The 140,828-nt window shown below is 32.5% G+C and overlaps 4 protein-coding genes, 1 long non-coding RNA gene and 33 other non-coding genes across 41 annotated transcripts in view; 35 read left to right on the top strand and 3 right to left on the bottom strand.

Annotated features, from left to right (window-relative positions):
• Window positions 1–13,514: 13,514 nt before the first annotated feature.
• On the bottom strand, window positions 13,515–27,618 carry LOC143079282 (ATP-dependent RNA helicase me31b-like). Its single transcript, XM_076254528.1, has 11 exons — window positions 27,484–27,618; window positions 23,555–23,717; window positions 21,319–21,379; window positions 20,479–20,713; window positions 19,962–20,105; window positions 19,315–19,409; window positions 18,663–18,785; window positions 18,236–18,364; window positions 17,115–17,295; window positions 16,221–16,374; window positions 13,515–15,264 (listed from the first exon to the last, which is right to left on the bottom strand). Exons 2-11 carry the CDS (start codon window positions 23,635–23,637, stop codon window positions 15,138–15,140), a joined length of 1,332 nt encoding a protein of 443 aa, XP_076110643.1. The 5' UTR covers window positions 23,638–23,717; window positions 27,484–27,618; the 3' UTR covers window positions 13,515–15,137.
• A 4,597-nt stretch (window positions 27,619–32,215) lies between these two features.
• LOC143079281 (uncharacterized) lies at window positions 32,216–36,098 on the bottom strand. Its single transcript, XR_012979368.1, has 3 exons — window positions 35,792–36,098; window positions 34,348–34,482; window positions 32,216–32,372 (listed from the first exon to the last, which is right to left on the bottom strand). It is a non-coding gene; the product is annotated as an uncharacterized LOC143079281 (long non-coding RNA).
• A 3,029-nt stretch (window positions 36,099–39,127) lies between these two features.
• LOC143079280 (uncharacterized) lies at window positions 39,128–53,030 on the top strand. Of its 4 annotated transcripts, XM_076254526.1 has the most exons (8): window positions 39,138–39,214; window positions 42,110–42,194; window positions 43,571–43,689; window positions 44,275–44,413; window positions 45,073–45,258; window positions 46,361–46,449; window positions 48,220–48,263; window positions 50,292–53,030. In XM_076254526.1, the coding sequence occupies exons 2-8, from the start codon at window positions 42,126–42,128 to the stop codon at window positions 50,303–50,305; spliced, it is 660 nt and encodes a 219-aa protein (XP_076110641.1). In that variant the 5' UTR covers window positions 39,138–39,214; window positions 42,110–42,125; the 3' UTR covers window positions 50,306–53,030. The 4 variants fall into 4 exon arrangements, with proteins under 4 accessions (XP_076110639.1, XP_076110640.1, XP_076110641.1 ...); XM_076254524.1 differs by lacking the exon at window positions 48,220–48,263 and having other exon boundaries at window positions 39,128–39,198; XM_076254525.1 differs by lacking the exon at window positions 48,220–48,263 and having other exon boundaries at window positions 39,128–39,214; window positions 42,104–42,194.
• Window positions 53,031–76,173: 23,143 nt separating this feature from the next.
• On the top strand, window positions 76,174–76,247 carry Trnat-agu (transfer RNA threonine (anticodon AGU)). The gene has a single exon. It is a non-coding gene; the product is annotated as a tRNA-Thr (tRNA).
• Window positions 76,248–77,144: 897 nt separating this feature from the next.
• On the top strand, window positions 77,145–77,218 carry Trnat-agu (transfer RNA threonine (anticodon AGU)). The gene has a single exon. It is a non-coding gene; the product is annotated as a tRNA-Thr (tRNA).
• Window positions 77,219–78,116: 898 nt separating this feature from the next.
• Window positions 78,117–78,190, top strand: Trnat-agu (transfer RNA threonine (anticodon AGU)). Its single transcript has one exon. It is a non-coding gene; the product is annotated as a tRNA-Thr (tRNA).
• Window positions 78,191–79,088: 898 nt separating this feature from the next.
• Window positions 79,089–79,162, top strand: Trnat-agu (transfer RNA threonine (anticodon AGU)). Its single transcript has one exon. It is a non-coding gene; the product is annotated as a tRNA-Thr (tRNA).
• An 898-nt stretch (window positions 79,163–80,060) lies between these two features.
• Window positions 80,061–80,134, top strand: Trnat-agu (transfer RNA threonine (anticodon AGU)). The gene has a single exon. It is a non-coding gene; the product is annotated as a tRNA-Thr (tRNA).
• An 898-nt stretch (window positions 80,135–81,032) lies between these two features.
• Trnat-agu (transfer RNA threonine (anticodon AGU)) lies at window positions 81,033–81,106 on the top strand. Its single transcript has one exon. It is a non-coding gene; the product is annotated as a tRNA-Thr (tRNA).
• Window positions 81,107–82,000: 894 nt separating this feature from the next.
• Trnat-agu (transfer RNA threonine (anticodon AGU)) lies at window positions 82,001–82,074 on the top strand. Its single transcript has one exon. It is a non-coding gene; the product is annotated as a tRNA-Thr (tRNA).
• An 898-nt stretch (window positions 82,075–82,972) lies between these two features.
• Window positions 82,973–83,046, top strand: Trnat-agu (transfer RNA threonine (anticodon AGU)). The gene has a single exon. It is a non-coding gene; the product is annotated as a tRNA-Thr (tRNA).
• Window positions 83,047–83,940: 894 nt separating this feature from the next.
• Window positions 83,941–84,014, top strand: Trnat-agu (transfer RNA threonine (anticodon AGU)). Its single transcript has one exon. It is a non-coding gene; the product is annotated as a tRNA-Thr (tRNA).
• Window positions 84,015–84,912: 898 nt separating this feature from the next.
• Trnat-agu (transfer RNA threonine (anticodon AGU)) lies at window positions 84,913–84,986 on the top strand. Its single transcript has one exon. It is a non-coding gene; the product is annotated as a tRNA-Thr (tRNA).
• Window positions 84,987–85,886: 900 nt separating this feature from the next.
• Trnat-agu (transfer RNA threonine (anticodon AGU)) lies at window positions 85,887–85,960 on the top strand. Its single transcript has one exon. It is a non-coding gene; the product is annotated as a tRNA-Thr (tRNA).
• An 896-nt stretch (window positions 85,961–86,856) lies between these two features.
• Trnat-agu (transfer RNA threonine (anticodon AGU)) lies at window positions 86,857–86,930 on the top strand. Its single transcript has one exon. It is a non-coding gene; the product is annotated as a tRNA-Thr (tRNA).
• An 894-nt stretch (window positions 86,931–87,824) lies between these two features.
• Trnat-agu (transfer RNA threonine (anticodon AGU)) lies at window positions 87,825–87,898 on the top strand. Its single transcript has one exon. It is a non-coding gene; the product is annotated as a tRNA-Thr (tRNA).
• An 894-nt stretch (window positions 87,899–88,792) lies between these two features.
• Trnat-agu (transfer RNA threonine (anticodon AGU)) lies at window positions 88,793–88,866 on the top strand. The gene has a single exon. It is a non-coding gene; the product is annotated as a tRNA-Thr (tRNA).
• Window positions 88,867–89,760: 894 nt separating this feature from the next.
• Window positions 89,761–89,834, top strand: Trnat-agu (transfer RNA threonine (anticodon AGU)). Its single transcript has one exon. It is a non-coding gene; the product is annotated as a tRNA-Thr (tRNA).
• An 898-nt stretch (window positions 89,835–90,732) lies between these two features.
• Window positions 90,733–90,806, top strand: Trnat-agu (transfer RNA threonine (anticodon AGU)). The gene has a single exon. It is a non-coding gene; the product is annotated as a tRNA-Thr (tRNA).
• An 899-nt stretch (window positions 90,807–91,705) lies between these two features.
• Trnat-agu (transfer RNA threonine (anticodon AGU)) lies at window positions 91,706–91,779 on the top strand. Its single transcript has one exon. It is a non-coding gene; the product is annotated as a tRNA-Thr (tRNA).
• An 898-nt stretch (window positions 91,780–92,677) lies between these two features.
• On the top strand, window positions 92,678–92,751 carry Trnat-agu (transfer RNA threonine (anticodon AGU)). Its single transcript has one exon. It is a non-coding gene; the product is annotated as a tRNA-Thr (tRNA).
• Window positions 92,752–93,645: 894 nt separating this feature from the next.
• Trnat-agu (transfer RNA threonine (anticodon AGU)) lies at window positions 93,646–93,719 on the top strand. The gene has a single exon. It is a non-coding gene; the product is annotated as a tRNA-Thr (tRNA).
• An 894-nt stretch (window positions 93,720–94,613) lies between these two features.
• Window positions 94,614–94,687, top strand: Trnat-agu (transfer RNA threonine (anticodon AGU)). Its single transcript has one exon. It is a non-coding gene; the product is annotated as a tRNA-Thr (tRNA).
• A 902-nt stretch (window positions 94,688–95,589) lies between these two features.
• Window positions 95,590–95,663, top strand: Trnat-agu (transfer RNA threonine (anticodon AGU)). The gene has a single exon. It is a non-coding gene; the product is annotated as a tRNA-Thr (tRNA).
• Window positions 95,664–96,558: 895 nt separating this feature from the next.
• Window positions 96,559–96,632, top strand: Trnat-agu (transfer RNA threonine (anticodon AGU)). The gene has a single exon. It is a non-coding gene; the product is annotated as a tRNA-Thr (tRNA).
• An 894-nt stretch (window positions 96,633–97,526) lies between these two features.
• Window positions 97,527–97,600, top strand: Trnat-agu (transfer RNA threonine (anticodon AGU)). The gene has a single exon. It is a non-coding gene; the product is annotated as a tRNA-Thr (tRNA).
• An 894-nt stretch (window positions 97,601–98,494) lies between these two features.
• On the top strand, window positions 98,495–98,568 carry Trnat-agu (transfer RNA threonine (anticodon AGU)). The gene has a single exon. It is a non-coding gene; the product is annotated as a tRNA-Thr (tRNA).
• An 894-nt stretch (window positions 98,569–99,462) lies between these two features.
• Window positions 99,463–99,536, top strand: Trnat-agu (transfer RNA threonine (anticodon AGU)). The gene has a single exon. It is a non-coding gene; the product is annotated as a tRNA-Thr (tRNA).
• An 894-nt stretch (window positions 99,537–100,430) lies between these two features.
• Window positions 100,431–100,504, top strand: Trnat-agu (transfer RNA threonine (anticodon AGU)). The gene has a single exon. It is a non-coding gene; the product is annotated as a tRNA-Thr (tRNA).
• Window positions 100,505–101,398: 894 nt separating this feature from the next.
• Trnat-agu (transfer RNA threonine (anticodon AGU)) lies at window positions 101,399–101,472 on the top strand. Its single transcript has one exon. It is a non-coding gene; the product is annotated as a tRNA-Thr (tRNA).
• An 894-nt stretch (window positions 101,473–102,366) lies between these two features.
• On the top strand, window positions 102,367–102,440 carry Trnat-agu (transfer RNA threonine (anticodon AGU)). The gene has a single exon. It is a non-coding gene; the product is annotated as a tRNA-Thr (tRNA).
• An 894-nt stretch (window positions 102,441–103,334) lies between these two features.
• Trnat-agu (transfer RNA threonine (anticodon AGU)) lies at window positions 103,335–103,408 on the top strand. The gene has a single exon. It is a non-coding gene; the product is annotated as a tRNA-Thr (tRNA).
• An 896-nt stretch (window positions 103,409–104,304) lies between these two features.
• Window positions 104,305–104,378, top strand: Trnat-agu (transfer RNA threonine (anticodon AGU)). Its single transcript has one exon. It is a non-coding gene; the product is annotated as a tRNA-Thr (tRNA).
• Window positions 104,379–105,272: 894 nt separating this feature from the next.
• Trnat-agu (transfer RNA threonine (anticodon AGU)) lies at window positions 105,273–105,346 on the top strand. The gene has a single exon. It is a non-coding gene; the product is annotated as a tRNA-Thr (tRNA).
• Window positions 105,347–106,236: 890 nt separating this feature from the next.
• Trnat-agu (transfer RNA threonine (anticodon AGU)) lies at window positions 106,237–106,310 on the top strand. The gene has a single exon. It is a non-coding gene; the product is annotated as a tRNA-Thr (tRNA).
• A 7,580-nt stretch (window positions 106,311–113,890) lies between these two features.
• Trnat-agu (transfer RNA threonine (anticodon AGU)) lies at window positions 113,891–113,964 on the top strand. The gene has a single exon. It is a non-coding gene; the product is annotated as a tRNA-Thr (tRNA).
• Window positions 113,965–131,465: 17,501 nt separating this feature from the next.
• LOC143079278 (peroxisomal biogenesis factor 19-like) lies at window positions 131,466–139,276 on the bottom strand. The gene is made up of 8 exons (XM_076254522.1): window positions 139,125–139,276; window positions 137,427–137,506; window positions 135,937–136,105; window positions 135,436–135,521; window positions 133,974–134,126; window positions 133,271–133,447; window positions 132,533–132,577; window positions 131,466–131,783 (listed from the first exon to the last, which is right to left on the bottom strand). The coding sequence occupies exons 1-8, from the start codon at window positions 139,252–139,254 to the stop codon at window positions 131,709–131,711; spliced, it is 915 nt and encodes a 304-aa protein (XP_076110637.1). The 5' UTR covers window positions 139,255–139,276; the 3' UTR covers window positions 131,466–131,708.
• A 216-nt stretch (window positions 139,277–139,492) lies between these two features.
• The window catches only part of LOC143079277 (leucine-rich repeat-containing protein 58-like), a 3,898-nt gene continuing 2,562 nt past the window's right edge, over window positions 139,493–140,828 (top strand). The window contains exon 1 of the mRNA XM_076254521.1: window positions 139,493–140,106. Coding sequence (XP_076110636.1) covers window positions 139,631–140,106 — 476 coding nt within the window. The 5' untranslated portion in view covers window positions 139,493–139,630. The remainder of the gene's footprint in view (window positions 140,107–140,828) is intronic.

Below are 140,828 nucleotides of genomic sequence, written 5' to 3'. Positions count from 1 at the left end.
TGTTTTATTATTCAGTATTTTATGATACGATTATTGTCTTTGTTGATGTTGATACTTTACATTTATTTCCCTCACTGAGGGAGATATGAAGACTTGTTCACCCAAGAATATTCATATTTCACTAAGGTGAAAAAATCTTCATATCTCCCGAGGCCAAGGGAAATGAATGTTGTATTCCACTGTTTATCCTTTTTTACTTCTGAACACAAGATATAAGTTAACATAATTGTTTTCCTATCCGTTTTTTTTTTATAACTAAACACAACATACACAATGATAATAAGAACCGATTAAAAATAAATTATTCATTTATTTCTGTTTTTAGATCTGAAATAGTTTTTAAAAGCGAAATTACTTTACTATCTTTGAAAAAAAGGGATCAAAAAGTTTTAAAACATTAACTTTGGGTAACGTCGCTCAAGGCAATCCCGACGTTCAGAGGGGAATATGATACTCAGAAGGGAATATGAAGTTTTGTTCGACGTCACGTGGAATAGTTTCAACCAATCAGATGTTGATTTCGCTATCAAAATCAACATGCAGTGGAATAAAATGATTTATCAACCCCAGATGTATGATGTTAACCGAGACAACGTTTTCTTTTGAGATACTTTTAAATGGGCTCCCTGTTTATATACTAAATATTTCATCTGCTTTTGCAGTTGCTACAATTTTCAAAACAAACAGACCATTTTATGATGTCATCAACCAACATCATTGGCGTTGCCGTGGAATATTTATAATAGTTACACGAACGCTGTTCTAAATCTGATATTAATTTCTCATGATTTTTGCAGTGTTTTATCATAGAGGATTTCCTATGTTTATCCAATGAGAAAACAGAAAATTTATAGTCATGTGATAACATGTTTTATTATGCTTGACGTTTATTATTGTTTTGTTTGTTGTCTTGTTTTTTTGTAATCTAGTGTTCTTGTATTCCTTTGCAAATCATATAAAAAAGAAGATGTGGTATGTTTCCCAATGAGACAACTCTCCACAAGAGACCAAAATCACACAGAAATTAACAAATATAGGTCACCGTACTTTTTAATATATATATTAAGAATTTGACATTCATTTTACAAACAGCTGTTTCTTGTTGAAAATCATGTTTTAACCTGGTTTCTGTGTCACCAGGTTGCTATCTCATTGACATTTACCCCCCCCCCCCCCCCCCCCCCCCTACAATCGCACTTACATGAGATTGTAGCCGAGAAACTCCCATTCGTCTAAAAATTATCAATTAACATATACTTTTTATAACTGACAATTTTCACTTCATATGTAATCTTACAGCTTTATACTGGGTCACAATTAAGATAATGTTAAGGGTGCAGAAATCTTTAAATTGGTAATATTTTTGTTACAGTCAGTTTATAGTCAATGATTTTTTAGAATTCCTATAATACATTCACACAAAATTAAAATAATGTGTGTTACACTGAAACATAGAGGTCAAACTTTATAGAGTATCTAATGTAATAAGGCATATTAACATAAAAAAATGTATGTAGTCCAGTCAATCTAGCATAAATTTTACCCTAACCTGAAAGTAATTGTAACAGAAGATTTTTAAGTTTGAATCTTTAGTATTATACCCCAAATATACATGGAAAAAAGTCCCATAAAATCTTATTTGAGGAAGACTAACAAATCACCATTTAAAATTTCTACGGAGATTTGCGTTGAAAAGGGAGATAACTCTTGCAAAAAAGGGAGAAATATCAATAAAAATTGATACAAAATTATAATTTCACTGCTTCCATACAACAGAATGTATTGATTCTTGATTTTTTTAGCGGTCTTTAGAGTATAACAATAACAACTGTAAAGGTGTTTTCATATCTTTGATCAAGCTATTATCTAGATTTCGTAATTCATTAGTTGACCATTTATTGAATTTTTCAACATGTCAAGGTAAAGAATCTCAAATATGATAAAAATAATTAAGCATGTATTCTTCTTTTTGTGGTTTAAAGTTTCTTTAGAAAAGTAAGATGCTGAAAGAATATAATACACAGATGTAAACATTTCCAAACTTTCACATTATTTTTTTTTTCAAAATGCTCACAAAGCTTCAAATTTGCAATTTCTTTAATGAAATGCAAAAAAATAAAACTACCCATGACACTTTGGTTTTGTATATTTCATGAGCAGAAGATTATATAATTTAATCAAATACAAACTTATAACCCCATCGTATCGTACTTTACATAAATTTCAAGAAAATCAACTAAAAAATGACCCAAAAGGGACCCATTTTTGCGGAGTTATCTCCCCTTCCAATGTTAATTTCCATAGGAAATTAAAAATGCTGATTTTGAGTTTTCCTCAACTTAAATTTTACGGGACTTTTTTGTGTGTATATAAAGGGCATACTGCTATAGATTAGAACTGCAATTAGTTTGAGGTTAAATCTTAGTTTGACTGGACTAATGTGTCCCTAGTAAAGGACCGAACATACAAACAAGTGGCTGTCAAAATGACAGCAAACTTCGTTTTCATTACATTTATTTATGGGTCATTACACCTGGATGCAATATTAAAACATTGTCAATATAAAAGCTGACAACAATTTTGCCATAAGAAACAACATATTAAAATTGGAAAAAAATGGTGGAACAATTCTAAAGTTATTGCTCTTCATTAATAAGAACCATAACACTAAACGACAAAAGTGAAAATTATCATTATCAATATTGACCTCATTGTGTCATCAGTAACAACATACTAAAATGTTAAAAAGCATTTGTTGAACGGTTCTTATGACGTAATTACAAGGAAACAATATAAAGTGCGTTTTTTCAATCAATCAAGGATTTTAAATTTATAAAAATTATAAAATTTCATATGAGGTTGCTGTTGATATATATATCCACATCTTTTAAAAAATATCTTTAAATATTTTTTTTAAATAGTCCTTACATCTGTAAAAACTCTGCATCTTTATTGCATGTTTTCTCAAATAGATTTATATACATAAATTTGGTCATATAGTTCTGTTATTTCTACGCAAGTTCCATATCAGGAAAGTCGCCTCCCAAAACATCAATATAATAATAATAATGTTATTTTTGTCCATTTCAAACATACCCTAAACAAAAATTCTGAGAGTATAGCATGGCAATACATAGTCCCCTACCGGTTAAAAATAAATTGTCCTGGAACAAATGCTAACTTGATCTATAACTTGTCATGGTGTAAGCTATATAACAAATATCAAGTCAATATCTTCAAGCATGACAAAAGAAGTGTGGAAACCTGATTATTTAAGTGAATTCTCTAAGTCCAAGGCTAATTACTCTGCAAAAAATCATCTGACCTGAACAAAATTCGAACTTGGTCTTTAACTTGTAATGATTAAACTATATACCAGATATCAATTCAATATCTTCAAGCATGACGGGAAAAAAGGTGCAGAAAGCTGAATATTTGCGTGTAAGTTCAAGGTTTTCTTTAAATGAGACATATTTTTTTTACCTTTTAATCGATTAATACATGCATAAACCATCTCCAGCTAACGGGTCAAATCAAAGGTCACATAAATATAGATTCAATGTGGTCGAATTATTCACTTGCATGTGAATAATTCATCAGTGGTGTTTCTTATCTTAATTTTGACAAAATTGACACAAATTGGCTGCTAGAGGTGAATTGTATTTCACTATATCACTTACACTAAATATTGAACTCTGTTGCTTTATATGCAATGTTACTACATTGAAGTTTTTATCATAATACCAAGAAGGGGAGAACAACCAGATGAATTTTTCGAGAAAATTCCAATGTATTAAAACAGACAAAAACTATTAAAAAGAATCTTCCAGAAAACGGCAATAAAGATAAATGAAAAGATATTTTTATCTTCCAAAAGAAAGACTCAAGTTTCCCTATAGAGTTACACGACTAAAGTACAGAATACTTGAACTCAAGTGTAATTGTGCATTCACAGTAGTTCACATAAACATTTTATAACTGTGATTTTTCACTTCCTATGTAATCTAACAACTTATAATGGGTTCCAATTCGGATATTGTTGAGGGCGTAGAAATCTTTAATGTGTTTGTAATAGTCAATTTCATCAATGCTTTTTAAGCATTACTTTGTAATACTCTAATATAATCAACACAATATGTGTTACTGTGAAACATATAGTTCCAAATTAAAAGTGAAGTAATCAATGTAAGGTATAACACAAAACAATACATGTGCTCCTTATCAAACAGGCAATGACATAAAGGCACAAACAAGAGATTATTAAAATGACAGCAATCTGGGTTTATATTACATTTATTAGTTGCATTGTCATAGAAATGACGGGTCATATGATCCCAGTTACAGAACACCAGTTCAGTACCCACGAATGGAGTCCCTTAATAAATCTACAATCTTTTAAATGGGGTATTGTACCGAGATGATAATCATGTAAAGATGCTTAAATTTGTAGTATATCCAAAAGGTATTCTCTAAACTTTCAACTTCTGTTAACTTTGTAACACTTAAACATTGAATTATACCTTAAAAGTGAAGTATTTAATGCAAGGTATAACACAAAACAATGTACATCCTCCTTGTCAAACTGAAAAGGACAAATGAAGGACCTGATTTGGGATATGCACAAACAAGAGGTTATCAAATTGACAGCAATCTGGATTTATATTAAATTGATAAGTGTAATTGCTTTCGCAATGAAAGGCCATTACTCCCGAGTGCAAAAGTAAACATTTTCAATATAGAACTTAAGATCAAGTTTGCCTAAGTAACAACATATTAAAATTAGAAAAAAAATTAATTAAACAGTTCTCAAGTTATAACACTCAATAAGAATAAACTCATCATAGATACCAAGATTAAAATTTTATATTTACGCCAGACGCGCGTTTCGTCTATAAAAGACTCATCAGTGACGCTCGAATCAAAAAATGTTTAAAAGGCCAAATAGAGTACGAAGTTGGAGAGCATTGAGGACCAAAAGTTCCTAAAAGTTTTGCCAAATACAGCTAAGGTAATCTATTCCTGAGGTAGAAAGGCCTTAGTTTTTTCAAAAATTCAAAGTTTTGTTAAAACAGTTAATTTTTAATTATGAACATATCAATGATAACTCAAGTCAACACAGAAGTGCTGAGAACCACAACTCTCGAAAGACTAATTTAAAGTATAAATTATCAAAATTAGCATTGTCCTCATTTTGTCATTAGTAACAACCATTTGATGAATAGTTCATATTTATATATTGCATGGAGATGGCATAAGGGCAGTTCCATTCAATCGTTCGTTGTACCCAGGAAAGGTACTTTATAAATTGGGTAACCATCAATAGAGGCAATTTAAAATTTCTCTTACAAGTAAGGTTCATTGTACAAAATAATTTAAACCCATATTTGTGCTTTTCAATATCCTTCCGGGGTCTCCAAGATGATTTTAGGAACAGTCCCTATGTGCCCTTTTCCAATTAATCAAGAACCAAATAAGTTCCTAAACTGCATAAGTTAAAAACAACAAAATTGAATTTAACCTCCAGTTTGTCATCAGTAACACAATACATTATTGCACAGACATAATTAAATATGCAGGAGATATTTTTGAGAGGAATGTTTAAACACTTTTTATATAAAAGTGAAAGAGAAAAACCCAAAAATATGAAATGTTATGTGACCAATGAAACATGAGGTCAAGGTCACCTTACAATCTTTCCATACATTATCATTTCGTATATTTTTTGTTGTATGTACATCGAACGACAAATAAATGTGACGTATATAATTTTCTGACGTCAGACACGCAAATCAATGAATGTGTTTGTAGATAGAGGTTTTTGTGTTCTGTTAAATTGTTCCTTTTAAAATTGTTACACGATGATGACTGCTGTTCCCATATATTGACCATTTTATTTATTGTGTCTGTTTAGTTAACGCATCATTGTAAATATAACGGAATTTGATGAGACTGTCATCAAAGTGAGAGGGTTAGCGCTATAGAACCAGGTTTAATCCTCCATTTTCTACATTTGAAAATGTCTGTACCAAGTCAGGAATATGACAGTTCTTGTCCATTCTTTGTTGATGCGTTTTGTATTTTAATTTTGCCATGTCATTATGGACTTTCCGAATTGATTTTCCTCCAAGTTCAGCACTTTTGTGATTTTACTTTTTGTTATTTATTGTTACTTAGAATGTTATCCTGTCTGTTTCTTTGTGTAAATAATGGTTTTTTCTTGTTTATTCCTTATTATATATACTGATGTGCAATGTCCGAACAAATTTATTTTTTATGTGTTTTATGTACCTTTCTTTTGTCCAATGATTTTTAACATATATTGTAAAGACATCGGTTTCTTGATGAAATTGATGAAAAACCATGTTTTAACCAGATTGCTGTGTCATTGACATTATTACCCCAACATTTATTATATTCTTATAATCATAAAAGAGATTTAGGCACTTAAATTAAAAAAAAACCAAAATTTTCATTATCAAAAAATGTTATCTCTTAAAGTAGCATTACATTTTTGTAGCTAAAATTAAGACTAAATACATGGGTAATGTGCCCCCACTTGCATATCATAACAGGATATGAAGGGACACGACTAAGAATGGAAAAAGTGACACTAACCAATTTTTTTTATTGATCAGAGTTTTGTAATAATTAATATTGTGTATAAGTTTATAACATTTTAATTTTTTTTCCATTTTGTAATGGGGCATATATCTAGAACAGTAAACATGGTAAAAGTGATGCCACCAAAATTCAAATTTTATCTGTGTTTTGTGGTAATAAGCATTGTGTACAAGTTTCATACACTTGGTTGAGGCAAACTAAAGTTAGAGAATGGAAACCAACTTTGGGACATACGGACAGACAAGGGTAAACTATATGCCCTTTGCTATGGCGGGGGCATAAAAACATTACATTGACAAATGCAATGTGAAAAGGAGGTCATATGAAACCGACTACATAGAAATACACACCTTTCAATCGTTCCATACACTTTAATACAGATTCAGAGAAACAGACAAAATCACATACTGTAACCTGAATCACTGATCCATTAAATGAGGTGGAGTTGAAGTACACTTGCTCAAGTCTTTTGAAGAAGGGTTACCAGTTTGACATAATGCAGAGACACACATTCCTTGGTGAAGACCGAAGGCCTCCTTCTAGATGTCTTGGTTATTTTTATTGGAAGTTGCTTTATCAATCATGTTTACTACAGTTCTTTTTTTATTCATATTTAACATTCCGCAAATAAACAACAAATTTTACTAAAATCTTTTATTTCTATTTGAACAATAGTATGCATCATGAAAACAATGTACAGAATTAAAAGAATTAACAGATGTCATTAAAACTTGACAGAGAGATGTTCTAATCAAGATAAGCATATGAACAAAGTGTATCATAATATATTGTTTTAAATCAGGACTACTTTCTCTTCAAAATCAAACAATACTGTACTCATAACATATATAATATACCTGTTTTTAAACCATATTTAATTTTGAATTCTATATTATTAAACTGCTATAATAAAAACAGTTTTGTAAAGAATTTTTCATATCCTGTAAAACAATTCATATGAGTTGATGCTGAAAAAATATAAAAAGTAGAACCACTTAATATGATTGGAACAGTAAAACTAGCTTTATAAAGTAAAGATAATATTTTCATAATACATGTTCATGATACATAAAATTGTTCCAATTTAAATATGTCCAAAATTTAGATCATTGAAATTTTTTTTCAAACTCAAACTTTATTTCTGAAAAATTATGGTTTCTTAATCTTATCTGTCAGCTTACAACCTTAAATAATGTGTCAATTGTTTATAATTCAAAAATTGAAACCCAGAAGTTAAATACCTTTTATATAAATTTAATTGAACTGCTGACAGTGAACCATTCTTTATTTTGAGTAATGTTTTTTCTCAACAAGTTGTCCCCCCCAAAAAGATTCTAAAAATGTTCAAAAGAACTTCTTTAAAATTTTGTTTATACTTCAAATTTTTTGTACAAGGGAATAGACAAAGTCTTGGAAGCAGATTCTTAAAGATTTTTCACTTAATTCCGTCAGTTCCTTATCTTTCAACTTAAATTCAATCATTGCTTCATATGGCAATCCATTCCACTGTACAAAGTATTTTAGTACAAACATGATCAGTATCTTAACAAGGAAATCTTAACCTCCTTTATTTCACTTCCTTGTCTAGATAAATCAAACAAAACTTATGTCAAAATCAGCAAAGTTTGGGATGCAGCAGATCAGAACAATCACTTCACATGTCCGATTTTTATTATATAAAATACCAAGTGTCAGCTTGAAAAAAGATGTATAAATTAATTCAGCTGTTTGTTTTCAAACTGGCTAAAAATTCAATTTTTTTAAGTGTGAAGAAGATAGTATGATCAGTAATCCAATTTATTAAAATTCTGATCATACCATTTCCAATTAAACTGCTGATTTTGATATAAATAAAACATCAAACAGATCTCAAAAGAATACTTTTGAGACCTGTTTAATAAATGCATGGAATAGTCGTGATACAATTCCATACCATAAAACCATTTCAATTACTCTATTGAAACAGAGCAATGACACAACATGTTTTGTTTTCAAAATTTAAAATAATTACCATGTTAAATCTCTCATTTTATGGAAATCTAAAGAATGGACCCTCTTTCAACTTCAAGTCACCAGTACTATAATAATTGTGGAATAATTTTTAACCCTTTATGTGGAATGTTATTTTGTTTTTTGTTGTTTTACTTTTTCCACAAACATGGTGGAAATATATGATCTTGAAAACAAAACATGGAACAAGAAGAAAACAAATTACTAACAGATATTCTAAGCAACAGTTTTGCAAGTTAAACATTCGTATTTCATATAACCAACAAATTGTCCTTAAGATATTCATGTTATGTTTGAAAAGCACATGAAACTGTTTCACAAAATGAAACACTATTCAAAGTTTAGAGTAAAGTTGCACTCAAGAAAATGAAGGTTATTAAACATTGTACACTTAGATTAACTTGTTTTCTTCTTGCCAATTTCTTAAAAACACATATTCAAGTCATATGAAAGAAAAGGATCAATAAAAATAAACAGATAACCATTTACATATTTCTGGAACATTTAAAAAAAAAAAAAACATTGTGGACTTTCATTTGTTATGTTGGAATAGATCACTAGGTCCCTGACCATCAGTTTTCAGTAATATATAACATGAATTATGCGAGATATTTATATGGATCCTTCAGATTATTTGACTGAATATTAATTTTTATTGGTCACTTTTGTTGATTTGTCTCAAAGACCAATAATGAGATCAAAACTGTATATTTTACTGCTAAGATTCTGTTTTTACCTTTCTAGTTTTAACAACATCTGTGTTTTCAATTCTATAAAAATGCATTCGAAAACTAGCTGAACTTATTTAGCTTTCGTATAATGTCCAAGACTGACTTCTTTTGTTTGAATCTTTTAACAATTTAAATCTATTTCTTATTAATATCCTTTTCAGTCTCAAATACTTTCAAAAACTTTCTTCTGTTGTTTTTGAAAGTAGGTTACTAGAAGGGTAAAGACAGCTGTAACAGTGCATTTCATTAAATAAATAACAAATAATTATACAAAATTCCATGCTACATCAGTCATTTTTTCTTGTTTCACTCATAAATGAAATGTTTTTTTTCTGATGCAGTATTGAAATGAAACATATATACTTGTACAAACATAGTATCTTTCACACTAAAAAAAAACATTCAAACTCATTCAACGCAATCATTTCAGTTGTCATGGTTACCATAACTTTTTAAAAACTAGTGACATTTATAGTATTTTCCTAACTTAATTTAAAATAACATTTTCTTTTTCTCCAAATTCAGTATGTTTAACTGATCTAAATGATTTATTTATTATAAATGAGTAAAGGTAAATATCAAATTAATTGGAAGATTCTCTTGAAATTTGTCTAAATAATAAATCAATGCAATGACTGACTCCCTCTTCTCTAACTGGAAAATGTTTGCATCATTTATGTGGTGTATCAAACCTCTAAATTATCATCTTACTTTATGAGAATCAAGCAATTAAGGCCAAAATAAAAAGATTGTATGTTTGCCCAAACGCGACCGACCCAAAATAAACCCGCCGACTCAAATTCTTTTTTTGGCGTTTTTTTGAAGAATTTTTTTTTTCGGATTTTTTTGGGGTCCGCTCCGTCATCGTACAAAACTTAATGTTTGTCGTCTTTGCGTTTGAAAGTAACTGTGAATAAGATTAAAAGAAAGCGTATAAAAGACGCAGTTAATCGATATTCGATGTTCTCTGTTTTTATCTTCTGATTTAACGAACGTAAAGAAGTAAAACATGTGAAGTGGCACAGTTTTTTTTACGCTGTAGTTGTCTGTACTACCAAACCCTTACCTATATGCTCAATGTTAATTTCATCGTGTTATCGAATATCTGATAAGAATATTCAGGTAGATTTGTTCAAAACCATGTGCAATCGAATATTTTCAATGTTATTCTGACAGGAAATGGATCCGGAAGTTGCGAATTTACAATCTTGCAAGAAGATTTTGTTTTTACTGAATAAAAAGGAATTATTTCTTGATAAATTGTTGTCTTTAATTATAATCTTTCTTTATCATGTAAATTAGATGCCCTTTTATTCAAATAGTTCAAATTTACAAGTCTCATTAGACAAGATCAGTACGTTGCTGTTTGGGAGAATTTGATAAAACTACAATTGTTCACAGAATCAGAAATATAATCTTAACTGAATGTTACTCCCTCTGAATAATGTATTGCAATATAAATCCCTTTTGACAAGAGAAATCGGACTTTTGACAGAAATATTTTGTTCACATGTACAAAAGTAAAAACATGTTATGGACGCCATATTGGATTTTTATACAAATTTGTGAGGAAGCCTCTAGAACCATGACCTAAAAATAAATAGTCTTCAGAAAACGTTAACTTTATGCAATTATATTTTATCAATAATGATTATTTTCAAAAATTTAAACTTGATTATTTAAAGAAATAAAATTATAACAAATACGTTTTTAGTTTGGAGATTCTACAGAACATGCTTTGATCTATTTATAGCCAAATTAGTTTACCTGTGTGATAATGTAAATACAAATTTGTTTTCAAAACATAAAAAAAGACACAAACTAAGGATGGTAGATGATAATTCATATAAATATTTTAGGACATTTAATCTATTTTAATAGAAATAGGATTTAAAAACTGCAAACAAATTTAATCATTACATAATCAGCTGATATTTTTTTTTTACACAAACATCGTGTTGATGGAACTGTTGAAAATCACTTCATAAATCCACCAGCCCTTTCACACAGCTAGCAATTGTCAGTGTTATAAACATCTCAGGATACAAATCATATAGAAGACTAATTTATTTATAGAGGTTTTAAATTCATGGCTTTTGGTTTCCTCTACAAAGGTTTGACGGAAAAAAAAGATATACTGTTTTAAGATCTTTTAATATTTTCATGCAAATTCTGATAAAAAAAAAAAAAAAAAAAGAATTTGCCTACCTACCTACCCACACCCAGTCATCATGGGTCGGGTTTGGGCAAACTGAAATATTTTTAATTGTGGCCTAATTCAAAAATTGGCCTTCAAATAAAAACAAAACTATCTCAATAAATAATCACAAGCCTTAATAAAAATGAAATAATTGTATCCTTACAATTTCTAGTTCAGTCAGTTATAGTAGACGCTAGTACAAGACCTTTTCATAATTTTTCTTTTAACTTCTTCAAAATTACATTAATGAGTTCAGATGATTAATACAATCCTAAAATAAACCATACAAAAGACATTAAAATTTAGTTTAGGTGCAATTTCCAAATTATTTCTATCCCCCTATATACTTGCTGTAACACAACTGCACACATTGAAACACAATACATCTATACTACACATACTCATTTAATGCCATATCTTCACACAACTAAACAACTATTCACACAATGTTTTGGCAACAACCATTTGTAACTCAGACAGAACTTACAAACTTGATTTGGAGGAGATTGTTAACAGCACCATTCACTACCTCTGCCTTTATATTTCTAAATTCAACCCGGTGAAGCATGTTATTTCTATATATAAAATCTGGCTTTATATGTTTGTGTTCTTTCACTAAAAATGCCCATTCTAATCTAGCTTAGCCGAAAACAATCGTCAAAACTTCAAAATATCATATTCAATTTCATATAAATGTCATTCTTTGGTAAAGCATTATTTTCCCCCTTTAGTTTATCTTCTATGTTCATGTTCATATATACAGGTTTGCAAACATTTCAGTTATTATATAAATGAATTTTTACACAACAATTTCATTTTCTACCATTTACACATCTGACACTATTTGCCTTTTTAACATACATTTTACCAATGTAGACATTATGATTTTTTTCCAGATAATTTTTATAAACCCTAAATCATAATAAATAACAAATTTTGAAAAATCATAAACATCTCTCAAAATTAACATTTTCATTTCTGTTTTTTTTTTTACATGTCTTTAAATTGTACTGTACATTGTAGAATTAATGTGTCATTTATCATACGATTGTTGAATTTTGACTTATTCAAGTGCAAAAGTTATAAAATGCAACTCAGTTAGATATCTCTCTTATTGAAACATGAATGATTAGAAAAATTGTGAGCTTTCTATAATGTGATTCAAGCCCAGTCAAATATTTCTCAATAATAAACAATGTCACATTAATTCCTAAATTTACAGCATGTTATACTTTCTTTCTAAATTTGTTATCTATCATGTCTATAGTAGTCTGTTAAATTTTGCTAAATTTATTATTTCTGCTGATTTTTCTACATTGTGGTGTTATCAAACTTTTACATAAAAAATAACTATAACTGAATTTAGATATAAATACCAATTTTCATGGAAAGTTATCAATTGATGTTCCACTAGAACTTCGTTAATGGTTTATCTTATTTATAAAAAATATTTTCTCATTTGAAATACATAATTTGATTATTTCCATGAAAATTGGTATGGATTTTTATAAACATATCTTACAAAACAGAATAGTTATTCAACTTCTGCCAAATGTTACACTTGGTTTTGCTTCAAAGACTTTCTTATTGACATTGCAAAATGAAACATTAAAGTTGCCATACTTTTAAGTATACGAACACATTTAAAAAACATGAATAGGCCACAACCAACAATTCAGACAATGTTTAGGACACAGAATTAACAATTCATTTCCTTATCTTACTGTAGACATCAATGTAACTGAATTTCTGTCGATTTCTTTGATAAGTACATTATAGTGATTGTTGCAGATTTTCATACAATCCATAAATTCTTCATTCATTTTAACAACTCTATGTTTGCATAGAAATTGGATCATATCCACAATTTTGTTCAAGTCTTCGTGAATATTTGACACATGCTGTATTTTCTCAGATGTGTAGCAAGTCATTTTTGATGTGCAATATATTTGTTTTGGTTTGGCCTACAAATTGGAAGATTCAGTTCAACCAATATATGAACAGCTAAACTGTTGCCCAATTATCTATTTATAAACAGCAGCTGAGCACTGCTATGGTCAACAAAGCTGCCATGTTATAACCCAGTCTCTATCTGGTGTTTAAGCACGTGCAGTAGCACAACAGAAGCACTCTTTTTTGTAAAGTCAGCACTTTTATAAATCTCTTCTGTAGTAATAATTTGATTTTGGTATATTCTTAACTTCTCCTGATAATGTTTAATCAATGTATTTCCTCCAAAAAAAAATACCAATATCCAGTCTGTATGAATACACATTCATTACATAAGTGTTGTAATTTCTATTCCTTCTTACAAACAAGTTTCGTGCAGAAAATTTTCCTCACATTAACTAGAGTGTTAGCACTATGATTGTTCTTCTCTTAAATATTTACTCCTCTGGACATTTTAGAATAAACAACATTATATAAGCCTGATTTGGAAAATTAGCTGTAATTTTTCCATTCTGTGTATTCAAAATGTCTGTATTGGGGAAAATACACATGAAAATAACCTGAGTTTTTATCTCTTTTCTTCAAACTTCTATGTATTCCCTCCTGAACACAAACTGTTCTATTATTGCTGAACTCACTTTGGTTGTGAAAGCATTGTGCTTAATGCTGTTGTGCTAAATGGTTAATACAGAACAGAGTCCTTATCTCTAAAGGCACAATCTTCTCCAAGTGCCTTCATGTTCTGGTTCTCATACAAGAAATTTTGTTTTTTGTACAAAAATATAGTATAAATTACAACGCAAAAATAACTTCTCCAAAAGATTTTTCTTATGATAAATTTCAGTTATCACAATAATTTAAATGAAACACTTTGTGTTATTTTTTGTTGCTACAATATTTTGGGAAATAAATAAATCCTGCAGACCAATAATCTACAGATAATTTCAGATTTCTAATTTACAAAACGAAAAATCATAACTTGGCAGTATTTCTCAAAATTATATATGTTAGTTCACACAAACTGAGCTCTTTACCCAATGGCTTATTAATTAGAAAAATATATTCAAATTTCCTTTAAAAAAAAAAGCAGCATCTAATCTTAACCTTCCCATACCCCTAAAATTTATCACTTTAATATTTCTTTAAAAGCATTTTTCGAATATATGTGACAAGCAATTTGCATTACAATATATACATGAAATTTCTTTAAATGTAATAACTTGATCAAGTAGTTTAAAAGTTATCCTTCAATTATGTAGCTTATGCATCTATCCATACATTTCTCTCATTTAGTCTTATAATATCTTCAATGTTTTCCCTCTTTAAAAATCCTTTACTTGTCAAATCAAACATTAAGCTACAATTTCTTTGATTTTTGTATTTTGTACGAATGAATCAATGATCTCCCCCACCCCACCCTTAACTTACTCATTAAAACCACCATAATAAAGAAATAAAGAAAAAATAATAAAGCCATTTATAAACTAACATAACAGCAGAGAAACATAAAAAGAAAATACTGACCAACAAAAATTTTTGCATGAAAAAACATGGTTGATTTTTGTTTGTAATCATGATAAAACTTCTGTTAATGAACAATGTTGAATGATTACAATGACTAGTTTTTATGATTCCTTCCCATCTTCATCATCTCCCATGTGATACTCTGCTACGTATAATGCCTTGTCTATCACTTTAGGTATTGGTTTGATTTCTGTTCCCAGCTCATTCTCAATCTTGTGAAGTGAGAATCTGAAATTAACAAGTTTGTTTTAAAAATTTTGTTCTATTATAAATAGCAGGAAATCGTTCCTGTTTTTTTTTTTACTGGTATAAATTAATCCCTTTCTATCTTACTAAGAAATCACATAGATTGGTTTAATATTATATTATAAGATATGAATTTGATTTCTCATATTCTATCAGAATAAGTTTCTGAATAAACATTCAATTGAATAATGTATGAAATTTTAAATTGAACTCCTCAGAAGGGATGTTCTGTAATGAGGCAAATACCCATACTGAATTGATCACAATTAGCAATTAAGGTTTACAGGACTTTCTCCAGTGTGGAGTCCCAACCCATTTTCATCAATCATAAGACCTTAAATACTTTTATTTTTCTCACTATTATATGATGTCTATTTTTTTTTTTTTTTTACTAATTCTACACTGCATATTGGTTCTTTACTGATAAATATATTATTTATCAAACACAGAGTTAAATAGTTCTAGGCAAATTGATAAGTATGGGCATATGTCATGTGCAAATATACCTGCTAACTTAAAATTTAATCCTGGTTAAAAACCAAAGGCCTTTAAAATGAATCACCAATCATTTCTGAGCTGTGACAACACTTATTTCAGAATATTCTTGAAAGTCTGTGGGTTTTTCAATGTCGATAACTGTTGGGTGCTAATATCTAACAACACATACCCTGTGCTAACAACATTTTAAAGTCCAAATGAAAAATTCTTCCTTATACTAGACCTACACTCATACCCACAAATATAAATGTGCTAGCTGACATTTGTGGTTCAAAGGGAGACATGTTACCCTATTGATATAATATGTCTACTTGCCAACAAGTTTACAATTTTTTTGTCAGGCATTAAGATATTAACTTAATCAATTGGAATATATGTTTCTACCACCAATAAACTTTGTTTTGAAAGATGATTATATACATGTAGGTATATCACTTTACCTGTCATCATATGTGATGAGATTGATGGCTACACCAAGATGGCCGTATCTACCAGATCTACCAATTCTGTGAAGGTATGTCTCAGCATGTTTAGGGAAGTCGAAATTGATAACAACATTCACTGCCTGTATATCAATACCTCTGGTAAATAAATCTATAACAAAATTGTAAATTAAGTCATCATTCTCATTAATGTTACAGCTTATTGTCTGAATATTGGTGTTAACTACCAAGGAGATTTTTACATTGTTCAAACTTTTAGGGTACACATCTTATCTATAACTTTAATTTGTAACTGTAAAGACTAGAAACAATATGAGGAAATTCAATCAACAAAATTTTAGATGGTGTTATGTATCAGTTTGTGAATAAATCAAAGATGAACTAAAATTTCAATCAACAATGGAAACTGCATTGTTATAGTTCCACAATGTTTAAAGGATTATGAAGTTTTTCTTGAATTCAGTCTCGTGAAACTTTTCCTTTTACTGCTTTTAGTTAGCATAGCTGCTGGTTACTCATCTAAATATCAATGTTGGTCTTGTTGATGTACCCCACTACTTTAAGGAACCATCTTATAATATTCTCATTGTATGATGCAATTTGACTATTTATGATTAGAACATACAGCATTAAAGCTACTCTATATATTTGCCAATTGGAGAATAGTCTCATGTATGTGAATATTTGATTTTTTTTGGTATACATTAACTTTTATTCCTGGCACAAAACAAATGTTGAAAATTAGAACACGTATTTGTTCCTGTTGATGAGAGAATGCTGACCTACCGGCAGAAAAGATTTAATTCTATTTTAACATAATTCTATAATATAATTGAAGCAATTACAATTAAAAATTTCCCCCCCAATATTTTTATTTTTTTCAATAAATACCTGAACACACTAAGTTTCTACATAGTCCCTGTCTAAAGTCATGGAACACTCTGTTTCTATGCTGTTGATTCATCTTGGCATGTATATAAAAACAGGAATAACCAAGTTCTGTGATTTTCTTTGCCAACAGTTCAACACGATTCGTAGAATTGCAAAATATAATGGACTGGTTTATCTGGAGCTGTAATTGAAATAAATTAACATGTACATAGATGCCAAACCCCTTTTGACACAATCAGTAACAATTATCAAATTTTCAGTAATTTTGAAAACTTTTCAGTAATCATTCAAAAACGTGCATTTACCAAAACAATTACTGACGAATGGTTGCAAAGTGATGTGTTTCATTAAACATGTTATCTGTAGTATGTATTCCTTTCATTAGTTTTTCAGGTGGCCTCGTACATTTCGTTATATCAAGGAGAAGTAGAGAAAGGGGGAAAAGCTACTTCATAAAATGCAAGTTTGCCTCCTCAGAAGTCAGTTAGTACCAAACGATAGGTTGATAACTACTGAGAAACCGGAAGCATTACATTGGCGTTTTCTAAATACCGGACCAAGCCGGAAAAGCAATGATAAAAATCTGTGTCTTACAAAATCCGTAACTATTCAATTTTGACCGTAATAGCATAGTTTTGATAGCAAAGTCGGAAAAATTACGGAAAAATTGTAATGGTTAGCATCTATGCTTGTATAGGTATTTAATTATATCACATTAATTTCGAAACAAAAGTTTTTTTCTTCCAAGTTTTTTAATAGTTAATGGAAGAGCTCAAAAATAGTTGGTCTACTCTATCTGTATGTGACTAAGTTTTCACATTTCCTTTGATCCCTGCATGAATTCTGTTTATTTCTATCACTGTACTGTGCAAGTTCCAACTTCCTTCTATGTTTTGAAGCAGCAATAAGTCTAGATTGAATGCAAGAACTCAACTGCAGTAGAGATTAGTAAATATTATACAATGTAATGCTCCTAGTCTGGAGACAGTAATTGCTTAAAATCACTGTTTTGTCTTTAAATCCTCCCAAATAAAATTGGTGTTAATATCCAACTTCACAAAAAAAATTACATTTCTTCATTCAATAATGTAAATCAAAATTATCAATATTTTGTCACTTACCTTAGAGAACAATGTATTGAGACAGTGAACCTTCTGTTTTTCTTGCACAAATGCATAATACTGTGTTACTCCTTTCAACGTCAATTCATCCATCAAATTTATTTCATATGGGTTCTGTAAATGTTTTCTCTGAAAAAATCAATAACAAATTTATAAACTCATAAGATAAACAAATATCTGTTGCATCATCAATTCCATTTAAAAACAACACTTTTGATTGGTTGACTTGCATGTATAACTGCTTTCTATCAGGAAAGTATGAAGTAGTTTCATTTCTATGTGTCTCTTGTCATTTTCTGGTGTAACAATTTGGGATTTTATTACGTTTAAAAAAACACATTCTTTCAGTAGATATATCAACATAAACATGATAGAAAGTCAACTATATATTTAAAGGACTCATTTCTCCTTGCTTCTGAATTCTTACCATAAACTGCTCCACTGTGAGGGGGAATGTAGCAGAATATAGCAAGATCTGTCTGTCTTTTGGTAAATGATCTATTATATTATCTAGCATTCCCTTAAAGTCCTGCGACAACAATTTGTCTGCCTACAAAATATAAATACCGCAATTATATAATTTTAACAAAAGTGCAACAGATTGTTTGCATACAAAATATGAAAATAGTTATCCTATTTATATATTATCATATTTTCCAAACTTGTATTGTCTGTTTTCACACATTCATTGTGAGATAACCAGTGTCTACTTGTTTATTCTGACATCAATCATTTTTGTATCTTTCAAGTCACATTCTGTGTGTGCAGGGAGACTGCAAGCCAGAGGTTTTTGTTTGATACTTCCTACCATAATTGCTTTTTAGTTATGAAATATGGTTTTACCAAGCTGTTATTGGTTCTTTTTTTGTTTAACATGAATCTTTTTATAGAGGTAACTACAAGGTAACTATTTTGATCCTTGTAAAAATGGTGGGAGGGTCACTATTTTAATTATGTGTTGTGGATTTTGCAGCAAAATCATTTTTGCATTGTTTAAGAGTAAAGGGACAATGCATATTATTCCATAATAATACTACATAAACATTACTATAATTGCACTGTAACCTTTGACAACCTACCTCATCTAACACCATTATACCACACTTTCCTATCTTGACAAGGTTTTTGTTCAGCAGATCTAAAATTCTACCAGGTGTTGCAATAATGGCATGAACTGAAATAAATTAGACAAAATTTAATCCTGTGATTAACAGAAACATCTAGTATTAACTGTAGTGTAGTTTACTATAATGATAATGTTTTTGAATTTAAACTTAAAATTCAAATATAAATATTGATTCTACATGTAAAATTATCTGGTAGCTATTTCAACTCAAAAGACACTATTTTAATACTGGAAAATTTAACCTAACCATAATCACTTTCGAAAATTGCCTGAAGTTTTAACAACTGAGGTTATTGTTCTCCAAAATAAGTATAGTCTGTCTGTTCGGTCATGAAGCCAACAATACTGGACTTTGTTTATTTAATGTGTACATTATCAGCAAACTCATTCTTTGCGAATGACTATGTTAAAATACCAGTTATCAGAGTAAAATTGATTGGAGTGTGTTATTTACTTAACTTATTTTTATAACAATTTTTATTTCAAACAAATTAAAACAATTCTAGAATTGGAGAAATTATCTCCCTTGATAACATTACCCACCTATACTGACTATTAACTTGTATCAACCAATCATCATTCAGTGTATATAATATTTACCTGGTTCATATAATCTCATGATATCGTCTTTTAAATTGGTTCCTCCAGTAGTCACCATACATTTGATACCTAAATGTTTACTAATTTCTATACAAATCTGACTAGTCTGTAAGGCAAGTTCTCTAGTAGGTACAATTATCATAGCTGTAAAAAATGAACAAAAATTTCGTCAATTTACAAAAAAAATAATTTATGGACTGTTTTAAATGTGTCATTCTTTTGTTTGCTTAATTTGTAGATTAAGCTTGTAAGTTACATGTAAAAATACCAGAGGCTACAAATCTTAATTAAGCCTTATATTTCTATGACCATAAAACAGTGAATTAAAATAAAAATATTGTATAGACAAATTGTCTGATGTTGATCTCTGTGTATTGGTACTTGGTAGGTTGGGATTGCAGACTTATCGAATAAAGTCAACATGTCAACCTATACATCAACATTTTTTGCAAATGACATTTAACCTGTTATAGATAAGATTACAGCTTTACAAAATAGTAGATTAGTTTATCTTTACCTTGAACTTCATCCCTTGAAGGGTCACATTTCTCTAATATTGGTATAGTATAAGCACCAGTTTTTCCAGTACCATTTTTGGCTCTAGCTAAGATGTCTCGCCCTGTAAGTGCTATAGGAATACTAGCTTCCTGTATAGGTGATGGTGACTCCCATCCTTTTTCAAAAATCCCCATCAAAAGCTCTCTCTTCAGACAAAAATCTTCAAATTCATTCCCTTTTGTATTGGTAACATCCTACAAAGCAGAGAAATTTATTGCTTTTGAAACTGAAAGGCTACCTTGGGCATAAATATACACTAAATAGGCTACAAATGTGCTTGTTACTTCATTGAATGGAATAAAAAATATTCAGAATAAATGTCCAAATGCATAGATTCCATATATCAGTTTAGAAACTCAAAATCATCTAAGATTTCACTATTTTTTTATATTAAATTTTATAGTAATGAAATGGTATGCCAATACATAAAAGTAATGGCATTTTTATTTTCTGATATTTACTTTATCAGCAAGAATATCAAGCAACTGTATTCTTTTATTGACAATTTGTCTTAACAAAAATATTTTTTGGTTGATAATATGAAATAAAATGAATTCTTAAACATGTACATCTCTCTAATAGTCTTGTTTATCAAATAGGTAAAGTATACACTACTTCATGTTCATAAAATATTATTTACATCATATATAATATTATGTAGGAAACTTTAAGGAAAACCCTTCTCCAACAGATAACTGGTAAGTGTCTAAAGAACTCCATAAATCAGGTTGCTGTACAGGTTGGTAACCTTTGTTATTTACCTAATGTAAATATTGTTTCCTAAGTACTATATACTTACAGTTGTTTTGATTCTGTTATCCTTTGGAGGAAGCTTTAATTTGGACTTCCAACCCTGGTCACTGAAAGACAATAGCAGATAACTCATTTAACATTAAAGACAATCTGAATACAATTTTTTTCTCAATTTGGAGAAATTTAGTTCATCTGACATGTTTGGTCATAATTTTTTCCAAATAAAAAATGTAAAATTAATGAAAAAGAAAATCCTTTAATAAGTTGTTAAGGCTTTGACGGGGCTTTTCCTTGAAATTGAAGTAGTAAATTTAGTTCATCTGACATGTCTGGTCATAATTTTTTCCAAATAAAAAATGTAAAATTAATGAAAAAGAAAATCCTTTAATAAGTTGTATAGGCTTTGAAAGGGCTTTCCCTTGAAATTGAAGCAGTAGGCTAAATTACAATTATAGGTGGCTGTAACATGCATTCGGCAAAGTCGGAACGAGCTTGGTGCAAAATAGCAGGGGGTCTGGCATAAATAAAACAAAATCCTGCATTCTCGCAATATCCTGGCACCTAATTTCATCTTTCAAATGACCATTTTTTAATGTATGAGAATCAAAGAAAGAAAAAAAATCGCATTTTTTTTTTTATGTAATGGTTTGTTTTTCATTTTCTTTATCTTATGCTTAAAATTCATTTGCTTTTAAAGGAGTTTAATTTATTTAATAATCCTATTTGTTAGAAATTTGAATAACTACGTGCATTTGTAAACAAATGGCCCCCCTTTTTTCTCCAGACTGTTACGCATAATTAAATCATACAATTATTTCTCAAGCATTGACAGAAAATTGATTTATCCTCTGATTTTCTTTTTTTTTGTAAACTGTTCAATAAGTTGGATACATAAATCATTTGGAAATGTTATTTATTTGTGGTCGAGTCGACAATATTCTACTTTGGTTATTGACCTTGATTCTCTGAACACCACGTGGGCTTTGAAAAATGAACTTCAAAAGATACTGTTTTCCAGATTCTGAACATGATCTACTACATTTTTTTATTTGGCCAATATTCCATAACACAAAATTGTCATCCTATCTGATTGTCTTCACATTCTAAAAGCCAAAACCAACTAGTTTATGACCATCGGAACAACAACGTCTCTATTGTTATCATTCAATGACCACCTGAATGTCCCTCTTGTTATCTTTGAAAAGAAACGATGCATTCTGACTTTAAATAAACAACCAATCAGTGACCAGAATTCATGTGAACTATATTTAGCCCAAGGTAAACACTGACTTTTCATCCTTGTTTATCGTGACAGCGACTTTGCAACAATACGTCTCTTGGCTGCCTGTAAACAATTGAAAAAGATATTTTTTCTTTTTGAATTTATATTTTTGTCAGTGAAGTAGCCGGCACTTGAAGCCACCATAAACTGTGGAAATCCGCCGTCTACCGGCTTCTTAGGAAAGCCTTGCTTTGAAATAACTTTGAGTAACTTTTGACTACTCTCAGATGTGTACTTAACGTGTCTTTTTTGTTGTGGGAACGTATTTATACCCTGCCAAGTTGGGTACGTCTTTTTGCTTTGTATCAATCTAATGAGTTAACCCTTTAGAACTATTTTTATAGTTAGTTCTAATGTTGTACTGTAATGCCACTGTCCCACGTTAGGGTGATCAGGTTTGGCATAAAAAAAAACTTGTGTAACCTTTTACATTCTGTACTAAGTGATTCAATGACTTGTTGAAGAATATCCTTTTGTTTTTATTCATTGTTTTGTACATAAATCAGGTCATCAGACTCAGTTTTCTTGTTTGAATTGTTTTATGTGTGTCATTTCAGGGTCTATTAAAGTTATAGTACTATGTTGAATGGGGTTTTGCTCATTGCTGAAAGCTGTACGGTTACTTAAAGTTGTTTTCATTTATGTCATTTGGTCTCTAGTGGAATGTCTCATTGACAATCATACAAGTCTTATTTTCACATCTTTTACAAACGTGTAGCTGCCAAAATCTTCCGACAAGATATTTACCATGTTTTCTAAGATTTAGATGTTTTAGGTTGATAGCTAAAACTAGTTCTTGTATGTAATCAATATATGTGTGATCTCAAAACATATGCAATTCATTGTGGTTGCTTATTAAAGAATGCTTTGTGATTACTTTCATTAGAATTGCTGTCTTATTGCTGTTTACAACTAATTTCTCACTCATGCATGATCATTGATTATCTTAAATTGTTTGATTTTCACTTTTCTCTGTTGGTTGTTCATAAATTGACCATACCCTGTGCCAGGATTCCCTTTCCCATCCATGGGTGGAGGTCCAGCGTGGTTCATATTTTGTTCCATTCTGGCTGAAGCCATCATTTATGTATCCAAAACTCCTTTTTTATTTATCTACGCAGCGAAATATTCACTTATGTGAAACTCATCAGCGATATCTGAATCTGAAAATACACAAAATAAAACCTATGTAAATTGCATTTAAAAGATTGAAAGATTTTTTTCCCAGTAGTAACCCCACTTTGATATATGAAACATTGGTGACCCGATTTTCGGGATAATGTAAATCCAACGTTCTGGAAATTTGGGTCCATCAGATTTGACCGAGCAGTGATATTGTTGTCTTTTTTCAAAACTACCTCTACCGGTTTTTATTGGGAAAAATGCATATTTTTATTGAAATTGGGAAATTTGTATATTTTATTTTAAACACATCTCCGATTTTAACTAATCTTTGCTGTCTTTTCTACACTGTTTTTTCATGTATATTTTGGTTGTCAGACATTTTCAACTTGAAAGGTACTTTTTGGATAGGGGAAAGACACAGAAACAATGATGGTACTTAATGCATTGAAGACCACATGTATTACAAACACCATGATGATTCTGATCAGAAAACCAGATATATATCAAAAGTGCTTTCTAATATCAAAATAATAACATGAATACGAAATTTACAAACATTACTACCAATGTCATCACTGTTTTGGGAAAATGTTAAACTATTTGGGAGGAATTTAAAACCATTTTTTTTTTTAGTTATTGGGAATTTTCTCTAGGGGAAAAGGCCGAATTTCGGCTGTAATTTGAGACATACAATATCACTGCCGAGTTTAATATTCTATTTTATATTCACTGGAAGTGGAGTTTCTTTAGATTCTGGGAAATTAATTAAAAAACAAAATAAATATTTGCCCACCTCAAATCACAAATGGAAGTATATCTTATTTTATCATTTCTTTTAGATATTTCAGGAAAATTTTGTAACAATAAGCACAAAGAGGTAGGACTTTGTAACTAGTACTACGTAAAAATTTCTAGTCTGCAATGAAAATGTCAAAATTAGGTCTCAAAGTTCCAAAAATATTTGCACTTTAAGTCCAGACGTAAAAATGGCTTCAGCGTTACTTTATAGGAAGGCGTCCCAGAAAAAAATAAACCAGCCTTGCCAGACGTCATAATTATTTGGACTAAATTTAAAACAAATACATTGCCAATGATATCATTCTGATATAAATTTGGCCTGAATAAAACTATTTTTTTTGCTGGTGATGTAATTTATCAAATGGAAATTGGCAAAATATGGTAAATCATGGTATTTCCGTTATGAATAAACTCTTGAACCTATCAATTTTATTCTTTTCTATCCCTTCAGGAAGATAAAACAATTATAAGAATGATTTTATTTTGGTTGCTGTGCGTTTATGATGAAATAAGCTAATGAGTGACCTTCTTGCAACATCATCAACAATTTGACAAGTTCAAAACTACCGGAGCGTCTTTTTACCACAGAACACCACAGAATACCACAGAACACCACAGAATACCACAGAACACTAAAAATATACCACAGAACACTAAAAATATACCACAGAACACTTAAAATATACCACAGAACATAAGAACAAACAGCAAAACAACTTAAATATGCAACATAACATTAAAATAACTCAACAAAATGCATGAACGAATATTAATTAGACGGTAAATCTAAATTCCATTACCGATCGCAAACAACATACATCGCTGAACAGCGCAATTTGTTTTTAATTTTTTTTTTATTTATCGTATTTATTATTTTTCTAGTTATTAATGCCAAAAATTATATCAAATTAAAGTTTAAAATATCAAATATATCTACATTGAACACGCCGAACAGAAAAGGAAAGTCTATAAGATGACAACTCCACAAACCACCGTCATCAACACCTCATATATATTTTTTATTCATTTTCTTCTTATTATTATATATAAAATAGTTATACCAAAAATAAGACAAGAGACAAATATCAAAATCTAACCGACGGAAAGAGATCAAGGACTTTGACTGATTACTTATTATGAATATATTTAAATTTTATTTGAAATGCATAAAGTTCCTTTAGTACGATTTTAATCAATTATCATGCAATATCTTTGAATGGGTCATGTTTTTTACATACTTATATAATTTTATAATTCATTTTTGTTTTGAATAATACTAGTAAAACAAAAGTCTATATTATGGTCATTATTAAGAGTAATTTAACAAACACAACCCCACTAATGAGGTTGTCAAAAATTGAAAAGAACGGATGGCCATTTAACATATTTATCAACGACGCGTGTCAAGCTTTGTTAATTCATTTTTCTTATTAAGTTACGGAATATAATATGTTTAGGAAATTTACAATTTGGTAACTTAATATTTTAAATTTTGACATTGAATTTGTTTTCTATACTATCAATCTGATATCATTACTTGTCTTTGGCAAAACCTTTCGGAACTCAATATTAATTGTTGGGGAGGGGGATGAAATTAGGGTAATTAAGTGAACAACAATGATAGATCTTTTTGAAAATATTGATGGTCCTTAAAAGGACCTTTGTAAAATCCATCAAGTTGATGTATTACTCTAATTTTTCTTCATCCTCATCGCTTCTAAATTCTGGTAGGTTGTCGAGGGCGTCTTCCATGAAAATATCATAACTTCATCAGATGGACTCTATTCTGTTGTCAACAAGGCTAAGTCAATAGCCAGGAAACCTATGCAGAGAAAGAGACCAAGAACAGAAAGAGCCGAAAAGACATTAATCACCTTGACCTTGTATTTATTGAATTGTTTTGTTATTGATGTTATCAAATTAAAATTTTCAAATTTATTTTTATATCTCTTTATTATTATTGAAATTTGACCACAGACAAAGCTTATCTAAACTTTGAATTTTTCACTTGAAATTTGAGGAAGATGCACACACACACAAAAACGGAAATTAGTCTTCGACCTTCAATTTTCAACAATTAAATACAAATACATGTAAACTATAATGTATAGGTTATCCAAAACATTATATTGGTAGAATTCTATGTGGTTTTCTCAATGATTGGTCTTGCATTAATTTTTAGTCTGGACCCAATTAAAGGCCAAGTCAGTTGGGGGCGTAATGATAATGAGTCGACACTAGATTGAAATTTTTAATTAATTTGAATAATAAAAGTCATATTATAGATATAATTAGCAATAAAAACAACTACAATGTCTGAATTGTTACTATTTGGGAGTTCTGTGGCATATTTTAAGTGTTCTGTGGTATATTTTTAGTGTTTTGTGGTATTCTGTGGTGTTCTGTGGTATTCTGTGGTGTTCTGTGGTAAAAAGACGTTCCCCAAAACTACATAGATGTTGAGAAAGGGGGGAGTCAAAATTTCTTTGAAAGACTAGTTAGTTTGAGTTAAATTAAATAAAGATAATCCAAATTCAACACCCTCATTTATGGTTGTCATTGTTTATAACTGGCAGACGGTGAGTGTCTTACTGGAACCTGATGCGGGTTACAGAAAGGTATTTCTTTTTGGCGTCTTATTGAAACCGGTTATTTATACCGGTCTCGGGAGTTCGTATATTTTCTAATGAATTCCAGCACAATTTTCATATCTTGAATTAACAGTCGTACTTAATACATAATGAAAACTCTATATACTTTTGTAAAATCCGCGTAGGTCGTTGGCTTTGCAATAAATATTTGGTAATAATCATAAAAAAAATCAGCTGTTTCGTTTTAGAGTGGATGAATTATTACTTAAATTACAACGGAACATATCTTTCAATTTAAAATAAATACTTTCTCAGGTAATTAAATGTTTCAACTCAATGATTGTAAAATTTGAGAGTTCTTTGTTTATCTATAAGTCCGATGGCTAGGGATTTATATCTTGACCACCAAACTTACCAATAACATTCAAAATGGCCGATTGAGCGATAGGTGGCGTCGTTGTTTTGTTTCCATTTGAACAAATGGGACTTATATCGCTGTTTTGCTTTGGTTTCAGATTTAAATTTGTTTAAATAAAACTAATTTAAGATAATCAATTCAAACTAAATTAGAAAATAGGTTTTATCTTAGTGCTAAGGAAATTTTTGAAACTATATTTGAACTTTGACCCAAGAAATCAACTTCCAAGCAAGGACCGAAGCTCATAAACTCGGCAATCAATCCTTGCCGTCACCGGTATTTTGTATTTTCTGCGTCACTGATCGTTTATGCGGACTTGCTATTTTGTATTGTGACGTCACGAAACTGTCAGTTTCTATTGTAATCTACAAGCGTTCAAAGGGACACTACTCTTTGTGGTCGGAACTACTTTTTTGGGGTTTACACCAAAGACCCAAAAAGGAAATCGAAATGAATTGACGCTGATAATATACGATTCGATTTATTGAAATTTCAGTTACCTTTTGTAACTTTTCGATAGGTTTTCTTCAAGTTTGCATTTTATTAAATGTAGAGTTAAATAAATTATTAAAATGAAAAGAAAAACATTTACTTTATAAAGTCGAAACTGCAAGTGGAAACGAAAAGACTGCTTGAAAAAAAATCTACCATAAGACTTATTTAAATTATTTAATTGCTTTTTCCCTCAGGTTAAGATATTGGAAATTTATTATCAATATTTGCCAGAATAGAAATTTGCGTATTTTATCGTTTACTTTTCTACATTGGCTACAGGTATAGGGGGAGGGTTCAACCGTTGAGATCTCATAAACATATTAACCCCGCTGCATATTTGCACCTGTCCGAAGTCAGGACCTTCTGGCCTTTGTTAGTCTTGTATTATTTTTAATTTTAGTATTCTTGTGTATAATTTGGAGTTAAGTATGGCGTTCATTATCACTGAACTAGTATATATAATTATTATTTGTATGGGGGCCAGCTGAGGGACGCCTCCGGGTGTGGGAATTTCTCGCTGCATTGAAGACCTGCTGCATGTTGTCTGTTCTATGGTCGAGTTGTTGTTTCTTTGACACATTCCCCATTTCTATTCTCAATTTTACTTTTATTTCAAAGCTTTACATATGGGTCATTTAAAAAAAAAATGTGGAATTTTGAAATTGAAAAATTCATTAAAAGTTACTTTACATGAGTGGGGCGCTCATATTTGCCGTGGACACAATTTCGCCGTTTTATGATTTTGCCGGAGGTGTAAAAACGTCAAAGGATGGTTGAAATGTAAGACTTATGCCGGTAAGTTATATTTTTATAACAAGTATGATTATTTTTGGCAATAAGACCAAATTTCGGCACTTACCGTAAAGGACCGAAAAACGGACAACGATTTTCAGCAAATTTTCTGAATGACAAAAACGATTTCAAAGAAGTATTTCTTAAAAATTCTTTGACTGATTGCCCTGAATTTCAGTTTTTTACACCTTTCAAATGTCTGCTATTCGTCTATAATGGAATTTATTTGATAAATATTGTTAAAGCTGCAGTTATTTGGTTTTAAAATAGATGTGTAAAAACGGCGAATATGTGTCCGCCATTGACAAAACATCAGGAAATTTCAAACACCCTTAATCTAACTTTTCAGATGATTTTTCTCAAAACAAACACGTTTTAAAGCTTAGAATATTTTGCATTTGAAGTTATCTTCATATAGAAATATCAGTATACTTCAAAACTTCGGACCTGAACATAAACTGAAGAAAACATGGAAAGTTATGGCGAAAATGAGCACCCCACTCTAACATTCAAACAACCCTTTACATAAGCAAATCAAAACAAACAGTACTTATAGAACAACATATTAAAAGATGCAATCTTAATAATGTCATACAAGAAAATCTTGAAACTGCTTATTTTTATTCAATTAATCTTTTATCATTATTATATAATAAAATGACCTTTGATACCATCTTTTATAATGACATGACAACTTAAATGTTATACCTTATGAAGATTTTAAAAGTATTTACTGTAAACTTGTAAATGATCCCGACTATATGAGTATATAACCATACGGGCATGACCATACTCGTATTAGTATATAACCATACGGTCATGACCATACTCGTATGAGTATATAACCATACGGTCATGACCATACTCGTATGGCCCGGAACATATTTATATATACATAGATATATATGTGTAATATTCATCGCTGGACGTTAAACACTTATTATCAATCAATCAAAACTAGTTCAACCAAAAAATCTCAAATTATCTGTCTCAAATGACAGTTCTCGTCCCATATGTTTTGTTCAATTGTTCATTATGATAAAAAAAATTATGGTTACTCAACGTCCAACATTCAAGACGAGAACATAATAATGGGAAATGATTATTTACCTTGATTTGTACTAAACACTTATACTGAGGCTAATTATCAACGTGCTAGTACACAATCAATCTGACTCCAAGCAGAACAGTCTTTGCTCTTTTTCCTTAATGCTACGTGCCTAGTTGAGAAGACTCAAACACCTATTTTACAGTCTTTGATTTGACCCAGACAGCCATGATTTGAACACACGACCCCTAGACAAACACGCTACCAAGTGACCACCGATACGGTGTTCCATTATCATGAAATAAGTGTCTACATATGGTGAATTTATGTACATATGGCAAAGATGATTGTTCATATCTTACGGCAATATTGCTTAGTAGGAAGATGTTGTATGATTGCCACTTTGTCAACTCTTAAAGAGACCAAATGACACAGAAAGTAACAGCTATTTGTCACAATATGACCTTCAACAATCACCAAAACCAATACCGCATAAGTAGCTATTAAAGCACCAAGATGTCAAATTTAAACTATATAGTTAGCCAGTTGCTTATAGCATCTAAACAAAATACTCTAACGAGCCTGTGTCGCTCACCGTGGTCTATGTGCATATTAAACAAGGGACACAAATGGATTCATGACAAAAATTGTGTTTTGGTGATGTGTTTGTAGATCTAACGTTACTGAAAATTCCTGCTGCTTACAATTATCTCTATCTATAATGAACATTGCCCTTAAAGCGGATTGTTTGGCATGCCACAAAACCAGGTTCAACCCTACATTTTTTTTCTTAAAATGTCCTGTACCAAGTCAGGAAAATGGCCATTGTTATATTATAGTTCGTTTCTGTGTGTGTTGTGTTTCTGTTATGTGTTCTCTTATATTTGATGCGTTTCCCTCAGTTTTAGTTTGTAACCAGGATTTGTTTACTTTCTCAGTCAATTTGTGAGTTTCGAACAGCGATATACTACTGTTGCCTTTATTTGGCCCAGAAGAGAAAATTGTTAAAAATTTACTATAAAGAGCAATAACTCCTTAATAAGGGGTCACTTGACCATTTTGGTCATGTTGACTTATTTGTAGTATTTGTATTATCTATAATAACATTCAAGATAATAACCGAAAGCTGCAAACATTTCTTAAAATTATCTATTCAGAAGCAGCAATCCAACAACAAATTGCCTGATTGGCCTAAAAAAATTCAGGGCAAATAGATCTGGGTCTAATGAACATTTGTATCCTCGTCAGATTTGCTTTAAATGGTTTCAGAGATATGAGCCGAAAAACTGCATTCTACCTTAAGTACTAATTTTAGCCATGTCGGCCATTTTAGTTCACTGGCAGGGTCATCGGACACATTTTTTAAAAATAAATACCCTATTGATGATTGTGGACAAGGTTGGTTCAATTTGTCTCATTGTTGAAGGCCATACAGTTACCTCTTATTGTTAATTTCTGTCTCATTTTGGTCTCTTGTGGATAGTTGTCTCATTGGCAATTATACCACATCTTCTTTTTTTATATATCAGTAGTTATAGAGGAGAAGATTTTTGTAAAAGTTTAAAAAAAAATTGACTATAAAGGTCAATAACTCCTTAAGGGGTCAACTGACCATTTCTGTCATCTTGACATATTTGTGTATCTTAATTTGCTGAACATAATTGCTGTTAACAGATTGTCTCTATCTATAACAATATTCAAGATAATAACCAAAAACGGCAAAATTTCCATAAAATTACCAATTATGGAGCAGCAACCCAATAATGGGTTGTCCCATTCATCAGAAAATTTCAGAACAAATGCATCTTGACCTGATTAACAATATGATTCGGTGTCAGATTTACTCTACATGCTTTGGTTTCAGAGTTGTAAGCCAAAATCTACATTTTACCCCTATGTTCAATTTTTAGCCATGGCCGCCATCTTTGTTGGTTGGCCGGGTCACTTGACACATTCTTTTAAGTTAGATACACAAATGATGATTGTGGCCAAGTTTGGTTAAATTGGCCCAGTAGTTTCAGAGGAGAAGATTTTTTGTAAAAGTTGATGGACGACAGATGACGGAAGACTAAGGACGCCAAGTGATGAGAAAAGCTCACTTGGTCCCCGCTGACTGACCTAAGGGGGGGCCCACTCCAGTCATGCTTCAATGATTCCCTATATAATCAACCAAATTTTTCCCACGAAAGGGGGGGCCCGGGCCCCCCAGGCCCCCCCCCCCCCCTGGATCCGCCTATGTATTCTTAAAATGTATTCTGGTGCATTAACATATGTTAGGCTTAGAACTATTTCTCATTAGTAAAGGCCATATGGATGTATGTAATGGCTTACATCAAAATTTACTAGTTTTTGACTATGACCCTTCTCCATAGATTGACTTAAAAAAAAAACAAGTAAAAATTATATATGTTTATTTCCTGTGTGTATGATAATTGTTTGAATTACAACATTAATAAAAGTCTGTGACTGTCATTCTCTATCAGCATACAAAATACTAAGTATATTTCTTTCAAGTCAGCTTCTCCGTGTTACAGTCTCATATATGTCAATTCTAGAAGAAAAAATCATTAATTAATAGATTTATAGTATATGTACAGCATTGCATATCATTTTTTATCATAGTTTGGTATTGTCTATTTGACTTTATGAATGATCAGAATAATTCATACAAAAATAAGAAAAAAACCAATTCATAATGATACATGAACAATAAAAAAAAAATACCTATGATCAAATTCAGAACATATCAGGAGATGTGCAAAAATCTAGTAAAATATAACATATATTTTTTCATATCTTTGAAGCTATTACATATTGATCTTATCTCCCTTTGCAACTACAATGTACTACAGAATGTAATTTAAAAGCTAAAATTATATTTCACAAGGTATTTTAGAGCTTTGTTTAAAGAAAACTAGTTTGTAGAATGCATAGAAAAACACCATTCTAGAAGAAATAATTCAAAATCTGATATAATATATATATATATTTATATGTTTAGTAAAATAAAACATGCGTTTGTCTAAGTCTTTGATAAGTGCAATTTATAGCTAGAAACAAGTATGAGAGGAGGCCACTAAAAAGAGCAAATTTTCCGCAAATATTTAATTTTGACAAATGTAGCTTTCAATAATTTTTCTTCAACCCATTCTTTTTTTCTGCTTGAAAAAAACTTTTGATAAAGGAAATGTGATATATATATACAGTCTGCACCAAAATCTTTTCTCAACTACTTGTCCAAAGACCAATATTGATTATTCTGACATTTTTCTTATTGGTTCAAACAAAGTTTTGCAAAAACTTACTAGTCCAAAAGAAATATACTAGTCTGGGGCTTCAGATATGCAGAGATATATTTTATACATAAAATTAAGAAAGGAAATGGGGAATGTGTCAAAGCGACAACAACCAGACCATAGAGCAGACAACAGCTGAAGGCCACCAATGGGTCTTCAATGTAGCGAGAAACTCCCGCACCAGGAGGCAGTGTCCAGTTGGCCCCTTAAAAAACATGTACACTAGTACAGTGATATTATACATGTATGTTTATAGTGGCTCAAATCTCCAATTCTCTCCAACTTCAAATCAAGAAAAGAAAAATCACAAATTTATAGATATTTGAAGAATACACATGATTAGTGACAGATTTCAATATTTACATGATGATGAAAACCTTATGAAACAGTGTATTGAACTAATTTACAATATGATCAAAATTTTGGTGAGTTGCTATAAATTTGCTATAGTTTGTCATTTTTTGCCAAAATTGAATGTAATATTATATGAATGAAAGAGTAAGATCAGCAAGTCTTAGAAAAACTGTTTATTTTCATACTTAGAATATGTTTTTTTGGAACTCCGAACACACTCTCTAAATATTGACTATTTTGACAAAAATAATCAAAATTAGCTGATTTCTCATTTACAGTCATATAAAATTGCACATTAGTTTACTATCAAACCGACATTCAAGTACAAAAGTAGAGTTATTTGACCCTACCTATATTTCTAGCATATTACAGAAATAATCAGTTTTAATGAGGACTATATTTCATGGTGTAAAATTGCCATTTGACATTATTTTATCTGTTTTAAAAGATTGCAGTATTTTACATTTATATATGACCTTAGTTTTTTCATTAAATGTTATTTTTTTAAACTAGAAACTTAATTTACACTTTAAACATGAATTCACTTGTCCTATTTTTGAAAAAAAAAATTATGTTCTATATGTACATGTATGTATGTATGAGGGTCTGGATTTGGGGGGGGGGGGGGGGTCTGTTATTCTGTAAACATTTAATTTTCACCCTTTTTTTTCTCTAATCTTTAAAAAATTAACCCCTTTTTTCTCTAATCTTCAAAAATTAACCCCTTTTTTCTCTTATAATTTTCATTTTTTTTGCCCGTTATTCTCTAATCTTCATTTTTAAGGGCATTTTTCTTTAATCATTTAACCCCATCCAACCCTCATATATACATTCAAAATTCTAATTATTTTATATATAAGACTATCTAAAACTTACCAAAAGATAAAATACTATTGAAATTAACATTTCCCGCAATAAAATTTTAAAACTGCTACTTCTCACATCTCCTGCCTGTCCTGGCACCTCATGTTATGACAGTGTCATGATAATCAGTTACTTAGTATAAGAAACCTAAAAAAATAATTATCTATCATCAGAATCAGCACTATATATATTAAAATATACAGCTAGTCAAAAAAAGAGGGGTACTGATCATGAATTCCCCCTGCACTCTTCTGTGTCTTTACCTTCAGCCTACACATGCAAGTCTTAAAGGGGGAAAATTGAAGACAAGGACACCAATGCAAAATAGCATAAATTCAACAAAAACACAAAAATTAAAAATATATAATCATATAATATATGGTTAGTGGAATATAAAAGTATTATATATGCCTGGTTTTCTGTAAACTAGCCATTAGTAGCTAGATGATCCAACTGATAAATGGAATGTACATGTACATTTTGTGTACATAGTAAAAAAAAAATGGGTGATTATGCATTGTACTTGTACATTTTTGTAAATTAAAATACATGATTCTGGCATTTGAACATAACTATTAGTATTTGCAGCCTATTATCTATCTATCTTCCTTTCAAGCAGTGGACACATTCTTGAGTGTTACTGATATATACTCCAGCTTTTAAATGTTTTAATTGTTTAGAAATTATAGACACAGAGAAAAATATATAATTAGTTTTCAAAACCTGTGAAGTAGATTTTTTCTTTTCATGACATACATGTACAAATAAATAATGACACCATAATTTCATAGGTAACCTTTGATTGCTAGCTCATTTGATTCCTAATCATGCATGCGGCTTCCAATAGCAGATACATGTATATGCTATTGCTTAGAGCTAATTTTTGGTGCTGCTTTTTATAATTTATTTTGCATGCCACATGCCTTGTTTTATTTTTTATTGCATATGTTTTTATATTCGGTGAAAAGCTCATTAGAGCATATGTTTGTACTGTTTGTCAATATGCTGAATCCAAATAAATTTTTACTTACTTAATTACTGATTTACTTACTTACTTACTTACTAAGGATTTGTATAGTACAAATCCTTGATCATGCTAATGCCACACAATAATGATAATGCAGTGGGTTTTGTTTTTTTTTTTTGGGGGGGGGGGGGGGAGGGGGTGATCCTACTGTAATCCTACTATCTTTAATGTCCAGCAAACACTATTTTCTGTCTATGAGAATAAGTTTATGCATGCCACAGTATGGTACCGCAGCTAAAATAAAGTGTGATACCTTTTTTTTTAAGTACTCCCTCCCCCTTTTTTAAATTTCTGTTATTTCTCCTTCCAAGAAACGGCAATTTTGTTTAATGTCCACCAGCGATCAGACCTGACACCTATGCAATTGAATTCTGTCATATACATTGATTTAAAATAGTTATATCGTTTAATATAAGTAAAAAATCATACCTGTATGGTTTGTACGCTGGCGGCCGCCAACTTGGAAAACGTAAACAAAGTAGTTCGCATGTACGCACTTTCCACAGAATGGTCAAACGGCTACAAATTGCCGTATGTTTAAAAATGAACCGTTAAAGTTAATACAAAAACATGTTTTAAATATATGTTTATGCAATTAACGAAAAAATGTATGCATGCGCTGCGGATGCTTAATCTCTGCAAGATCTTGCACGGTGTGAGTACGGCTGAAGGCAAGGGTGTTAAACGCAGGACTTCGGGAATGTCCGGAGAGCCGACAACCTTGCTTCGGAAGTTGCCAAGAAATCTGCAAAACAAATAAACTTCCGGTTGTCATCTTATGCTAAAGGGTGGATTAATGGTACATGTAGTCAACAACAGGGAACACATTTTTAGACAAATAAGTTTTAACATCTAATTAAAACAGTACTTAAAAAGCAGCATGGGAATCAAAAAGTCTGTACGAAATAGTTGATTTAAATTGTATTAAAATTTTAAATAATTTGGCTCCTGTATGTTTACAAAATTTACTCCAAATTAAACACACTAAATATTCTTTTACATACAGTAATATTTTGGGAATACCACAGGTAAGAACTATCTCATATGGAAAAAAAATCTTTTAGTTTTGCTGCTGCTTCTTTATGGAATAGCTCCAGATCATTTCAGGACTGTTAACAGCTTTTCACATTTTAAGAGTCTTGTTCCGGCAGTCCTGGAGTGGAACAGAATGTTTTTGCTCTGCCTGTAGATAATTTGTGTTACAATATTTATGCTTTTTATGCTGCATTAACAGCTTGCATTGGAACTGAAATTTTGTTTTTTACATTTTAAAATTTGAAAGATTTGAAATTTTTAAATTTAAAAAAAAATATTTCTGCAAATTTAAAAAAAAATTGATACTTCATATATATTATATGTTTTGGTATTTTGCAAGATACATGGATATGCTATTTGCTTAAAGTTAATTTTTGGTGCTGCTCTTTATTATTTATTGCATGATACTGCATGCCTTGTTTTATTTGTTATTGCATATGTTTTTTATATTCGGTGAAAAGCTCATTAGAGCTTTATATGTTTGTATTGTTTGTCAATATGCCGAATCCAAATAAAGTTTAACTTACTTACTTACATGGATGCCCTACTCACACTATCATTTTCCATGTTCAATGGACCGTGAAATTGGGTAAAAATCTAATTTGGCATTAAAATTAGAAAGATCATACCATAGGAAACATGTGTACTAAGTTTCAAGTTGATTGGACTTCAGCTTCATCAAAAACTATCTTGACCAAAAACTTTAACTTGAAACTCGCACTTTCATTTTCTATGTTCAGTGGTCTGAACCGTGAAATTTGGGTCAAAAGTATAGTTTGGCTTTAAAATTAGAAAGATCATATCATGAGCAACATGTGTACTAAGTTTCAAGTTGATATTGGACTTCAGCTTCATCAAAAACTACCTTGACCAAAAACTTTAACCTGAAGCGGGACAGACGGACGAACGGACAATCTAATTAAAATATTGATCTCTGATTACGTTATACTACATATGAGATCTAACGACTATCCATATGAGGTATAACGTAATCAGAGATCAATATTTTAATTAGATTGGACGAACTGACGGAAGGACTGTACAATGGACGAACGGACGGACCCACAGACCAGAAAACATAATCGGCCCCTGTTCTATTATAGGTGGGGCATAAAAATACAGACAGCCATTCCTCTCGGTCTTATTGATAATATCAAGAGAATTGATAACATATCAAGAACCGATTCTATAAATAACATTTAGGATACAATATAGTTTCTAAAACTGATCGTAAAAACCGTTCTTATGGGAGTAAAATAAATTGCAATCAAAGAAATTTCAGTCGTATGAACAATACAAATATTTCGGACATTTATTACTATTTAAACAAAACAAAGTAGACATAATCTGTTAACAAAGCTTTCGGTTCTTTGCCTGTTAATAAATCACATCAAATTTGATTTCCAACACTGGCAATTCCATATTGCAGACCTAATTAGATATGATAAGATGTGATATGAGTGCCAATTCAAAAACTCTCCATCGAATTTACAATTTGTTAAAGTATAAAATCATTATAGGTCATAGTAGGGTTTTCATCATGGGGACTTAGCAAACACCGAACAGCAACACATAAAGGGCCCCAAAATTGACTATTTTTAAACCAATCATTAGTAAACAGGAAAACCAACGGCATAATCTATATATATATACAAAATGAGAAACGAGAAACACTTTATGAACCGCATACTCAATTTACAACCACCGAACACCAGGTCCCTGACTTAATACAGATGCAAACATATGCAGCATGTTTAACCGTTTTAATATAGGTACCAACCTTACCGTAACCCTTACCTGAAACATTAGTGTAACATTACAACATAGAAAGATACACTATATATCTATAAACATTAATTAAAATGGCTTAACTCAATAAAAAGACATATTAACAAAAACAAGTGAACATACACTGAACTAAGTATGAAATCGTTCAAATTTTAATTGCATATTACTATTCTAAGCTGTTTCCCAAATTTCGCTCTGAAGATAACAAAAAAAAAAAACATTTGATTAAAATCAAATATGTCAATATAAAGGTTTTGATTTTGTAAGTATATAATAACGACATTTTAAAAAAATCATTCTGTTAAAGAACAAATTATTTGCAATTTTGATAATACTGAAGTCCCTCTTATTTGTTATGTTTATAAAAAAAATCTATCTGGAAACATATGAACTACTAATTTCTTTTTAACAGTTACCAATTCTGACATCGGACTCGGACTTCTTTTGAACTGAGTTTTAAAGATCTTTTACTGTGCGTATTGCTGTGTGTTTGTTTATTCTTCATTGGCTACAGGTTTAGAGGGGGGTTGAGATATCACATACCATGTTTCTCCCCGCTGCATTTATGCGCCTGTCCCAAGTCAGGATCCTCTGGCCTTTGTAAGTCATTTATGTTTTTTTTTTATTTTAGTTCGTTAACATGTTTCTAAGTTGAACTCAAACTGAAATCGCTAATATTCTCTGAAATGTTACTTAATGAATTCTTTGAAAGTAGACGATGGAGTTTAGCCGGCCCGTACAAAGCAGAAGGAATAGGTGGATAACGTTCTTTAAAATAAATTTGTATTAAAATCCTGAATTCCTTTATTATCAATCGTATAGTTTACCTATAAGGATTTTATTTGCATTTTGAAATGAACCTCGCCACTTTTTTATATTCAAAAAAAATGGAAGGTCAACTCGAATTGTACAAAGTTGCCAAACTACTTGATAGAATCAACACTTTACTAACCTCTGTGTTTGAGACGAAATATTTTGATCACAATTGACATGTTGATGTCCTATTTATTATTGTAATGTTATTGTTTTGTAAGACACACACTTAAAATTTATTTAGTATTTAGAAGTCGCATTAAGAAAGATCGCATGCATTTCACATTTTCAATTCATTTTGATTTAGCATAGAGTTTTGGTTTATGTTTTCAGAATAAAGACTTTTGATTATCATAGAAACAAAAATCATTGCTTTACATAATCTTTCAATGATTTTACGGTTTTCACCTATGGTTCACCTATTCATTTTCACATTTTTGTGTGTTTTACTGGCAGACTATAAGTGATTTTTTATAGAATAACTTAAATTATTCCATATTGATATAACTTTAATAGGGTTTTCTATATGAATCAGATTTTGAATAAATAAGCATATTCACCTATGGAAAATTCACCACGCAAAATGTCACATACTTTTACATGTATAATTTTGGTAAAAATCCTTTGATGTACAATTGGTTTTGGTAATTACGTTCCATTACATACATTTCTCTCGGAATATGGAATAAAACAATTATTGTCTTTTGTTTCAGCAAGGAATTGTACATTCCTTTTAAATATACAATTCCTTGGTTTCGGTAAATATGTGGTTAAATTGACTTTTAAAAAACTGATATTCACTTCGGCTGTTGGCCTCAGTGTATATCAGTTAATTATTCAAAAGTCAATAAAACCACATATTTACCTCATCAACAGGTAGGGAACAATCCCCCTGTATTGTGATTATACCTGTATAGAGGGATAATCCTTCTTTAGAGGGATAAAATTATCCCTCTATAGAGGGTTAGTTTTGTTTTCACTTGATTTAAAGCAAATTAGTGCAGAATGGCATTTTCTAGTTATATTGGCTATAATCTCTAGCATTATATACATCAACATATGCACTTTACTAAAAGAAATGGTATAACCATTTTTTTGCTAAAGTGAAAAACTTGCAATCTATTGTATACCTATCTGAACACCTGATCAACAACAAAAGGAATTTGACCTTTAAATTTCATTAATAGTTATCCCACAAGGACACGGTGTGTCAGTGTAAGATTACCCCGATGGCTGGAGGCCAGATGGTGATCTAACACTGACACACCAAGTCTGAGTGGGATAACTATTTTACATCCCAGCTGTTTTAGATTAGACGAAAAAACATTAACAATTCATAAAATCTAATTTAGAATGCCACACAACCATTATAATATACTTTATATATTACTATATGATGTATACCCTTTATGACACCCGAACACGATGAGTAGATATCAAACAATATCAACTTGTCCCACTTGCCAATCGGCCCACACTATATCGCCCCACTTTTGAAAAAGTGTAAAATCAAATTGAACAATCAGTCTGACACCTCACTTATTAACGAAAAAGGTTTAAACCCCACTGAATAAAGGTCTGCCAACTAGCCCCACTTATAAAAAGATCTTGCTTCCTTTAAGTATGTTAAATTACTGTTCGTTCGTATCCAGTCGTCCTGGTGTAGTGGTATGTGTCGTGGCTTGATATGCTAAAGGTCTTAAGTTCGAATCGCAGCATATACACTGGATTTTTTCTACGTGAATTTTGATAGATAGTCTTTTCTGTATACATTGTAATTAATTATAAGTTTTATAGTGGATTTGACATTCCTGCCAAAATGTTAGAGAACATAGGAAAGCATGCATAACAAAGAAACTCAAACTGGGGTGATCTGGTAGGGGTGATCCGGCTCAGATCACCGCTGTTAGAACAAAGGAGCTGGGATGTAATGTTAAATCTAACAATAGAAATTCTGTTCAGTGAGGCATAAGTGAGTAGAATTTACCTGATCTTCACAGCTTTCAATCATGGTAAACAATAGATTTTATATTTAGCCAGATAAGCATCAAACTGGGCATGTGCATATTAAATAAAGTACATCAATTGGTGCATCAACTGTTCCAGGTTACTGCCATAATAAGTAGAGAATGCCATTCTGCCCTATTTTGATTTAAATCCAGTCTAAACAAAAATACCCCTCTATAGAGGGATAATTTTACCCCTCTATAGAAGGATTATCCCTCTATACAGGTATAATCACCATACAGGGGGTTTGTTCTCAACCTGATCAAAAGACAGTAATTGAATAGTATTGCAGACTAACAAATATCCAACAGTTCATTAAAATAAAGTTGTATATAAACAGTCAGAGCTCAGACATAAATAAGTCTAAATCTGCTTTTGACTCATAGAGGTCTTAATTTGTAGATTCAAAGATTTGTCTCCTTTTAATTTAAGGCAATTTATGACTTCAATAACAATAAAGTCCATTAGTGTTAAGCTAGAAATACATGTTTTTTACCTAAATTAAAAAATTGCAAATATTGACTCCTACAACATGTACAAGTCGATAAGTTAACAAAAGTAAAATCACAAAAATACTTAACTCTGAGGAAAATTCAAAACGGAAAGTCTCTAATCAAATGGCAAAATCAAAAGATAAAACACATCAAACAAATGAGTGCCTCTTGTTTGGCCATGGTGTTACATGCACATCTGTTTATTTTCGACATATAAGTTTGAATTCTATGAAATATTGTCTCTGTATAAACTTATTTACATTTGGGATTTTTTCCCCCATTGTACATTGAATAGGATTAGAGGGTTATAATTGCAAGCAGTATCAGCAATGTAGTGCATTTGATATGTGTATTTTGTCACATAGCTGACTCATTGATATATATGAATGGTTTTACACTAGTAATTTTGGGGCCCTTTATAGCTTGTTGTTCGGTGTGAGCCAAGGCTCCGTGTTGAAGGCCGTACATAGACCTATAATGGTTTACTTTTTTAAAATTGTTATTTGGATGGAGAGTTGTCTCATTGGCACTCACATCACATCTTCCTATATCTATGATGTAGTTTCCATTTAATTCTGACATATTGTTTTCATTTTCTGTACATTTGCAGATAAACACTGATAAATATGGCCACAACCAAGAAACCTATAGACAGTAGACAGAATGATGTTGTTCTAAAACTACGAGTCAAAGAGGTGAGATACAATTGTTCATACTGCCAAGAAAAAGTGATATTTTTGTCATGATTCATGTTTATCTTGTTATTTTGGTGTGGCATAACTAAAGAAAATTTAAGTAAAATTTAAGTTAAATAGCAAAAGATATGGTCATTACCCAGTTTTTATGCCCCACCTACGATAGTAGAGGGGCATTATGTTTTCTGGTCTATGCCTCCGTTCGTCTGTTCGTTCGTCCCGCTTCAGGTTAAAGTTTTTGGTCGAGGTAGTTTTTGATGAAGTTGAAGTCCAATCAATTTGAAACTTAGTACACATGTTCCCTATGACATGATCTTTCTAATTTTAATGTCAAATTAAAGTATTGACCCCAATTTCATGGTCCACTGAACAAAGAAGAAGATAGTGTGAAGCTCAGGTTAAAGTTTTTGGTCAAGGTAGTTTTTGATGAAGTTGAAGTCCAATCAATTTGAAACTTAGTACACATGTTAACTATGATATGATTTTTCTAATTTTAATGCCAAATTAAAGTATTGACCCCAATTTCACGGTCCAGTGAACATATAAAATGATAGTGCGAGTGGGGCATCCGTGTACTATGGACACATTCTTGTTTTAATCTGTTTAGTTTCAGATTCATAATTGTAAATGTTTCTGCATCTATACTTTGTTAAATAACAAATTAACACTAAAAAAGCTACATCATAATTTAAAGAGATTATTCATTTGAGGAATATTTCAATAATTCAGGTTTTAAACCTTAAACTTGAATAGGTATATACATTTGTAAGCAGTGAGTTTTGCCTGCCTTCCAATTATTTTATTTTTGAGATGTAATTTTCTAATATTTGTTCAAAGCACATTTGGTTGTCTAACTAATTTGCATCTACTTTCTTTTTTATTTTCATCTTAAATTTCTAAGTATTGTATTTCTAGCTTATTATGAGCTTTTAGTTAAGTTCTCAACAGTTGCTGTTCAACTTCTGGGCTGGTATTAATTCTGTGACAGACCTCCAAAAACTTCTTAGTTACAAATGATTTTAAAATAACTGGGTTATTTATTAAATTATTGTTTATGTGGTCTCTAAAAGTTCCTGTTTTATGCAATGAAAGGATGTTATTTTTGGTGTCTTACTCATGGTGAAAATAAGCCGAAAACTTGAGTACAAAAATGAAAATAAATCAGTAAAGCAGACTGTAGTTATATATATATAGTGATACCATTTTCCAACTCCATGATTTTTATTTTCTCAATGTCATTGGTTTTCAAATATCTTTCAATAACCACTGAAATATTCTAATTGGTCCCCTGTCATTGATTAGGTTACCAGATGTAAGTACCAGATATTGGTTTGAACAAATTGAATAATAAACCTGATTTTAATTGTTACTTACAGCTTGAAGATGAGGTAGCAGGTTTGAAGAAGAGGCTTGACGAATTACGAAAGGCAAAGAATACAACCATCACAAAACGAGAACAAAAAGTTTTAGAAGTTGGATTACCATTTGGAAGAAGGCAAGGGAAACATTTTTAAATTCAAAATATTCTTCAGTTTTAATTGTTTTGAAGAATCATGTTATAAATTATATACCATAAAGCGGGTTATTTTCGCAGGTATAAAATTTCGCGACTTTCATTGAATAAAGTGAACACAATATTTTGACAGTTATCAATTTGGTGGATTCAGAACTTTTATCAATACCCTTGCATCTACACTTTCAAATTGGTGGCATTTATTTTTGGCTATTTTGTTCTACCTGCGAAAAATTTACACCTCCATGAAAATATGCTGCTATACGGTATTATAAAACATGTCTTGAAATTTTTTTTAAAGGGTACCATTTACTTGAAAATTTAAATGGTTCTGGAGTTGAGACCTTGCGTTTTCATTATTTAAAGCAAATGTGAACTGTTTGAAGACTCCTTCCCTCTCCCAAACCTCAAAAACAAAAACAAAATCAATACTTTTATATACCCGATTCATTTACAATATGTACCGGTACCTTACAAAACAAATCTGAAAAACCAAGAAAGAAGTATGTAATTCATGCTTGCAGCAATATATTGTATTTTATTTCTCTCATCTGGTATCATATACAGAGATAGTAAAACAACTGATGCAAAGAAACCTGATAACACAGCCAAAAATAAAGAACTTGAAGAGAAAAATAGAGAGATTGATGAACTGAAGAGAAAATTTGCAGAAGAAATGGAACAAATGAAGAAAGATTTAGTTGAGGTTAGTTATATCATCTGGTTTCCTTATTATACATCATCAGTGGCGGATCAAGAACTTTTCCTAAGGGGGGACCTGCTGACTGACCTAAGGGGGGGGGCCACTCCAGTCATGCATCAGTGATTCCCAATATAATCAACCAATTTTTTCCCACGAAAGGGGGGGCCCGGCCCCCCAGGCCCCCCCCCTGGATCTGCCTATGATCATGATTAGTTTGTAGTAGTCAAAATATAGATACCAATTTATCTGAAGTGTTCTTTGTGTTATTTATAATGTGATATTTTAAGTTCTTAGACCGCATTCATTCTGTGTCAGAAACCTATGCTGTATCAAATATTTTGTCTCAATTAAAATTCAGAGCTGTACCTAGCTTAAATTTTAAGTCCATACTTGGCCCAAATGTTTAAACATGATCAAACTGGGCACTGCAGAGCATTTTGTTAGATATGTTTCTTTAAATATACACAAGATCTATATTAAGGGTAAATATTTGCTCAGAATTTGCTCCAATACCTCACAGATTGAATTTACCATGGGCCTGAGGTCTATTATAATGACACATCAAAACGTTGTGTTTGTGATATAAGGAGACTAGTAGTTGCTATCCATCTCAGTTAAAGCTTTCTGTTAAGAAAAAGTACTATGAAACATTTTGATTTTAGGAATATGCATGTGACCATGATATAGAAATAGAAGCTCTCAGGAAAAACATTGCAGAATTACAGGGAGATAATGCAGCATTAGTGGTAGAGAATGATGACCTCAATGAAAGAGTTAACTCCCTTGTCTATGATCTCAGTATAAAGGAGGCTACATGGTGTGATAATGAAGAGAAAATGAAGATTGAGGTACTCATTGCTTAGTTTAACAATCTCATTAAAGAGGATATTGAACAGATATATCATGTTAAGTCGGGAGAATGTTAAATTTTGCGAGCTGTAAGGCGAGGGAAATTCATTCTTAATACTGGTATTTTTTGCAAATACCCCTCAAGAACATGCTATATCTGTTTAATTACACCGAATGTTAATGTTTAAAAATGCATTGATGATCGTGACGTTACAAGTGTCCAGTCGGATAGCGTATTTTTTTGCAAATACCACGGCAGAGAGGGTAAAAAAGACATATCCTTTTTGCATATACCCCGGCAGCGTTAAAAAATGAACGATATTCATTTAATAACATTAAATTGGTGAAAAATACACTGGCTATTTTAATGTATGTTTGCCAACTCATGTCTATCAGATGGACAATTGAATTGGAAAAATAGGGTTTTATTTAATGTTGATAACTCAAAATAAATTTATCCTTTTTCGTCAACCTTATTCTTAAAAAAAAGAGAAGGCTACAGTGAAAAAAAAATCCGTCAAAACCTTAGTACTTCGACTAGAAAACATTTTAGAATTCATCTTTTCCTTTGAATATAGTTACCCATCTGATTTTTTTCTAGGCCAAGCTTTAGAGATGTTTTTAAAGTAAGACCTACATGTTTAGTTTAAGACTAAAATCTCAAAGCACTTCTGGTAAAATATTTTGATTTTGATTTTAAATTAATTTTAAATTTGAATTTGAACAAGGTGAACCAACACCTGAAGTGGTTATCGTGTGGTTGGGTAATAGTGGGTGGATACCTTAAGGTATTCACAGTTGTCTTTCACTATAAAAGTAAAATAAAACGATAACAATACAGTTGAACTTTACTCCTTATACATTTCATATGAAAAATTCACATAATTATTTATTGCATAGAAGTCAAATTTTTCAAATGATTATATCTTATAAACAAGCATTAGACCTATCTTTTTATATATTTAGTAATATGCATTACCTTTTGTTAAAAAAAAAACCATCATTTATGAAGGTGTGAACATACCCATAATATGATTGTCTGATGCAGTATTGATTGTATACCTTGATGTTGATGGATGTTATTGATTATTTAATTTACAGATGCAAAAAACTTGGGGTGAAAAATATGCTGAGTGGATGCAGAGAACAGAACAAAAACTTGAAGAACTTCAACAAGCTAACACTTTATTGTATGTATACAACATGAATCAATCTTGTTTGAAGTTACTTTTAAAATACTGAAATAGTTTATTTTCTATTGACCAATTATGAAATTTTTTCACAGCCTAGTATTATCAAGGTACAAGCAGACTGTATATGAACCAATTATCTGTTTTTTTTTTCTGTCAGTCAAAGAAGCTTAAAAAGTGAGACTTAGGTGTGGTATCTCTGGCGTCAGTGCTTGTGTTAACAATGTGTTAGTTAGTGATAAGGTCTAGTGTATTTGGAATCAACTACTGGTAGGTAAATGCCATTTAGTATGCAGTGTATTAGCATTGGGTCATCTCATTTTCATTAAGAGATTTTGTACCCTGAACCATAGTTTCTTGACTTTGAATGTTTTGTATATTTACAAGTTAAATGGCTAATTAATGAAAAGTCAATGATAATTGGTATTCAGTTGTCTTGGCATTTGCAAGTCTAATTTCCATGGTGATTGTATTGTCCCTACCTCCTCATCATGGTCCATTAACATTAGAAATTTTTACATAGCTTACAAGTTAAAGTTTGTGTTAAGGTTAGTTTAAAGGAAATCACTTATGATAAGTCAATGATATTTGGTATGCAGTCTTATAAGCCTTGACATTTAACATTTTCATGGAGGTTATTCCATCCGCCACCTTCAGTCATGGCACATTGACTTACAATGATTTGTATAGTTTACATAAAATTGAGAATGGAAATGAGGAATGTGTCAAAGAGACAACACCCTGTCAGACCATAGAATAGACAACAGCAGAAGGTCACCAATAGGTCTTAAATGCAGTGAGAAATTCCTGCACCAGGAGGCATCCTTCATATGGCCCCTAAATAAATATATATACTAGTTCAGTGATAATGAAGCCATACTAAACTCCAAATTATACACAAGAAACTAAAATTAGAAATAATAATAAAGGCCAGAGGCTCCTGACTCGGGACAGGTGCAAAAATGTGGCGGGGTTAAACATGTTTATGAGATTTCAAATGTTTAACCCTTTCCTCCATGGATTTTTTTTCTTTCACATACTTGATTCGCATATGATTTTTTCAATGCAAAATAAATCATCAGTTTAAAGTATTAATGCACTGTGAAAACAAATATTTCATCAATGAAATTCAAGTCAGATATTCTGATGAATATCCTTTTCATATTGGATACAAATTTTTTAAAGTTTGATGCAGACATTTTGTAGTCAAAGCGTTTCAACTGAAATACTACACAGGGGTCAAAAGGCGTCATTATGGAGTAAAGGGGGTGGCGTCAAAAAGTGTCATTATGGAGGAAAGGGTTCACCATTTCAGTTTGAACATTTGCATAATACCGTCAAAGTTACAAAACTTGAGACATATCTTAGTGTCAACAGTTATTCTGCATATAAATTTTGCTGAATGATAATAAGAAGCTGTTTTAACAAATACTTACAATAAACAAGCTATAGCGTTATCTCATGTGGCCAGCAGGTGACATTGTATAATATATAAAGTAAATCAGTCTTATAATTACTGGCAGGCAGTTCTATGGCAAAAAATAAAAACAAAGAAAAGATAACAATAACAAAACATTACACAGAAAACTAGATTGAGCATCATAAACGCCCCTAAAACTTGGGGGGGGACTTAGGTGCTCCAGAAAGGTAAAAAGTGCCTGCTCTACATTTGGCACCTGTTTTGTTGCTCATGCAAGTAAAATCTAAATATTTGTTTGGGTTTTGGACTCATTGAAATATATAATTCAATAAGTCATGGACACATTTCAGACGAGGATACCTTAGAAATAGAGATGATATACCTCATTTACCTGGTAAGCATTTTATGAAGCAAATTCCAAATTTTGTTAACTGAATATCATCACAAGAGATTTACACATGTGTTATGGGTAGGCAGAAGGGATTTTGACAAAATGTATTTAATTTACAGTGTTAGCATTATACATCCAATTTCACAGCATCTTCACTGCCAACTAATGAGTTTCTTCACATACCTTTGTGATCCTCTGTACAGCTAGGTCATCTGTAATTACATCACTTGTTCCTACCCATTTACCTCACATGGTTGTCAGCAGTATTGGTAGGGAAATAGTTTTGACTTTGTTAGAAAAATTCCTGTCTCTTTTAATGGCTTATTTAATAGTGTTAAGAAGTTTTTGTGTTCCAGAGGATTGTTATTTTAAAACTTTTCAGTGCTGAAACAGTAAACCTCAGTATTTTGTGCACACATTTAATTTGTATATGAAAAATTGTAGTACTTTATTCCTACTTGTTTTATTTCTGTTTTATTATTTCATTATCTATGTTCAGGTTGAGACCAACAAATGACATCAGTGTTATATGTTAATATAACACACAATTTGTATTTTTTCTATAATTTGCTGACATGATATTTTTACATGTTTCTATGTTTATTCAATATTTTTCAATCTTATTTTTTCACATTTTCCATATGCTTATATTTGTTCAGAGCATGCCAGTAGTTACATTTTACAACCATAGAATATTATTTGTATACTCATAATACTAATAGACAGATATGTAAACTCAATATAAAAAAGAAGATGTGGTATGATTGCCAATGAGACAACTATCCACAAAAGAACAAAATGACACAGACATTAACAACTATAGGTCACCGTACAGCCTTCAACAATGAGCAAAGCCCATACCGCATAGTCAGCTATAAAAGGTCCCCGATAAGACAATGTAAATCAATTCAAACGAGAAAACTCAAGTTTGTTTCTAAATGAGTTCAAGGTATTCCTTTCATGTATATATTTATATGTATGCATATAATAAGATAATAACATTATTATACATTGTATGATATAATTAACTCCCTTAGACAAACTTGTTCTATGACAGATTTGGCTTTTGTTTTGGCTTCTCTTCTGATCATATTGCTCCTCAAGTTTTAAGACATTTATATATCAAAATGGCTGTCAATTTTTGGGGATTGAGCATTCCTGATGAAGTAAAATCCAGAAAAGTGCTTTATACACACAAAATTGATTAAGTGTTGTGGTGATCAATTTATTCAAATAGGTATCTTTCAAACTAATGTTACTGTAAACTGTGTATAATCTGTATTGTGGTTGTTAGAAGGAATTGCCACAATCAACTAGACTTTCAAATTGTATTTCATTGTAATTGCACAATATCAAAGTGAGGTTCCTCATGGGGTTTTTGATTAAGTGATTACTTGGCTGTTTTGTAGGATGATTATTTGTTTATTAGACCAAATATTTCATGATTATATGTAAAAAAGAAGATGTGGTATGATTGCCAATGAGACAACTATCCACAAAAGACCAAAATGACACAGACATTAACATCTATAGGTCACCATACGGCCTTCAACAATGAGCAAAGCCCATACCGCATAGTGAGCTATAAAAGGCCCCGATAAGATAATGTAAAACAATTCAAACGAGAAAACTAACGGCCTTATTTATGTAAAAAAAAAATGAACGAAAAATATATGATTACTTGGTAATTTAGGACTGTATTCTTGATTATTTGATTATCTTGTTTAAAAAATTATTAATGATGATTTGTGATTATACAATTCTTCTTTATATACAGAAAAACATCAACTGATTACTTGGATACCCCAATTAGGGGACTCGTAAGACCATTAGATTCAACAGGACAGGGAAAATGATGACTTACTTGTTTATTTATTTAATCCTTCCACAGTGGGAAACCTACTAGATTTACATTATCATTATTTCACTTACTTGGACTTATTTGCATGTGCAAAGTCATTTCAGACTGCTAGTAGCCTCGTCTTACAAATTTAAGAAAATTTAAAGACTAATTAACAACCTTTTTTTCAGGAGAGGATATTTAAAGAATAAAAAGCCAAATGCACCAGATCCAACAGGGCAAGACAAATCATGATGGCTCAGTTGCTTATTTATAAATACAATCCTTCCACAATGATTTAATTGCCTTACTTACAGTTATATTACAAATCAGAATTAGGTATAAGGCTATTTCAGAAGAGATCATAGAGAGAATACAATTGTAGAAGCTTTTGGTATCTTTGTTAAGGGCAAGTTGGTATCATGTTACAGTTACTTGTTAGATTGACGCTACATGCATATTGTTAATGTTATTTGAATAAGATGATAGATATATGGAGTTTTAGGGAAAATAATCACATATGTATGTTAGAATTTTACAATTACAGGGATAAAAATATACTTGCCTTGCAATCTGACAACACTTATTTTATGAAATAGTCTTTGCTGATGATTTTGATCTGATTGCCATATCATTTTTATGACATGAAAGATATACTGTGATAGAAAAAATTTGTCTGTGATATTTACATACTTATACAAATATTTACAATTTTATTAGTTTATTGTGAGCTTGCCAAAATAATATTTGAAAATTGCTCATAATTTGATGACAAGTATTTTATTTTTATACATTATGTGTTTATTTTCTGTTGTTCTTGGCATTCGTAGGCAGTTGGCAACCTGTTGCATATTTTTTATAATTTTAAAACAAAACCTCATTTATGTTAGCAAGAAGTGAACATTAGCTATCCAAAGAATTTAAATCCATACTGAATTAGGTTAAGTATCTTTTTGAGCGTTTGCTGTTGTTTGAAAAGGGTATATAAATCAGATGCCTTTTGTTTGGAGAATACCAAACATTAATCTTCGCTTTTTGTTTTGATAGTACCACACTTCTTTTAAAAAAAAACCTTTGTAACAACTCATGTAGAGATATGTAGGTGCCTTGTTACGAGATAAATTTTCCCCTATCCAAACATCTTTTTCCAGTGGCAGACAAAATATTTTGATATGAAGTGACAAGTTCAAACCCTCTTTATATCTTTGAAACATACCCCACCTTTAACAGCATTGATTCAACATCTATCCATGTGGTACATGTAGTGTAGATTTACTACATCCAATATCCATAAACAACCTCACACCGCTCCCTAATGGCCAGTTATTAGGTATAAGATCTTTTTTTTTTCATTTTGCTATATATAGTTTATGCATGTCTGAAAGTTTAAATTAAGAAATGCGTATGTACAGTATGTTTTAATAATATTCCTCCACTTCCCAAAACCTGCCCCAAAAAATCATTTTATTATCAAACAATTAACCAAAAGATGCTAAGTAATATTCCTTTATGGAAACAGACATTTTAAACTTTAAAAATATTGTAACTGTGATAAAAACACAGTTCAAGAACTTTAAATTGATATTATTGACATTATTTTTTTTTTAACTTAAACCATTTAAACGTATGTTAGATCTGTTCACATTGTAGTTTGAAGGTAGATTACACTAGTGCTTGATTTGAATTAGATGTGTTCACATGTTTTATTTTGAATTTTTTATTTTTGATACCATTTTGTTTTCAACAGAGTAGGGTATATATACTATGATAATTTTGTTACCACCTGCATATCTTCTTTTTCGTTGATTTGTTGAGATATGGTTTATAAAATTAAATTAAATGAAATATATGTTATTGATTTGTGATATTATTTTGTAAGAAAATGACCTGTGTTGTTCTTTTTTTTTTAAATCAGAGGAAAAACCACACAAGCCTTGCCATTTATATCTTTTCAAAAGCTGATGTAATAAATAATAGTTACTTTACTTTATGATGTAGGTATCTATTGCTCATAAAAAAAAATAACAAGTAAAGTATAATATCTAAGATTTGGCCATTTAAACAGATAATTTGAAGATATTAATTAACATACTGTATTATTTTGTCTGTACAGTTGAAAGATTACCTCACCATTTTATTTGTATTATATTGTATGGTTGCTGTTCTTCAATATATTTGTTTCCTAATTGTAAAGTACTTTATTGTAGGAAGACAAAAATGGGAAATAATATCCTTAGATATTTTATACTAGTATTACATTTTGGGCTAACTTTATTTCAAATTGTTTGAAAATCTTCTTTTTATAGATTGACAGAAAAAGTTGAAAGATATTATTACTTTAAAATGAGAAACCTCAATTTATTCAGGTACATGATTTTTTCAAGCATTAAATAATTCACGTCATGTGATGTATCATATTAATATCATTGGAATAAATGCAGGTTTTGACAACAAATTATTTTTCAGTTTTAAAAATGTTCAAATGTAGAAGTCATTGCTTTGCTCTAATGCTGGATGTATGTACAGGTAATGATATTTGTTTAATTCTGTTTCTCAGGAGCAAGGGTCATATTTATCACTGAAATTTCCACACAATAATAAATTTAATTTAGTATAAAGATTTGTTCACACCAATTTGATAATTGAAAATTATTTTTGGATTTGATTTATGTTGATTTATAGGAAGATATGATGCCATATGAACAATATCATAATAACAGCATTTACTACATATACACTTAGCATTAAATTATTTTATTGTAGCAATTTTGATTCAAAAATAAATGACCAGTATCAACACAATTGAAACATTAGCTCATGTGGTATTTAAGTCTCTCCTAAAAATAGAATTTGAAATGAAACGTTTACCCTTCACTGTTTGTTTCTTGACTGTCTATGTAGTTGTTGAAAATAAAATAGCTAGATTTTTACCATTGTTTATTTTTATATTTCAAATATTTAAATTGCTGATATCCTTCGTTACCACTTAATAAACTGATATGACTGTATGACAAAGGTTTTTTTTTGTCACACATTTAAGGTTGGAAAGATTTTATAATAATTGGATTACATTTTGTACTGACATGATTTTATTCGACACATTTTGTAAATTCTAGTTCTTAAATATTTTACTTAAACTAGATTTGCACTTCCATCGGACAAAGATGACCTTATACAATTTTCTGTTGAGTCCCTTTTGGATTTTAAACGCAGGTCTTTGATGAGTTAACTCAAATCTACCGTCAGGTAAAATAAAAGAATGCATGCAAACATTAGAAACTTGTATTGAATATCTAAACTGCTGGGGAAAAAGCTCCTTTGTTGTTATGACACTTTGTGGGTTTGTAGTCCCAGAGTTTAAGGCAATTTCCACATATGTCCCAGTTGACACATTCTGCTTGGATGGATTTCCAAGAAATTTTAAGCAGTTTTCAGATTAATACAAGAACACTCCATTTTTATTTTGAAAAGGCAGGTCGGTTTAGATTTACTGGACAATTATTATTGTCAGATTTAAGACTACATTGACCTTAATTGGATTATACATTTACTTTAAGACCTTTGACAAGCCCCTAAATTGCTTTGTATTTCATGCATCCTTGGCGTTTAAATATTCGTCTATGATTCTTTCTGATGAAGGAAATTTAGAAAAGCACTGCAGATGCATGAAAGTTTTAAAGTGTTGTCTTCATTTTTGTGTCGCGTGATGGAGTCAAAAAGCGAGGTATGTTGTTTCCTGCGTTGGCTACGACGATGACGTTGGCAGCGTCAACAATGTATTAGTTTGTAATTAAGTCTAGTTTATAGTAAACCACTAGTTGTAAGACAAAGATATTTGGCATGAAGTTGTATTAGTATTGGCATATCCATTATCATGGAGATTATTTGGCCCTGCCCCCTCAGTTATAATGAGTAAATAAGTGTTAATGTAATGGTTTATGAGGGTAATATATATATTTATATAACATGTATGTATATATAATGAAGGACCTTTGTTTTTTGTGGAGAGTTGTCTGGTTAGCAGTCGTGCAGCATCTTCTTATTTTGGTAAATAATATTGCAATCATCCTGAACACACATTGGATCTAATAATGTCTTCACTCTTCCTAGATATATATACTACTTTCAAGAATGGCTTAACATTGGTTGGTCGTTTAATAAAAACTGCTTTGAACTTGTGAGAATTGTTTAGAACTATTCAACGTCTTCTTTCCTTTCTGTGGTGTCAGGGAATAAAGTGTATGTCATAATTTTTATGCAAACTGTGTAATCAAATTCATTGAATGATTTGTATTTTTATAGCTATTCACAACAAGAAAAACTACAAGTAAGAATATATCAAAAATGATAGGTGTCCACTTATATATTTAAATAGATAATTATGTCTAGTTACCGTAAAAAACAAGTGGACACACAATCATTTCAGCTATTCCTTCTGCCAACAGGATTTTAAAATATGACATTTATGGTCTAGATTTTTGACTTTGTACAAGCACCAAATGTTCTTGAAAGTAACAGTTGATGTATTTATTTAGATAAGATGTCTTCCATTTAACTTATTTATTTTGTTCATATGTGTATTGGTGAGAGGGAAAAAACATTTAAAAAAAACATGTACACCCACACTGCCTGTTTACCATCTAACAACAGCAAAAATTTGGAAAGCAGGTAAAAATTTGGTGTTTGTAGCTTTATGATAAATTTCATTAATATACTTTCAACTACTATTCAACCTTAAATCAACGTTGAATTGATGTTGAAACTTCAACGTTTAAATGACATCGTTAATTCAAATTTTCAAAATCAAACATAATTTTGACATTGTTTCAACGTTGAGAAACAACCTTGTTTCAACGTTGAATCAACGTTGAGTGCCTGCTGGATAGGTTTTTAAAATGTTAATATTAGACATACGGCTACCACACGTTCTATGTGGCAACATTAGATCCACTTAAAGAATCCCTCATTTTCAATATTTCATCTGTTTTTCACTGGACTTTTTGAAAAATGACGCTTTCAGCGGCATGTTTCTATACTAGTGAACTGAACTTCCATTACATTTCTCTGCCTACCGCGCTCGGTTCGTATTTACTTTCCATTACATTTCTCCGTCTATCGCTCTTGGTTTCGTATTTACTATTTTACATTTAAACTGGAATTTGCTTTTATTATGATTTTTGTGTAGTAATCAACCGGGAACCAGTTTACATACCTCCGGTCCTTCTTATTACCAAAAAGATCGAAGTGTACCAACCAATGTTGTTAAGATACTCATAAATCTATTTTTATAACTTTATTGATTATGTGAAGTAAAACTAAAACATTGTTAAAACATTAAAAATCTATAATTAATCGGGGAAAACTTGATAGTCTTTTCTTTTTACAAACCACTGCCTTTTTTATAAGAAAATATAATGTGTCCGTGTTGGTCCACTTTCTATTGGTTATAAGACAGATCGAAGTACCGGAAATCCGACTCAATCTTTGTTTACAACAGACTGTATCTGATTGACATGTACATAAATTGTCGATATCGATACAACGGTTTTATTGGCGGGGTGGGATCGTTCGCCCTGATCGGCGCGATCACTGTCTTACGGCATTCTAGTCAAATCGGCACCTGGTATAGTCAAATCGGCATCTAGTCAAATTGGCACCTGGTTAAATCGGTACTTGATATAGTCAATTCGGCACCCATGTTAGATTTGTTTAATATATATTTTAACAGTATTTTAAGCAAAAACAGTAAAAATAAGGAATGGGTTGTCCAGAATTTTTACAGTATTTACCCAAGAAAAGGTAGATAAGGAAGGGGTTGGCCAGAAATATTAACCTAATTTTATCATGTTTATTCACATTTTTAAAGGTTGAATTATTTATATTTATTATTGGATGCCTAATTGACTTTAAATAGGTGCCGATTTGACTACATGTCGATTTAACCAGGTGCCGATTTGACTACATGTCGATTTAACCAGGTGCCGATTTAACTTGTACCATATTATTAAGACCCTAAAGTGAGTTTGAATATTATACGGTGTTTCACTTGGCGGAATGTCAATACACTCACAGTAAGAGTTATTCTTTACTTGCCTTTCCACAATAATTGTTTCGTGGTATTCTTTGAATTTCTCGGCAGTTATGGTTCTCTTCGGACATGCTTTTAAGAGGAATTCGTCTGGTTCAATAGCGTGAATCAGCCCCTCAACTTCTTTGTACATAAATACTAACTTTGGCTTGAACGTTTTGTTCGTCCTTGTCTGGAGATCTTGTTGTAGTTCCAGTTTGGCAAGCATTTTGGAGACTTATCCATCCTCTTTTGACTTGTAATCTCTGGTGATAAATATTGCCGCTTGACATGTTTATTTTTGTTACCGGGAAGGGGTCGCATACGATGGCTCCATATTAAATTATGAGATCAATTCCTAAAGGTCTAGTTCATTATCCAATCTGACACAAATTTCAATAACTGGAATGCCACCCAAGTTAAATATATGGTGACCCACTATAACAGCATAATTACTTGGGATTGTGTTTAATACCATGATGGTTCAATGGCATAAACTTAAATGGAAACAAAATTTAACATGAAAGATTGTGGATTAGTGTAAAATGAAGAAAAAAAACTAGCTTACTATAATATATGGTTAAAGAATGAATATCAAATTATATGGGTCATGGGCAGAGTTGTTATAAAATATCAATATGGCAGAGAAGTGGTTTCAAGTTTCATATAAAGGGACCTGACTGACATGAAATAAAAAAATCAAAGGAGTATCCCTATTTGTCTAATCTTCAATTTGAAATAAAACAGGTATAACAATATTGTGTAAATCTACAGAAATAGAATTTGCTTCAAGTAACAGAAATGGCTACATTTGTGTATGTCACTACCGGTAGTAACTTATTTAATGAGTATGTAGGTAATTAGTCCTATAACATATGACCTCAGGAGCATTATTTATTATTACTTTTTACTGTTCTGATAATTTTTTTTTTTACTATCAATGTGTCGCACTTCGCATTCAAAAATTAAAAAAAAAATGAAAATATCAGTATAAAAACGTTAAAAATTGAATAAGAATGCGAAGTCATATGTTTATAGGACTAGTGGGGTATAAGAGCTTATTACAACAGGCTCTTCATAATCATTTGGTTTGAAAGGATACTAGTAGTCTGTATTCTTGAATTAGAAAAATGTAATTGCAAGAAAAAAAAATACACATTAATTAGAATACTTTTGATCATTCTGGTAGTCTTTATTTAGTACGTACAAAAGAACAGCAAGTAGTCATTGGATATTGTAGATCATATAAATAGTCTTGACCTATTTATTAGTACAAAAAAACAGCTAGTAATCATTGGATATTGTATCTCATTCCAGTATTCTTGACCTATTTATCTGTACAAAAAAAACCAGACAGTAGTCATTGGATACTGTAGATCATTCAGGTAGTCTTGACCTATTTATTTGTACAAAAAAACATGCCAGTAGTCATTGGATACTGTAGATCATTTAGGTAGTCTTGACTCTTGACCTATTCATTTGTATTACAAAAAAAACAGTCAGTTGTCATCTTCACTTCACACACTCATATACGAATATCAAGTATATGCTTACGAGACATGTTGCAATGTTCAACTTATTACGGTATGTGAAAATCAAGACTTGCATAAAAAAATATCCCAATATTAGAGGCAGTGGCGTCATTTTTCCTCAGAGCTTTCAGCTCTTTGATTATTATTTAGTTACGCGACATCTGGATTTTGATTTGCACATCGCTTTGTAATGTCTTGATGTAAAACCAAGAATTGTGAAGCCAGCAACATATTTGACTTGATACTGTAACGTGTAATGTCAGTTATTTAATTAAAAGGTATTTAACTGATAAGCTGTTATGATGATCTGTAAAAGTAAGATACCAAAAATACCAAACTCCAAGGACAATTCGCCATTTCAGAATCTAATGCATCCTGGGTAATATTTTCAAAAGTGTACACCACAACGTCCTGATTGGTTAAAAATGTCATAAACAATGGAAATTTAACCAATGATGTGGCGTTATTTTCATTTTGGGGTACGAACAATGAAATTACCCATGATTCTTTAGATTCTGAAACGGCTAATTATAAACGGACAGTCCTTTATATAATGCAAAATCAAAAGCTCAAACACATCAAACCGATGGAAAAATTGGTGTGGTACACATTTCATAAGCGTGTATAAAATGGTGAATTAAATCTGATTTTATAACTATTTAAACCTCTCAATGTGCAGTCACATAGAATTCCATCATATTGACAATAAAGCGTTAGCAAAAAAAAACCCAGACATAATAGGTAGATAGGTGTCTTCAACCTATGCCAACATTTGATAAAAAAAATATTCAACCTATGCCTACAAACAAAATACAAAAGGTGTTGTTATAGCAATCATTAATAAATAAAAGATAAAATACAGTCAGTATAATTAAGCATTCAAATATTACTCTTTGAAAATTCAGAATAAAAAAATTAAGTATTTTCAAAATTGTGTTGTAGTAAATATGGAATAATTAAAAAAATTCTTAAAGGACAAAAATTGTTAAATAGAACCCTTGATATAAGCAAAATTATGTTGATGCATGAAATTTATAAAGTGTTGTCTTCATTTTTGTGTCGCGTGACGGAGTCAAAAAGCGAGACATAGGCATGTTGTTTCTGGCGTTGGCAATGACGACAAAGGTGGATGCGTCGGGGCGTCAACAATGTATTAGTTTGTAATTAAGTCTAGTTTTTAGTAAACCACTAGTGGTAAGACAAAGATATTTGGCATGCAGTTGTATTAGTATTAGCATATCCATTATCATGGAGATTATTTGGCCCTGCCCCCTCAGTTATGGTCTATTGACTTTGAAACTTTTGATTTGCTTTCATGTATTAGTTTGTTATTAGGTTAGTTTATGGTGAACCACTAGTGGTAGGTCAATGATATTTGGTATTCAGTTGTATTAGAATTGTCACATCTCATTACCATGGAGAATATTCTACCCGTTCCCTCCCTATAGTTATGGTTTATTGACTTTGAAATTTTGCTTAGTTTTCATGTATTAGTTTGGGTTAAGGTTTGTTTAAAGGAAAATACTTATCATAAGTCAATGGTATTTCGCATGCAATTGTATTAGCATTGGCACATCGCATTTCCATGGAGATTGTTTAGCCATGTACCTTCAGTCATGATTCATTGATTTTGAATATTTGCAAAACTTGCATGTTGCTATTTCAATTTCAACATTTGCATTATCGAAATTACATAAAAGAGAGACTTATCTCTGTGATAACAGTATATTAAAGAAAAGTATTCTCATGTACACTGTTTGCTTTCGTCAATTTACTGAAAAATTACACAATTGTTGGAATTGGTGCATGTTAGGTACTTCTTTCCGGATTTGGCATTCCTTAGAGTTGTGGGACTTTTATCGTCAGATTTAATGCAACTTTTTACCTGTCATTCACTAGCTAAGTTTACTTGGATCCGATTACTACACCACAAGGGGAATGAAGGTTCAATTTCGATTTTCCAATTGTCGTTTTAGAGTTATGGAACTTTTAACAGTCATATTAAAGACAATATATACCAACATCTCAATAAATACGGAAAGTGGTACACCAGACATTTGCATGTATAGTTCTAAGAACACAGTTTAACCAATACTTTATTTAGATATACGCTCGTTGTTCAGAAATATCGTTTAATCGGTATTTTCACCGTTGTTGTTTACTGTTGATTTTGTAGACTGTTCATAAAAACCGTCACTTTTCTAATTTTTGCATATGAATGAACGAATTACACTCGAGGTCAATAAGATTCTACAGATATTCTTTTGTTCAGCTAAATTTACTATTAAAGCTTCATTGGCTAAGAAAGATTATATGCTCAATTCGATTTTATTAAGTTTCTCTACCATGTTTCAAGGGTCAAACGACGTAACAGCAGTTATAGATCATGCAGCAACGGGTTTTTATGGTGAATTAAATCTGATTTTATAACTATCTAAACCTCTCAATGTGCATTCACATAGAATTCCATTATATTGACAAAAATGCGTTAGCAAAACAAAACCCAGACATAATAGGTAGATATGTCAAAATCTGTGGTACAGCAGTCAACATAGTTATTCATGTCGGCACACTGGCCGGTAGGCAAAATACATTTTGCATAAATCGTAGAAGGGAAAACAAAATGGCACCCCGCCTTGCCGCGGTCGACAATGTTTTCTCGGGGTAACAATCTGCTCTATCACGCTCTCAAATATGCAATATTTATATAATGGGCATTCCCCTATCACACTAAGAACATAATCAACAGCAAAAGTAGGCGAGACACTGGGTTCCGTGAAACCCTTACAATTTTGTTTTTATAAAGAAATGGTAATTCATATTTGAATTGTAAACAGAAAACAGAAATAAAAAGGATAATCATGGGTTATCTTTCAGTCAATTTATGGTTGTAAGGAATATGAATACTTATTATGATGAACCAATCGTGGTAACTCTGTTGATCGAATCTACTAATATATCTCGTTGATCATGCAATACAGAATACGACAGACACAGACATTTGACATCCACATAGAAACTGACACTGACAAAAAGGGAAAGCTTATTGAAAATTTTTGATATACAAATGTATATGCAGCAACAATCCGAAAGAGCCTGCATGTATAACAGACATATCCTGATTAATACGATGATAGAAGTAATTTTATTTATTACAGTAATTGTTTCCCCCTAAATACCCACGAACTATTCCGTGATAGAACAATTATTGTACGTGACTACGTGTTATGGGAATTTATGAGTTCTCTCTATAACCTTATGTTCCTAATATAAACATTACACAACATTTTCATAGCAAAAATGCAACTAGAAACTTTGAAACTTGAAAGCTTAGACATTGTAATAAGTCGTCAATATAAACTGCCATATAACAGATCTTTTGTGAAAAACTTTTCCAACTTAAATGGCGTAAAAAAAAAGCCCCGAGGTGAGGCCCTATTTCTGTATTACGGATAGCTTTGACAAAGTGACAAAAATTTCTAAATGTGAATTAACTTATTTTAACGATTACAGTATGTATTATTTAGCTGTAGTATAACTGATCGATTTATCGATAGAATAATTTTGATTTAACCACACTTATCGGCTTGTACTGTCATAAACAATATTCGAAGAACAACTTAAAATTTAACCACTTATATAACCTAACAAAACAACAAAAGAGCAAACTAACGATTGTACTTTATAACTCAGAACGTCATCTCCGGAGCTGTATTGATCGGTTTTATAATTTGATATCTAAAAACCGATAGTTTTATTTAAAAAAACAATGTCGTTAAATTTCATAAAAACGCTATAACAAAGTAAAACCGTTACAGGATCCATAACTGCTGTTCCATCGTTCGACCCTTGAAACAGAAATTTGAAAATAGCATAACAACGTAAAATCGTTGTTGATCATTAACTGCTGTTACATCTTTCGATTCTTGAAACAGAAACTTGAAAATAGTATTTGTCATAGGATATTTCTTATCAACTAAATATTTAGTGGTACATTTAGCTGACTTAACTAAATTTTGAACAAAAACATATACTATGTTAGATCTAATTGACCACACGTTTCATTTCTTCATTCAGTGGCAAAACAAAATTAGAAAATTAATTGTCTCTTCTTATGAAAAAGTGTACATAATCAACAAATACCGTTAAAGATACTGATTAAATGATATTTCTAAACAACAGTCGTACATCTAAAAAATAAGGATTGGTTAAACTGTGTTATTAGAAATAGACATTTAAGAATATGTTGTTTTATCTATCGAGACATTTGTATTAGACGCTTGTGAAACTGAAATATCAAAATGTAAATTTTTGCTGCATTTAGATAAAACAAATATGGATAAAACATGTAATTACGAATTCTCATGCTCTTTTAAGTCTTCAACATTTTTGTTTCAAACGTAGTTATTAGCATGTTACGATTTCCCAAACTAGACATATTTTTCTCATTCTCATCTAAGTTTTCGAGTACGCAGGTCTACTCTTGTCGGGCGAACTTTCAATATAGACATATTGTTATTTCATCAATATAATCAAAGAAAAGTTGTTCACGTGCAGATTAAAAATGGGACTTTCTTTTACCAAGGAAGGTATCCTTTCAAAAGATTTTTACTATTTTATTTTATAGTTTTAAGAATAAGTCGTCTCGATTTTTGTACATTCTATTGCGGTCTTCTCGATGTTTTTGCAATCTATGTTTACATCAATAAAAAGTCCGTTTCAATTTGCTTAGTAACTTAATTTAAAAAAGTTGTTAATCTTTGCTACATATCAATCAACTATTTTGATATTTTTTCCTGAACTTCTATACGCACGAACGTTCGAAAGGGACTTATATGGCGTACACCTACTTTGCTCGCCAGTAGTTTTTATTATATTATAATTTTTACGATATCTTTGCATAAAATTTTCATCTCGCCATGCTAAGCGGCATATAATCCGTTTTATGGAATCATGCCCTCTTCAAAAATTTGCCATCCGCCCAAGTTCATAGACAATTGGCAAGTTCCGGAAAGATATACAGCTAGTAGAAAAAAAGTTGAAGTTGGTACTCCACGATTGTTTTGCATAGCGTCATTTTAAAGTATTAAACCTATATCAAATGTTAATTTTGCATTTATTTCAATTTTATATAGTTACTGTTTACCAAATGTTTTCTTTTGAATTTATAACAAATAAAGGCAACAGTAGTATACCGCTGTTCGACAGTCATGAATCGATTGGGATAAAACAAATCCGGGTTACAAACTAAAACTCAGGGAAACACATCAAATATAAGAGGAAAAAAACCCCAACGAAACAACAGAAACACTAAGGTGCAACAAAAAACCAAACGACAATGAAAAAAGTAAGATCACAAAAATACTGAACTTAGAGGAATATCAATTCGGAAAGTCCATAATCACATGGACAAATCAAATAACAAAACGCATCAAAAACGAATGGACAAGAACTGTCATATTCCTGACTTGGTACAGGCATTTTCAAATGTAGAAAATGGTGGATTAAACCTGGTTTTATAGCGCAAACCTAGAAACAACCATTAAGATAACAAGTGCCATTTTCCTGACTTGGTACACGACATTCCAAGAAACGAGGTGGATTGAACCTTGTTTTTAGGCTAGCTAAACCTCACGCTTTTATTGCGATGTTTAATGACAACGTTACATGACTATATTACAAATAAATGGAAGAACATTTAGGACAGAGAAATACACAAATTAACGATACAATAAAACATTACGACATGCTAATACTTATTAAAGGTACCAGGCTTATAATTTAATACGACAGACGCGTGTTTCGTCTACATAAGGCACATCAGTGACGCTCAATTCAAAATTGTAAAGAAAGTCAAACAAAGATGAAGTGCTTTGATGACCCAAAATTCCAAAAAGTTGTGCCAAATACGGTTATTTTGCCTAGGATAAAAATATCCTTAGTATTTAGAATAATTCAAACTTTTGCAAACAGTTAATTTATAATAATGACCATATAATTAATATACATGTCAACACCAAAGTAGTGACTAACCATAGAATAAAAACGAACACGTAAAACAACATAGGTCAGCACATGAAAACAACTACGCATTGTATGTCAACCGACTAGATCGGCGCACACAATAGACGTCACAGGTAAATTTCTAAAAAATTCCCCCCCAAAAGACATAGTTCAAGATTAGGTTTGTTATAATCATATTTGATGTATTTAATAACAATTTAGATTGCTATACATTTGTACTATTATAATAGAATTGTGTTATTAAATAGATGATCAATTGTATTATCTAGCTATGTCGCTATTTATTCTAAATCATGTAAATCAAATACATCGTGTAAGTTTAGTTGCCACAAACTAAAATCTTATAAATGAACTGGGTGATTAATCATCTTTACCCTCACACACGATTAGAAAGTAACAAAGTTAGAATTACGACTACAAACAATAAGATATCTTACAATATCCGATCATTTTTACTAATACTTCATCAAAACTAAATAATACATGAATGTTGGATAACAAATACCGTGACACGTTTTAATATTATAGCAATGCGAATTCACATTTAGCAAAACAGTCACAATCGGAAATAGGTCACGTTCGGTACTTAAAGGACATGACGACGTAATTGCAAACCACAATCTAAGACGTGGTAAAAATGTCCTTAGTTGGTTTAGACAAAGACACATCGTATGGATCAACCAATTCGTAGTGGTGGCCATATAATTTACGGAATGTCATTTTTAATCTTTATCCTCATAACTTTGTTGGAGCAGTTTCTGCGTAAGAAGCACACTCCTGTATATGAAGATGCATGAGCATAACGTATCAACTGAGATATGTAAACACCATACGAAGAGGCAGAGGGTATGCTACTGCTGAGAAATAGGAAATTGATAATTGAGAAGTTAAAATCGTCCCGTTTGTCATATATTGTAGTGTGAAGTCGTCCACCTGTGTCAATATTGAGGAAAAGATCAAGGTATGAAGCAGTCTTTCTAGTATCAGTAGTATTCTTAATTTCAAGATCACTGGGATATATGAGATGTAAGTATTAGCTAAAATATGGAATATTCATTGACATCATCAATATACTAGTATCTGAAAGTAAAATTGAAGAATTTTGAAAGGTGTTTTTTCTTAAATAACAAGCGTTATTGTTAAAAAGGGAAAACATTGACAGTGTTAACAGGGGAGGTGAATCTTTGTTACTAGATATCACATGACATTTAACATTAAAAAACACTATTAGATATATTGTAGATATCACCTGAATCCTGTTAACGAACCGAAAATCACCACAGATAAACAAACGAAGCTGATAAAGAAATGTTTCCCTTTTCATAAATGCGAGTTATATATCCTATAGTACGGTGACCAGCCACAATATTTTTTAGATTTAATCGTCAAACATACTATATGTCTATATTATATATCATTGGATTCGGAAAAATGAGTACTTTTGAAATATCGATGTCGTCAAAAAGAAATGTGGTAACAGTTTTGCATAAATTAAGATCAAAGATCAAAGTCTGTTATTATTTTTTTCTTCCATATTTTCAATATTTTCACATATATACAACAATTTAGGTTAAATTTCAGATAAAGACATTTTTTCAAATCAATAGCAATGAATTATCTTGAAAAATGTAAAAAAAATAATTTATTATTAACGATTCATTCTGAAAATTGGCGTTTTTCAAACACTTGTTCTTTTATACAAAATCAACAAATATTCTGTTTCAGTTACAGTAGGTACCTCACCGGTTGACAATCAACTTCAGCAATAAATGATAAATATTATTTTTACCTGAAGCCTATATCATGAAAGCGTATTTTGCAAAAGCTCATTCATGTAATTACCAAAAACTCAAAACCACTCAATACCTTAAAAAATAGTTACAATTAAAAATCCAACCAAAGAGATCCACACAGCAGAATTAAGCCAGGAGTATCTTCTGGTTCATCTGTCAAGGAACATAATTCTGACCTTTAACAGGAGCAATGCTTCAAACATGCAATGTTTTATTGTGAACAATCACATGACTTTTTACATGAAGATTTTCCCCTTACATGAATACACAAGCTCCTGCAAGATTTCTGCTGACATATGCCCTTTGAAATGCACGGGGTTGATGAATCATTTAACTCTCGCCAAGAGTATACTGAAGATGACGGAATAGGGGTTTATCAATGTGTAATGCGGTTCAAATTTCAGTTTGAAACGAAACACATAAAATATACTGTTTCAGTGCCGCTTTACAGAGAGATTAATTGACTAAACTTACATCTTTACTGGTGGCAAGCTTGACGTGCATTGTTTTAATAAATATATCATTATGGAATGATTTAAAGAGATTTTTCTGCTCATAAAGCTTTGAAATTAATGTTCATGCCCAAACAAGGGCTTCAACTTTGTCAATATTACCGAAGCTCTGCAAACCACTGTCCTTCAAACTCTTGTAGTCAGTTTGTTTACCTAATCCAAACACAGACGGAGTAATGTCGCATCCGGTAAATGCATTTATAGAAGAGATATTGTTGAGAAAACAGGCACATAGTTGGTGAATGGGTAACAATCTTCGCCGTTCCTTTACAATGATTATGTTCCCTATCTGCACCCACAACTCGCTAGTATGTGACATATGTTTGTAGTATTCACAGAGGTCCGCATAATTTTGCTTTTCCCATTTCTCTAATCTTCGTGTTAAAGTTTGAGACATGGAGAATCATACGAATATCGGCCTCATCTTGAGTGCTAAACAAGTGACGACAGTCATTAACAGTGTTGGTATACATAACTTTCACAATTTCGGGATTTACAATATTTTGGCTAAGTAAATCTCGCAATCAGGTGGAATCATAGGGGATTTGTCAAAGTTTTGAAGAATAAAATCACATAAATAATTAAGGAGTGCCTGTTTGTTTTCTGTAACAGAAAGAAACTTCTTCCAGTCAGGAATACTTCTCCCTTCAATAATCTGTTACACTTTAATTGAAGCTGTAGTCTTTGTGCGACCTGCGTTTCCTTTCAGCAGACTTTATAAAGTTGTTCATGGTGTAGCGGTCAATAACATCTGCTACTGTGTGCGTTACAGAAAAGCATTGAGATATATTTTTTTAATAATCAGCTGCAAGATCACCGACTATTCTGCTTTTATTAACATCAATACATTGAACTAATGTCATACCATCTCTGATTTAAGTTGTGAGTGATGGTAAAATGGAAGGTAGGGAAAGTGCACAATAGACTTAAGATTTTAATTGCTACACCAAATCAGACTTGCATGATTTTCTCGTGGTGCCGTCATCATAACAAAGGGAAATTGGAAGGGGACCTACAGGTTGCGACAATACATGTTCTTTTCTAACATCATCTTTACAGTTTGCCAAAAGCAATGCCCATCTTAATACAAGTTCTTGAATTATTTGATTTAATTATTTCCCCCGATTTTGTTTTTGTGGTTATGTTTTCGAACGTTATTAGTTTTGACTTTGATATAGGACTATGTAAACTCCTACACTAAAGAAAGAGAACTAGTGATGAAAAGTCTAGACATATTCAAGCAATCGTCGACAGCGTTGAGCAAAGACTCTTGAATATCTCTTGTAACATGAATTCCAGAAGAGATATTAATAAGACATTAAGGATGGGATTCCATATCAAAGGGATTAGTCATGGTTCATTTAGATGGTTCACTATGACAATAACATGTTTTTCATCTAATTTCAGTGCTGTTGTTTTGTTTTTTCGTGTGAATTTGCATTATTTGCAGTAATTCCAAACATTTCCAGTAATTAAGTACCAAGGGATTCTATGAAATGTCTAGTAAGGGTCTATCTAACAAGCGCAGACTTTTAATTTGTTACGCCTACAGTGCCACCTGATCCCCTTGATGCTTTTATAATGTTCTTTTAAACAGCAAAATGTCTACTGCTCTAAGGAAAATATCTCAGTATATAAATGTCAGTAATACAGCACAACCCCATTGTTTATATGTATCTATATGAGGCTGTGTATGAGCTTCGAATAGCTCTGTCATATGAGCGTTAGGACTTGTGTCTGGCTTGAATTGCTGAAATAATGCTTCTGAGATAAATGAATTTGATATTATTGATTGATAAAGGTATGAAATATCATATAAATGTTGCTTATTTAACATTTTGTGTAAAAACAAGTGATGAAATTGAATTGAAATGTACTTTATTAAATGCAAAATATTTGTAGTGTTAAACTTTTACAAAAACCCTTTATTAACGGATTAATTTTACTAAACTTTATTTGAAATCGTTAAATCAAGGTGTAACAACAATGTATATAATAACAGGAATCACATTACGAATGTTCTATTACCATGTAGACCTCAAAACTTTTCAAATTCGATTTTTCTTTCAAATAAACAAACGTACTTCAACGCCCATTTTACAAAAATTGCACCGTACGATTTTTTGACGACAAGTCAAAATGATAAGTTTAACATTTGAACTACCAATACTGTGATTTTTAGCCGTATAGTCCGAATGACGATTAAACTCCTTAAATAAGAGACTTTTCCTTACTCGGTCACCGTACTACTAGCAGTACTGTCATTTTTGGCATCGAAAATCGAAATCGATATAAACTATCAACCAAATTGTGATAAAGATTCCTGTCCAATAAGATCATGCTCGATAGGATGATGCTACAACCGGTCATGTTTTGTTCTTTGAAAAAAAACTATTTTAAATTATCATTTCATACATGTATTTTGTCAATATATATGATTAAGCGCTTTACCCGAAAAATACTAGTATTTTGCACATTTCAACATCTTTTAAAGCTATATGCCAATATGAAAAACAAAATTCAGATATACCATATTGATGTCAGACCGACTTGTGTCATATGAACATCTTAATGATTTGGTAAATTCACAATACATATTCAAAGGATGCTAAACAAAGAGACATTGATATGTCTTCTTCTTTTAAACAGTAGTATGTAAATAAACTCATCATAGGTACCAGGATTGAAATTGGTTTTTTTTTGCCAGACGCCCGGTAAAAAAAGACTAATCGGTGACGCTTGAAAAATAATTAAAAAGGGCAAATAAAGTACGAACTGGAGAGCACAGAGGACCAAAAATTCTTAAAAACTGAACATTTGATACCAATCGTAACAATCTGGATTCTACTCAGATCATCCACAATTGAGATTAGATATGCTTTAGTTTTTATATTAGTTCATGATCATACCAAATTTACCCTGCACAATGTTTTTTTTAAATATTCAAATCAGACAGTCCCTTACCGATTGGCAAATCAAAAGCTCAAACTCATGAAACAAATGGAAAACACCTACCATATTCCTATCTTGGTACAGCATTTCTTCATATAGAAAACGGTTGATAAAACATGCAATATGTGAACAAACAAAACAGACATAATAGGTAAAAATGAAAACAAAAGTGACAGAGCAGTCAACATTGAGTTATAATCTTAATAACTATCACAACATATGTAAAGCAATCATTTTTAGTTCTTATGTTCTAATACCGTTATGTTTAACTATACTGGCTTTATTGTGAAATTCTTATTATTCTTTTTGATTTTAAACTTTGAGTTTGTTATGCTAACTGATTCAGTTTCACACCATGCTGAACTTTTATAACTTGTTGATACTGTCAAACTACAGTACTCAGTATTTCAATTTTGATCTGAAACGTACATTTCGCGAGTCATTTCGATATGAACACCTCTTAAAAGTCTGAACAATGAATTATCAGGTCATCTTCTGTCTATATGTCAATTTCAGACGGAGCCATTGCGACGAATTCAGTAGCATTGAAGCAATTTGCTTGCAGTCAGTTCTGTCTATCACCAGGAAACGAATTTAAGTCTTAAACGATCGTTTTTATATTAACTTCGTTGTGAAGGTCTGACCAATAAACTATTAAATCATGACAGATAGAAAACAGACAGACAGAAAATTTTACGAGTCACAGACAAGTTCGGCACCTACGCAATATGCACTATAAAGCCAACAAAATCTACATCAGAAGCATCAGTGAACGCGTCTTTTCCACAAACATCTAACTTAATAACGGCAACAGTAGTATACCTCTGTTAAAAAGTCATAAATCGTTTGAGAGAAAACAGAGCTTTAACCTAAAACCGAGGAAAACACGTCAACTATAAGAAGGAAACAACGAAACAACAGAAACACTGAAGTACAACAAATCAACGCCAGCATACATATAAACGGTCTATTTGATAACAACTGTCATATTTCTGACTTTGTACAGGACATTTGAAGACATTTGAATCTTGTTTTATGGCTAGCTACACCTACCGCCTATATATGAATGTTTAATAATATCGCTAAAATAACAACACTACGTAACCGGAATACAGCACAAACTAACGCTAGAAACTCAGTAGAGATGAACGCATAGATAAATAATATTAAAGTATATTTCAACATGTAAACCGTAGAATAACAACGAACATCTTCCTTTAACAACTTCACAGCACACCAAAACAGTGACATATTTTTGTGACTTATATATAATCTTGAAATTCTTTGAAACGAGATCCATAAATTTATTTTCTCAATACTAGTCCAAAAAATCATCTTGACCATGAAAGTCATAAACATGCTATTCAAAAATTAATGTTCTGACGACGTCATAACTATTTTGGACTTACACAATACTATATCCACGAAAAAGGGAAACAAACTCGACCACACTGACAAACGAGACACATGTGAAATGCACCAAAAAAACAGAATTCAAACGACAAACGATAAGATATAACACAATATCTAACCGAACCCACTAAAGAAACATAACTAAATACAATGTACATGAATGTTGGATATATAAATACCGAGACACATCGCTTAGCACAAAAAGTCATATCCGGTAATAGGTCACGGTTTGTTCTTAGCAGACCGACGACATTTGTGTTGAACCACAATCTAAGATGTTGTTAAAATGTCGTTAGTCAGGAAAGACACAGACACATCGTATAAAGCTGATTCGTCACTTTTTCATTTAATTGGTGTACTGAATTCAACCAGAACCTGAGTCCTAAACAGCTAGATTGATGAGCAATAAATAACCACCAACTTGCTTGGTACAGCTTTCTAGTTCTGAGCCTGATCCAGCTATTCAGCTATCCAATATAGCTAGCATTGAGATTATCTCACCCATTATACCAGCAACATATGTTGGTATGTACAACATTTCATCCTTACTGATACAGTTAAGCATTTAAACAATGGCATAAAGTAGATTTTTTTAAAGTTCACTTGAAACTATAAGTTACGTGTTCAAATTCAAATCAAACTATTTCATGTATTTTGCTTTTATTACTAAACATTCTTTTTCATGTCAGTAACTGCTAATAGTTCTTTATTAATTTATGTATCATTGTGATTTTGCTTAGTTTCTTGTGTTATCTATTCTTACATCGGACTCTGATTTTTTTTAAACTGCGTTTTACTGTGCATATAGTTATTTGTTTGTTTTCTACATTATCTAGAGTTATCATTGTGTCTGTCCCAAGTCAGGAGCCTCTGGCCTTTGTTAGTCTGGTATGACTTTTAATTTTAGTTCATTTGTATGTTATGAAATTTAGTATGACGTCCATTTGCACTGAAGTTATACACATTTATGTTTAGGAGCCAGATGAAGCCCGCTTTCGGTTACAAAATTTTATTGCTATGTTGAAGACCCATTGGTGACCTTCGGTTGTTTTATTCTCTTTCATTTGTCTTTGGTCAGGTTGGTGTGACTTTGACACTTTGTTTAAGAAAATCAAATACAGACTGACTAGATCTTCGAGATAAATTGCTTTTTTCAGCCAATCCTATAAATTTTTCTAACTTTTCTAACACTGGAGTTTACAGTATTTAACCACTACATTAAAACTTTGGTACACATATGATCTTCACTTGTTAGTTTTATATACACTCTGATGGTCATGTCTAAACAAACTCCCCATTTCAAATAATCTCTTTCCACTGAACCATCTTCATACTTGAATTCAAAATGTATTTTTTTTAATTCGCAAGGGATTAATCACACACATATTATCATCCACTTATGAAGTCCAAACCTTTTCTATCAATTTTATTAATTCAAACGTAAAGAAAATATCGGTTATCCCTGGCTGATTAATTATTATTCAAAACCACATCATTTCATGGCAGTAATTTAAATCAGACAAATATAAAATATTTGTACTTCTCTCTTTATCATCCTAGTTGTGTATTTATGGTTTCAATTTGCCTACAGATGGAATTAAATTGCCGTCAATGCGTCTATTGATAAGCTCATGCTTGAGCAAACAAACACTTTCATCGTTGTTAATACCTTCTGAAGACTTGTCAGTTATGTAATTTTAATTCATTTGATATCTTTCATGCTGCATAAACCTGAACAAAAGGTACTAAATTCGATAAAACAGTAATTAACTTTAGTTTCTTATTTTCAAATTCAAATTGCCAGTGACCGTGGTTGAAACAGGTATGACATTTTCCATATCACAGGTTGGCTTTCTCACAAGCATGGTTTCCACTAGAAAATGTTACAGTTAATGATTTCTCTGCTTTGCGTTTGATATATTCACTTATATGTGCACATATTATCTTCCTGTCATCCGAATTGTCAGAAATATTGATTGATTGTTGGTGTTTTAGCGCAACATTTGTGCCGGCCTGTTTTTATTGTCGATGGAAGCCAGAATGCCTGTAGAAAACCACCGACCTTCGATAGGAAAACTGACAATCTTTGTCAATTAAGATTGGAGTTTGTTAGAAAGAAGATTGCTCTGTATTTGTGTATTATAAACCACCTCATTACAAACCAAGCTGCATTCGGCTCTTCTTTTTGTTAACTTTGGTAACATTACTCCTAACGTTTCTATGTATTGACACATCCTTCGCTTTCAAATGTTTAAGTTTGATCGTTTCTGAAGAAGATAAATCCAGAAAAGAACGCTTCGCACGCACACAGTTTATTAAGCATTATTTATATTTGAAGCAATAACATACACTGCGCAATAAAATAATGATAAATTTAGTTATGATGCTTTATTCCTTAATTGCTCTTCGAAAGAAGAAATTATGAATTTGACATTAAAATCAAAATCAATCGTTATTCGTCTTAAACTAAGAACGATAATGTTATAAAAATCTTGCGTCACTAAGAATTCCATTTAGAGCTTTATTTATTGTAATATAAAAAATACAGTGGCGAGTAAATGGTGAAGAAAGTTATCTTTTAACTTATTAAACCCAATCACATAATTTTATTATGGGAATCGTTATCGGAAAAAGGGGGCCTCTTCTTGAATTGTCTCGAAGCATTTGACAACATGTCACAGCGACAAACACGGTTTCATAATGAAATAGTGTCATGTTACCCGGGGACAATATCTTATTTGGACATACTTTTATCTTACAGTTGCGTCAGTCTTGCTTTTGATGATTATTATTATTGGCGATGTTCCAAACAAAGAAAAGAAAGACTCGAGTATGGTGACAAGTACATCAATTGGAATATATCTGTGGTCATCAGTGTCAAAAATTAAAAACAATTATGACAGACGATAATCAATGAACATCACTGAACTTGGAACGGGTAAGTGAAAAGATCTTAGCGTCTTATGGTTTCCTTTATTTAAGACCGTGTTGAACAGCAAAACATTGTAACCTACTGTATAAATCATTTTATAAGGGTTGGGTTCATTGGTTAGACAAACAACACATTCTACCAATCTAAGAGATCTTTCAGTTACGACAAGCCCATATGTTAATTCCCAGATTAAGATATTTATCAGTTATTTACTTTTTGTGTGACTCAAAGTTCATTGCATTTGTTCTTATTTTAGACAATTTTAAGTTTTAAAGATTATGCCCCAAGAACATCAACCAGAAATAAATTCTGGGAATGCGCATATAATGATTTAAAAAAAATCACATTCTTAAGTATGACTTTGAATAATCAAACAGCTACATAAAAAATGATATTTAACAATTGCTCAAATTAAGATATGTGAGCCTAAGCAAAACATTAATGTAATCAAATTGATGATTTCCCTGTATAAATGTGTGGCCACCACATAATATTACAGGCTTGTAATGGTACATTGTAAGTCAAAATACAAAATTTAATTACTACATATCAATATACCACAAAACTTTTAACCATGGCAAATCAAGTGTCCCCTGTCCTCAGTTCCATTGACAGTTTTAATGAGACATGTTGTAATAACAATAAGAAGTCTTTTCGAATACCAGCTTGATAATGAGACTGTTAGATGACGATTTTTTTTTTATCATCGAAGGTATTAGTTTATAAAAAAACGAATTTATTGTAATTTATCGGTGCTTAGTTATCTTGAACAGCATATTTGAATACAAATTTCAAACGCATTAAATCAACTACAATACAAACATTCTTAGCTCTACATGTATTTTACAAAAAAAATGTAATTTAGAATAGTTGAAATGCTGTTAATTTTAAATGTGTGAAAGAAAGAATTTAGAAATTCTTTTTTCATTTGTCTTTCATGCATGTCTCTGTACATAATATACGACGCGTAACAGTTTTTAAGTAGTTGTTCTCATATATGCATTCGATACTGTGCATCTATTAGTTTTTTTGGTGGGGTTCGTGTTGTTTATTCTTTAGTTTTCTATGTTGTGTCGTGTGTGCTGTTGTTTGTTTGTCTTTTTCATTTTTACCCATGGCGTTGTCAGTTTGTTTTAGATTTATGAGTTTGACTGTCCCTTTGGTATCTTTCGTCCCTCTTTTATGGATATATTTTAAACTCAATTTATGACAATCTATAGAGCAGAGAATTATTTTGTATCAATCTAAAATGTAGATTTAAATATTATTTTAAATTCAAACGACATCGAAAAGTGTCTTCAGAACTTATATATGATGTCCGAAAAAAGACGTCAAAGTGAAGTATTTATATCTTCTACACAAATAAGAAACAGAACAAAAGTAAAAACAAAAAAACTCCGAAGAAAATTCTTAACGGAGAGTCCCTAAGCAAATGGCAAAATCAAAAGCTCAAATACAACAACTGCATCGATAACATCTGTTCGAATGTTATATTCCTGTCTTGGTACACACATTTTCTTATGGAAATAATGGTGATTATTTTTGGTTTTAAAGCTAGCGAAACCTCTCACTTGTATGACGGTTCCATAAAATTCCAGTATTCGATTGAATTTCGATATTTATTATGTTTATAATAGCTAAAAGCGTTTTTGAAAAAAGGGCTTTCTACCTTCATAAGCATGTAAATGGGTGGGTCACATATGTCGTTTCCCTTATTTTCAGATTAATATATCTATATATATATTTGTGATTTTGTATCTTTTCTCGGAGGGAACATGAAAGAATGTCTTTTATTGTTCTGTTGACCTTTTATTTAAATTTCTTAAGTGAAAAAACCTGTGTTGAAAGAGTGATTAATGAAGGTAGGAAAAAAACAAAATCTGTCGTTATATCTAAACTTTATCTAGATGACAATGATATCAATATCAAATAGTTAATTTTTTTTTGACAAATGCTTAAGATTTGTTTAAGAATAAAATTGTATATTCAATGCAGACAAAACAATTTTAAATGCTGACCGGTGGGATGATTTTTTTTTTTTATTATTGTACACCACTTTCATAATAGAGTTACATGCAGTAATGGCAAATTGTGGTTTTCAGTCAAACTGTCAGATAACAGGACAACAAGAAACCAGTCCGGTACCCACGAATGTAGTCCCTTACTAACTATTACAGTAATGTTGTGTGACATCATACTCAGATAAAAATGCTCTCTTCAATATTCAAAGTTGTTTAACAGCATCAATTAAACTATCTTATACATGACACTGTTCGAATATGTTCGTAAAATGGTGGAAGATTATCTGAGTAAATAAACAAAACCGTCTTATTCATACTCAAAGGGTATCAATCTCTAAATCACAGTAGGCTCATTTTTTTCAAATTCAATTCGAACTGCGGTCCTCGGTATTCCCTGTCTGGCCGTCAACCGACTGAGCTATGGCGACAGAATAGTTTCAGACATCAGAATTGTATACTTATATCTAGCCGTAACATTCGACCGTCAAAAGACATGCAAGTGCTTCGTTTTGGTTATTTAGCTTCATGACAAATTGCAGGTAATTGGAAATTCTTTATTGTAAATTCATCAATCAATATACATATATATATATATATTCCGAGAGACAGAAATAGTAAATATGATGAAATAACACAATAGGAAGAAAAATCGATGTATCAACCGTTTCGTCTCATTCTTAGGTAAAATGAAGCAGAAGCAACTGCATAATGTCTAGAATGCAATTGTTTCTCTGTCTATTAGTGTGCACCTGTATATGCTTGCCCATAGATCACGGAAGAGTAAGTCTAGATATAAATATTGAATATTTCAAATCATTTATCATGGAGCCTTCATAGCTCAGTTGGTTAGAGCGCCAGTCTAGTAAACTGGAGGTCGAGAGTTCGACTCTCTCTGAAGGCTACTTTTTTTGCTGTCATTTTCTGTTAGTTAGCCTCATATACACTTACTCTTAATTCATCCCCCTATTCCTGACAACATTGAGAACTTTAATAAAGTACATCTCGATTAGTTACACTGGTTTGTAAACCTACAAAGCAATCATTTGAATGGTTAAAACACTATTCATTGGAACTGCTTTATTTGAAAATAAAATTGTTGAATAACGGATAACAAGAAGTCGAACATGAATAATGTCTACCGAAGGTTCGGCTCGGGGATACTAAAGGTGAACAAAGTTATATCGCCTGAGGTTGTTGTCACTTGAAAATCTACGGGCAAATTCAGAAATGTGAATTTAACGTTTGATCTTGCTTATAGCACAGGTCAAAAACATTTGAGTTCAATGAGAAAAATATTGCTCTCAAATTCAAAAACCCATTGTGAGATTCGAACTGCGGTCCTCGGTATTCCCTGTCTGGCCGTCAACCGACTGAGCTATGGCGACAGAATAGTTTCAGACATCAGAATTGTATACTTATATCTAGCCGTAACATTCGACCGTCAAAAGACATGCAAGTGCTTCGTTTTGGTTATTTAGCTTCATGACAAATTGCAGGTAATTGGAAATTCTTTATTGTAAATTCATCAATCAATATACATATATATATATATATATATCCGAGAGACAGAAATAGTAAATATGATGAAATAACACAATAGGAAGAAAAATCGATGTATCAACATTAAATCGACCGTTTCGTCTCATTCTTAGGTAAAATGAAGCAGAAGCAACTGCATAATGTCTAGAATGCAATTGTTTCTCTGTCTATTAGTGTGCACCTGTATATGCTTGCCCATAGATCACGGAAGAGTAAGTCTAGATATAAATATTGAATATTTCAAATCATTTATCATGGAGCCTTCATAGCTCAGTTGGTTAGAGCGCCAGTCTAGTAAACTGGAGGTCGAGAGTTCGACTCTCTCTGAAGGCTACTTTTTTTGCTGTCATTTTCTGTTAGTTAGCCTCATATACACTTACTCTTAATTCATCCCCCTATTCCTGACAACATTGAGAACTTTAATAAAGTACATCTCGATTAGTTACACTGGTTTGTAAACCTACAAAGCAATCATTTGAATGGTTAAAACACTATTCATTGGAACTGCTTTATTTGAAAATAAAATTGTTGAATAACGGATAACAAGAAGTCGAACATGAATAATGTCTACCGAAGGTTCGGCTCGGGGATACTAAAGGTGAACAAAGTTATATCGCCTGAGGTTGTTGTCACTTGAAAATCTACGGGCAAATTCAGAAATGTGAATTTAACGTTTGATCTTGCTTATAGCACAGGTCAAAAACATTTGAGTTCAATGAGAAAAATATTGCTCTCAAATTCAAAAACCCATTGTGAGATTCGAACTGCGGTCCTCGGTATTCCCTGTCTGGCCGTCAACCGACTGAGCTATGGCGACAGAATAGTTTCAGACATCAGAATTGTATACTTATATCTAGCCGTAACATTCGACCGTCAAAAGACATGCAAGTGCTTCGTTTTGGTTATTTAGCTTCATGACAAATTGCAGGTAATTGGAAATTCTTTATTGTAAATTCATCAATCAATATACATATATATATATATATATATTCCGAGAGACAGAAATAGTAAATATGATGAAATAACACAATAGGAAGAAAAATCGATGTATCAACATTAAATCGACCGTTTCGTCTCATTCTTAGGTAAAATGAAGCAGAAGCAACTGCATAATGTCTAGAATGCAATTGTTTCTCTGTCTATTAGTGTGCACCTGTATATGCTTGCCCATAGATCACGGAAGAGTAAGTCTAGATATAAATATTGAATATTTCAAATCATTTATCATGGAGCCTTCATAGCTCAGTTGGTTAGAGCGCCAGTCTAGTAAACTGGAGGTCGAGAGTTCGACTCTCTCTGAAGGCTACTTTTTTTGCTGTCATTTTCTGTTAGTTAGCCTCATATACACTTACTCTTAATTCATCCCCCTATTCCTGACAACATTGAGAACTTTAATAAAGTACATCTCGATTAGTTACACTGGTTTGTAAACCTACAAAGCAATCATTTGAATGGTTAAAACACTATTCATTGGAACTGCTTTATTTGAAAATAAAATTGTTGAATAACGGATAACAAGAAGTCGAACATGAATAATGTCTACCGAAGGTTCGGCTCGGGGATACTAAAGGTGAACAAAGTTATATCGCCTGAGGTTGTTGTCACTTGAAAATCTACGGGCAAATTCAGAAATGTGAATTTAACGTTTGATCTTGCTTATAGCACAGGTCAAAAACATTTGAGTTCAATGAGAAAAATATTGCTCTCAAATTCAAAAACCCATTGTGAGATTCGAACTGCGGTCCTCGGTATTCCCTGTCTGGCCGTCAACCGACTGAGCTATGGCGACAGAATAGTTTCAGACATCAGAATTGTATACTTATATCTAGCCGTAACATTCGACCGTCAAAAGACATGCAAGTGCTTCGTTTTGGTTATTTAGCTTCATGACAAATTGCAGGTAATTGGAAATTCTTTATTGTAAATTCATCAATCAATATACATATATATATATATATATATTCCGAGAGACAGAAATAGTAAATATGATGAAATAACACAATAGGAAGAAAAATCGATGTATCAACATTAAATCGACCGTTTCGTCTCATTCTTAGGTAAAATGAAGCAGAAGCAACTGCATAATGTCTAGAATGCAATTGTTTCTCTGTCTATTAGTGTGCACCTGTATATGCTTGCCCATAGATCACGGAAGAGTAAGTCTAGATATAAATATTGAATATTTCAAATCATTTATCATGGAGCCTTCATAGCTCAGTTGGTTAGAGCGCCAGTCTAGTAAACTGGAGGTCGAGAGTTCGACTCTCTCTGAAGGCTACTTTTTTTGCTGTCATTTTCTGTTAGTTAGCCTCATATACACTTACTCTTAATTCATCCCCCTATTCCTGACAACATTGAGAACTTTAATAAAGTACATCTCGATTAGTTACACTGGTTTGTAAACCTACAAAGCAATCATTTGAATGGTTAAAACACTATTCATTGGAACTGCTTTATTTGAAAATAAAATTGTTGAATAACGGATAACAAGAAGTCGAACATGAATAATGTCTACCGAAGGTTCGGCTCGGGGATACTAAAGGTGAACAAAGTTATATCGCCTGAGGTTGTTGTCACTTGAAAATCTACGGGCAAATTCAGAAATGTGAATTTAACGTTTGATCTTGCTTATAGCACAGGTCAAAAACATTTGAGTTCAATGAGAAAAATATTGCTCTCAAATTCAAAAACCCATTGTGAGATTCGAACTGCGGTCCTCGGTATTCCCTGTCTGGCCGTCAACCGACTGAGCTATGGCGACAGAATAGTTTCAGACATCAGAATTGTATACTTATATCTAGCCGTAACATTCGACCGTCAAAAGACATGCAAGTGCTTCGTTTTGGTTATTTAGCTTCATGACAAATTGCAGGTAATTGGAAATTCTTTATTGTAAATTCATCAATCAATATACATATATATATATATATATATTCCGAGAGACAGAAATAGTAAATATGATGAAATAACACAATAGGAAGAAAAATCGATGTATCAACATTAAATCGACCGTTTCGTCTCATTCTTAGGTAAAATGAAGCAGAAGCAACTGCATAATGTCTAGAATGCAATTGTTTCTCTGTCTATTAGTGTGCACCTGTATATGCTTGCCCATAGATCACGGAAGAGTAAGTCTAGATATAAATATTGAATATTTCAAATCATTTATCATGGAGCCTTCATAGCTCAGTTGGTTAGAGCGCCAGTCTAGTAAACTGGAGGTCGAGAGTTCGACTCTCTCTGAAGGCTACTTTTTTTGCTGTCATTTTCTGTTAGTTAGCCTCATATACACTTACTCTTAATTCATCCCCCTATTCCTGACAACATTGAGAACTTTAATAAAGTACATCTCGATTAGTTACACTGGTTTGTAAACCTACAAAGCAATCATTTGAATGGTTAAAACACTATTCATTGGAACTGCTTTATTTGAAAATAAAATTGTTGAATAACGGATAACAAGAAGTCGAACATGAATAATGTCTACCGAAGGTTCGGCTCGGGGATACTAAAGGTGAACAAAGTTATATCGCCTGAGGTTGTTGTCACTTGAAAATCTACGGGCAAATTCAGAAATGTGAATTTAACGTTTGATCTTGCTTATAGCACAGGTCAAAAACATTTGAGTTCAATGAGAAAAATATTGCTCTCAAATTCAAAAACCCATTGTGAGATTCGAACTGCGGTCCTCGGTATTCCCTGTCTGGCCGTCAACCGACTGAGCTATGGCGACAGAATAGTTTCAGACATCAGAATTGTATACTTATATCTAGCCGTAACATTCGACCGTCAAAAGACATGCAAGTGCTTCGTTTTGGTTATTTAGCTTCATGACAAATTGCAGGTAATTGGAAATTCTTTATTGTAAATTCATCAATCAATATACATATATATATATATATATATTCCGAGAGACAGAAATAGTAAATATGATGAAATAACACAATAGGAAGAAAAATCGATGTATCAACATTAAATCGACCGTTTCGTCTCATTCTTAGGTAAAATGAAGCAGAAGCAACTGCATAATGTCTAGAATGCAATTGTTTCTCTGTCTATTAGTGTGCACCTGTATATGCTTGCCCATAGATCACGGAAGAGTAAGTCTAGATATAAATATTGAATATTTCAAATCATTTATCATGGAGCCTTCATAGCTCAGTTGGTTAGAGCGCCAGTCTAGTAAACTGGAGGTCGAGAGTTCGACTCTCTCTGAAGGCTACTTTTTTTGCTGTCATTTTCTGTTAGTTAGCCTCATATACACTTACTCTTAATTCATCCCCCTATTCCTGACAACATTGAGAACTTTAATAAAGTACATCTCGATTAGTTACACTGGTTTGTAAACCTACAAAGCAATCATTTGAATGGTTAAAACACTATTCATTGGAACTGCTTTATTTGAAAATAAAATTGTTGAATAACGGATAACAAGAAGTCGAACATGAATAATGTCTACCGAAGGTTCGGCTCGGGGATACTAAAGGTGAACAAAGTTATATCGCCTGAGGTTGTTGTCACTTGAAAATCTACGGGCAAATTCAGAAATGTGAATTTAACGTTTGATCTTGCTTATAGCACAGGTCAAAAACATTTGAGTTCAATGAGAAAAATATTGCTCTCAAATTCAAAAACCCATTGTGAGATTCGAACTGCGGTCCTCGGTATTCCCTGTCTGGCCGTCAACCGACTGAGCTATGGCGACAGAATAGTTTCAGACATCAGAATTGTATACTTATATCTAGCCGTAACATTCGACCGTCAAAAGACATGCAAGTGCTTCGTTTTGGTTATTTAGCTTCATGACAAATTGCAGGTAATTGGAAATTCTTTATTGTAAATTCATCAATCAATATACATATATATATATATATTCCGAGAGACAGAAATAGTAAATATGATGAAATAACACAATAGGAAGAAAAATCGATGTATCAACATTAAATCGACCGTTTCGTCTCATTCTTAGGTAAAATGAAGCAGAAGCAACTGCATAATGTCTAGAATGCAATTGTTTCTCTGTCTATTAGTGTGCACCTGTATATGCTTGCCCATAGATCACGGAAGAGTAAGTCTAGATATAAATATTGAATATTTCAAATCATTTATCATGGAGCCTTCATAGCTCAGTTGGTTAGAGCGCCAGTCTAGTAAACTGGAGGTCGAGAGTTCGACTCTCTCTGAAGGCTACTTTTTTTGCTGTCATTTTCTGTTAGTTAGCCTCATATACACTTACTCTTAATTCATCCCCCTATTCCTGACAACATTGAGAACTTTAATAAAGTACATCTCGATTAGTTACACTGGTTTGTAAACCTACAAAGCAATCATTTGAATGGTTAAAACACTATTCATTGGAACTGCTTTATTTGAAAATAAAATTGTTGAATAACGGATAACAAGAAGTCGAACATGAATAATGTCTACCGAAGGTTCGGCTCGGGGATACTAAAGGTGAACAAAGTTATATCGCCTGAGGTTGTTGTCACTTGAAAATCTACGGGCAAATTCAGAAATGTGAATTTAACGTTTGATCTTGCTTATAGCACAGGTCAAAAACATTTGAGTTCAATGAGAAAAATATTGCTCTCAAATTCAAAAACCCATTGTGAGATTCGAACTGCGGTCCTCGGTATTCCCTGTCTGGCCGTCAACCGACTGAGCTATGGCGACAGAATAGTTTCAGACATCAGAATTGTATACTTATATCTAGCCGTAACATTCGACCGTCAAAAGACATGCAAGTGCTTCGTTTTGGTTATTTAGCTTCATGACAAATTGCAGGTAATTGGAAATTCTTTATTGTAAATTCATCAATCAATATACATATATATATATATATATATTCCGAGAGACAGAAATAGTAAATATGATGAAATAACACAATAGGAAGAAAAATCGATGTATCAACATTAAATCGACCGTTTCGTCTCATTCTTAGGTAAAATGAAGCAGAAGCAACTGCATAATGTCTAGAATGCAATTGTTTCTCTGTCTATTAGTGTGCACCTGTATATGCTTGCCCATAGATCACGGAAGAGTAAGTCTAGATATAAATATTGAATATTTCAAATCATTTATCATGGAGCCTTCATAGCTCAGTTGGTTAGAGCGCCAGTCTAGTAAACTGGAGGTCGAGAGTTCGACTCTCTCTGAAGGCTACTTTTTTTGCTGTCATTTTCTGTTAGTTAGCCTCATATACACTTACTCTTAATTCATCCCCCTATTCCTGACAACATTGAGAACTTTAATAAAGTACATCTCGATTAGTTACACTGGTTTGTAAACCTACAAAGCAATCATTTGAATGGTTAAAACACTATTCATTGGAACTGCTTTATTTGAAAATAAAATTGTTGAATAACGGATAACAAGAAGTCGAACATGAATAATGTCTACCGAAGGTTCGGCTCGGGGATACTAAAGGTGAACAAAGTTATATCGCCTGAGGTTGTTGTCACTTGAAAATCTACGGGCAAATTCAGAAATGTGAATTTAACGTTTGATCTTGCTTATAGCACAGGTCAAAAACATTTGAGTTCAATGAGAAAAATATTGCTCTCAAATTCAAAAACCCATTGTGAGATTCGAACTGCGGTCCTCGGTATTCCCTGTCTGGCCGTCAACCGACTGAGCTATGGCGACAGAATAGTTTCAGACATCAGAATTGTATACTTATATCTAGCCGTAACATTCGACCGTCAAAAGACATGCAAGTGCTTCGTTTTGGTTATTTAGCTTCATGACAAATTGCAGGTAATTGGAAATTCTTTATTGTAAATTCATCAATCAATATACATATATATATATATATTCCGAGAGACAGAAATAGTAAATATGATGAAATAACACAATAGGAAGAAAAATCGATGTATCAACATTAAATCGACCGTTTCGTCTCATTCTTAGGTAAAATGAAGCAGAAGCAACTGCATAATGTCTAGAATGCAATTGTTTCTCTGTCTATTAGTGTGCACCTGTATATGCTTGCCCATAGATCACGGAAGAGTAAGTCTAGATATAAATATTGAATATTTCAAATCATTTATCATGGAGCCTTCATAGCTCAGTTGGTTAGAGCGCCAGTCTAGTAAACTGGAGGTCGAGAGTTCGACTCTCTCTGAAGGCTACTTTTTTTGCTGTCATTTTCTGTTAGTTAGCCTCATATACACTTACTCTTAATTCATCCCCCTATTCCTGACAACATTGAGAACTTTAATAAAGTACATCTCGATTAGTTACACTGGTTTGTAAACCTACAAAGCAATCATTTGAATGGTTAAAACACTATTCATTGGAACTGCTTTATTTGAAAATAAAATTGTTGAATAACGGATAACAAGAAGTCGAACATGAATAATGTCTACCGAAGGTTCGGCTCGGGGATACTAAAGGTGAACAAAGTTATATCGCCTGAGGTTGTTGTCACTTGAAAATCTACGGGCAAATTCAGAAATGTGAATTTAACGTTTGATCTTGCTTATAGCACAGGTCAAAAACATTTGAGTTCAATGAGAAAAATATTGCTCTCAAATTCAAAAACCCATTGTGAGATTCGAACTGCGGTCCTCGGTATTCCCTGTCTGGCCGTCAACCGACTGAGCTATGGCGACAGAATAGTTTCAGACATCAGAATTGTATACTTATATCTAGCCGTAACATTCGACCGTCAAAAGACATGCAAGTGCTTCGTTTTGGTTATTTAGCTTCATGACAAATTGCAGGTAATTGGAAATTCTTTATTGTAAATTCATCAATCAATATACATATATATATATATATATATTCCGAGAGACAGAAATAGTAAATATGATGAAATAACACAATAGGAAGAAAAATCGATGTATCAACATTAAATCGACCGTTTCGTCTCATTCTTAGGTAAAATGAAGCAGAAGCAACTGCATAATGTCTAGAATGCAATTGTTTCTCTGTCTATTAGTGTGCACCTGTATATGCTTGCCCATAGATCACGGAAGAGTAAGTCTAGATATAAATATTGAATATTTCAAATCATTTATCATGGAGCCTTCATAGCTCAGTTGGTTAGAGCGCCAGTCTAGTAAACTGGAGGTCGAGAGTTCGACTCTCTCTGAAGGCTACTTTTTTTGCTGTCATTTTCTGTTAGTTAGCCTCATATACACTTACTCTTAATTCATCCCCCTATTCCTGACAACATTGAGAACTTTAATAAAGTACATCTCGATTAGTTACACTGGTTTGTAAACCTACAAAGCAATCATTTGAATGGTTAAAACACTATTCATTGGAACTGCTTTATTTGAAAATAAAATTGTTGAATAACGGATAACAAGAAGTCGAACATGAATAATGTCTACCGAAGGTTCGGCTCGGGGATACTAAAGGTGAACAAAGTTATATCGCCTGAGGTTGTTGTCACTTGAAAATCTACGGGCAAATTCAGAAATGTGAATTTAACGTTTGATCTTGCTTATAGCACAGGTCAAAAACATTTGAGTTCAATGAGAAAAATATTGCTCTCAAATTCAAAAACCCATTGTGAGATTCGAACTGCGGTCCTCGGTATTCCCTGTCTGGCCGTCAACCGACTGAGCTATGGCGACAGAATAGTTTCAGACATCAGAATTGTATACTTATATCTAGCCGTAACATTCGACCGTCAAAAGACATGCAAGTGCTTCGTTTTGGTTATTTAGCTTCATGACAAATTGCAGGTAATTGGAAATTCTTTATTGTAAATTCATCAATCAATATACATATATATATATATATATATTCCGAGAGACAGAAATAGTAAATATGAGATGAAATAACACAATAGGAAGAAAAATCGATGTATCAACATTAAATCGACCGTTTCGTCTCATTCTTAGGTAAAATGAAGCAGAAGCAACTGCATAATGTCTAGAATGCAATTGTTTCTCTGTCTATTAGTGTGCACCTGTATATGCTTGCCCATAGATCACGGAAGAGTAAGTCTAGATATAAATATTGAATATTTCAAATCATTTATCATGGAGCCTTCATAGCTCAGTTGGTTAGAGCGCCAGTCTAGTAAACTGGAGGTCGAGAGTTCGACTCTCTCTGAAGGCTACTTTTTTTGCTGTCATTTTCTGTTAGTTAGCCTCATATACACTTACTCTTAATTCATCCCCCTATTCCTGACAACATTGAGAACTTTAATAAAGTACATCTCGATTAGTTACACTGGTTTGTAAACCTACAAAGCAATCATTTGAATGGTTAAAACACTATTCATTGGAACTGCTTTATTTGAAAATAAAATTGTTGAATAACGGATAACAAGAAGTCGAACATGAATAATGTCTACCGAAGGTTCGGCTCGGGGATACTAAAGGTGAACAAAGTTATATCGCCTGAGGTTGTTGTCACTTGAAAATCTACGGGCAAATTCAGAAATGTGAATTTAACGTTTGATCTTGCTTATAGCACAGGTCAAAAACATTTGAGTTCAATGAGAAAAATATTGCTCTCAAATTCAAAAACCCATTGTGAGATTCGAACTGCGGTCCTCGGTATTCCCTGTCTGGCCGTCAACCGACTGAGCTATGGCGACAGAATAGTTTCAGACATCAGAATTGTATACTTATATCTAGCCGTAACATTCGACCGTCAAAAGACATGCAAGTGCTTCGTTTTGGTTATTTAGCTTCATGACAAATTGCAGGTAATTGGAAATTCTTTATTGTAAATTCATCAATCAATATACATATATATATATATATATTCCGAGAGACAGAAATAGTAAATATGATGAAATAACACAATAGGAAGAAAAATCGATGTATCAACATTAAATCGACCGTTTCGTCTCATTCTTAGGTAAAATGAAGCAGAAGCAACTGCATAATGTCTAGAATGCAATTGTTTCTCTGTCTATTAGTGTGCACCTGTATATGCTTGCCCATAGATCACGGAAGAGTAAGTCTAGATATAAATATTGAATATTTCAAATCATTTATCATGGAGCCTTCATAGCTCAGTTGGTTAGAGCGCCAGTCTAGTAAACTGGAGGTCGAGAGTTCGACTCTCTCTGAAGGCTACTTTTTTTGCTGTCATTTTCTGTTAGTTAGCCTCATATACACTTACTCTTAATTCATCCCCCTATTCCTGACAACATTGAGAACTTTAATAAAGTACATCTCGATTAGTTACACTGGTTTGTAAACCTACAAAGCAATCATTTGAATGGTTAAAACACTATTCATTGGAACTGCTTTATTTGAAAATAAAATTGTTGAATAACGGATAACAAGAAGTCGAACATGAATAATGTCTACCGAAGGTTCGGCTCGGGGATACTAAAGGTGAACAAAGTTATATCGCCTGAGGTTGTTGTCACTTGAAAATCTACGGGCAAATTCAGAAATGTGAATTTAACGTTTGATCTTGCTTATAGCACAGGTCAAAAACATTTGAGTTCAATGAGAAAAATATTGCTCTCAAATTCAAAAACCCATTGTGAGATTCGAACTGCGGTCCTCGGTATTCCCTGTCTGGCCGTCAACCGACTGAGCTATGGCGACAGAATAGTTTCAGACATCAGAATTGTATACTTATATCTAGCCGTAACATTCGACCGTCAAAAGACATGCAAGTGCTTCGTTTTGGTTATTTAGCTTCATGACAAATTGCAGGTAATTGGAAATTCTTTATTGTAAATTCATCAATCAATATACATATATATATATATATTCCGAGAGACAGAAATAGTAAATATGATGAAATAACACAATAGGAAGAAAAATCGATGTATCAACATTAAATCGACCGTTTCGTCTCATTCTTAGGTAAAATGAAGCAGAAGCAACTGCATAATGTCTAGAATGCAATTGTTTCTCTGTCTATTAGTGTGCACCTGTATATGCTTGCCCATAGATCACGGAAGAGTAAGTCTAGATATAAATATTGAATATTTCAAATCATTTATCATGGAGCCTTCATAGCTCAGTTGGTTAGAGCGCCAGTCTAGTAAACTGGAGGTCGAGAGTTCGACTCTCTCTGAAGGCTACTTTTTTTGCTGTCATTTTCTGTTAGTTAGCCTCATATACACTTACTCTTAATTCATCCCCCTATTCCTGACAACATTGAGAACTTTAATAAAGTACATCTCGATTAGTTACACTGGTTTGTAAACCTACAAAGCAATCATTTGAATGGTTAAAACACTATTCATTGGAACTGCTTTATTTGAAAATAAAATTGTTGAATAACGGATAACAAGAAGTCGAACATGAATAATGTCTACCGAAGGTTCGGCTCGGGGATACTAAAGGTGAACAAAGTTATATCGCCTGAGGTTGTTGTCACTTGAAAATCTACGGGCAAATTCAGAAATGTGAATTTAACGTTTGATCTTGCTTATAGCACAGGTCAAAAACATTTGAGTTCAATGAGAAAAATATTGCTCTCAAATTCAAAAACCCATTGTGAGATTCGAACTGCGGTCCTCGGTATTCCCTGTCTGGCCGTCAACCGACTGAGCTATGGCGACAGAATAGTTTCAGACATCAGAATTGTATACTTATATCTAGCCGTAACATTCGACCGTCAAAAGACATGCAAGTGCTTCGTTTTGGTTATTTAGCTTCATGACAAATTGCAGGTAATTGGAAATTCTTTATTGTAAATTCATCAATCAATATACATATATATATATATATTCCGAGAGACAGAAATAGTAAATATGATGAAATAACACAATAGGAAGAAAAATCGATGTATCAACATTAAATCGACCGTTTCGTCTCATTCTTAGGTAAAATGAAGCAGAAGCAACTGCATAATGTCTAGAATGCAATTGTTTCTCTGTCTATTAGTGTGCACCTGTATATGCTTGCCCATAGATCACGGAAGAGTAAGTCTAGATATAAATATTGAATATTTCAAATCATTTATCATGGAGCCTTCATAGCTCAGTTGGTTAGAGCGCCAGTCTAGTAAACTGGAGGTCGAGAGTTCGACTCTCTCTGAAGGCTACTTTTTTTGCTGTCATTTTCTGTTAGTTAGCCTCATATACACTTACTCTTAATTCATCCCCCTATTCCTGACAACATTGAGAACTTTAATAAAGTACATCTCGATTAGTTACACTGGTTTGTAAACCTACAAAGCAATCATTTGAATGGTTAAAACACTATTCATTGGAACTGCTTTATTTGAAAATAAAATTGTTGAATAACGGATAACAAGAAGTCGAACATGAATAATGTCTACCGAAGGTTCGGCTCGGGGATACTAAAGGTGAACAAAGTTATATCGCCTGAGGTTGTTGTCACTTGAAAATCTACGGGCAAATTCAGAAATGTGAATTTAACGTTTGATCTTGCTTATAGCACAGGTCAAAAACATTTGAGTTCAATGAGAAAAATATTGCTCTCAAATTCAAAAACCCATTGTGAGATTCGAACTGCGGTCCTCGGTATTCCCTGTCTGGCCGTCAACCGACTGAGCTATGGCGACAGAATAGTTTCAGACATCAGAATTGTATACTTATATCTAGCCGTAACATTCGACCGTCAAAAGACATGCAAGTGCTTCGTTTTGGTTATTTAGCTTCATGACAAATTGCAGGTAATTGGAAATTCTTTATTGTAAATTCATCAATCAATATACATATATATATATATATTCCGAGAGACAGAAATAGTAAATATGATGAAATAACACAATAGGAAGAAAAATCGATGTATCAACATTAAATCGACCGTTTCGTCTCATTCTTAGGTAAAATGAAGCAGAAGCAACTGCATAATGTCTAGAATGCAATTGTTTCTCTGTCTATTAGTGTGCACCTGTATATGCTTGCCCATAGATCACGGAAGAGTAAGTCTAGATATAAATATTGAATATTTCAAATCATTTATCATGGAGCCTTCATAGCTCAGTTGGTTAGAGCGCCAGTCTAGTAAACTGGAGGTCGAGAGTTCGACTCTCTCTGAAGGCTACTTTTTTTGCTGTCATTTTCTGTTAGTTAGCCTCATATACACTTACTCTTAATTCATCCCCCTATTCCTGACAACATTGAGAACTTTAATAAAGTACATCTCGATTAGTTACACTGGTTTGTAAACCTACAAAGCAATCATTTGAATGGTTAAAACACTATTCATTGGAACTGCTTTATTTGAAAATAAAATTGTTGAATAACGGATAACAAGAAGTCGAACATGAATAATGTCTACCGAAGGTTCGGCTCGGGGATACTAAAGGTGAACAAAGTTATATCGCCTGAGGTTGTTGTCACTTGAAAATCTACGGGCAAATTCAGAAATGTGAATTTAACGTTTGATCTTGCTTATAGCACAGGTCAAAAACATTTGAGTTCAATGAGAAAAATATTGCTCTCAAATTCAAAAACCCATTGTGAGATTCGAACTGCGGTCCTCGGTATTCCCTGTCTGGCCGTCAACCGACTGAGCTATGGCGACAGAATAGTTTCAGACATCAGAATTGTATACTTATATCTAGCCGTAACATTCGACCGTCAAAAGACATGCAAGTGCTTCGTTTTGGTTATTTAGCTTCATGACAAATTGCAGGTAATTGGAAATTCTTTATTGTAAATTCATCAATCAATATACATATATATATATATATATATTCCGAGAGACAGAAATAGTAAATATGATGAAATAACACAATAGGAAGAAAAATCGATGTATCAACATTAAATCGACCGTTTCGTCTCATTCTTAGGTAAAATGAAGCAGAAGCAACTGCATAATGTCTAGAATGCAATTGTTTCTCTGTCTATTAGTGTGCACCTGTATATGCTTGCCCATAGATCACGGAAGAGTAAGTCTAGATATAAATATTGAATATTTCAAATCATTTATCATGGAGCCTTCATAGCTCAGTTGGTTAGAGCGCCAGTCTAGTAAACTGGAGGTCGAGAGTTCGACTCTCTCTGAAGGCTACTTTTTTTTGCTGTCATTTTCTGTTAGTTAGCCTCATATACACTTACTCTTAATTCATCCCCCTATTCCTGACAACATTGAGAACTTTAATAAAGTACATCTCGATTAGTTACACTGGTTTGTAAACCTACAAAGCAATCATTTGAATGGTTAAAACACTATTCATTGGAACTGCTTTATTTGAAAATAAAATTGTTGAATAACGGATAACAAGAAGTCGAACATGAATAATGTCTACCGAAGGTTCGGCTCGGGGATACTAAAGGTGAACAAAGTTATATCGCCTGAGGTTGTTGTCACTTGAAAATCTACGGGCAAATTCAGAAATGTGAATTTAACGTTTGATCTTGCTTATAGCACAGGTCAAAAACATTTGAGTTCAATGAGAAAAATATTGCTCTCAAATTCAAAAACCCATTGTGAGATTCGAACTGCGGTCCTCGGTATTCCCTGTCTGGCCGTCAACCGACTGAGCTATGGCGACAGAATAGTTTCAGACATCAGAATTGTATACTTATATCTAGCCGTAACATTCGACCGTCAAAAGACATGCAAGTGCTTCGTTTTGGTTATTTAGCTTCATGACAAATTGCAGGTAATTAGAAATTCTTTATTGTAAATTCATCAATCAATATACATATATATATATATATATATTCCGAGAGACAGAAATAGTAAATATGATGAAATAACACAATAGGAAGAAAAATCGATGTATCAACATTAAATCGACCGTTTCGTCTCATTCTTAGGTAAAATGAAGCAGAAGCAACTGCATAATGTCTAGAATGCAATTGTTTCTCTGTCTATTAGTGTGCACCTGTATATGCTTGCCCATAGATCACGGAAGAGTAAGTCTAGATATAAATATTGAATATTTCAAATCATTTATCATGGAGCCTTCATAGCTCAGTTGGTTAGAGCGCCAGTCTAGTAAACTGGAGGTCGAGAGTTCGACTCTCTCTGAAGGCTACTTTTTTTGCTGTCATTTTCTGTTAGTTAGCCTCATATACACTTACTCTTAATTCATCCCCCTATTCCTGACAACATTGAGAACTTTAATAAAGTACATCTCGATTAGTTACACTGGTTTGTAAACCTACAAAGCAATCATTTGAATGGTTAAAACACTATTCATTGGAACTGCTTTATTTGAAAATAAAATTGTTGAATAACGGATAACAAGAAGTCGAACATGAATAATGTCTACCGAAGGTTCGGCTCGGGGATACTAAAGGTGAACAAAGTTATATCGCCTGAGGTTGTTGTCACTTGAAAATCTACGGGCAAATTCAGAAATGTGAATTTAACGTTTGATCTTGCTTATAGCACAGGTCAAAAACATTTGAGTTCAATGAGAAAAATATTGCTCTCAAATTCAAAAACCCATTGTGAGATTCGAACTGCGGTCCTCGGTATTCCCTGTCTGGCCGTCAACCGACTGAGCTATGGCGACAGAATAGTTTCAGACATCAGAATTGTATACTTATATCTAGCCGTAACATTCGACCGTCAAAAGACATGCAAGTGCTTCGTTTTGGTTATTTAGCTTCATGACAAATTGCAGGTAATTGGAAATTCTTTATTGTAAATTCATCAATCAATATACATATATATATATATATATATTCCGAGAGACAGAAATAGTAAATATGATGAAATAACACAATAGGAAGAAAAATCGATGTATCAACATTAAATCGACCGTTTCGTCTCATTCTTAGGTAAAATGAAGCAGAAGCAACTGCATAATGTCTAGAATGCAATTGTTTCTCTGTCTATTAGTGTGCACCTGTATATGCTTGCCCATAGATCACGGAAGAGTAAGTCTAGATATAAATATTGAATATTTCAAATCATTTATCATGGAGCCTTCATAGCTCAGTTGGTTAGAGCGCCAGTCTAGTAAACTGGAGGTCGAGAGTTCGACTCTCTCTGAAGGCTACTTTTTTTGCTGTCATTTTCTGTTAGTTAGCCTCATATACACTTACTCTTAATTCATCCCCCTATTCCTGACAACATTGAGAACTTTAATAAAGTACATCTCGATTAGTTACACTGGTTTGTAAACCTACAAAGCAATCATTTGAATGGTTAAAACACTATTCATTGGAACTGCTTTATTTGAAAATAAAATTGTTGAATAACGGATAACAAGAAGTCGAACATGAATAATGTCTACCGAAGGTTCGGCTCGGGGATACTAAAGGTGAACAAAGTTATATCGCCTGAGGTTGTTGTCACTTGAAAATCTACGGGCAAATTCAGAAATGTGAATTTAACGTTTGATCTTGCTTATAGCACAGGTCAAAAACATTTGAGTTCAATGAGAAAAATATTGCTCTCAAATTCAAAAACCCATTGTGAGATTCGAACTGCGGTCCTCGGTATTCCCTGTCTGGCCGTCAACCGACTGAGCTATGGCGACAGAATAGTTTCAGACATCAGAATTGTATACTTATATCTAGCCGTAACATTCGACCGTCAAAAGACATGCAAGTGCTTCGTTTTGGTTATTTAGCTTCATGACAAATTGCAGGTAATTGGAAATTCTTTATTGTAAATTCATCAATCAATATACATATATATATATATATTCCGAGAGACAGAAATAGTAAATATGATGAAATAACACAATAGGAAGAAAAATCGATGTATCAACATTAAATCGACCGTTTCGTCTCATTCTTAGGTAAAATGAAGGAGAAGCAACTGCATAATGTCTAGAATGCAATTGTTTCTCTGTCTATTAGTGTGCACCTGTATATGCTTGCCCATAGATCACGGAAGAGTAAGTCTAGATATAAATATTGAATATTTCAAATCATTTATCATGGAGCCTTCATAGCTCAGTTGGTTAGAGCGCCAGTCTAGTAAACTGGAGGTCGAGAGTTCGACTCTCTCTGAAGGCTACTTTTTTTGCTGTCATTTTCTGTTAGTTAGCCTCATATACACTTACTCTTAATTCATCCCCCTATTCCTGACAACATTGAGAACTTTAATAAAGTACATCTCGATTAGTTACACTGGTTTGTAAACCTACAAAGCAATCATTTGAATGGTTAAAACACTATTCATTGGAACTGCTTTATTTGAAAATAAAATTGTTGAATAACGGATAACAAGAAGTCGAACATGAATAATGTCTACCGAAGGTTCGGCTCGGGGATACTAAAGGTGAACAAAGTTATATCGCCTGAGGTTGTTGTCACTTGAAAATCTACGGGCAAATTCAGAAATGTGAATTTAACGTTTGATCTTGCTTATAGCACAGGTCAAAAACATTTGAGTTCAATGAGAAAAATATTGCTCTCAAATTCAAAAACCCATTGTGAGATTCGAACTGCGGTCCTCGGTATTCCCTGTCTGGCCGTCAACCGACTGAGCTATGGCGACAGAATAGTTTCAGACATCAGAATTGTATACTTATATCTAGCCGTAACATTCGACCGTCAAAAGACATGCAAGTGCTTCGTTTTGGTTATTTAGCTTCATGACAAATTGCAGGTAATTGGAAATTCTTTATTGTAAATTCATCAATCAATATACATATATATATATATATTCCGAGAGACAGAAATAGTAAATATGATGAAATAACACAATAGGAAGAAAAATCGATGTATCAACATTAAATCGACCGTTTCGTCTCATTCTTAGGTAAAATGAAGCAGAAGCAACTGCATAATGTCTAGAATGCAATTGTTTCTCTGTCTATTAGTGTGCACCTGTATATGCTTGCCCATAGATCACGGAAGAGTAAGTCTAGATATAAATATTGAATATTTCAAATCATTTATCATGGAGCCTTCATAGCTCAGTTGGTTAGAGCGCCAGTCTAGTAAACTGGAGGTCGAGAGTTCGACTCTCTCTGAAGGCTACTTTTTTTGCTGTCATTTTCTGTTAGTTAGCCTCATATACACTTACTCTTAATTCATCCCCCTATTCCTGACAACATTGAGAACTTTAATAAAGTACATCTCGATTAGTTACACTGGTTTGTAAACCTACAAAGCAATCATTTGAATGGTTAAAACACTATTCATTGGAACTGCTTTATTTGAAAATAAAATTGTTGAATAACGGATAACAAGAAGTCGAACATGAATAATGTCTACCGAAGGTTCGGCTCGGGGATACTAAAGGTGAACAAAGTTATATCGCCTGAGGTTGTTGTCACTTGAAAATCTACGGGCAAATTCAGAAATGTGAATTTAACGTTTGATCTTGCTTATAGCACAGGTCAAAAACATTTGAGTTCAATGAGAAAAATATTGCTCTCAAATTCAAAAACCCATTGTGAGATTCGAACTGCGGTCCTCGGTATTCCCTGTCTGGCCGTCAACCGACTGAGCTATGGCGACAGAATAGTTTCAGACATCAGAATTGTATACTTATATCTAGCCGTAACATTCGACCGTCAAAAGACATGCAAGTGCTTCGTTTTGGTTATTTAGCTTCATGACAAATTGCAGGTAATTGGAAATTCTTTATTGTAAATTCATCAATCAATATACATATATATATATATATATATATATTCCGAGAGACAGAAATAGTAAATATGATGAAATAACACAATAGGAAGAAAAATCGATGTATCAACATTAAATCGACCGTTTCGTCTCATTCTTAGGTAAAATGAAGCAGAAGCAACTGCATAATGTCTAGAATGCAATTGTTTCTCTGTCTATTAGTGTGCACCTGTATATGCTTGCCCATAGATCACGGAAGAGTAAGTCTAGATATAAATATTGAATATTTCAAATCATTTATCATGGAGCCTTCATAGCTCAGTTGGTTAGAGCGCCAGTCTAGTAAACTGGAGGTCGAGAGTTCGACTCTCTCTGAAGGCTACTTTTTTTTGCTGTCATTTTCTGTTAGTTAGCCTCATATACACTTACTCTTAATTCATCCCCCTATTCCTGACAACATTGAGAACTTTAATAAAGTACATCTCGATTAGTTACACTGGTTTGTAAACCTACAAAGCAATCATTTGAATGGTTAAAACACTATTCATTGGAACTGCTTTATTTGAAAATAAAATTGTTGAATAACGGATAACAAGAAGTCGAACATGAATAATGTCTACCGAAGGTTCGGCTCGGGGATACTAAAGGTGAACAAAGTTATATCGCCTGAGGTTGTTGTCACTTGAAAATCTACGGGCAAATTCAGAAATGTGAATTTAACGTTTGATCTTGCTTATAGCACAGGTCAAAAACATTTGAGTTCAATGAGAAAAATATTGCTCTCAAATTCAAAAACCCATTGTGAGATTCGAACTGCGGTCCTCGGTATTCCCTGTCTGGCCGTCAACCGACTGAGCTATGGCGACAGAATAGTTTCAGACATCAGAATTGTATACTTATATCTAGCCGTAACATTCGACCGTCAAAAGACATGCAAGTGCTTCGTTTTGGTTATTTAGCTTCATGACAAATTGCAGGTAATTGGAAATTCTTTATTGTAAATTCATCAATCAATATACATATATATATATATATTCCGAGAGACAGAAATAGTAAATATGATGAAATAACACAATAGGAAGAAAAATCGATGTATCAACATTAAATCGACCGTTTCGTCTCATTCTTAGGTAAAATGAAGGAGAAGCAACTGCATAATGTCTAGAATGCAATTGTTTCTCTGTCTATTAGTGTGCACCTGTATATGCTTGCCCATAGATCACGGAAGAGTAAGTCTAGATATAAATATTGAATATTTCAAATCATTTATCATGGAGCCTTCATAGCTCAGTTGGTTAGAGCGCCAGTCTAGTAAACTGGAGGTCGAGAGTTCGACTCTCTCTGAAGGCTACTTTTTTTGCTGTCATTTTCTGTTAGTTAGCCTCATATACACTTACTCTTAATTCATCCCCCTATTCCTGACAACATTGAGAACTTTAATAAAGTACATCTCGATTAGTTACACTGGTTTGTAAACCTACAAAGCAATCATTTGAATGGTTAAAACACTATTCATTGGAACTGCTTTATTTGAAAATAAAATTGTTGAATAACGGATAACAAGAAGTCGAACATGAATAATGTCTACCGAAGGTTCGGCTCGGGGATACTAAAGGTGAACAAAGTTATATCGCCTGAGGTTGTTGTCACTTGAAAATCTACGGGCAAATTCAGAAATGTGAATTTAACGTTTGATCTTGCTTATAGCACAGGTCAAAAACATTTGAGTTCAATGAGAAAAATATTGCTCTCAAATTCAAAAACCCATTGTGAGATTCGAACTGCGGTCCTCGGTATTCCCTGTCTGGCCGTCAACCGACTGAGCTATGGCGACAGAATAGTTTCAGACATCAGAATTGTATACTTATATCTAGCCGTAACATTCGACCGTCAAAAGACATGCAAGTGCTTCGTTTTGGTTATTTAGCTTCATGACAAATTGCAGGTAATTGGAAATTCTTTATTGTAAATTCATCAATCAATATACATATATATATATATATTCCGAGAGACAGAAATAGTAAATATGATGAAATAACACAATAGGAAGAAAAATCGATGTATCAACATTAAATCGACCGTTTCGTCTCATTCTTAGGTAAAATGAAGGAGAAGCAACTGCATAATGTCTAGAATGCAATTGTTTCTCTGTCTATTAGTGTGCACCTGTATATGCTTGCCCATAGATCACGGAAGAGTAAGTCTAGATATAAATATTGAATATTTCAAATCATTTATCATGGAGCCTTCATAGCTCAGTTGGTTAGAGCGCCAGTCTAGTAAACTGGAGGTCGAGAGTTCGACTCTCTCTGAAGGCTACTTTTTTTGCTGTCATTTTCTGTTAGTTAGCCTCATATACACTTACTCTTAATTCATCCCCCTATTCCTGACAACATTGAGAACTTTAATAAAGTACATCTCGATTAGTTACACTGGTTTGTAAACCTACAAAGCAATCATTTGAATGGTTAAAACACTATTCATTGGAACTGCTTTATTTGAAAATAAAATTGTTGAATAACGGATAACAAGAAGTCGAACATGAATAATGTCTACCGAAGGTTCGGCTCGGGGATACTAAAGGTGAACAAAGTTATATCGCCTGAGGTTGTTGTCACTTGAAAATCTACGGGCAAATTCAGAAATGTGAATTTAACGTTTGATCTTGCTTATAGCACAGGTCAAAAACATTTGAGTTCAATGAGAAAAATATTGCTCTCAAATTCAAAAACCCATTGTGAGATTCGAACTGCGGTCCTCGGTATTCCCTGTCTGGCCGTCAACCGACTGAGCTATGGCGACAGAATAGTTTCAGACATCAGAATTGTATACTTATATCTAGCCGTAACATTCGACCGTCAAAAGACATGCAAGTGCTTCGTTTTGGTTATTTAGCTTCATGACAAATTGCAGGTAATTGGAAATTCTTTATTGTAAATTCATCAATCAATATACATATATATATATATATTCCGAGAGACAGAAATAGTAAATATGATGAAATAACACAATAGGAAGAAAAATCGATGTATCAACATTAAATCGACCGTTTCGTCTCATTCTTAGGTAAAATGAAGGAGAAGCAACTGCATAATGTCTAGAATGCAATTGTTTCTCTGTCTATTAGTGTGCACCTGTATATGCTTGCCCATAGATCACGGAAGAGTAAGTCTAGATATAAATATTGAATATTTCAAATCATTTATCATGGAGCCTTCATAGCTCAGTTGGTTAGAGCGCCAGTCTAGTAAACTGGAGGTCGAGAGTTCGACTCTCTCTGAAGGCTACTTTTTTTGCTGTCATTTTCTGTTAGTTAGCCTCATATACACTTACTCTTAATTCATCCCCCTATTCCTGACAACATTGAGAACTTTAATAAAGTACATCTCGATTAGTTACACTGGTTTGTAAACCTACAAAGCAATCATTTGAATGGTTAAAACACTATTCATTGGAACTGCTTTATTTGAAAATAAAATTGTTGAATAACGGATAACAAGAAGTCGAACATGAATAATGTCTACCGAAGGTTCGGCTCGGGGATACTAAAGGTGAACAAAGTTATATCGCCTGAGGTTGTTGTCACTTGAAAATCTACGGGCAAATTCAGAAATGTGAATTTAACGTTTGATCTTGCTTATAGCACAGGTCAAAAACATTTGAGTTCAATGAGAAAAATATTGCTCTCAAATTCAAAAACCCATTGTGAGATTCGAACTGCGGTCCTCGGTATTCCCTGTCTGGCCGTCAACCGACTGAGCTATGGCGACAGAATAGTTTCAGACATCAGAATTGTATACTTATATCTAGCCGTAACATTCGACCGTCAAAAGACATGCAAGTGCTTCGTTTTGGTTATTTAGCTTCATGACAAATTGCAGGTAATTGGAAATTCTTTATTGTAAATTCATCAATCAATATACATATATATATATATATTCCGAGAGACAGAAATAGTAAATATGATGAAATAACACAATAGGAAGAAAAATCGATGTATCAACATTAAATCGACCGTTTCGTCTCATTCTTAGGTAAAATGAAGGAGAAGCAACTGCATAATGTCTAGAATGCAATTGTTTCTCTGTCTATTAGTGTGCACCTGTATATGCTTGCCCATAGATCACGGAAGAGTAAGTCTAGATATAAATATTGAATATTTCAAATCATTTATCATGGAGCCTTCATAGCTCAGTTGGTTAGAGCGCCAGTCTAGTAAACTGGAGGTCGAGAGTTCGACTCTCTCTGAAGGCTACTTTTTTTGCTGTCATTTTCTGTTAGTTAGCCTCATATACACTTACTCTTAATTCATCCCCCTATTCCTGACAACATTGAGAACTTTAATAAAGTACATCTCGATTAGTTACACTGGTTTGTAAACCTACAAAGCAATCATTTGAATGGTTAAAACACTATTCATTGGAACTGCTTTATTTGAAAATAAAATTGTTGAATAACGGATAACAAGAAGTCGAACATGAATAATGTCTACCGAAGGTTCGGCTCGGGGATACTAAAGGTGAACAAAGTTATATCGCCTGAGGTTGTTGTCACTTGAAAATCTACGGGCAAATTCAGAAATGTGAATTTAACGTTTGATCTTGCTTATAGCACAGGTCAAAAACATTTGAGTTCAATGAGAAAAATATTGCTCTCAAATTCAAAAACCCATTGTGAGATTCGAACTGCGGTCCTCGGTATTCCCTGTCTGGCCGTCAACCGACTGAGCTATGGCGACAGAATAGTTTCAGACATCAGAATTGTATACTTATATCTAGCCGTAACATTCGACCGTCAAAAGACATGCAAGTGCTTCGTTTTGGTTATTTAGCTTCATGACAAATTGCAGGTAATTGGAAATTCTTTATTGTAAATTCATCAATCAATATACATATATATATATATATTCCGAGAGACAGAAATAGTAAATATGATGAAATAACACAATAGGAAGAAAAATCGATGTATCAACATTAAATCGACCGTTTCGTCTCATTCTTAGGTAAAATGAAGCAGAAGCAACTGCATAATGTCTAGAATGCAATTGTTTCTCTGTCTATTAGTGTGCACCTGTATATGCTTGCCCATAGATCACGGAAGAGTAAGTCTAGATATAAATATTGAATATTTCAAATCATTTATCATGGAGCCTTCATAGCTCAGTTGGTTAGAGCGCCAGTCTAGTAAACTGGAGGTCGAGAGTTCGACTCTCTCTGAAGGCTACTTTTTTTGCTGTCATTTTCTGTTAGTTAGCCTCATATACACTTACTCTTAATTCATCCCCCTATTCCTGACAACATTGAGAACTTTAATAAAGTACATCTCGATTAGTTACACTGGTTTGTAAACCTACAAAGCAATCATTTGAATGGTTAAAACACTATTCATTGGAACTGCTTTATTTGAAAATAAAATTGTTGAATAACGGATAACAAGAAGTCGAACATGAATAATGTCTACCGAAGGTTCGGCTCGGGGATACTAAAGGTGAACAAAGTTATATCGCCTGAGGTTGTTGTCACTTGAAAATCTACGGGCAAATTCAGAAATGTGAATTTAACGTTTGATCTTGCTTATAGCACAGGTCAAAAACATTTGAGTTCAATGAGAAAAATATTGCTCTCAAATTCAAAAACCCATTGTGAGATTCGAACTGCGGTCCTCGGTATTCCCTGTCTGGCCGTCAACCGACTGAGCTATGGCGACAGAATAGTTTCAGACATCAGAATTGTATACTTATATCTAGCCGTAACATTCGACCGTCAAAAGACATGCAAGTGCTTCGTTTTGGTTATTTAGCTTCATGACAAATTGCAGGTAATTGGAAATTCTTTATTGTAAATTCATCAATCAATATACATATATATATATATATTCCGAGAGACAGAAATAGTAAATATGATGAAATAACACAATAGGAAGAAAAATCGATGTATCAACATTAAATCGACCGTTTCGTCTCATTCTTAGGTAAAATGAAGCAGAAGCAACTGCATAATGTCTAGAATGCAATTGTTTCTCTGTCTATTAGTGTGCACCTGTATATGCTTGCCCATAGATCACGGAAGAGTAAGTCTAGATATAAATATTGAATATTTCAAATCATTTATCATGGAGCCTTCATAGCTCAGTTGGTTAGAGCGCCAGTCTAGTAAACTGGAGGTCGAGAGTTCGACTCTCTCTGAAGGCTACTTTTTTTGCTGTCATTTTCTGTTAGTTAGCCTCATATACACTTACTCTTAATTCATCCCCCTATTCCTGACAACATTGAGAACTTTAATAAAGTACATCTCGATTAGTTACACTGGTTTGTAAACCTACAAAGCAATCATTTGAATGGTTAAAACACTATTCATTGGAACTGCTTTATTTGAAAATAAAATTTTTGAATAACGGATAACAAGAAGTCGAACATGAATAATGTCTACCGAAGGTTCGGCTCGGGGATACTAAAGGTGAACAAAGTTATATCGCCTGAGGTTGTTGTCACTTGAAAATCTACGGGCAAATTCAGAAATGTGAATTTAACGTTTGATCTTGCTTATAGCACAGGTCAAAAACATTTGAGTTCAATGAGAAAAATATTGCTCTCAAATTCAAAAACCCATTGTGAGATTCGAACTGCGGTCCTCGGTATTCCCTGTCTGGCCGTCAACCGACTGAGCTATGGCGACAGAATAGTTTCAGACATCAGAATTGTATACTTATATCTAGCCGTAACATTCGACCGTCAAAAGACATGCAAGTGCTTCGTTTTGGTTATTTAGCTTCATGACAAATTGCAGGTAATTGGAAATTCTTTATTGTAAATTCATCAATCAATATACATATATATATATATATTCCGAGAGACAGAAATAGTAAATATGATGAAATAACACAATAGGAAGAAAAATCGATGTATCAACATTAAATCGACCGTTTCGTCTCATTCTTAGGTAAAATGAAGCAGAAGCAACTGCATAATGTCTAGAATGCAATTGTTTCTCTGTCTATTAGTGTGCACCTGTATATGCTTGCCCATAGATCACGGAAGAGTAAGTCTAGATATAAATATTGAATATTTCAAATCATTTATCATGGAGCCTTCATAGCTCAGTTGGTTAGAGCGCCAGTCTAGTAAACTGGAGGTCGAGAGTTCGACTCTCTCTGAAGGCTACTTTTTTTGCTGTCATTTTCTGTTAGTTAGCCTCATATACACTTACTCTTAATTCATCCCCCTATTCCTGACAACATTGAGAACTTTAATAAAGTACATCTCGATTAGTTACACTGGTTTGTAAACCTACAAAGCAATCATTTGAATGGTTAAAACACTATTCATTGGAACTGCTTTATTTGAAAATAAAATTGTTGAATAACGGATAACAAGAAGTCGAACATGAATAATGTCTACCGAAGGTTCGGCTCGGGGATACTAAAGGTGAACAAAGTTATATCGCCTGAGGTTGTTGTCACTTGAAAATCTACGGGCAAATTCAGAAATGTGAATTTAACGTTTGATCTTGCTTATAGCACAGGTCAAAAACATTTGAGTTCAATGAGAAAAATATTGCTCTCAAATTCAAAAACCCATTGTGAGATTCGAACTGCGGTCCTCGGTATTCCCTGTCTGGCCGTCAACCGACTGAGCTATGGCGACAGAATAGTTTCAGACATCAGAATTGTATACTTATATCTAGCCGTAACATTCGACCGTCAAAAGACATGCAAGTGCTTCGTTTTGGTTATTTAGCTTCATGACAAATTGCAGGTAATTGGAAATTCTTTATTGTAAATTCATCAATCAATATACATATATATATATATATTCCGAGAGACAGAAATAGTAAATATGATGAAATAACACAATAGGAAGAAAAATCGATGTATCAACATTAAATCGACCGTTTCGTCTCATTCTTAGGTAAAATGAAGCAGAAGCAACTGCATAATGTCTAGAATGCAATTGTTTCTCTGTCTATTAGTGTGCACCTGTATATGCTTGCCCATAGATCACGGAAGAGTAAGTCTAGATATAAATATTGAATATTTCAAATCATTTATCATGGAGCCTTCATAGCTCAGTTGGTTAGAGCGCCAGTCTAGTAAACTGGAGGTCGAGAGTTCGACTCTCTCTGAAGGCTACTTTTTTTGCTGTCATTTTCTGTTAGTTAGCCTCATATACACTTACTCTTAATTCATCCCCCTATTCCTGACAACATTGAGAACTTTAATAAAGTACATCTCGATTAGTTACACTGGTTTGTAAACCTACAAAGCAATCATTTGAATGGTTAAAACACTATTCATTGGAACTGCTTTATTTGAAAATAAAATTGTTGAATAACGGATAACAAGAAGTCGAACATGAATAATGTCTACCGAAGGTTCGGCTCGGGGATACTAAAGGTGAACAAAGTTATATCGCCTGAGGTTGTTGTCACTTGAAAATCTACGGGCAAATTCAGAAATGTGAATTTAACGTTTGATCTTGCTTATAGCACAGGTCAAAAACATTTGAGTTCAATGAGAAAAATATTGCTCTCAAATTCAAAAACCCATTGTGAGATTCGAACTGCGGTCCTCGGTATTCCCTGTCTGGCCGTCAACCGACTGAGCTATGGCGACAGAATAGTTTCAGACATCAGAATTGTATACTTATATCTAGCCGTAACATTCGACCGTCAAAAGACATGCAAGTGCTTCGTTTTGGTTATTTAGCTTCATGACAAATTGCAGGTAATTGGAAATTCTTTATTGTAAATTCATCAATCAATATACATATATATATATATATATTCCGAGAGACAGAAATAGTAAATATGATGAAATAACACAATAGGAAGAAAAATCGATGTATCAACATTAAATCGACCGTTTCGTCTCATTCTTAGGTAAAATGAAGCAGAAGCAACTGCATAATGTCTAGAATGCAATTGTTTCTCTGTCTATTAGTGTGCACCTGTATATGCTTGCCCATAGATCACGGAAGAGTAAGTCTAGATATAAATATTGAATATTTCAAATCATTTATCATGGAGCCTTCATAGCTCAGTTGGTTAGAGCGCCAGTCTAGTAAACTGGAGGTCGAGAGTTCGACTCTCTCTGAAGGCTACTTTTTTTGCTGTCATTTTCTGTTAGTTAGCCTCATATACACTTACTCTTAATTCATCCCCCTATTCCTGACAACATTGAGAACTTTAATAAAGTACATCTCGATTAGTTACACTGGTTTGTAAACCTACAAAGCAATCATTTGAATGGTTAAAACACTATTCATTGGAACTGCTTTATTTGAAAATAAAATTGTTGAATAACGGATAACAAGAAGTCGAACATGAATAATGTCTACCGAAGGTTCGGCTCGGGGATACTAAAGGTGAACAAAGTTATATCGCCTGAGGTTGTTGTCACTTGAAAATCTACGGGCAAATTCAGAAATGTGAATTTAACGTTTGATCTTGCTTATAGCACAGGTCAAAAACATTTGAGTTCAATGAGAAAAATATTGCTCTCAAATTCAAAAACCCATTGTGAGATTCGAACTGCGGTCCTCGGTATTCCCTGTCTGGCCGTCAACCGACTGAGCTATGGCGACAGAATAGTTTCAGACATCAGAATTGTATACTTATATCTAGCCGTAACATTCGACCGTCAAAAGACATGCAAGTGCTTCGTTTTGGTTATTTAGCTTCATGACAAATTGCAGGTAATTGGAAATTCTTTATTGTAAATTCATCAATCAATATACATATATATATATATATTCCGAGAGACAGAAATAGTAAATATGATGAAATAACACAATAGGAAAAAAAATCGATGTATCAACATTAAATCGACCGTTTCGTCTCATTCTTAGGTAAAATGAAGCAGAAGCAACTGCATAATGTCTAGAATGCAATTGTTTCTCTGTCTATTAGTGTGCACCTGTATATGCTTGCCCATAGATCACGGAAGAGTAAGTCTAGATATAAATATTGAATATTTCAAATCATTTATCATGGAGCCTTCATAGCTCAGTTGGTTAGAGCGCCAGTCTAGTAAACTGGAGGTCGAGAGTTCGACTCTCTCTGAAGGCTACTTTTTTTGCTGTCATTTTCTGTTAGTTAGCCTCATATACACTTACTCTTAATTCATCCCCCTATTCCTGACAACATTGAGAACTTTAATAAAGTACATCTCGATTAGTTACACTGGTTTGTAAACCTACAAAGCAATCATTTGAATGGTTAAAACACTATTCATTGGAACTGCTTTATTTGAAAATAAAATTGTTGAATAACGGATAACAAGAAGTCGAACATGAATAATGTCTACCGAAGGTTCGGCTCGGGGATACTAAAGGTGAACAAAGTTATATCGCCTGAGGTTGTTGTCACTTGAAAATCTACGGGCAAATTCAGAAATGTGAATTTAACGTTTGATCTTGCTTATAGCACAGGTCAAAAACATTTGAGTTCAATGAGAAAAATATTGCTCTCAAATTCAAAAACCCATTGTGAGATTCGAACTGCGGTCCTCGGTATTCCCTGTCTGGCCGTCAACCGACTGAGCTATGGCGACAGAATAGTTTCAGACATCAGAATTGTATACTTATATCTAGCCGTAACATTCGACCGTCAAAAGACATGCAAGTGCTTCGTTTTGGTTATTTAGCTTCATGACAAATTGCAGGTAATTGGAAATTCTGTTTTGTAAATTCATCAATCAATATACATATATATATATTCCGAGAGACAGAAATAGTAAATATGATGAAATAACACAATAGGAAGAAAAATCGATGAATCAACATTAAATCGACCGTTTCGTCTCATTCTTAGGTAAAATGAAGCAGAAGCAACTGCATAATGTCTAGAATGCAATTGTTTCTCTGTCTATTAGTGTGCACCTGTATATACTTGCCCATAGATCACGGAAGAGTAAGTCTAGATATAAATATTGAATATTTCAAATCATTTATCATGGAGCCTTCATAGCTCAGTTGGTTAGAGCGCCAGTCTAGTAAACTGGAGGTCGAGAGTTCGACTCTCTCTGAAGGCTACTTTTTTTGCTGTCATTTTCTGATAGTTAGCCTCATATACACTTACTCTTAATTCATCCCCCTATTCCTGACAACATTGAGAACTTTAATAAAGTACATCTCGATTAGTTACACTGGTTTGTAAACCTACAAAGCAATCATTTGAATGGTTAAAACACTATTCATTGGAACTGCTTTATTTGAAAATAAAATTGTTGAATAACGGATAACAAGAAGTCGAACATGAATAATGTCTACCGAAGGTTCGGCTCGGGGATACTAAAGGTGAACAAAGTTATATCGCCTGAGGTTGTTGTCACTTGAAAATCTACGGGCAAATTCAGAAATGTGAATTTAACGTTTGATCTTGCTTATAGCACAGGTCAAAAACATTTGAGTTCAATGAGAAAAATATTGCTCTCAAATTCAAAAACCCATTGTGAGATTCGAACTGCGGTCCTCGGTATTCCCTGTCTGGCCGTCTTTTTTTTTTTTATCTTTATTCAATAAAACATATAAAATCACAATTCACATTAATAATAAAAGAATAAAATATTCAATAGAGTATCATAGTATTTTTTAACATGTCATTAAAAGTTAAATATCAAAACACCATCTATTTCAGTCATTTTACAATTATTCTTTAGAAAGTTCCTTTCAAAAATGTTCATCTTGTTTACAATCTTACAATACACATGATAATAAGAAATATAATGTTTCAGTGTATACCTGAAAAATCTCGTAAGATCTATATTCTTGACATCATTTTTGATCATTTGTCTCCTTTTGAAAACACGAAGTCTTGCAACAGAAAGAACAAAATTAACAAAATATGTATTTACATCAGTATAAGTACTTGTCATACCAAGTAAAAACATCTGTCTATATCCTTGATTGACCAAGACATCAAATTCACATTTCTCTAGAAATCTTCTACTACAGATTTACAACTATCACAAATGTCTGAGTCAGAAAGTCCTATTCTTTTTAGTTTCAAATTTGTAAATATTCTATTGTGAACAATTTTAAAATCTAATTGCACACAGTCTGGCGATTTCCAATAGCAGTGAACACTTGTCCATAAGAACTTAAAAGGAATATATTGGACATTAAAACTTTCTAACCAATATTGATGAGCAACAGGTTCAATATAACATTTATCTACTAATATACCATAAAAATCTTTTGTTTTACAACATACAAAATCTTTTGTTTTGTTATTATAATTTACAATAAACAATGGAACATCATCGCAGTTTACTGATTTTGTTTCATTTAATATCACCCTTTTCCATTCATTTGGTATACATTCTAGCAAACTATTATATTGCTGTCTAAGTTTATTACAATCTACATTGTCATCAACATTTTCAATCATTTCATGAATAGCATTAAAAGGTAAAAAACCTGGAATCACTTCATATGCTACATGTTTTAATTTGGTAATTCCAGCTAATACAAACTGTTTCCAAATTATGCATTTACCATTCACCTTGATGGATTGATTCAAAAAAATTGGTTGATTAAAAATATCAACCGATCGTATATCAATATCAACATAAGGTTTAAAATATTGCCATGCATCAATGATTTCCCTATAAAACACAGGTATGTTTGTACAATCTTTCTTTTGTAGCAATAAAAATAAACTATGTACACCAAGATTTGTATTGTGTATCTTGTTCAAAAAATATTTCATAGTGTATTTCCATATAGCATGAAAATCTTTATCTAAAAATCTTGTCAAAAATTTTAATCTAAAGGCTAATAGTTTTAAATAGATATCAGGGTATTTTAAACCTCCATCAGTTTTGTCTCCTATTAACGTTCTATATTTGATCAAATGCGATCCATTATTCCATAAAAAATCTAAACATATTTTCTTGATTGACTGTAAAGCCCAATCAGGAATTGAACACACTGCTACTGTGTACCATAACCTAGACATCAATAGTGAGGATATCACAGTAGCTCTACCAGATAATGTCAATCGTCTCTGTTTCCATAAATTAACTAACATTTTAATTTTACTAATCTTATCTTTCCAATTAAGATCATCACAAAGTAATTTATTTTTGCCTACATACACACCTAATATCTGTATACAATCTATAGAATACTTCAACCCTATTTGCTGTATTTCTGATACATTAATTTTTGCTTTACCAATACACATAATCTCCGATTTTGACATATTTATCTTTGAACCTGATGCTTTTCCATAAATTTCAAAAATATTCAATGTTTCATTGATAGACTCTTTATTACATAATGTAAGAGTAGTGTCATCAGCATGTTGAAAAATAACAGCTTTTTCATCACAATTAGGTATATTAATACCTTCAATGTTTAAATTATTTCTAATTGCACACTGCAATGGTTCGGCAGAAAGCACATACAAAAGAGCACTAATGGGACATCCCTGTCTGATTCCATTTTTAATTTTGAAATATTTAGTAAGAAACCCATTACTTTTAACAGAACTTTGAATATCTGTATAAAAAATCCCTACCCAATTTATAAATCTATCACCAAATCCATACTTTTTAAGAACCTCCCTTAAATAAGTATGCCCAACTTTATCGAATGCTTTCTCCTGATCCATTTTAAGTAAATATCCCTCCAATTCTTCATTTTCTATAAAGTCAAGTACATCTCTTATATTAGCAATAGTATCAGCAATATCTCTACCAGGTATACAACAAGACTGACATTTTGATACAATTTTACATAAAATTTGTTTAAATCTATTAGCCATCACTTTGGCTAATATTTTATAATCTACCTGAAGGAGTGAAATAGGTCTATAGTTTTTCAAAAATCTTTTATCTCCTTTTTTCTTAAATATTAAACTAATAATTCCACATCTCATAGACCGAGAAAGCTTTGAATATTTTTCAATCTCTTCAAACAATTTCAATAGAATGTCTTTCAGTGAACTAAAAAAAGTACAATAGATTTCAACTGTAAGACCATCAGAGCCAGGACTTTTATTTTTAGCCATTTTCTGTAATGCAAATTCAATCTCTTTTACTGTTATATCATCATCACATAGATCTACATCCTCCTGATTTATTTTAGTATTTACATTTTATAAAAATTCTTTCATAATATCATCATCTGTTTTAACAGAAGAATACAATTTACTATAAAAATCATACTGCGTATCTAAGATACCTTCAGTATTAGTAACACTCTCATTTTGTTCATTCAATAGTTCTTTAATGCAATGAGACTCTTGCTTTTGCTTTTCCATTTGTAAAAAATATTTAGTGCATTTATCACTCTCTGTAGCCCAAAAAGCCTTTGAACGCAGGATTGCTCCTTTACATTTTTGTTCTTCATACACTGACAAATCTAATTTCAAATTTTCATACTGAGCTACATCAATAATTTCCCCTAAAGCAATTCTCTCTGATATTCTTTTCAGCTTATTTTGCAGTAAAAAATATTTTGCATTCTTTTCTTTTTGAATTCTTTTTCCAAATACCTGACTAAATTTCTTGATCTTATATTTTAAATTATCCCACCAAATGAGAAACTCTGAATTAAAAAGTGCGCTTTGTTTTTCTTCCTCAATGATATTTCTAATTTTTGAAACATATTCTTCATTTTTCAAAAATGTATTGTTTAAAATCCATAAACCTGGACCTCTTTCAATTTTTTCAAAATTCATTTTCATTTCAACAAAACAGTGATCACTAATTGTAGTATCATAATGATATACACCCTGTACAAAAAATGTCAAATTTCTATTCAATAAAAAATAATCTATTCTTGATTGTTTGAGTTCACCATTGTAAACCATTTTTCTTGAAAATACAAGTTTATCTGGATTTCTAAATCTCCATATATCATATATATTATGATTTAGCATAATATCATTCAACTTTTTGACCGATACATCATTTTTGTGTACAGTTCTACTACATCTGTCTTTGCAAGACAATGATGTATTCCAGTCACCAGCAATAATGATATTTTCAAATAATTTCATATAATCATTTAAAAAATCAAAAAAATCCGCCTTTTCATTTACAATATTAGGCGCATAGACATTCATTATATTATAAATACTATCATCATATTCAAACTGTAAATGTAAAAATCTACCATTGTTATCTTTATAATTATATTTGTTTAACATTTGCACACAGTTTTGACTTCACTAATATGGCAACACCTTGCCTATTATTTGTCCCATCACTGTGATAAATATCACCATTATATAAATGTTTTACATTTTGTACAAGTTGGTCATCCCAAAAAGTTTCTTGAAATAACATAAAATCAACATTTTTTTCCGACATAATAGACACATACTTTTTAAATTTGTCTATATTTCTAATACCATTACAGTTGTGACTTACAAGTAGAACCATCATTGTAAGTAAAAAAATACATGTTTTAAGATGATCCATTATTAACATTTTTGTCATAGGGCGTCGATCTTACTCTCATTTTAGCACTATTCACATTAGGAGTATGCTTAGTTTTATTCCTTCTCTTCACTGATGACTTCTGGGATGGTGTCTGAGAAAGCTCATCGCCCCCCTCAGACACATCCATTAAACCTTCTATCACGTTATCTTGTCCATCAGTACCTGAGGCACCAACAGGCGAGATATTATCTAAATCTCCGATTCCAGTTCTGGTGACATCACCACCAGAAGAGGAATCAGCAACAATTGAAACATCTATCTTTTCATCATCTTTTGCCTTACTATCTTTACCTTCAATACTACTTTCCTTATTTTCATGTATAATAACTTCAGTTTGAATCTGAATAGAATCATGCTTGTTTTGATTTTCATGTACAATAGTTTGTTTTACAATTTTATCATTTTGTTCATTTGTAACTGTCATATTATCAGAAATATCTTGACTGTTTCTTTCTTTCTTTTCATCATCTCTTTCATCTACCACTATGTCTTCATCCGCCTTCGGAACATCACCATTTGCCACTTTACCATTTACCAATTTACCATTTACCACTTACCATTCACCACTTTGCCATTCACCACTTTACCATTCACCGCTTTACCAATTGCCACATCACCATTCACCACTTTACCATTTACCACTTTACCATTTACCACTTTACCATTTACCACTTTACCATTAACCACTTCATCATTCACCACTTTACCATTCTCAATTCCTCCATTTACCTCTTCACCATTCACCACGTCACCATTCACTTTGTCATCATTCACTGCGTCACCATTCACCGCGTCACCATTTACCACGTTATCATCCTCTTCACAAGTGTTTTCTTCTAAGTTTAGAATGTCAGTGTCACCATCTTTATTGTTTTCACTCATCATTTTATCATTGTCATCTCCACTAACCTCGACGATTTCCTCATCCTCATTACTAGTATGGTCGTTGTTATATGATTTCACCGTTTTAATTTTAGCCTGCTTCACATTTTCATCGACATTTTCCGATTTTCTTTTTTTCCGCTCAATATTTTCTTTCTTTTTATCAACATTCATATCACTTTCCTTATCATTCTCGTTTTCATTATCGTCTATAGTTTCTTTCATCAAATCTCTATCTGTGTTGTCAGTGCCGCATTTACAGAGATTGAAGGCTAACTTACATCCTTCACAAGCACAAACGCACGGTTCTTTTCTACAATATGGACAAATTTTGTCAATTTTTCCACACCAACATTTAGAAGGCAATTTCCGACAAGTTTCACATATGGGCGCCTTGCATTCCCTCATTTTGTGACCTTGTTCATCACACCCATCACAAATTAACTGTGGACATTTCCTGTATTTGTGATAAGGCGATCCACACTTATTACAAAGTGACTTTTGTTTATCATGTATCACTCTAAAGTATCTATCTCCGCTGACAGTTTTAAATTTCATACTCCATGGTAGAGATACAAGCGTAGGTGGGAATTTTACATGCACATACCTCGTTCCATCGGCTATTTGTGTTTTGGGATGAACATGCCTGAAAACACTTGATTTTATCTCACAATTTCTAATTTCTAAAGCGTCAATGATAGCTTGATCTTCAATATAAGCTGGTAAGTAAATAAATGACACAACTACAATTTGATTAAATTGCAATGTACATTCAAAATTTTCATTATCAATCTTAAGTCCATTTGTCAGTTGCCAAGCACTCTCTTCCGAATCGGTTGTTATTTCATAACCATTATTGTTATCAACTGGAACAACAGCTAAAACTGTGTTCTCTCCACATATCTTTTCCACTGTCTCTATCACAGTTTCGGCATTAAAAGATGTGTTTGGTATGTTATGTACCTGAAGAGTACATTCTTTCTTATAATGTCTATCGAGTCTATGAACATATCGTAGAGACTTTTTTTGTCCTCCTGATACATCTCTTGTCCTTTCTGAACTCTCTTTCGATTTATTATTCTGCATTATCACTATAGGTGTTTATCAGAACGCACACTTCACAACTAATTGGTTATTGGTTAAACCCTAATGTCTAAGTCAGGCGCACCGAAACACCCCCCTTATCCTGCACAACAAAAGCAGGAATAAGGGGTTACAAAGTCTGTATTTCAACTAATTCCTTATATTTTAACTACCAATGCCACACAATAAAGATATTCTACAAAGTTTTCATCAACAATTTGGCTTTTAACTCACCAAAATAGAAAAAATTCCCGGACCTCACAATGTAAACATCCTATTGATTAGTGCGTTCGAAAATCCTCCCCTTTTTTTGCTGTCATTTTCTGTTAGTTAGCCTCATATACACTTACTCTTAATTCATCCCCCTATTCCTGACAACATTGAGAACTTTAATAAAGTACATCTCGATTAGTTACACTGGTTTGTAAACCTACAAAGCAATCATTTGAATGGTTAAAACACTATTCATTGGAACTGCTTTATTTGAAAATAAAATTGTTGAATAACGGATAACAAGAAGTCGAACATGAATAATGTCTACCGAAGGTTCGGCTCGGGGATACTAAAGGTGAACAAAGTTATATCGCCTGAGGTTGTTGTCACTTGAAAATCTACGGGCAAATTCAGAAATGTGAATTTAACGTTTGATCTTGCTTATAGCACAGGTCAAAAACATTTGAGTTCAATGAGAAAAATATTGCTCTCAAATTCAAAAACCCATTGTGAGATTCGAACTGCGGTCCTCGGTATTCCCTGTCTGGCCGTCAACCGACTGAGCTATGGCGACAGAATAGTTTCAGACATCAGAATTGTATACTTATATCTAGCCGTAACATTCGACCGTCAAAAGACATGCAAGTGCTTCGTTTTGGTTATTTAGCTTCATGACAAATTGCAGGTAATTGGAAATTCTGTTTTGTAAATTCATCAATCAATATACATATATATATATTCCGAGAGACAGAAATAGTAAATATGATGAAATAACACAATAGGAAGAAAAATCGATGTATCAACATTAAATCGACCGTTTCGTCTCATTCTTAGGTAAAATGAAGCAGAAGCAACTGCATAATGTCTAAAATGCAATTGTTTCTCTGTCTATTAGTGTGCACCTGTATATACTTGCCCATAGATCACGGAAGAGTAAGTCTAGATATAAATATTGAATATTTCAAATCATTTATCATGGAGCCTTCATAGCTCAGTTGGTTAGAGCGCCAGTCTAGTAAACTGGAGGTCGAGAGTTCGACTCTCTCTGAAGGCTACTTTTTTTGCTGTCATTTTCTGTTAGTTAGCCTCATATACACTTACTCTTAATTCATCCCCCTATTCCTGACAACATTGAGAACTTTAATAAAGTACATCTCGATTAGTTACACTGGTTTGTAAACCTACAAAGCAATCATTTGAATGGTTAAAACACTATTCATTGGAACTGCTTTATTTGAAAATAAAATTGTTGAATAACGGATAACAAGAAGTCGAACATGAATAATGTCTACCGAAGGTTCGGCTCGGGGATACTAAAGGTGAACAAAGTTATATCGCCTGAGGTTGTTGTCACTTGAAAATCTACGGGCAAATTCAGAAATGTGAATTTAACGTTTGATCTTGCTTATAGCACAGGTCAAAAACATTTGAGTTCAATGAGAAAAATATTGCTCTCAAATTCAAAAACCCATTGTGAGATTCGAACTGCGGTCCTCGGTATTCCCTGTCTGGCCGTCTTTTTTTTTTTTTTTTTTTTTTTTTTTTTTTATCTTTATTCAATAAAACATTCACTGCAATTTACAATATCTTATAAAAACAAACATATAACATACATGTTCAATTCAAATCTCAAAATGTCATTCTGTTATCTTATCTTACTACATAGTTACAAACAAAACAACAGGATATCTTCATCTAATAAAACAATACAATTATCATTTAAAAATTTCTTGTTAAAAACAGAAAGTCTGTTTGTATATTTACAATATGTATAGAAATATCTTACATAATGTTTCACAGTATATTTGAAATATTCCACTGTATTTACACTTTTTACATTGTTATTTTATCATTTGTCTCTGTTTCATAACACATAGTTTTGCAACAGAAAGGATAAAATTAACAAAATGAATATTAACACCTTTTACTGTTCCTGTCATTCCAAGAAGGAAAATCCTCTTGTAAGTATACTTCTGAAACAAATCTATTTCAGACTTTACAAACAACTCAAAAAGTATATTAAATATATAATCATGATATTCTTTCCATTTTTCACATGTTAGAAAAATATGAAATAAATCTTCTTGATCGTTATTACAACTTTGACATAAATCACTGTCTTATATCCTTATTTTCTTAAGTTTAATATTTGTAAAAATTCTGTTATGAACAATCTTAAAATCTAAATCAATACAGTCAGATGGCTTCGAATAACTATGCACTTGTTTCCAAATGTCAACAAATTCACTTTCGTTCACATCACCATGATCTCTCCAAAATTCATAACCATTTGGTTTAATAAAACATTTAGTCAATAGAATTGAGTAAAATCGTTTAGTGTTACAGGAAGTTACATCACTAACTTTGTTTTCGTACTCAATAAAATAGCTAGAAACTTCTTCATGCACTTCAAAACACTTTGTGCATACAACAGTTTTCCACTCATCAGGTATTAACATTAACAGTTTTTCATATTTAACCTTTATGCTATCAAAGCTAACATTTTCCACTTTTTCTTGTATTATTTCAAAAATAGCCTGGCTTGACAAAAATCCAGGAATTACTTCATATGTTATATCTTTTAATTGTACAATACCAGCAGTTATAAAACAATCCCACTCATTAATTTTACCTGATAAAAACTTTTCAGAATTAAAAAACAAAGGTTGGTGATAAATATCAACAGTACTGAGATCCACACTTATCTCTGGTTTAATATACTGCCACGCTTCCATCATCTCCTTATAAACAGGAGGTAAACATAACATACTTTTTGTATCTAAAGACATAAATAACACACTTCTGTCTAAGTTCATGTTATGTACTCTTTTCAAAAAATAATTAAATGTACTTTTCCATAAACTTTTACAATCAGGATTTAAAAACCTTCCTAAAAATTTCAGTCTAAAAGACAACATTTTTAAATGAACATCAGGAATGTTAAGTCCTCCTGTATCTTTACTTCCAATAATTGTTCTATACTTTAATAAGTGTGAGCCAGATGACCACAAAAAATTAATACATAATTGTTTCAATTTATCAGAAACCCACTGAGGTACAGATGAAACAGCTAAAGTATACCAAACCCTAGACATCATCAATGAAGAAATTACAACAGCTCTACCTGATAATGTTAGATGTCTCTGTTTCCACATATTTACAATATTTGTGATTTTTTTAATTTTATCTTTCCAATTCCTATCAATACATTCAATTTGGTTTTTCCCAACTAAAACTCCAAAGACCTGTATACAGTTTTCACAAATTTTGAGACCTAGGTCTTTTTTATCACAATCATTTAATTTACCTTTTCCAACACACATTACCTCAGATTTATTTTTATTAACTGTAGAACCTGACGCTCTACTGTAAAGATCAAAAACACCAAAAGTTTCATATATTGACCTCTTGTCATTTACACATAATGTTGTGTCATCGGCATGTTGAAATATAAGCGCCGTTTCATTACTATGAGGTATATCTATGCCTCTAATATTACAATTACTCTTAATTCTATATGCTAATGGTTCTGCTAATAACACATATAATAAGGCACTGATAGGACATCCTTGTCGAATACCATTCTTAATTTTAAAATATTTTGACAAAAATCCATTACATTTAACAGAACTTTGTATATCAGTATAAAATATTTTAATCCAATTTATAAATCTATTTCCAAACCCAAACTTTTCTAACACTTTTACCAAATATTTATGACAGAATTTGTCAAACGCCTTTTCCTGATCAAATTTTACAATATATGCTTCCATATTCTCATCTTCTATTAAATCTATTATATCTCTAATACATGCAATTGTATCTGCAATGTCCCTTCCTGATATACAACAAGTTTGACTGTTTGAAATAATTTTACAAAGCACAGTTTTAAACCTGTTTGACATAACACGAGCTAAAATTTTATAATCGACTTGCAAAAGTGAAATAGGTCTATAATTTCGTAAATCCCTCCTATCACCTTTATTCTTAAAAATAAGAGATATGAGACCACTTCTCATAGATCTAGTCAATGATTTGTCATTTTCTACTGTATTATATAATTTCAATAAAATATATTTTAAAAAATTTTAAAAATTTATATAAAACTCTACAGTAAGTCCGTCTGACCCTGGACTCTTATTCTTTGCCATCTTATTTACAGCTAAAGAAATCTCATTAATTGATATATCACTGTCACATAATTCTTGGTCATCTATATTTACCTTTATAGGTACACTTTGTAACAATTCATCCATGGCATGTTCATTTGTTTCTACACAAGAATACAATTTGTTATAAAACTGATATTGCAATTCTAATAAATTTTCCGTATCTGATACAACAATATTGTGTTCACTATCAAAAAGTTCTTTTATACAATTAGCTTCTTGTTTATGTTTCTCTAAATTAAAAAAATATTTGGTACATTTATCGTTTTCTGTTGCCCAATATGCTTTTGATCTTAATATAGCACCTTTACACTTTTCCTCCTCTAACACACTCAATTCTAATTTAAGATTTTCATATTGCTCTATATTAACATTGTCACCTTCTGCAATTCTAATACATATTCTTTCAATTTTATTTTGTAAAGTATAATACTTAGCATTTTTTTCTTTTGCTATTCTCTTGCTAAATACTTGTGAAAACTTTTTTATCTTATACTTCAAATTGTCCCACCATATCAGTGTCTCTGTTTCAAAAAGAGGACATGTTTTACTCTCTTCGATAATCTTGATTACCTTTGAAACATATTCTTCATTATCTAAAAGTGTATTATTTAAAATCCAAACACCTGGACCTCTTTCTACATTATCAAAAATAACTTTCATTTCTACAAAAGCATGATCACTAAAGGAAGTATCTTTATATCTTACATATTGCACATATTGTGATATATTTCTACATATTAAAAAATAATTAATTCTTGATTGCTGCAAATCTAAATTACATACGTTTCCTTGAAAAAGTTCTACTGTCCGGATTTCTCCGACGCCATACATCATATACATTATTATTATTCATTAAGTTACACAATGTTTTATAACCAATATCATCAATCTCCAGATACAATAATATTATCATATTGTTGCATATAATTATCTAAAAACATGAAAAAATCACTCTTTTCTTTTCCTACATTGTGAGCATATACATTCAAAATATTATAAACACTACCTTCGTGTTCAAACTTCACGTGTAAAAATCTACCATCTTTATCATTATACACTTTAGTTACATTGTGTTTATATTTCTGACTAACAAGTATTGCAACACCTTGCCTCAATTGAGTACTTTTACTATAAAAAAAACTGTACCTTCAAAAATGTCAGATAAATTTGTTACAAAACTTTCATCCCAGAATGTCTCTTGTAACATCAAAAAATCTATTCCACTTTCATTTATTATAGATACATACTTCTTAAATTTATTCACATTCCTCAGCCCATTACAGTTATTGGTGACAAATAAAACCATTACGAAAAAAGAAAAAAGAAAAAATACATTAAGATTCTCCATTGTTTACACTCTTTTTATAAGGGTTCCTTCTTATATTACCTTTCACATTCGGTGGAATTTTCATTTTATTTCTTCGCTTAAAACCACCTGAATTGGTGGACTTAGACTGACCATGTTCTTTTTCATCAGCACATGAACAGTCTTCCATACTTTCACTTTTGACATCAGATTCTGTGTTATTTTCACACAATAAGATGTCCTTGCTAATATTACTATGAGTATCATTACTTTCATTTTTTTCATCTTGCATATCATTACTTTCAATATTTTCATCTTGCATATCATTATCCCAATTTTCAATTACAATTTCATTATCATTATCATCATTACACAATATTTTTTGTACAGTTTCAGTTTCACTATCATCATCAATCTGTCTTTTCTGTCCTTTGTTCTTTGTACCACTGCGATCTTTTTCATCGGCGCGTTCTTTGACCTTTGCATCAATGCGATCTTTCTCACCAGCGCGATCTTGTTTCTTTCTACCACTGCGATCTTTTACAACAGCGCGATCTTTATTCTTTGCACCACTGCGATCTTTGACATCAGCGCGATCTTTATTCTTTGCACCACTGAGATCTTTTGCAGCCTCGTGTTCTTTTCCTTTTGCACTACCATCACCACGATCTCCGTTTTCTGTTATCTCCTCGATAGTATCCTCGGAAGAATTGCTACCATCTTCATCAGATCCACCATTCCTGTCATCATCTTTTGTACTAGTGATTTCTTCGTTAACGTCACTCATGTCCTTACTTATGGGATGTACTTCTACATGAACTTCTATTTTGGGATGACTTTCTACATCATGTTCATCAGCTACGTCATCATCCATTCCTTCTTCATTTGAGCATTTACATTCCTCTTTCTGTTTGCCACGCCCTTCACAATGACATTTGCATTCATCATATTTCTCATTACAATTTGCACAGACGCATTCACAAGGTTTATATCCGCAATATGGACAAATACCATCATCTTCAATTGGACAGAAACACTGATTTGGCAAACTATCACATTTATCACACTTCTTTGCTTTACATTCCTTCTTTTTGTGTCCTTGTTTGTCACAACCACGGCAAATCAAGTTTGAACATTGTCTATACTGATGTGAAGGAAACCCACACATATTACAAAGTTGTTTCTGGTGATCATGAACTACTTTAAAATATTTTTCCCCGTAACCGATATCAAACTTCATAAACCACGACAAAGAAATCAAGTCAGGTGGAAATTTCACTTTCACGTATCGAGTACCATCAGCAACCTGAGTTCCAGGATGTACATGTCTATATATGGGTGAATGAATTGTACAGTTCTTTTCTTTCAATTCACAAATTATCACACTATCCTCAACATGTGCAGGCAAATTCAAAAATGAAACAACAATTAAATCAGAAAATTGAAAATTACAGTCAAAAGATTGTTCATCTATCTCTTATCCTCTTGTCTATTTTTCAGCATTTTCTTCTGTAATCGTTGTTACCACATAATAACTTTCAGCATCATTTGGTACAATTGCCAAAACGGAATTTTCTCCACATACTTTCTCAGCTACTGTAATTACTTGCGCAGCCAAAAATGTCCTAGTTGGTATGTGAATTACCTTAACTGCACATTCTTTCTTAAATACCTTGCCGCCTTTCATATATTTTGTTTGTTTATATAAATTCTGCATTTTTCCATTACGACTAGTTTCTAGAGACATTTTTCCGAACACACCTTACCCAGTCAGGTACACCGAAGTGTCCTCTCCCTTTTCCTGAAACCACCAGGAATAGGGGTAAACGTCAACACAGTTTATCAATAGAAATAGTCAATAGTATCTTCGAACTAAAGTTTATCTAAGCATCAACAATTTATCATGAAAACAATTCTCCAACTCACCGAATATACGAATACAATATAGGTCCAATCAACACTACATGCTTCCGCTTTGGGTGCATTCGAGAAAAAATACCGTTCGATCTTGCTTATAGCACAGGTCAAAAACATTGAGTTCAATGAGAAAAATATTTCTCTCAAATTCAAAAACCCATTGTGAGATTCGAACTGCGGTCCTCGGTATTCCCTGTCTGGTCCACAGAGTACATTTTGAGGTGAAAATATGGCCATTTTAGCCATAGGGTCCACATGAACCTTAAATACAGTGTTTCCACTGCTCAGCTGGTTCCATCATCAGGTGGTTCCCCTCTCCTCGACAATTTCCAGGGGTGCGCAGACTGAGTTGATCAGACTCAGCCAGGAACCAGCTAGCTCTTCCACTGCTCTTCTCTATTCCTCCATACCCATCCAGAAGCTTCCTCTGTCTGTTTTCCAACTTTTCCAACCAATCTTCTTCTTACTAGTCCAGTTAGTCCTAGGGACCCTGAGGCTCTCCACGATGTTTGCAAAACAAAGCCTCTACAGCCTACCTACTGGAAAATACCATGTCTTCCAATTCTTCTCTTTGATGTCTGTTACTAATCAATTCCTGGTACTTGGCAAGCTTTCCCTCATTGGCTTCTTCCAGTCTTGTTTCCCATGGTACTGTTAGCTCTACAAGAATGACCTGTCTGCTGATTCTGGGCCACAGCACAATGACTGGTCGGAGGGTTGTTGTTATGATCTCTCTTGGGAAGGTGGTCTTTCTCCCAACGTTGGCTTGCATCTCCCAGTCATTTGCTGTTGCTAGAATACCGCTGGGAACTTTGACCCCTTCTCAATCTTAGTCTTCTTTCTTCTCTGTGTGTCCAAGACTGCTGCTATTTCTCTAAGTACTTGGTCATGACGCCATGTGTATCTACCATCTATTAAAGCTGTCCTACAAGATGACAAAACATGTTCTAAGTTTGCTGGCTTACCGCACAACTTACAACTAAGGTCTTCAATCAGTTTCCACCTTGTAAGGTTTGTGGGTGTTGGTAGTACGTCGTATACTGATCTTAGTAAGAAGCCTATCTTTTGGCCCTCCATTCTCCACATCTCATGCCAACTTATCTTTCTTGGTCGTGCCATTTCCCATTTCATATATTTCCCTTGTTGTTTTATACTGACGTCTCTTACTTGTCAATCTTCTTCTTCTCCACGACGAACTTCCTGCTGAACAAGTTCCCTTCTATGTCTTCCATCTACTGACTGCCATAATGATTGCTGAATGTTGCCAAAACCAAGTCGCCCTGATGTTACCACTCCCACTATGTCTCTATGTCTTAATCGACTCTCTGCATCTTCAACAGCGGTCTTGGCCACCCATTTTCTTCCTGTCCTGACATCAATACTTGCCTCTTTCACCTTGTCATCCTTACTGTCTCTTAGCATCATAACTTGTCTGGTTTTGGTGACTTTAAACGCCTCTGTAATAGAAGACAGTGGTAGTTGAAGTTTTGAACTGGTGCTGAACAAGCCAATGCTACTAAAACTCTTTGGAACCCCAAGCCATTTGCGTAAGTGTCTGTTGAACATCCTCTCTAACCTTTCAAACTTGGTTAGAGGTATTTCGTACACCAACAGAGGCCATGTTATCCTTGGTAATATTCCATGCTGATAGCACCACGCCTTGTTCTTCCCAGGTAAACCAGACTTGTCAGTAATGTCCATCCACTTTCCTACCTGTGATACCATCTCATCTACACTTTCTCTGTCGAATACTTGCTGGTTCCCCTTTCCTTGGCTGTTTTGGCGCTGTCCACGACAATCTCCAGGGGTGCGCCGACTGAGTTGATCAGACTCAGCCAGGAACCAGCTAGCTCTTCCACTGCTCTTCTCTCTTCCTCCACACCCAACCAGAAGCTTCCTCTGTCTGTTTTCCAACTTTTCCAACCAAGCTTCTTCTTACTAGTCCAGTTAGTCCTAGGGACCCCAAGGCTCTCCACAATGTCTGCGAAACAAAGCCTCTACAGCCTACCTCCGCTGGGAAATACATGTCCTCCAATTCTTCTCTTTGATGTCTGTTACTAATCAATTCCTGGTACTTGGCAAGCTTTCCCTCATTGGCTTCTTCCAGTCTTGTTTCCCATGGTACTGTTAGCTCTACAAGAATGACCTGTCTGCTGATTCTGGGCCACAGCACAATGACTGGTCGGAGGGTTGTTGTTATGATCTCTCTTGGGAAGGTGGTCTTTCTCCCAACGTTGGCTTGCATCTCCCAGTCATTTGCTGTTGCTAGAATACCGCTGGGAACTTTGACCCCTTCTCAATCTTAGTCTTCTTTCTTCTCTGTGTGTCCAAGACTGCTGCTATTTCTCTAAGTACTTGGTCATGACGCCATGTGTATCTACCATCTATTAAAGCTGTCCTGCAAGATGACAAAACATGTTCTAAGTTTGCTGGCTTACCGCACAACTTACAACTAAGGTCTTCAATCAGTTTCCACATTGTAAGGTTTGTGGGTGTTGGTAGTACGTCGTATACTGATCTTAGTAAGAAGCCTATCTTTTGGCCCTCCATTCTCCACATCTCATGCCAACTTATCTTTCTTGGTCGTGCCATTTCCCATTTCATATATTTCCCTTGTTGTTTTATACTGACGTCTCTTACTTGTCAATCTTCTTCTTCTCCACGACGAACTTCCTGCTGAACAAGTTCCCTTCTATGTCTTCCATCTACTGACTGCCATAATGATTGCTGAATGTTGCCAAAATCAAGTCGCCCTGATGTTACCACTCCCACTATGTCTCTATGTCTTAATCGACTCTCTGCATCTTCAACAGCGGTCTTGGCCACCCATTTTCTTCCTGTCCTGACATCAATACTTGCCTCTTTCACCTTGTCATCCTTACTGTCTCTTAGCATCATAACTTGTCTGGTTTTGGTGACTTTAAACGCCTCTGTAATAGAAGACAGTGGTAGTTGAAGTTTTGAACTGGTGCTGAACAAGCCAATGCTACTAAAACTCTTTGGAACCCCAAGCCATTTGCGTAAGTGTCTGTTGAACATCCTCTCTAACCTTCAAACTTGGTTAGAGGTATTTCGTACACCAACAGAGGCCATGTTATCCTTGGTAATATTCCATGCTGATAGCACCACGCCTTGTTCTTCCCAGGTAAACCAGACTTGTCAGTAATGTCCATCCACTTTCCTACCTGTGATACCATCTCATCTACACTTTCTCTGTCGAATACTTGCTGGTTCCCCTTTCCTTGGCTGTTTTGGCGCTGTCCACGACAATCTCCAGGGGTGCGTCGACTGAGTTGATCAGACTCAGCCAGGAACCAGCTAGCTCTTCCACTGCTCTTCTCTCTTCCTCCACACCCAACCAGAAGCTTCCTCTGTCTGTTTTCCAACTTTTCCAACCAAGCTTCTTCTTACTAGTCCAGTTAGTCCTAGGGACCCCAAGGCTCTCCACAATGTCTGCGAAACAAAGCCTCTACAGCCTACATACAGCCTACATACACAGGAAATACATGTCCTCCAATTCTTCTCTTGGATGTCTATTGTTCTTGATATAGCTATTCTGTGAATATCAGTGTTCACTGTGTTTTTCCATTTTACAGGTATGACATTCAACAAATTTCTATATCTATCAACTACATATTGTACATTAACATTTTCATATTTCTAAACTAAAAGACAAATTGAAAGAGTTGGTATAGCTTTGTTTCATTAAACAAAATGGCCAACGTATATACAAGTATACCGCTAAAATGACAATGTCACTGGAATAGAGTACAAATAAATACACGAACACCCATAACAGAGAAATACATAAATAAATAAATATAAATAATAAAAGAATTATAGTATTAAAACACAGCAAAATATATGATATCTGGCACAATTTAGGTTCCTGTATTGGGACATACATATACAGGGTTCTCACTAAGGCAAGTCCATGAGTCCTGGACTCATGAAAATCTGTCTGGACTCACCAATTTCAAAACTGGTGAGTCCAAAGATGCATCAAGATTGAAATATTTTTTCTTATAAACTAAACACACATATCATCATTTGATAGCAAAAGTTTAAAAGTAATCTGAATTTAATGTCATTTCATTGCTCTACAAGGTCTTGGAGACTAAAACTATAAATTATATTGCAAAAAAAATATCTTCTTCTTACTATTGGACTCACCATGGACAAAAATGACTAGTCTTTGGACTCGCCTTCAAAAATCCTTAGTGAGAACCCTGCATATAGATATGTGGCGATGTTTAGACTTGTATATGCCTATTCAAGCATAGAAGCCCCAATAATGTATAACAAAATTTTGGTAACATTCAAGAGCACTGACACTGTCCTGTAGAGATTTTTTTTACTTTGTTCGAAAAAGAACTAAACTCTATTTACTTTTGTTGTTCAATTCATTTCACGACACAGTTTTTTTTGAATTTTTTTTGAACTTAAACAATCACCTGAAAAATATCTCACAAATTTGAAAACCAAATGTGTTATTAACAACACATGAAAACTATTCATTACCAAAACATATCATTTATTTGTTCATAAATCACGTTTTGATACAGTAGCCTTACTGCTTAAATAAACAAATATCCAAAATTTATTTAGGTATTTTTGTTAGGTTTTTCATCACATACAGTTCAATTTCATCTTTTTAAATTACGTTATGCAAGTACAACCAGATGCTCCGCAGGGCGCAGCTTTATACGACAGCAGAGGTTGAACCCTGACCGGTTGGGGCAAGTATGGACACAATATTCAAGCTAGATTCAGCTCTAAATTTGGATTGTGATTAAATAGTTGACACAGCATAGGTTTCTGACACAGAATGAATGTGGTCTAATGAACTTAAAATATTCTTTTTTGCCTTTGAGCAATTAACTATGCTGTTGAATATTAATCCTCTCAAAAAAATGTTTCTTGCTATTGCTGAATACTGTGCAATTGAAAATTTCTTGCTATTGCACAATACTTAATATAATAATTTTGGATCCTGATTTGAACCAACTTGAAAAGTGGGCCCATAATCAAAAATCTAAGTACATGTTTAGATTCAGCATATCAAAAAAGCCCAAGAATTCAATTTTTGTTAAAATCAAACTTAGTTTAATTTTGGACCCTTTGGACTTTAATGTAGACCAATTTGAAAACGGGACCATAAATAAAGAATCTACATACACAGTTAGATTTGGCATATCAAAGAACCCTAATTATTCAATTTTTGATAAAATCAAACAAAGTTTAATTTTAGAACCCGATTTGGACCAACTTGAAAACTGGGCCAATAATCAAAAATCTAAGTACATTTTTAGATTCAGCATATCAAAGAACCCCAAGGATTCATTTTTTGTTAAAATCAAACTAAGTTTAATGTTGGACCCTTTGGACCTTAATGTAGACCAATTTGAAAACGGGACCAAAAATTAAGAATCTACATACACAGTTAAATTCGGCATATCAAAGAACCCCAATTATTCAAATTTTGATGAAATAAAACAAAGTTCAATTTTGGACCCTTTGGGCCCCTTGTTCCTAAACTGTTGGGACCAAAACTCCTAAAATCAAACCCAACCTTCCTTTTATGGTCATAAACCTTGTGTTTAAATTTCATAGATTTCTATTTACTTGTACTAAAGTTATTGTGCGAAAACCAAGAATAATGCTTATTTGGGCCCTTTTTTTGGCCCCTAATTCCTAAACTGTTGGGACCTCAACTCCAAAAATCAATCCCCCCCCCCCCCCCCTTGTGTGGTCATAAACCTTGTGTTTAAATTTCATTGATTTCTATTTACTTATACTAAAGTTATTGTGCGAAAACCAAGAATAATGCTTATTTGGGCCCTTTTTTGGCCCCTAATTCCTAAACTGTTGGAACCAAAACTCCCACAATCAGTCCCAACATTCCTTTTGTTGTCATAAACCTTGTGTCAAAATATCAATAATTTCTATTTTTTCAAACCGAAGTTATAGTGCGAAAACCTAGAAAATGCTTATTTGGGCCCTTTTTGGCCCTTAATTCCTAAACGGTTGGGACCTAAACTACCAAAATCAATCCCAACCTTCCTTTTGTGGTCATAAACCTTGTGTTAAAATTTCATATATTTCTGTTCACTTTTACTAAAGTAAAAGTGCGAAAACTAAAAGTATTCGGACGACGACGACGATGACGCCAACGTGATACCAATATACGACCAAAAAAATTTCAATTTTTGCGGTCGTATAAAAGCACGAATATGACAGTTGTTTTCCATCCAATTATTTTCGATCCCATTATTGTGCTATTGTAAATTTTGTATTTCTTGTCTTTTAAAATGATTAAGACTGTAACAAAATGTTGACTGCTGTACCCCTATTTGTGACATTGTGTCAATACAATGGAATTTGATGTGACTGTCATACAAGTGAGAGGTTATGCTAGCTGTTAAATCAGATTCATTCCCCATTTTCTACACAAGAAAATGCCTGCACCAATTCAGGAATATGACAGTTGTTATCCATTTGTTTGATGTGTTTGAGCTTTTGATTTTGCCATTTGATTAGGGACTTTTTTCCTCGGGGTTCAGTTTTTTTGTTATTTTACTTTTCATTGGTTGATAATATTGAATTTTGTCAGTTTATATGGACTTCCACTTTTAGAATTTACATTGGAGTTCTGTATTTTCTATTTACACACATGTGGAGCAGGATCTGCTTACCCTTCCAGAGCACCTGAGATCACCCCTAGTTTTTGGTGGGGTTCGTGTTGCTTATTCTTTAGTTTTCTATGTTGTGTCATGTGCTTTATTGTTTGTCTGTTTGTCTTTTTTTCATTTTTAGCTTGGCGTTTTCAGTTTATTTTCGATTTATGAGTTTGACTGTCCCTCTGGTATCTTTCGTCCCTCTTTTATCACTAAAATCAGCAATGCTTTTCCAGATATTCCTGACAATAATAATAATAACCAAATACAATTCTAGGTAAAACAAACTTCAAGCTTAGCATTAGTTGATTAAATGTTAATCAGTAGAGTTTGTTGGACTAATCGGACCAGAAAACTTGACAACGTGTAGTAATAGTTATCAAAGGTACCAGACTTATAATTTAATACGCCAGACGCGCATTTCGTCTACACAAAGTCAGTGACACTCAGATTAAAATAGTTATATAGTTATAAAGTTAAACAAGTTCAAAGTTGAAGAGCATTAAGGACCTAAAATTCCAAATATACTGAGCCAAAAAAGTTTAGCAACACTTTAAAAAAAAAAAAAAAAATGTTCTTTCTGGAAAAAAATATTTACGCCATATCAGCTTTGCACGTGTAATTGATGTTTTACCGTCTGTACCTGTACTTTTAAAACGATATTAAAAATATCTTTTTCACTAACGTTCAAAAACACACCATTTGTAAGAAAAACACATAAACCTTTGAAAAAAATGCATGGCGCGTCAACCAGGTCTCCCCGAAATGACAGTCAGAAAGCTCTTGGAATAATTGATGTCAGAATGAGTGTTGCTGACATCGTGGCTCGACTAGGGGCAGCTGCTGGTGTGCCTGCCAATCCTTCATTGGTGCACTTAGGGCATGGCTGATAAATTGATTTTGAATAACACTATACTCATTTCCGCATTTTGACCCTCCCGCGCTCCATACAAAGAAAATCCTCATGAATGTGAGGGATAAACATTCATGTCATAATTCCTTTTTGTTATTATTTAAATTATATGTGGCTATGATTTTGTAATAAATGAAATTTCACATTTTTGTTGCTAAACTTTTTGGCTCAGTATAGTTGTGCCAAATACGGCTAAGGTAATCTAGCCTTGGATAAGAACATCCTTAGTATTTCGATAAATTCATACTTTTGCAAACAGGAAATTTATAACAAGAGGCTCTCAAGAGCCTGTATCGCTCACCTCACTCTTTTTGGCTTTTAGAAATCATATAAAAAAAGATAAAATTTGGCTACAAATTAACAATTGGCCAGCACCTAATTATGACAGGATCATTCATGCTATGTTTGGTTTCATTCAATTCAGTGGTTCTCTAGAAGAAGACTATTGTATGCATTTCCTATAAGGTTCCATGTTAAACTATCCCCTCGCTGGCGGCCATCTTGGATGATGAATCGGCTACAAAGTAACAACACTTGGTCAGCATCTCATCAGGAACATTCATGCTATGTTTGGTTTCATTCCATTCAGCGGTTCCCTAAAAGAAGAAAATTTGTATGTATTTCCCGTAGGGTCCTATGTTAAACTAAGTCCCCCAACTGGCTGCCATATTGGACGTGGGATTGGCCACAAAGTAACAACACTTGGTAAGCATCTCATTAAGAACATTCATGCTATGTTTGGTTTTTATTCCATTCAGTGGTTCTCTAAAAGAAGACATTTGTATGTATTTCCTATAGGATCCTATGTTAAACAAAGTAACTATACTTGGGAAGCACCTCATAAGGAGAATTCATGCTATGTTTGGTTTCAATTCATTTAGTGGTTCTCTAAAACAAGTCATTTGTATGCATTTCCCGTAGGGTCGTATGTTAAACCAAGTCACCCACTAGCGGTCAACTAGGATGTTGGATCAGACAAAGTAACAACACTTGGTCAGCATCTCATAAGAGTATTCATGCTATTTTTGATTTCATTCCATTCATTGGTTCTATAAAATGTATTTCCCATTGGGTCCTATGTTAAACTTAGTTCCCCGCTGGTGGCCATCTTGGATGAAGGATTGGCTACATAGTAACAACACTTGGTCAGCACCTCATAAGGAACATTCATGCTATGTTTGGTTTCATTCCATTAAGTAGTTTTTTAAAAGAAGTCATTTGTATGCATTTCCCATAGGGTTCTATGTTAAACTAAGTCCCCCGGCTGGCGGCCATTTTGGATGATGGATTGGCTACAAAGTAACACCACTTGGTAGGCACCTTATAAGGAACATTCATACTATATTTGGTTTCATTCCATTCAATGGTTCTCTAAAAGAAGTCATTTTGTATGTATTTCACATTGGGTCCTATGTTAAACTAAGTCCCCAGTTGGCGGCCATCTTGGACAATGGATTGGCTACATAGTAACAACACTTGGTCAACACCTCATAAGGAACATTCATGCAATGTTTGGTTTCAATCCATTCAGTGGTTTTCTAAAAGAAGTCATTTGTATGCATTTTCTATAGGGTCCTATGTTCAACTAAGTCCCCCCACTGGCGTCCATCTTGGATGATGGATCGGCTAAAAAGTAACAACACTTGGTCAGCACCTCATAAGGAACATTCATGCCATGTTTGGTTTCATTCCATTTAGTGGTTCTCTAGAAAAAGTTCAAATTGTAAAAAGTTTACGCCGGTGACGACGGACACCAAGTGATGAGAAAAGCTCACTTGGCCCTTCGGGCCAGGTGAACTTAAAATTACCATATAATTGATATTCATGTCAACATCGAAGTGCTGACTACTGGGCTGGTGATACCCTTGTGAACGAAACATCCACCAGCAGTGGCATCGACCAAGTGGTGTAAATGGTTATCAAAGGTACCAGGCTTATAATTTAATACGCCAGACACGTGTTTATGTCTACATAAGACTCATTAGTGACGCTCAGATTAAAATAGTTATGAAGCCAAACAAGGTCAAAGTTGAAGTAAATGCTTTACCCAGAAGTGCTTTATCACAGCTAACAAGATTTACATGGCAAGGACAAACTCAATCTATATGAATTACTTCAGAGAAATCATAAACATATAATTTGATTGCATGTTTAATTTTTTTTATCTTTTACTAATAATCAATAACAATTTGTTTTAACTTCAGGCAGTACAATCGAATCCTGAAATATTCATTCAGTTCACAATTACTCACATGTTCTCAATTTATAAAGCATAAACAAAGTTTCAAAATGACAAAATTCACTTTAGCTAATTTTAAAAGGTTGGATAACAAAATTTTTAACTAGATAAAATGTATCAGTTTTAAAAAATTATGTACACCAACATTTTCAAATTAAAAACAAAGAATTTAAACTATTAAGAAAAATGGAATTTGTTGAATTTTGTAGTAAAGGCAGAATGAAATCTTTTTTCAAACATGCTGGTGTTTTCACTCTTCATTAAAACATCTTTCATCCATCCAAATACAACTCTTTACAATTTACAAGTATAACATTCATACATCGTTTTAAACTAACAAGCCAATATTTGACAGGTATACATTACAATAACTTAAAAATAATTGAATTCAAGGTTTATAAAGAAATGGTTCATGGAAAAAATATTTGTAATTTGAAGTTGAAAACATGAATTTTCAATCGAAATAGGCATGTTATTGTCTTTTAATTTATAATGAAGCAATGCTATCTGTAACAACTATTTTATGAATAAAGTTGCTTTGTATATTTCAGCATATTAAAACTTTGTTGAAAAATATATTCAGACACATGTATTTTAATCAAATGCAAATTTAATAAACATAATTTCATATTGATTTTCCACTTTATTTTAGAAAGTGAAATCACTGATCATTTTAAACACAATATTTTATAAAAAAAGTAGAAACTACAGAATAAAATATAATTTCAAAATGTTAAAACAAGATAAACAATAAAACTGTTGTGTTGAAAACTTTTTATGAAATTAGTTCCAATGATATAAAAGTGACAAAGGTTTATCTCAGGTAGACTATAAATACAACAAAATTTCTTTTCATTTGATTGGATTTCTATAATATATCAATTTTTTTAGTTTCATTGCTAAATTTCAAAGAAAAGAAGGTAACACTCATTTGGTTTTTTTTTTCAAATCTATATCTTTAAAATTTCTCTTAAATACAAAAAGACTAATTGTGTAACACCACAGTTCAAAACCCTGCACCACTTTTAAAAATTTCAATTTTCAACTAGTATATTGGTCCAAACTGAAAACAAGAATGGATATATTTTTAATATGAACCCTGTGCATCAATATGATATCACCTATTTTTCAAAGAAAAAGGCACATTTTAGATTAAAAAATTTCATCTTCATGATCTAAAAAAAGCACAATAAACATGAATTGTCTATACCTTTACTTATAACAAATATTTTGAAATCATAGGGTTCTATGATAATATAAAGTGAATGTAACCACATTTACCAAGTATATTTGAAGCTCATGTTTAACATCTGATGCTTATTGTTTTCAATGCTTTTTCAGTTTTATAAAATGTCTTTAGAGGATAAGAAAACAGTATGATATTTTAATCATAAATCAAAGCTCTCCTATAAATAGGACAATATAGGTTTGCCACAACCAGAATGCTTTACTACCAACATCAGTTAGGAATATTTTTATATCCACCAAAAACTATGCCTCCTTGACCTTTCTGCTCTATTGTTTGTATCACATGATCAATATCACAGCTGTCACATGATTTGAATGTTATGAGATCACATGATCGAGCATCCTTGTTGAGTCCCAGGTAATTTAGGTAAACCGTTTTCATCAAAGTCTAAACCAGGTGCCTGTAAAATAATACATACATAAGTTCTATAACAACATTGACATATGTTAATATAAAAAAGAAGATGTGGTATGATTGTCAATGAGACAACTGTCCACAAGAGACCAAAATGACACAGACATTAACAACTATAGGTCACCGTACGGCCTTCAACAATGAGCAAAGCTCATACCGCATAGTCAGCTATAAAAGGCCCTGATATGACAATGTAAAACAATTCATTTGAGAAAACTAACGGCTTTATTTATATAGTTTTTTTTTTTTAAATGAACGAAAAACAAATATGTAACACATAAACAAACGACAACCTTGTTGTCTGCTTGTCATAAAGTCTGTCGTTTACATTGTATTTCTATGCAATGCACAGGTTTAGAAATTAAAATGAAAAAAATAGGTTATGATTTACATAATTATCTCTGAAAAATTCTTGATATAACCACATAAAAAAACAACTGACAGGTCAAAAATCTGTTTCTGAAAATAATTGGTGATGCCTATTGAATTTTGCAAAAGAAGTTCTCCAGAAGATCAATTTTATATATAAAGAAGACAGTAATATTCTAACAGGAATCAGATTAGTTGAATATTATTTTGATACTCGATATCAGTACATTTACTACCAAGTCATATTGAATACTGGAGTACTTGTTGACACCCTGAAAAAGGCAGTGTTCAGTTACTTATATCAGGAAATTTGTGTATGAATTAGATGTAAAGGAATATGACATTTCTATACAACAGAAAACTTACCATATCTCCTACTATTTCTTTTGGAGGCTGTCCTAGATCTTGCATCTGTTATAAGTTAAATGAAAATGATTTCAAAATGAATAGGATACAAATTCTCAAATTTATTATACAAAATAAATGATAATTGAGAAGACTTATATTATTGTTCACATATGCATACTTTGCCCATCAAGAAATTACCTCAACAGTATTCCAGAATCTGTGGGTAGAGAATAGACAGTATCAATGAACAAGACCATTCAAGTTAGGCCATCTTTTTATAACATTTTTAGAAGATTCAAATCTTGATGTGTTTGTGAATTTACATTGTAATATTCTGTCTAATTACATCAAACTACTGTTGCATGAAATCTAAACCTGAACCAAAACCTTCAATATTATCAAGACCTAGAAGTCCAATAGCATATAATTATTATAAAACATTTTAAAAAAAAAATCTAAGTCTTGTTCTCATGCATATTTTCAGTAGATGTACAACTGGTCTACAATATTTTAGATTTTTTTTACTAGTAAACAAATGAGACAACAGATGGCAGAAGCTAGGTGAGCTAATGATTGAAAACATCTTTCCTCTACAGTGCATATGAATTCAAATATACATATTTAAACAAACTTTTAATTAGAATTGCTCTTGCATGTGAATAAGACATTGATAAAAAGGTTGGGAACAAAGTCAGAAGCCAATATCTCTGAAAGTACTCCATCATTGTAATTTTTTTCATTAAACAAATATCTTACCTGTTGCATTAAATCTATTATTCTTTCAAATCGTAATTTCTTCCTTTCGTCTGTTTCAGATGGCTGTTCTGTTTCAAATTCTACACATATTTCACCAACAATTCTCTGTTGCTGTAAATACTTTTCTAACTGGTCCTTAGCTGTCTTATCTCTGTTTTCATCTAACCAGTGTGGATACTGAAAAAGTCAACCATTTTTGTCAAATTCATTATTTCAACTAGATGTATGTGGGTGACATTTGAATGTCCCCACCTGTTTCAGTAGCTGTTCAGATTAATTGCCACATTTAGATGTCCTTTGAGTTTTTTTAATGTTTTGATTTGGTATCATTCAATATCTTAGTTTTTTTTTTATAATTTTACAAAATTATATTTTTTTTCAAACTAAACAGAATGTTTGCAATGTTACATATATAGAATTTACATCATGAGATATCCGAATTGAACACATCTTGCACAATTTATTAAAAATAGATTAATTTTATACCTTCTGTACCATATGAAAATGCAAATTGCAAACACTACTGTTAACCAACTTATTTTCTACAATAATCCATTTGGCATTTACCCCTTACTAGCCATTGATGCAACAATTTATTTTTGCATTTTTTTTAACTTGTATTATGCATTTTTCATACATTTTTTGGTGTTTTAGTTTTTAATTGGCAAAAGTCATGAACATTAGTTGGTTTTAAGATTGATACCTTTTTTGATAATTCTTTTAATGATGGATATAAGATTTCTTTAGATAACAATGACTTCATCATTCCCTGCATCATGGGCATAAAACCTTCCTGTCCATCTTCCATTCCCATGCTGGTGAAGGCTTTCATCAAATCATCTTCTGACATTTGACCCTGCAATAGATATACTTATAATTTTAAATTACCTCACTCTAGTCATGACGAAATAGTTCAGAGAAAAACGAAAATAAACAAATAAAAACCTCAAACACACCTTATTTTTTTCAAAATTTTTTATCATTTTAGTTCTAATGAGTATAAACCAAGAAAACTCTTTTCATTTCTTGTATGTACTTGGTACACAAAAGTATCTTCTTTCTCGAGTCAATTTATCATGATCAACAATACCTCGTAGCTTGGGTCAAAGATTTAATAAAGTTCAACAAAGTTAAAGTCATATGAAACCTCAAATTTAAAAAAAATGATGCATATGTTTTTTATAATTACATGGCTAGTTTTTATCATAGCTAGTTATACATATACTTTTTTATGAAGAAAATTCTTTAATTTGTCCACATTAAGAAGAAGTTTACTTTTTTAATTGTGTGCTTCCAGGAATGCAATTCCCAGACACATTTTCCCTATGCAGAGTGACCTTAGTGTGACCCTCCTCGTAAATATCCTGTGATCGCAATACGCATGGATCTGTCATTAAAATAAACCCTTATCTGATTGAACATGTGCTCAATGTCCATGCTTCTTTGTTGATTGTTTACTATAAGGTGACAATCAGCAAAATATGGCTTCAAAACATGACAATTAAGTAGCTGCCATATTTTCACATTATAACAGACAGAGAGAAATAAAAAGCTGATAATACGATATGTTTGTGTAAAAAATGATAAAATCATGCACAGAAGACTAAGTTTACGACATATACATGCATTGGTTCAAGAATTGGATAAACATTATTTTTCACCAGTCACTCGTTTCATATGACTTTAATCAAACTAAAAAAAACAGAGTTGACAAATTTGTGTTTTTTTTAAATCTTTTTTTAAGTTACAGACTGATTAAGACAGTAAAAGGCAGATATTGCATTTTAGCATAGCTTTTATTGATAACATTAATAATTGACAATAAAAGTTAGACCTTAATTATTGTGAAGTAGAGAAATATTTGGCCAGATACTGGTTTTTACAGAGAGCAAAAGGACAAACCATTTATCCCTATTTTCTACAATTTACCTATGACTTTTCAGTGTTATTACTTTTATTCTCATGCTACTTGAGAAGTCCATTAGAGTGAGACCATGATAACTTCATAAGCCAAGGTAATTGCCTAACAAAATAGCAATAAATAGACGATTAACTATCTATGGTATTTCAACTCAAGACTTATCTTTCTTTGATTGTAGTTGTAAACCTCCCTCCCATTTTCAGAACCATAGATAGTCTATATCTATTGAGTTTTTTCAACATACCTGTAATTCTTCTGAATTTTCATCAAGACTAGACATGGTTTGTGCTAAATTTTTAGCAAACTCTTGCTGTGCTTCTTGTGAATCACCTAACAAAATAATTTTAAAACTGTATATAATGCATTTATACCTTTTCTTAATATAAATTTTAGTAAAATCAACAAACATTAAATTTGATCCAATGTTATAATAACTAGTATAGGGGTTCAATGAAGAAGATATGTTGAACAACAAAACACATCCAAAACTATCAGTTATATCTTAGTGTCAGGGGAATAAAATTTATCAAACATGAATAGAACATACAAAAGGAAAACATTTAAAACTAAACTTGAACTGGCTTATTATTTTTTTTTTTACAATTTGATAGCATCTTATAATATTGGAAACTCAAATCATTAAAATATGTATAAAACATACACAGTCTTTTCATTATCACATTCCCACCCCTCCTTGTTGTCTAAATAATAGACTTGTCACTATCATTTACTAGTAAATCAATACCTGCACTGCCAGCAGCAGCTGCTAGTTTTTCTATTTGTGAAACTAATTCAGGATCTTCACCAACCATACTTTTCATGGCTTCTTCAAACTGTTTAGCCATATCGTCTGAGAACTCATCAGCAAACATGTCTGACAAAGGATCCCCTGATGCTTCTGATTTCTGTGATGCCTTAAAAACATGATTATTTTTAAAAAGCATTAACATATGAATTTATTGACCACATAACTTTCTAAAAATAAATGTCTGTTTATTTTTGCTACGTATCAAGGTGCGGTGCTATTAGCTTCAGTAGACATACATGTACACGCCATCTTGAATTAATTACTTATCACATGATAGATTCTGATTGGTTGCATTATAATGTGGCTGAGATACAGCAACAGCTATTGGCTTAAATGAGATAAAGAATTACGGACTTTTCTCTTCCAGGATAAGACACCAAATGCTGGAAAATTAACTATGTGTATTGCAGTTTCGATCAACTGTCATTAATTCATGTTCGTTTTATTAGGCATATATTTCACAGATAAATTCAATATTAAATATCAATTATTAATACGTGTTTATTTGCTTTGTTACTCTGCAATTTGCATGACTTGCTTTGCTAAACAATGTTCCTATACAATGTTTACAAAAATGCATTATCTGTATTTTATATCTTCTGACTATGTACATTTGTAGGTACACCTCCAGAGAAGCACACCTCAAGGGTAGTGTCTATTTATAATTGTTTTAACTTTCAACAAGTAATTTAAACATTTTAAAAGCATGGGTGTATAACGAACACTCTTAAAGGATCTTAAATATGTACATCCATTTTATATCAATCAATAGCTAAAAATATCACATTTCCAATACTAATTCAACAACCACATGCACACTTTTATCTTAAATTAGGATAAAGTGAAGCAGTTCATAGCTTTTTAGAAAGCTCAAACTTGTTTATCACTATGATTACTTTAAAATGTACCAACATTGATCATGAAATACAGGCAAGTATTGTATATATATGTCTGAATGCCTTCAATATCATTGACTTTGACATATAATCATTATATGACGCGTCCAGCTCGATTCCCATGCGTCCAGGACGCGTATACGCGTCTTAACGAGAACCCTGATAATGTACAGATATTGATGGTGGGTTTACAATGTTCAGATATTGATGGTGGGCATACAATATACAGACATTGATGGTGGGCATTATAATGTACAGATATTGATGTTGTGCATACACTGTACAATGTACAGATAATGATGTTGGGCATACAATCTACATATATTGATGGTGGGCATACAATGTAGATTTTGATGGTGGGCATACAATGTACAGATTTTGATGGAGGGCATACAATGACAAGACATAAATTTGCAGCATAGCCAGATAAAGATGTCAGCAAGTCTAAAGAAAACATGCATAGCATGTACATTTACTTTACTGGTACATATACAAATGATATAAAATAACAAAAAGCTGTTTTTAGCTTACAGAATCATTTTTCTTGGCACTACCCTGGTCCTCTTTTGTTGCTGTTTTCGGCTTTACTTCATCAAAATCTTTCAAAGCACCTAAACAAAAGTTTAAAATTGATTTCAAAATGAATAGGATGCACTATTTATAATTAAAATTAATAATTATACAAAAAAATATATTTCAACAGAATGCAAACATGTAGATAACAAAAATTCAAAACGTAGGCTATAACATATTCTTATATTAATACATGTTGAAGAAAATTAGCATTAGGCCAAATAAAAAAGTATGTGTGGTTCCAGTTACATCTGAAAAAAAGTTAGGGTAGGTAGGTAGGTAGGGATTTTTTATTATTTTATGTTTGTTTTTTACATTGAGTCTATGGGAGCAACATTCTGACTTTAACAGTGCTTAATGAAAAATGACAATAAAATCTTTAGGGTAGGCTATTTTTAAGCCGAAAAAGTAGGGACGGTAGGGTTACTGGAACCACACATATATTTTTATTTGGCCTTACTGCATTTTTGTTGAACATTGTAATAATTGAATTCATCTTCAAATATGAAGGTTGAAAATTCTTTGACATGTATGAAAACAATGCAAAATCCTAATTATCAATAAAAAAATTCTTCTTCTTCAAAAAAAAAAAAAAACTATATCATGTTATCTTTTACCAATTTCAAATATAATAATGTCATACAATGTTATTATCTATATTTAATGGAAGTGTTGTCATAATTATTTTGTTTCAAATAACAGTAATCTGAATGGATCAACCTGTTTCACAAAACAAATGACATTGGAACAGAACTATCGATTTGTACCTGGAACAACCAAGGACAGAACACATATTGGCAAAAGACAACTTTCAGAATTGTGCACTTTCCTGACAATTTCATACATCACAGTAAGAACCCATTGTTCAATGACTGTGTTAACAACATTTTACCTTGGGTCATTCAACCTGTTGAACTCATTCATTAAAACAACCTGAGATTGGTGTATAGGAATGGACCGACATCATTAAACACCTTCTTTTCAATATGCTATAATATACATGAGGGTAGGAATGCCCTTTACCATCAGGCATCAAATGGTCATTTTTAACTACTGTTAGCATCAAAATATGATCAAATTGGTTAAAATTTCACCATGATTACTCAAAATACAAAATATTCTTGTCGTAATTTGTAAGAGGTCTCAAATAATTATTGTTACCATTTTCAGACAAAATTAAGCGCCATTCTTTTTACTGTCTAAACATTCTAAAGGAAAGTGTACATTTTATCGTCATGCACCAAAAATTACTGTCATTTGACAAGAATTTTACCATTAATCGTAATGAAGGGTCCCCCATTACCACCCTCATATACATTATTCAAGGGTAGAATCAACTGAGCCTTAAATTATTATCATTATTCCTGATTATTGTTTTAGAGTGATGCTAGTCGGGTCGTAGCTGTAGGAAAGCGTCCCAGAAAAATAATAAAAATAGCCTTGCCATAGATGATACCCATAATTGTTTGGACTAGAGTGATTTAAGTTATAAATGGAGATTACTATGTATTGTTAACTCTATATTAGATCAAATGTATTGCTAATAATCATGTGGGGTACACAATTTCTACCCTCTTGTCCCAGTCTTAAATTATCTGTTGATTAGCCCAATAAAATATCTTGTGTATTGGTATTCTGTTAATTGATGTTTCATACTGTCTAACAATGAATCTAATTCATCATCCTGCTTATCGCTTTGTACATCCTGTTCGGTTTCTTTCTTTATATTGGTTAAACCAGTCTCTCCAATAGCTTCTGTCGAATGTTTACTCTCTTCACCTTCCATCACGCCTTTTCCCCCTGATGTGCTTGAAAAAAATAAATATCCCTTACGTTATCGTAAAAAAAATCTTTATTTTTCTCTTAATGGGTTTGTCGGACAAAATTCAAGTTATAAACTTAATTTCAAATAAGTCTTTACTTTTAAAACAATACTCTATAAAATCAAAGAGGGAATCGGTCATTGAAATGGACAAAGCTTATAACGACCTTCACCTCTGTTATTTTCCGAAATGTGAACTATTGAATAGCCTGTGACACAATTTAGAACAAACATCACTCGTCACTTTCGTGTCATGTGCGTAGCCACTTACAGTAAAGATACAGAATATGGAATATATTTCATGAGTAAAGATCATAATCTTTTGATACAGATCGATTAAATGGCTGAATATTTGTCGGAAACAACTTCTTGTTCTGAGAATGAATATTTAAGTGATGGAGCTGAGGATTTGTCATATGGTGACCTAACAGCCATACCAGAATATTTATTTGATCGTTCGAAGTCGATCAGAGCATTATGCCTACACCATAACAATATAGAAGTGTTACCTAAGTCTATAAATGTATTTGCTAACCTGATCACTTTGGATATAAGTAACAACAACTGTCACAAACTAGATGATGCTGTGGTTTATTTAAAACAATTGAGAACTTTGATAGCCAAGAACAACGACTTAGAGTGTAAAACTATACCAAAGGATTTTAGTAAATTACGATCTCTAGAGGTGCTGAACTTTTCTGCCAATTCATTTACAGAGTTACCTCCACAGTTTACTGAACTACCTCGATTGAAAGCATTATACTTAGGTGGCAATGCCATCTCATCAATTACATCGTTGATCAGGGATATGTCTAGGTAAAAACAAATTAACAAGTATACTTTATAGTCATTATAGTACTTTGTGTGGTTTTTTTTAACAAGTTGAGTTTTAAATATATTTAGAGATTTATGTTTAAAGTACAATATTCTGTACTTGACAGTGTCAATGTGGATCATGAATGAAGCAGACCTGGGGTAAACATGGTAAACAGATTGGGAACAATCCCTCAAATGAGGGATAATTAACCCCTCATTGTAATATGACTATCCGACCCTTTTAATGAATGTGACCTACATCTATCAAATTAGACTATTAAAAATGATTTACCGAATTTGTTCCTCATAATGGCCTCATTTCATGCAGTTGGGGGCTTGTTCGAGTTCCTTACCTGGTAAACATGGTAAATACATGAAATATCATGACAAAACAATTAGTTATCATTTTTGAAATGTAATACATTGTAATGAGGGATTCTTAATTTTTACAATGGTGTCAGTGAAGAAAATACAAAAAATGAAATAGCAATGCCTCAAAAGTGATTTACATTTGTAGTTTTAAACCGAATAAAAATTACAGTCACAGCTGGTACTATTTTTATGCATCTTCATGATCTTTGGACTCGCTAGTTCAGAAAATGATATTGATATTTAAGTAGAAATTTATGTTGAAAATATATTGTGTGAATGAGTGTGTATGTATAACATGTACAATGTATAAGGATACACGTGCAATTGAGTATTACTGTAATTTACAGATA

The sequence above is a fragment of the Mytilus galloprovincialis genome, chromosome 6 (genome assembly GCF_965363235.1).
Source record: "Mytilus galloprovincialis chromosome 6, xbMytGall1.hap1.1, whole genome shotgun sequence".
Classification (NCBI taxonomy): domain Eukaryota; kingdom Metazoa; phylum Mollusca; class Bivalvia; order Mytilida; family Mytilidae; genus Mytilus; species Mytilus galloprovincialis.
This window is presented reverse-complemented; position numbering and strand designations above follow the sequence as displayed.

Bases quoted from the DNA above. Each gene is read 5' to 3' on its own strand.
- LOC143079278 (XM_076254522.1), bottom strand. From the start codon at position 139,254: ATGGAAGGTGAAGAGAGTAAACATTCGACAGAAGCTATTGGAGAGACT. The intron at 136,106-137,426 runs GTAAGCTAAAAA...CATGTTTTTAAG, and splicing joins GTGCCAAGAAAAATGATTCT to GCATCACAGAAATCAGAAGC. The intron at 134,127-135,435 runs GTATGTTGAAAA...TATCTATTGCAG, and splicing joins AAAATTCAGAAGAATTACAG to GGTCAAATGTCAGAAGATGA.
- LOC143079282 (XM_076254528.1), bottom strand. From the start codon at position 23,637: ATGATGGCTTCAGCCAGAATGGAACAAAATATGAACCACGCTGGACCT. The intron at 18,365-18,662 runs GTAAGAATTCAG...TGATTTTTTCAG, and splicing joins TCACAGTGGAGCAGTTTATG to AGAAAACATTTACAGAACCC. The intron at 16,375-17,114 runs GTATTTATTGAA...ATTTTGTTATAG, and splicing joins TAGAAACTTAGTGTGTTCAG to ATTTATTTACCAGAGGTATT.
- LOC143079280 (XM_076254524.1), top strand. From the start codon at position 42,126: ATGGCCACAACCAAGAAACCTATAGACAGTAGACAGAATGATGTTGTT. The intron at 44,414-45,072 runs GTTAGTTATATC...TTTTGATTTTAG, and splicing joins TGAAGAAAGATTTAGTTGAG to GAATATGCATGTGACCATGA. The intron at 45,259-46,360 runs GTACTCATTGCT...TTTAATTTACAG, and splicing joins AAGAGAAAATGAAGATTGAG to ATGCAAAAAACTTGGGGTGA.